Source organism: Liolophura sinensis, chromosome 4, assembly GCF_032854445.1.
Source record: "Liolophura sinensis isolate JHLJ2023 chromosome 4, CUHK_Ljap_v2, whole genome shotgun sequence".
Classification (NCBI taxonomy): Eukaryota; Metazoa; Mollusca; class Polyplacophora; order Chitonida; family Chitonidae; genus Liolophura; species Liolophura sinensis.
Window position 1 is genome coordinate 14,865,661 of NC_088298.1, and position 144,179 is coordinate 15,009,839.

The window sequence follows — 144,179 nt, forward strand, 5'->3', positions numbered from 1 at the left end:
GTGCGGCCGGAGAGCATGAGCCGCACTCACAGCGATCGCATTGGTAAGAGGCTCCCATGTCATCTTGTGCATGTATTAATTTGTAGAAATTAATCTACAATTAACACTGGGAGTACATGGAATTGACAAGACAATTACATTGACAGTTAGATTAAAAATTAAAACTCTGACTGAGGTAAACTGACGACATATATATATATATATATATATATATATATATATATATATATATATATATATATATATATATATATATATATATATATATATATATATATGTATAACTATGAGTTAAAATTCTTTTCCTTTTTTTATTTCGGGGGCCAGAATTATGATGAGAGGAAAGCGGGAAGAATCTTTGCTTCGAAATAGACATTCGTATACTAGCCGTCAACCATCAAAGGAAGTTCCGAGTCAATAATAGCAAGACCATAGAGGAGACCCAGACCACGACCACTGGAAGATCTCCCCACGTCCTAACGGAGAAGATGCCAGGATCAGCTGGATTTGAACTCAGAGTGATCTAATGCCAAAGACACGATGACGTCAATGTTATAAGTCTGTCTGGCGATACTGAATTTTCATTAATGTGTTCCGTTAAAAACCCTTGAGTTTCAGCTGTTATAATAGTATTTCAGAATAAACAGAAATTGCTCTTGACTGTGTCATAAATGGGGCATGTGTTGATCTATTCTCAGTGTATTTAGTGTAATGTTGGATGTAAAGCGTAGACTTGGGAATCTCCCGGTGAAGACAAACGTAGAAACACAAAAAGTAGCACAGACCACAGTCTTTTATGGCTTTATGGGTGCGAGTAATTCATACTGAGCCACCAAATTGAGTCAGTCAATTAAGTTAATCGATGAGTCATTGACTTAGTTTGTGCAGCGGGTAATGAGGACAAGGGCCCCAATCGCAAAGTCACGAGACTTGTGTTCAGTCCTCTGAACGGTACTTTAGGATTTCTCCTTCTTACATTGTTCTCGTAGACAATGGAATAAGTAAAAAGTTCCTGATGACGTTTAGTTACTTATTACGTTGATGTTTTACGCCGTTGTCGACAATATTTCACTTATACGACGGCGGCCAGCATTACGGAGGGAAGAAACCTCCTAATTATGGCATTGATGTTATTGCATGGTAAATGTGATGACAACATGGCAATGTGATTGGTTTGATTGGTTTGATAACTGGTAAATGGTGACACATATTATATCGGTGAAACATGACCGCTTGTCAATTTACCTGAGTTATGGTATTATTCCAGCTAGTCCTGTACATGCTTAAAAAGTAGCAAATTAGACGTCCCCTTGACCCATGGATTCAGAAGAATTAGGTAAAAAAGCAATGCAGGCATGATAGTCGAAAATTATTAGACGTCTCTAAGGATAAGGGTTTTATTCGAAATGTTCCTCATTATATGGTTGATATATAACAACCTACACGTCCCTAACAAAATGGCCTGAGCAGAATTAGTTAAAAAAAAAAGGGATGTTGGTTGCAATTTATTATTATAAAAATGCTGTGTTGTCATCACATTTAATATACAATGGCATTAAAACAATGCAAATGGACCAGGCCTCATGCAGGGCGCTTAGTCCAGCAGCAGAATTCCGGCTCATGCAGTTTTTATAATGACGCTGTTCTTCCAATCTTAACACAATAGTACCGAAAATCTGTCCTATAACGGCAGAATTTTGATATGATATCAACTGAATATTATTATAGTATATTTCTTTTAAACAGTCGTTTGTATTCAGCTGTAAAACCAGTCATAATCGCTACTAAAATTGCCTTTAATTACTGACAAGTAACAACACAAGCTCTACATATGGATATGTTCAAAAGTTCCTATTCTTGCAAAGAAAATCAAATTAGAACACTTTTTTTCTGATTCACAATGTTAAAGTCCATAAGCTTAGTTCGACACCAAGAACTCAATGCCTCGGTGACGTCATAATTATTCAAAAACTAGTGGCATCCTGGGGAATGGGCGTTGAGGGTAATTTGTTTTACAATAGGTGCACCAACATGCGGTTAGAACAAACTCCACACAGTAACACATCCTACACTACACTCTCAGCGAAAAGACTACATTGTTTTCTGCAACAAAATTTCCAAACATCCAGCTTTAAAACCATACTGCCGTGAGATAATATACTACAACAGATAAAATTATATTCATTTGTTAAGGTTATATTATACTAAAACGTGTAAACAATTTCTAATATGGCAGAGGCAGAAACAGGGTTTACAGTAAGATCGATAACAGTTCAGGAAACTGGTGTCGCCCTCCGTCAAAACATGCTGAACTCCGCCCAATATCCAGCATGCCACTGTTATGACGTCGCTCGAGGCAATGAGTTCTTGCCGTCGAAAGGCTTATGGACTTTAACATTATGAGTTAGAAAAAGTGTTCTAACTTCATTTTCCATGCAACAATGTGAAGTTCAAATATGTCAGTGTGTAGATTTATGTTGTTAGGTGTCAGTGACTAAAGGCAATTTTGGTAGCGAGTATGACTGATTTTACAGGTAGCTGAAACTAGGCGACTCTCTAAAAGAAATAGACAGTAGCAACCTGTACCATATCAACAGAATATAACCTACCTGTCCACCTACTCAGTGTTAACGGAATACTATCGGCGATATGCCCCGTGTTAACAGAATACATGTATTTCCATCCACGTATCTAATGTCAACGGAGTATCATTGACAACATGTCTTCTATGTCAGAATATTTTCGTTTACCTAGCCCTTGTCAACGGAGTATAATGGGCAATATGTCCTAATATGTCAAATGACTATTTTCGTCAACTTATTTGTCTTATTTGTGCCAATGTCGGTACCATTTCTGTTCTATGCTATATTCAGGTGCTCACACAGATTATTCTTGCGACGCATTACGAATTACCCCCATTGAACGCATGAAGAACTCATGTCCAATATTTTATTACTCTTCATTGATGTTTTACGGCGCGGTCAAGGTGGTGTTCACTTAACACACAACAGCGGACAAGCTATTAACACTATCAGATAATTCTATCGTCATCAGTGGAGCAAAACTTTCAGTCTGTGTAATTTGTTGAACTTTTCACCCATAGCATTGCGTCAAGTATCCTGGATGTCACGTTAATTGCAGAATATCGACTCAGTGACTCCTCGATAAGTGAGATTAAAATGAATCTGCCACGAAACTCCGTTTGTTTCGGCTTTTCATTGCCAAATAACTACGAGTAACGAGACAACCAGTCCCCAGAATATCACAGAGGCTAATCAAACTGCTAGGAACTCCAACTGCATGTATGTTTATCCAACAGCGGGGTTAATAGTAGGCCAAGCTATGATACTAATCGCTCTCAAAAGTATCCAATCATCTCGGTAAATTATACCCCGATTTTATTTAACAGTGTAATCGTTATATAACATGCATCTATTATCATACTGGTCCACCGTTATAATTATGGGTATTTTTACAGTAATTTACGAGCATCCCGCAGTATTCATTATAACAGCGTCATGTATTAAATACAGCCATCGTTTTTTCTTGTGCGGCATAGCAACAACAACAACAACAGCAACGTCTCCACGTGTGCCCGTAACACGCAGCAACAACCTGTACACGTAAACGACAAAATAAACAATTAACGTCAATACATGCAACGTCGAATACGGTCATTGCATCCTACATAAATATACATGTATCTTCGTATTATGACGCTCAAACATTTAAACGCTAACAAGAGTTAACTCTACCCTTAAATAAAGAGATATAGCATGTTAATTTAGCCGAAAATAAAACAACAAAATATGCTTTGCCTGTACAGTATAACACAAACACACACACACACACGACACAGACATAAATAATAAACCAGGGTACGACAGTCATTAGCGTATACCCTAAAGTCTGCATGCATATATATACATATATGTATATACACGTACATGTGAATTTGCGACCAGTTCGGGCCTATGTATAAGGACGTGACACAGACAGAGGCAAATGTCTCGAGGTATTGTTCTCGATTGTTCATTTTTATCCACGATTTCTCCCATCCGCGTGCTGTCATCCGTGTGGCGATGAGTCACGTGTTGTTAATCTGGCATACTTATGAGGATTCCGCTATCAAACTTGTTTCGGAATTTGCAGCCCTAAACTAAATTGCTCCACAAGTCCTGTAGTGCCGTGTTTCCTATGCGTGTTACTTGGAAGAAATCAGAGGGGAGAAAAGCGCTGAGCCAATTTTTCCGACAATGTGGAATAACACCCGTGGGGTCAATAAATGTGCTACCGACGCCTTTTAAGCATTGCACATATCCACAGCACGACGGATCAGGCAGCCATCTGGTGCATAAGAAAGTATAAGAGAGTCCTGTCGTATAACAATGTCATATAATTCCTATTTTGCATCGGCCATGCACTCTGTACATGTCACTGTTCTGGTATTAACGACATACAAGGTGACATGTGTACAAAAAGCTCGCTAAATCGAAATGTCCAGCACCACGTAACTGAGGTCGTCGTATTCAGCGATGTTTGGCAATACCACATCGCGTATTCAACGATGTCTGCTGACACGACATCATGTTTGCTGACACCACATCTTTGCCCACTGCCTGAACTCCTGTAACAAAGCTAATGTCTGCATAACCGTAAAATAATTTGACTTTTGTAAATAGTCGTTTTTTGTTTTACCGCAATTTCCATATGACATATAACAGCGTACAAAATGACACGTTTTCATAGGCCTTTTGCAGACAAGGACGCAGCAGAACAAGAGCGCGGACAGTTGTTATGTATCCTTCATATAGTTTGTCGGCGAAAAACGGAACTATCCCTGGACCGATTTCAGGCCAATAAACGTTCAGGCCAACGGAAGTTCCGTGTAACCTTTAATGTCTCCTTTCCTTGGGCTTTTTTCCTCGTTAAGATTGTCGTCGAAATCCCCTGCCTGAGAAATTGAATCTCTTTCATCCATGTCGGCAGAAATATCGTTATCTGAAATATAACAAAGAAAGGCTTAGTTTTTTACAAATGTTCCAAAGAACACAGAATCTGGGCGTGAACTGTGTACTCTCCCTTCTTTGCACGCTGACCAACATTTTATTATTTCTTAGCAAAAGCAATGACACAAACTAATTTCTTTATATCATTATAATTCCCATATATTTTTACAACAAAAGCAAAGAGGGGCCTCCGTGGCTCAGTTGGTAAGCGCGCTAGCGCTGCGTAATGATTTGTAGTCATCAAACAACAGATTACACGTATAACAAGGTGAATAACAATGGTTTCTTACTGTAACGACGGTTTTGACCTGATTCGTCAACTAAATGCCACATAAGAAAGAACAAAGACGGCGGAAGGAATCTGCAGATCTGTGACCTGTTTGTTTAGTGACGCCATCAATATTACCTATGGCATAGAATTAAGTGCCGCCACCTGGCTCTGTTCAGTAAATCTAATTTGGCACAAAATATTTGCAAACATGGAATAAAGACTACCCCGGACTCACCTTTCCCTCCTGGTAGATTAGTTGAGATAATGGACAGAGATTCTTTCCTGGAATTCTCAGGAGTATCTATCAGTTCACTAAATGCTATCTTTTCTTTACTGGACCTAAAATAAAGATTTGAAAGAAAAGATGAACATGGATAATTTGTTCTTCATCTTCTGGCATAGAACATACCTTGCGTCTTTTCAACATCATTGAAAACTGTTGACAGGTTCTCTTTCGTACCTTTTATACTTTAATTCTTTGATGGTTTGTGTTATACGTCGTTTTGGTAATTTACCTTGCGATTATAGACCCGGAAAGTTCTCATTGGTTAACGGCTGGTACACAAATGTTTGTTTCCATGCATAGCTTCCTATATAGCTCTCATATTATGGTGAAAGAAGTCCAGCTCATGCTGACTTCCTCTCCGGCCGTACGTGGGACGGTCTGCCAGCAACCTGCGGGTGGTCTTGAGTTTACCCAGGGCTCTGTCCGGTTTCCTCCCACCATAATGCTCGCCGCCGTCGTTTAAGTGAAATATTCTTGAGTATGGCGTTAAAACACCAATCAAATAAATAAATAAATATCACGGTGAATGATCCCAACAACAGGTTCCTTACCGGTCATATTTACACTGGTTTCTGTTCGAAGCAGTGACAACAGGTGAAGCACTGATATCAAAGTGTCCAATTCCACATTTTTATACCAGTCGTCTTCCAAAACACGATGATTTATCTCAAGTGCCACATTGGTTGCAAATATCTTACCGATATAACATGGATGGTTACTAAACCCAGAAAAACATCGATGCTTATATAACCCATATAACATAGACGGTTATCAACCCCCAAAACATGGATGGTTAGCAAACCTAGAAAACATTGATGCTTATATAACCCATATAGCATAGATGGTTATCAACCCACAAAAACATGGATGATTACCAAACTCAGAAAACATGGATGGTTACCAAACCCAGAAAAGAAGGATGGTTACCAAACCTAGAAAAGATGGATGGTTACCAAACCCAGAAAAGATGGATGGATATATAGCCCATATAACATTGACGGTTACAAAACCCAGAAAAGATGGATGGCGACCAAACTCAGAAAGGATAGATGGTTACCAAACCCAGAAGAGATGGATGTCGACCAAATCAGAAAAGATGGATGGTTACCAAATCTATATAACATGAATGCTGATACACCCAGAAAAAAAACAAGAGTTGAACATAAGACCAAGATTCAAAGAAAGAAACTTGTTTTGGGAACTGGCCTATCGATTATTGATCTGGGAGGTTTATTTTGGTTGACGGCGGGTACACAAATATCTCTTCTGATGGCTAGATTCAAGAGTCTTTGTGATGTTTCCGAAAGTTAGACAACAATCCATTTTAAATTGGAAAAAATGACTGTCAAAATTCAATACTATGGGATCATCGGTATTTATAAGTTGAAAAGTGATGAGATAAGTAAACATTTACATATTTAAGTTCTAAGTGATGAAAGATAGAAAAATGTGAAAAGGTAATTTTTGGTATAAGGGCGGATTCAGTAAAATAACACAGGTTCTTTTTAATTTCGAACTTACGCATTTTCTAGAGTCCCCCCATTTGAGCCTCGGGAACTTTTGCTGTCATGGATGCAAGCGAGACATGAAGAGCAGACGACCATGTTTGATGACGTCAGGCGTTGGCCTCGGCGATGACGTCGAAAAAAAAATGATCCAATCACAAGTAAGATGACGACGAAAGTTATACCCAACAACACGCCCCAGGCGGCATTTAAAACGTTTGAGTTTTGGTGGTTGCCTAAATTATCTCCAGCTTGTTGACTCTCTGAAACGAAACAGAGAAATCACTCTAAGCTATACGAACGTTACCTTAATAAAACATGTGCTACATGTGTATCTTTACGAGGAAAGTCTACGCTTTCAAAGTTAAAACTAATATATAATCACACTCGTAAAATAATAATTCTGAATTTTCAGCAGATGAATAGTTTACCTTTAATTTCAACATCTAGACTAGCATTGCGGCTTCCTCCCATGTTTTGTGCGACACACACATAATGTCCCTCGTCATTGCTCGTGATATTCCTTATTAACAACTCAAGACTCGTTAAATTCCGCCACTGGGCTAATATTCGGTCATCTGCCTGGAAGAAAAAGAAAAAATGCAGGAAAATGTTCAATAAATGACTCCACATATTGTTGTTCGTCTTTTATATTGTGTGCCTGCAATAAACCTGGATGGTGGACTCCCCCAAGACCCTTTCCATTGCTGCAAAGTTACTGTTTATTAAATGTGATAGCACATCCTTCTGAGTAATTTAAGGCCAGCGACAGCCAATAAAGTGCAGGAAGCATCACTGCATTTTTGTCTGTTTACGTACTTTTGCTTAACCACAGTTACTGATGGCTAAGCATTTATATGAACAGTGAGAGTAAACCCCAGAAATTGGATGTTTTCGCCAGTGACCATTTGTCAACTATCACAAAGCTTGTCGACGCAGTTTCCACGCTGTAGTCTTTTCGCCAGTGACCATTTGTCAACTATCACAAAGCTTGTCGACGCAGTTTCCACGCTGTAGTCTTTTCGCCAGTGACCATTTGTCAACTATCACAAAGCTTGTCGACGCGCTTTCCACGCTGTAGTCTTTTCGCCAGTGACCATTTGTCAACTATCACAAAGCTTGTCGACGCGCTTTCCACGCTGTAGTCTTTTCGCCAGTGACCATTTGTCAACTATCACAAAGCTTGTCGACAGCAGTTTCCACGCTGTAGTCTTTTCGCCAGTGACCATTTGTCAACTTCATAAGGTTTGTTGACGCAGTTTCCACACTGTAGTCTTTTATATCAATATTTTATTCACTTCTTGAACTGCGTTTAGCGTAATGAACAAATTTAAAACTGCTACATGAACATTCACACCAGGCGTGAATGAACAATGGTTTCGTACAACTAAGTTTGAATCTTTACACATACATCAGGCTCACTGAATAATGTACAACTCATCTTTGAACTGCCACATTCACAACAAGTTGGAAAAGTCAAACATAGCAAAGCTTGGACGGCAAGAACCGGCAAAGGCGAGTTGAATAGTTTCAACGCCTTAACTCTACAGCTTGGAGCTGCAAAGCCTTTCATTTCAGCTTGAAGTTGAGATGGGTGTTTGCGGGGGATATGTTTCCTCAATCTGAGCAGGTACCGCTCGTGACTGCATCGTGTTTGCATCGTGTTCTCACATTGTATGGCTATGTGACCGGACTCCACCGGATGTTATTGATTTACCATTCGCCAGCTATACCATACTTGTTGCTCTTCCTGTTTTACCCCTTATGCAATGGTCTTTAATATTAAATAACCTCCTTAATGAGACTTACTGATATGGATTCGGCTGGCCAGCGCATGTCGTCGTCTGCTCGGTACCAGTACACAACTGGAAATGGACGGCCGGAAATCTCACACATCAACGTCAAATTCTCTCCCTTGGTAAACACCTTCTCCCCAAAAATTTTCGTGGTCGGTGTTTCTGTTAAAAGCATGACACTCGTCAGTTACTACTAATAATGTCCAATGAAAAGGATTTCTTTTTTCTCATAACTGCATGTCAATGTAATTAAAATTACAAGACTGTCTGCCAAAGTTAAATATTAAGCGGAAATATATACTATCCGTACAGCGTTAGCATTAAGTTTAGACGACTTGCACTGGTGGCAAGTTGGACCTCTACAAAAAATTCCATTGTCCAGTGCACTTAGCGAGAGTCAAGAACACGTTATTCTTTTGTTGGTGTTCCAACGTGTCCACGGACGCAAGTGTGTATAAAAGGTAGCATTGAAAGTTTTACACGTTAAACATGTAAAGCGAACTTACCAGTCACGTTTTTAACATCCACCGTTGCTATGGTATCCCCGGCCGGGTTGGAAGCGATGCATATGTACTTGCCTTCGTCTGCGCGCGTGACGTTATAGATAATCAGAACACCAGTGTTGTTGTTCACGTGATACTTAGGCTCTTCCAAGATATTTGCTGAACCACTCTGTAACATAAAATTAAACGCGTCAAGTCCTGAATTTTCGCTTCACAAACTGCACCCTTGAACTTACACTGTGATATTCCGATACACAAGGAAACAAAACCAATTTATGAATCTAATGAATGCGTATATAAATTCGAGCTTAATGTCAAAGACAATCTTTCCTTTACACAAAGTAGTTTCATGTCACAAAAAAGTAACTTAATCGAAAGTTACCTATATGCCTTGAAAAATAATCAAATAGACTAAGTGACACAGTCAGGTTATTAGGACTTGAGAAAAAATCAAACATGTACATTAAAAAGACTATACCACAGAGAGTAAAATCAGAGCAGCGACGACATTGGCGGTTGGCTAATGAGCATGCGTCAAGTACGTAGCCGGTATAAACACGACCCCTTTTCAGTTTACGTCAGTTGGGTTAAAAAAGATATATCATACTGATGAAGTTCGTGTTTAATATTCGAAATTTGGAAGGTATTTTTGAGAATGTCAAATTTGTGAAATATTTACACATCATGTTCCAATGTTGGGAAGAGTGCGAAATTACGCACAGTTGTATGCGGTCACGTATCGCATAGGCACAGATAAATTAGGCGGAATATTTCTAAGAAACGTTTTGAGTATTTGCAGAACTTTTTAGCGAATATTTTCATAAATGACGCTGTTACCGACAAACCTTGAACCAGTGATAGTTAGGCACTGGTTGACCGGACGCCATGCACTTCACAGTCACGTGACCAAAGGCCCCGATTACGTCATTCAGCGGTTTGTTGATCATGGGGGTACCTGCAATCATCGAAGAAGGACACATATATTTATGTGAGACATTTATTAAAATATTAGTTGAGGGAAGGGATTTATTTATTTATTTGATTGGTGTTTTACGCCGCACTCAAGAAAATTTCACTTATACGACACATTATGGTGGGAGGAAACCGGGCAGAGCCCGGGGGAAGCCCACGACCATCCGCAGGTTGCCGCAAAACCTTCCCACATACGGCCGGAGAGGAAGCCAGCATGAGCTGGACTTGAACTCACAGCGGCCGCATTGGTAAGAGGCTCCCGGATCATTACGTTGCGCTAGCGCGGTAACCAACTGAGCCCCGGGAAGGAATTTAAGAACACTTGATACCATAATATGCGGGCCTCAAATGAATTATACACAAAAGTGTGTGAAAAGGCCTCATATTTCCAGTGACGCAGCATTGCTTGTGTATTACGCTGGGCTCGATATAAGATATGGATATGGATTTGGAATCATAGCGCAACTGAGATATATACATGTACTTTCTTTATCGCCAACTTATCCACACTATCATGCTAGCCGGTTTGAATATTGATTTTATTCATTTGCCTAGTAAATTCATTGTGTTTCACTAAAAACTGTTCACTGTTTCTTTTCACCTGAATCCGTCCTGATTTTTATAACCAAACACAGCATCTTGATCATTAGATATGTACGAGGCCGCCTTTTAGGGCGAGTATAAACATTTACTTCCTTTACAAGTCTTTTGTGATATCATTTTACACTCATGACCTTTTCACTACCCATAAAGTAACCAAAATTTTCCAATAGGTACATTAAGTCAGGTCATTATCGTTCAAAGGTGTCCGAACTGACTTGATTTTGAGCCTCCTTTCTCAGATGGATGAACTGTATAAAACATCGGATTTCATGCGTAAATGAAACCAGATTAACAGAGGCTCTTGTGTTTCCCAAATGTAGCTTGACTCCTGGCTTGGAAAACGTGAATGCATAGGTGTCAATAACTCAGCGTTTCCCACATACTGATGTGCTAGGTTCGTGTTACTAATAACAACGCCAATTGGCTGGCGAAAACCAATAGCGAGCCAATCAAAACTGTCACGGCAGTACTATAATGAACAATTACACAACGGTTTAAAGCACCGTGCCTAGGTTGTTTTATTTGGCGGTATAACGAGACGTCTCCCGTGATGAGAACGTGTTCGTCAAATAGACATGCGAACTGTACAGACATTTTATTTCAATCAACTGTGTCAAATTGACCAGGGGATAGTACTCCATGATTAACCGTAAGACAGTCTGAACCTCGGATAAGACGAGTATAAGCGTCACTATTTCACACCTAAACACCAACTCTCCGACACCTGTAAGCAATTGCAATTAGAGTACGTCTGAGCGGCTCAGATACCTCTGATTTGTTTTAAAAGGTCGATACTTATTCCGGACTTCGGAAAGTCTGCTTCAGATTTCGCACTTGGAATACTGACAATTTCTTTCCAGTATCATGCAAAGTTGGGGGCTACATATATTCCACACGAAATTTCTGCTATGTTCGAAGACCTAGAAAAATATGTTTTTGTATGTGAACTAGTGTGCCAATGGGTGTGCTGTCATTATAGAATCGTGGGAAGGAGAGTGACACCTGCCTGTAAGGCCTGGTGGTCAAACGACTTTTGTCGGAAGCCTGTTACCCCTTGACTAATATTGTCTGAGATTCAGGTAGTTTGTCAAGTAAACCTGATCAGGTGCTCAGGGAAGCCGATAGAGGGTACCTCGTTACCTCCCTATCTCGACCTTTCTAATATTGGGCGAGGCAGCCAGGTAAGGAGGTAGCGAAACGAGGTACAGAGGTGGCCAAGCAAGGTAAAGAGGTAGCGATGTGAGGCAGCGAGGTAGAGATGCGAGAGAGCAAGGTAGCGAGATCAACATAATCTCGCTACCTCGCTGCCTCGCATCGCTGCCTCGCTACCTCGGGCTTTGCAAAGGGCGAGGTAGCGAGACAGGGAGGGAACGAGGCAGCGATCCGATGTAGCGAGGCAGTAATGCAAAGAGGCAGCGAGGTAGCGAGGCGACAGAGCGAGGTAAGTCATCTCGCTGTTTCTTTACCTCACTGAATAGCTATCATGCTATCTCGCTTCGCTGCCTCGCTACTTCGCTACCTCGCTGCCTCGTTACCTTGTTCCCTCGCCGCCTCGCCCTGTATTGGACAGGTTGACGTAGTGAGGTAGTGAGATGTCCTCTATCGGCTTCCACAGGTGCTGTGGTTTCCCACGAGCATATCTCGGTTTTCTCAATTCATAAACTTAACCGTGGCACGTGAGGGAAATATAGTTGAGTAATGGATAGAATAACATTCAGAAATGAATAAATACAAAGCAATATAGATTCACGACGTCTTTTTCGGCTTCCTAGGTGGGTGATAAACGAATGCCAAGTGCTCTGGAGTCTGCGGAGTTACTTACTCGCAGGTATGACGGTGATAGTTTTGTTAGCGGAACGTTTTTCAACAGGAATCTCCGCTTTGCACAAGTACTTCCCGCCGTCCTCTTTGGTCAGCCTGTGGATAATGAGACCGTTCTCAGCTATCGTGTACCGACCTCCTGAAGGGAAAGAATAAAAGGAAAGCAGGTGTGATTGCACAATGGACTGAGTCACAATGTTTTTATAAACAGACCGGATAAAACGACCTGCATGACAACGTAACATTAGAGGAAAGCGTGCAGGCGAAACCTTAAAGGAACTTTTGAAGACGAAACATTAGAGGAACGTATGATTACATTGTCTTAGAGGAACGCATGATGACAACATCTTAGAGGAACGCATGATGACAACATCTTACAGGAATGCGTGAAGACAAAACCTTAGAGAAAAGCATAAAGATAAAACCTTAGGGGAGCGCATGAAGGCGAAACCTTGGAGCATAACATGCAGACGAAACCTTAGAGGAAAGTATGGTAACAACATCTTGGAGGAAAACATGAAGGCGAAACCTTAGAGGAACGTATGGTGACAACATCTTGGAGGAAAGCATGAAGACGAAACCTTCGAGGAATGCGTGAAGAAAACCCCTTGGAGAGGAAACGCATAAAGGCAAACCTTTAGAGGAGGAACGCATGAAGACAAAACCTTAGCGGAACGTATGATGACAAGCTCTTAGAAGAACGCATGAAGACAAAACCTTAAAGGAGTAAAGCATGAAGACAAAATCTTAGATGAACGCATGAAGACAAAGTCTTACAGGAGGAAAGCATGAAGACAAAACCTTGGAGGAGGAAAGCATGAAGACAAAACCTTGGAGGAGGAAAGCATGAAGATGAAGTCTCAAAGGAACGCATGATGAGGAGATCAAGGTATCCATACATAATCCATCGACTGACTGATTGATCCGAGGCCATACTAATTAATTTAGATATTGAGATGCTGCACCATTTTAAATCACGTATGCCTCCATAACTCGATGATGTCATTGTTCCCTGCATTCCATTACCGCTAAAACGATAACAGAGATGTTAGGCAATGCGTATTTTTCCTACAGGTAACAAGTGACGTCATCGTTATTTTTGTGAAACGACGTAACTCTTGTCTAATGTATTTCACACAAAATTTTGAGGAACTGGCGGTAAGCTTGGTGTTCACGCCTCTATACAGTGCGACGTAATTGCGCATATAACGGTGACGTCACTGGTGGTGAAAGCTCACCACGACAGAGCGCATCAAACATATCCAGCTATAGCCTACCACTGAGAAGAGGTTTGCCGTTGAAAAACCAAGTTGTTACTGGTTGAGGGTTAGCCTCTGGGAGACACCGTATGAGGGCGTTACTGTTGACCCGGGGGTACTGGGTTGTGGGGGTCTCCCGGAACTCTATGTCGACGTCCTCTGAAATTGAAATAGGGAAATAATGTAGCATAGTAACGGCAAAGCTAGAATGGTACATGATTTGGATTCTCATTGAGTTCATTCCCCTAGAACATTCCTTGCGTCTTTCACTCATAATGATATTAATGATTATCATAATGAAATTTTGTAGTTGTATACTTTCTTGATTTGTGTTGAACGTTGCTTTCAAAATTGACCTGTCGATTATTGACCAGAACGTCCATTTTGATTGACATATATGGTACACGAATGTCCGTTCTGTCCCGAGATTGTCAGACAAGAAAGGCTGACCCACAAGCCGTCACAAGTTGCGACGCATGCGAATTTCAAAAAAGGTTGCGGTTATGGCGCTTTGAGGAAATTTTTTTTTGTTTTTAGAACAGTTTCTCCTGGGGAGGATAATTTCCGCTGTAACACTGTTTAGTGCATTTGACCGCGGGACACAAATTACTTACTGGCAAATTAGTAACCAATATCTAGGACTACTCAAAAATTCTCATTGAAATGTTTATAAAAGAAATGGTCCATGTTATTGTAAAGGGCAATCAATCATGTCATAAAAGGCACGGTCACCCACCAATGACCTTAAGAACAGGCGTGCTGATTGTTTACTTACTGATAACAAGCAATGACGTGGGCCGCCTCAATCTTGTTCCGCTCTCTGAACTTTGACCCTCGCAGGTGTAACTTCCGGCGTCACTTTCTCTTATGTTATCAATTTGCAGGAAGATCTGATTACTTGTGGACTGATTGCTGTACACCCGTTGCCTAAAAGTTAGGAAATCTAATTTATGAACAAGTCATGGTTTCAACTGGCTGTGAACTTTAAAAACGCGAAAGCCATGGGCGTTTTTTTTAATATCCATTAGTTCCACTGATAATTTTCCCCCGAAACACAAGTAAAGGAAAATGAAACGATTTGGCACCTATTGTTTCAACATTGTATCAAGCCATCGTCACGCTGAAATGAAACACACTAAAACGACGTCAATTTTGGGATTAACGTTTCCTGAGCTTGGGACATTTGACGGACAATAACACCTACGAATTTTCGAAACAACATTTCGGCGCAAGCTTATGCGGAATGTGAGATGGTTGTATTTAAGTGCTAATTTACGACCAGATACAAAAAAATTCCAGATCGTCGTTAAAGTTAATTTTTCATACCTTTCCAAATTCAAAGATGCTTCTATCTATTTGTTTATTTCGATGTTGCTTAATACCTTATTCAAATCCAGAAATAAACGAGCCGGTCAAAGATTTTGCCTGCGTGTGGTATCCAGGTCTCAATTGTGCTATTTTTGTCGTCTACATCAACCAATCAGCGTCGATGGAAATCTCATGTGAGGATGTACAAGATGGCTTTGAATCGTTACATGATCCTGAATGTATCATAAACGTATCATGTGACCGTGTTTTGCTGCTGGAATCTACAAAAACGCACGCTAAATGTTGTCAGTGTGCGTGTAACTGATATCTCTGATAAGTTTACATCAGGATCTAAAAATCCTATTTCCAACAAGAAATCACTTTCGTGTCCGGAAAGCTGATATTCCGGGTCATTTGACACCAGGATCTGAAAATCTTTTTTGCGCAACAAATGCTTTTCTTTGACTTTTGGCAAGTACCTTAGAACACGTCCGCATTTCCTCTTTCAAATGTTCTTTCTGTCATCTATTGTCGAATTAATATAAAAATTGCAGCATAGAGAGTAAAACCAGAGCAGTGACGACAGTATAATCGTTGGCAAATGGTCACACGTAACTGGTGAAATACCGCCTTCTGTACGTTTACCTCACTGAGGGTTTTATTCCAACTGTTCATGTATATGCCTCAAAAATAGCAACGTACACGTACCATGGCTTAAACAGAATGCCAAGAAAGCGTAGCGATGTTAGCTGCAATTTATTCCACGTCACTGATCTAGAATTACTCAAAGCGAAGGTATTTATACCCCGATGGTGTCTCAACTCTATACTCCGATGGTGTCTCAACTCTATACCCCGATGGTGTCTCAACTCTATGCCCCGATGGTGTCTCAACTCAATACCCCAATGGTGTCTCAACTCTATACCCCGATGGTGTCTCAACTCTATGCCCCGATGGTGTCTCAACTCAATACCCCAATGGTGTCTCAACTCTATACCCCGATGGTGTCTCAACTCTATACCCCAATGGTGTCTCAACTCTATACCCCAGCGGTGTCTCATACATTCACTTATAAATAGCACCAATGGGGCCGCTTAACCGTCATAACAATGCAAACCAAAACAATGCAAACGACATGATCGGAGTTCGGCGATCACTAGTAGACAAGTGAACTAGTAGCCGTTTACAGGTCTTGTCCTACTTACAAACTTACTTTTTCCTTAATGCTTATTGCAGTTGCTTTCAAAACGTTACTAAGATAAATATTTACCCATATATACGCTGAATGGAAACACAAAATAATGGCCCATTACGTATATAATTGTGCATAGCCTGTGAGTACGTGCAAATTGAGACTCCCACGCTTTTGTATGGCGCGAGGCGCAATGAATCTGTCATCTATAGTCTGTACTGCAAAATAACTCTGGAACATGGAGGTATAGCCTCTCACCGCCCAGCTGCGATTCAACCACTTGACTTCCTTTTCCAGGATGATTATTCCAAGGTCACATGGAAACCTGCAGCTGTGTTGGACATCAGGTAATTGTGTAGTTCAAACAAGTGGCACGTGTGGAAAGGAACCCTAGGGCCAAATAAGGTTAGTGTTGATAGCATATGTGGGAGAAACTATTCGTGATTTTGGGTCAGTGTGGGGACAACTGTGTGAACTGGCAAGTGTCACTAGTATGCCCCCCTCCCCCCACTCCCATTCACTCCCACCCCTACTTCACTTATTATCGTCATCCAGCTACGGGAAAATGTATGCCTGCATCAGTCCAAGTGTCGAAATCGCAACAGGGAAGGTAGATGGCATTCTATATTCAAACTGTGAAGCGTATTGTTTCGACACGCTATGCTATTGTTACATCCTTCCAAAATGGGGGGACATTTTCGCAAGGCGAGGAAAGTTGTTGTACATTGCTTGTTGATAAAAATTCTTGATGGCCGATGTTCATGGACCTTTATATATGCAGGTCAGGTTTATGGGTGGAAGAAATCTTACTAAAGCGTTACACTGATTCTTCAGCTAGTATTTGAATTTACACTCCACTTACGTTATGCCTGATGACGCAAGACCAACCGGATCCATCGATTGGTTGAGCCATCGAAGTGAAATTGACGACATCTTGTCTGCGTCATTCGTTTCCATGACGACGGAACACGTAAACGTCATATCCTCTCCAATTTGTTTTGTTGAACACTTCCCGCATTGTGAATCTGGTGCTAAAGACAATATCCATCCACCTGAAACCAAACAAACCAAGTATATGTTGAAACCATTTCGCCAGCAAGTGAGAACTTTTGATTTATTTATTTATATTTGATTGATATTTAACGCCATATTCAAGAATTTTTCAGTGTTATTGGTGTAGGAAAAAGCATGCCCAGGGTATAAACCACTTACTTTTGAGATATTGCTAACGGACTTGCCTACATGTTACCTATTAATCATGCACACTACATTTATAGAAGACAAAGATGTATTTAGAAATTATGATTGGAATGAGAATAAAAACAGTCCTACATCTTTAATATAGGTGACTGTTTCTGCACTCCCATTTTGCTAGTTAACTTCAATGGTTATTTTATGCTGACAGTCACACACCACGGCATAGTTATCCCTTTAGCACAACTTAAATCCCATGAAAAAATGGTGAATTTGTTGAATTTGTAATAATCAGGGATGCTATCATGTGTAGGGGAACCAGTCGTCGGCAGATATTAAAATCGAAAAGGCTGGATCGATATTCCGGAATAAAAACTATATCGAATGTCAAATTCCGGCTCCATGGACAACTCGCACAAGATGTATAGGCCTATTTCTCGCTTCATCTGTTCTCATAAATCGTACATCTTGGTAAATTTTGGATACAACGCTGATACTTGCTACATATTTTTTCCAGGCTGAATTGGACACACCAATAAAAAAAGAACGTCTGACTTTCTGTAATTGCCTGTAATTAAACAATAGGGTACCGTCGCCACCTAAATTTGGACCTAAGTGTTCATCCCTGTTCTTGCGATGACCATTTGAAAAATAAAAATAGCTACATGTTACCTATATGTATAGAAAGACAGAAATGGCCAATCCAGCTTGGACCCGAGAAGACACTAACAATATTAACCAGCCTGGTGATATCGTCATCCCACAGTCATGATATGACTGAAACATAAGTCTCAGCTTATCGTGCGACTAGGGGAATCCCCATTTCTACACATTGCTGACACTTACGTCAGCGTCATACAATTATTGCACTGGATGGAGTTGTAAATTCGACATTATTTTCTAATTTGTCAATATCTAATTCGCGTACCTTTCAGATCAGTCTCACTGAAGCTCCGGTTTTGAACATTCTCTCTTACCTTCCTCAAAATCTGGCTTGACGGTTTGACAAATGACGATTTCATTTTGGAGGACTATCACGCGTGGCAGACGACAGTGACCAGGCAGTGTTTGTTTCGCGCGCTATAATACTGTGTCAGAGGAGATAATTCATATAACTATATCCCAAAAATTACACGGCTGAAACGCTCACAAATCATTGCGCTCTTGGGAAGAACAGTTTGCTGCAACATAATTTTTAGAAGATCTAGTTCAGTCCCGGGCATTCCAAACACATGTTGGCTACGCGACGATGAAAGTTCCGGAAATAAGGATTTGCAGAACTTCAAGGATTCTCCCTAATGTTCTGTTTTGACAGTTTGATACACGACGCAATTTTGAAAAATTATCGCAAGAGCCTGACGATGGCGACGTCCACCTCGAGCACGAGTTAGTTCCTCGCCCAAAGACTTATGTCAGAGGCGATAACCCGTCTAAACACAAAGCTAAATCTCCTGTACAAAGATTAAACTCTCAGCATCACGCTCTTGGGGAAAACAGTCTTGCACACGAATAATTTAAAGATCGAGTTCAATCCCGCAAAATCAAGAGAAATAAGAATTGTAAATAAAGCTTGTTTTATATGTATCTTGTTAATCTTTGTGCTGGGTGGACTGGATTATGGACCAATCATTTAAAACCAATGCATATATCGTAACTTAATAATCGTATGTTGGCTTCGTATGAGGTACTCTTCAGATCAATGATTGTGTGTGTTTTTTTTGTTGTAGGGGCAGGTATTCGTGAAGCTAATCTATGAAATCAGACATATTTCAACTGGCCAGAGGGACATTTTCTAATCAACTGTTAAAATAAAAAAAAGTCCGAACTGACGCTTAATCTGAGTTCAGTGGATAGAACAAAGAAATCACGCCATTTTTATAAGGTTTGAGACTGGAACATGTACATAGATTTTTATTCTTTATACTTTAAGGTTAATATATATTAACATTAATTTTATTCTAAAGCTGAGCAGTTCGTTCGTTTTGTATTTTACTTTATATGCACTGTCATCAAAAAGTACTTCAGTGCCGAAGTAACTTTTAAATCGATTGGCGATTTGCTAAATCTAAATTGAAATCTTTTCAAAACAGAAAACTTAAATAGTGAATAGGCTTTGTAATGCTATCTGATATTGAAATTTGAATTACGATGACCCGATTTACATGGTTTATCCTCAAGTGTTGCCAAATTCGATTGCTCCTTTTTACATCCGGATTGATACAACCATTTTTTTCCTTTAATTTTCACATTTGTACTTTCCAACTTCCGAGATCCTCAAAAACGATCGAGCGCAAAATGGTAATTGAGGATCTCATGACTATTTCTCCTTTATACACCAAAAAATGAGTAATACATTTTTTTTTTCTTCGCGAAGTTTCGACTATATCAGCGGAATAAAGCAAGCAACCGAGGTTGATTATCGCATGACCGATTCCCTATAGTCTCCGTTCAAAATAAATCCCCTAAGACATGAGAAACGAAAAAAGACACGAAATTAGACTGGTATCTTGCACGCAATATTGAGACTAAAGTAGTCAGTAGTTGTAAATGAGGTCAGGAAGACTCAACGGAAGTGGATCGTTTAATCTGAAGATTGGAGTAAGAAATGTGCATGTGAATAAGCCAAATAGCATTTTCAACGACGCTTAAAACAGCCAGGTCATGGGCAGATAAACAACAATATGTAAAGCAATGTAAGCATCGGTAGCTTCCACACAACTCACGCAAATTCACGCAAATCCAACAATTTAGGAGCACAAGAATAAATAGCCATTTGCTTTTGTTTGTGTGAAGACCGTGTAACCCGTTCTGCGCATGCGTGATAATGAGCACTTGAAAATCTTATCCGGCAATAATTCGACTGAATATCCGGGTTTCCTTTGGATGAAGAAAGAAAGCTGTCACCCCTGTTTATAAATAACTGTACGCTAGAAAGCTTTATATCATACATAACGGAAGAAGTTGTCATAGGTACCAGCATACTTTTACACATGTAACAAATGCTTTAAAATTTAAACGCAATACACGGACATGCTACTGCAGCTTTTACGGTAAAAATAGCCTTACTTTTGTATGGCTGCATGTAATGGTAAGAAAGGAAACCGTATCGTTCATAAGGAAACCAATGTTTTCGCTGCCCTTACTTCAGTATTAAACTCAGCTAGTAATAAGGGTTTTACCGTATATAGCGCAATAAATGGTCAATTTTCCTTCGTAATACATCTGAGAGGGAGAAAGGCTTTACCGTAAATTACGTAAACGGTGTATGCATTGACACTATATTTATTTATTTGTTTGATTGGTGTTTTACGGCGTACCCACCTGAGTCACGGAGGTCCCACACTGACGCCATATGTTCATATAGATGGCAGCTGGAACAAGTCTGCCATATAAAACGCTATACGTAGCCATGTTATCCTTATTTCAATATAATAGCTGTCCACTAAGGGGAATTTGCCGTAGACGCGCTAAGCCTTTATGTTAAGCGATTTCTCTTTTTTTTCTTTCTTTTAGCTTTTTTTTCTTAGCATTCAACAAAAAACAGCTTGATTGGAATTTGGCGGTAATTGCTGTGAAGTGGCCGGTATCCGGGAGGAAGGCGAGAAGCACTTCGTTTGCACATTCTCTTCTTCTGTATTCCTCCAGCAGCGGGTTCGTCACTTAATCAAATATCTCAGGCTTTTGTGTGATTGTCATTTAAGTAATTACGGCTCTAATGGCTTCTTGTTTCCCGGGACACACGGAACTGCGGTTGCCGTGCAGAAATTCAATCTAGTGTTTGGACATACCCAACTGGACTGGATGCACTTAACCGTCATCTGCACACTGCTATGTTCTACCGTTCTTATGCCAACCGACTTCAATTTCTATATAATAATAATAATAATAAGACTTTATTTCCGACAGCAAGCTCAGTATAGACTGAGAAGTATATACTGACTGACAGAACAGTTGTACGCCATATTTAAAGTTGAGTCCCGTTATCTGTAGAGTAAATAATGCTTGGGGTCCTCCGTAGCTCAGTTGGTTAGCGCCCTAGCGCAGCGTAATGACCCAGGAGCGGTCGCTGTGGGTTCAAGTCCAGCTCATGCTGTCTTCCTCTCCGGCCGTAAGTGGGAAGGTCTGTCAGCAACCTGCGGATGGTCGTGGGCTTCCCCCGGGCTCTGCCCGGTTTCCTTCCACCATAATGCTGTCCGCCGTCGCATAAGTGAAATATTCTTGAGTACGGCGTAAAACACCAGTCAAATAAATAAAAGAAATAAAATATAAAATATGCATGGGTATGGCATTACACAAAAATAAATGTATACACAGCAAAACGGCGTTAAACAAAAATACTAAATATTGGCTTGATAAATTTCAAGCCATCTGGTTCCTAAATTCTACAGATTTGGATGCGGAATTTGATTTAAACAAAAATCGAGTAAATAAATATTAACTTGATAATTTTAATAGCCATCTGGTCCCTAAATTCTGCATGTGGAATTTGCATCTCACTGTAGGATATTAGTAATTCTATCATTGTCAGCAATCTCACGTCACAACCTTAAACAGTGCACGGCATTCTCAGGGTCTCCCCGAAGGTCCTTTAAAAGACAACAGAGCACTTGTATTGTAGCTATATCTGGAGCTTATAAGCCAAAGTAATATTGTCCTCAGCCTTACAGCTGTTGAAACAATACTCAGACGACCACCATACATATTACAAAATTAAGATCTAAAATCTTGTTCTTAGAGAATCAAAGTTTTCCAAATCGTGCAAAAGATGCATATTCCTGGTAGCATGGTTGACACTGCGCTAAAGGCTTCATAATTACCCTTACTTTACTGTACTGCAACATTTTAAAGTTTTCAGAAACCTACTCTCTCGATAGCCAATGACACTGAGTCTCGTGTACTTCAGTCAGGGAATTTTCAACCAATCATTGATCGTCCTTTACAAGTGTGCATTTCCTTGTTCGAAGTAAACGCATGTACGTTCAGATCCGATTCATTTCATGAAATACAACAGCAATAAGCAGTGCTATAAACGGTCATGTTCTTTCATCCAAACGCACAGGCACAGGAAATGTGCTGTTCATCGTTCTGTCAGGCAATACCAGTAATAGCGAAAGAGGTCGAACTGCCAATGTTTCCTGTGTGGTTGCCCCATTTATTTCTACCACGCCTTTTTCCCCTCAAAGTGACCGTCCCCTTTATAACCATTAACAAGTCGATGTGCAGGGAGTTATTTTTTCCGCTTGCTCATCTACGTCTACTGTGAAATACATTTATTCCATACACACCTCATAGTCGTCACTACGGACATTTTCCAGTGCCATGTTGTTTCGAACTCCTGTGAGTGTCAGTAACCAAGGTCTAATTTGGTACAGTGGACCCTGACTTGGTCGTGAATCATGCATATTTATGAAGTAAAGTTCAGGGTTTTGAAGAATTAATATGGTTCAGTAACTCAAGGTAAATGATGTTGAACATCGCTAGCTTGATTAAATGAACATGGACAAGAGAGTCTCCTCTTGGTTGCAGGCTGCATGGTTGTCTGGATTACACCGGAAATATTGGTTCTTGCATTACTAAAGGCATTGCGTGTTTCCGATCAATCTTCGAACAAAAAAGAGTCCGTGGAACTCCCATTTTGGAGACGATCCATACTATCATTCGGCCAGGCTGGTTGTTTGGTTGTTCAGGCTACCTTGAAATTAACGGTAATTCCTTTCAATATCGATTAATAGATTGATTAATTGTTATTTTTTCACGCCAAACTCAAAGAATTGTTTTTTATAAGTTGGCCGTCAGTTTTCTGGATGGAGAAAACCCTGTGTGTCCGGAATAAACCATCGACATATGTCAAGTTACTCACGAACTTTCGTACATGTTCGGTGGAAAATAAGTGGTCTTTAACAAACATCAGACTTTGCAAAAGGCCACATGGGCGTCGTCTTCTTATCACAAAAGGCCACACTGGCGTCGTCGTCGTCTAATCACAAAGGGCCCCACGGGCGTCCTCGTATTGTCATAAAAGGCCACGCGGGGGTCGTCGTCTTGTCACAAAAAGCCACATGGGCGTCGTCGTATTGTCATAAAAGGCCACGCGGGGGTCGTCGTCTTGTCACAAAAAGCCACATGGGCGTCGTCGTTTTGTCACAAAAGGCCACACGGGCGTCGTCGTTTAGCCAGAAACGGCCCCACGGGCGTCGTCGTATTGTCACAAAAGGCCCCAGGGGCGTCACCGTATTGTCACAAGAGGCCCCAGGGGCGTCATCGAATTGTCACAAACGGTCACACGGGCCTCGTCGTATTGTCACAAACGGCCACGCGGGCGTCGTCGTATTGTCAAGAACGGCCACACGGGCGTCGAAGAATTGTCACAAATGACCCCACGGGTGTCGTCGTTTTGTCACGAAAGACCACATGAACAGTGGACGAAGTGCTGAGTTTGCTATCAATATTATTTTCACCACGTTACGAAAAATGTGCTCTTGTAGTGGTTTGATCCAACTGCAACCGTTGTTACGTTGAATTTTCATGCCGAAGACGCCGAGATTTCACCGCGTCTATCTACAGTGCAATTCTGCTCAGCGCCTTGCTAGGTAAAAGTGGCAGCCAATTGGTAACGTAAACCGGAGAAGCTTTCTGTTTTTGTAAATCGGTCTAAAGGCTACTGCATGGATTTACTTTAGTTCTGAAAACGACTTGATAACAAATCCATGGTCCAAATCGTCTTAAATTTAGAATATTAAACAAGGCCATTGGCTGGTTCATTTGAATAACCCATGGCCCTCGCGACATCGTGTTTCCGGTTGCGCTAACATGGTGCGTCCCATGACCTCATCAGAATTTCAGATTATAAGCTGATTTATAGAGTTACCACGTTAGAAATAAATATCTGTGGGCGTTTAGGTCTGTTTCGACGCCTCTTCCCAAATTACTCAGTTCATAAATGTTTGAAGATTATGTTAAGGGCCTCCCCGCTGGGCGCCAGATGAACGCACAACACTCAGAGGTTTTGCGGGACTAGGCGGGATGTTTTAGTATGAAGAGCATCTTGCTTCCAGTCGCTGATAAACTCACCAACCCTAAATTTCCCACACGTTCCTGGCACCATTCGAATATCAATCTCTTTCCCTACTGACTTATAGTCTCCAAATAAAATTGCCCCCCCCCCCCCCCACCGCAACACTCACTTCTCACAACTTCTCCCCTCCTATTTTGACGGTCGAGTTTTGTTTGGACTAAGCGACGTTCCAGTTACAGTTGTGAACGACGAACTACTTTCGTATCGATTTCCATTCTCCCATCCTGATGGCAAAATACATCATCAATAACAGACTTTTATTTGATTCCACGGCATCTGGAATTAGAATGTCGCCTTTCGTAGCTTGCTGAGGCTCCTTGGTTCTGTCTTGCGGTCAATCGCTAAATAGCACCACTCATCCATCACGCATTTTATTCCAGTAATTTAAAACCTGTTTTGTTAGGACAGAAATGCGAGGGCTTATTAAGAGCTATTGCGGGCCGGGTGAAGACTTGTATGTAAATACACTGTAGCTTGCTGTCATTGAAGAGGTGGGTTCGAGACCTGGTCTGTATATGTCAGATTTATCTGGAATTTTTACTTAGATATTTTTCTGTTACAACTGGCGAATTATCGCCTTCAACCCACATCTTTTTTAGATGGCTTTAGCATGCGTTATTATTAACACATACTTATAGGCGGAGGTATTAAATGAAACTGACTATTACCGTTAGTTCGGCCTTCAGACATAATATATTTCCCGGGGGAAACCTACGAGCCTCCGCAGGTTGCTGTCAGACTTTCCTATGTGCGGTCGGAGAGGAAGCCAACGTGAGATAGACTTGAAATCACACCGACCGCACTGATGGGAGGCTCCAGAATCATTGAGCCGCGCTGGCACGCTAACCAGGCTCCTCGGCCACGGAGGCTCCAGGCCGTGCGCAATGCTGACTCAATATAGTCATCGTGCTGCCTCACTGGAACGACATGTCAGAGACACGATACATGACACTCAACCACTTTCTGCCTCGCAAAACCCATCAACTTATCCCCACACCCACATACCACCTGCATACTCACAACTAGGTGACAAGGGAATTGCTCCGCAAGGTAAATTTAAGCCAAGCTGACTGTATCTATCTTGTTATTTGTCGCCGTGGGAGTGACAATGAATAGTATAGCCAAAAGTTGTACTTAGCTTGTGCCTTTTTTTTGAAGCGCGAAGAAGTAGCAAGAATGCCAAGTTTAAAAACATATACAGCCCTATATAACCCGACAAGAGGTTCAACCCGAGTGTCCGCGCTTTGTAAAACACAATGTGGGTAATCGTTAGCTTTGACTGACGGCATGGATGGTTTCATGATAGCAGAACGCCTCAAAACGGTCCAACCCTCAACATTACGCTAGACTGCGATTATTAATGGTAGGAAAGCAAATGGGACGCAGATGGTTTCGATCTCTAAACGCCCATGTCGATGTGGGCTGATAGAAATGCGCACTTCATGCATGTTGGTTACTTATTTACACCGACTGTTTCTCACAAAAATTCTCGCTAATAACTAGATTTGACTTACCTGAGACGCTGAACTCCAACGACAAGAAAAATAGCAACTTTTCCAGAGGTATTACATCAGTGGAGACCATGGTAAATTCAGGTCGTCCGCAGATAAGGCTGACAAATCACTCATGTGACTCACAAGTACAGGTAAATCCAGTGTACAGTGTGGAAAGTACAAGCCCAGCACAGGAATAACGGAGAGGACTTTGTACACTTCTACTGCGATTCCAGATTCCAACAGCACCTACACGACCGTGGAACAAATGCGGTCTGGTGGCGTGGCCTGCCGAGCGCGGACCTCGCAGAAGACTGGAAGGCTTGTTTCCAGCAATCAGCTGCTGTTAGAACGTTGTTGATCTGATGTGTACAGCGGCCGGTAATCGTAACGCACACACAATGGGACAATTCTAGTCCAATTTGCCTATATTTAGCTCAGAGCTTTCCCGTGATATACACTACATTAACCCGTCATTCACAGGGGGAGGGGAGATTATTTATAGCCCGCGGGGCCGAATATCATGCATTCTATGACGCCGTCACGTTCACCAAAACACCGCGTTCGCAGACGAACTTATGCCCCGGTCACGTGGTCACGTTACAACCAATTAATTGGTTAATAGCGTATCTCCCTTTTCGTTTCGATACCTTCCGCTTTCCTCTCTCTCACAATCAAGGTGAAGTAGTAGACGTCTGCTGGGCTAATTGCTTTAAATCAGGATCTGTAACAGACAGGAAAAAACAACTGATAAAAATCCATACATATGTCATTACCAGCCTGAACACGAACACATCCCGCCATAACATGGCCAATTAGTTGTCGAAGGCAAATGTCAATTTTCTACTCTCATGTGCATGGCCTTAAACAGAATCGAAAAGCTCTGACGTTTGTTATCCCATTTACGCTAGTTTCGTATGTGTAGCATTATATCCAACTCAAGATTATCACGCTTGCAATTGTATCATGCGCAACACACTGTAGCTAGATCAAGATTATCACACTTGCAATTGTGGCACGGCTGAATTCGATCGTTAAAAAAGGCACCTGAACTTCCCTCTGCAAATATACGGAGATATTTTTGTATGTGCTTGACCAGAAACCTCCGTTAGATCAATTAGTGAATTTCTAACTGAGGATGCTCACATAAACTCTTTTTTGATCGCGAGAAAGTGGAACAAAACATTGGTTCCACTTCATTGTAGTATTTTGCACCTCATAGATGGCGCCAATCATGTAGCTTGGGCCATACACGTACATTTTCACGCATGAACACGCATTCACTCACCGTGAATACGGACATCTATATATGCTCTGCTCACCAATAAGCAAGTGCATCTGCTTGCGTGAGTTCCAACAATTTACTTTTTGTAATACACGCAAAAGAAAAATATAACTAAAACCATTATGGTGATCTTATACAACCTGAATATATGGATCGTTTGTTATTTCTTCTGGATTTGACATCAGATTTAACCAAATAGCCCAGGGCCTTGACAAATCCTCACGAGAAACGAACACGCCATCAAAACGCAACGGGTGGTTAGGACATGCGCCAAGTATTAAAGCTACAGACAGGGTCACTCTTTATATATACTGTTGTTTAAACTGCCAATGTACATGCACCACCTGTGCACGAGCAGTTTAAATAAGCCCTATAAATATACAATTTATTTATTGGGCCAGGGCAATGGTTTGAATCTTTCCATTACCTGACTGCCGTCGGCAATTTCTGAAATTCTTGAGTATGGCACTGCACTTCAATCAACTAACTAAATAAATAAACAGTGTATTTAGGCTATATCCAAGAGACTTTCCCTTTAATGACGGCGCTTTACAACGGGATTTCAACTAAATGAATTCGTCGTCAAGGAACCTATAAATATTTATATAATTTTTCAAATTGATTATGGAGGGAGAAAAATATTTTAGAATAGGATATTGTAGTCTTCATGGATGTATATATACAAATGTGTATGTTATTTATTCACATACGTAAATATGAGAGGTATTCACCACTAACTAACCAATGATCGGTGGTTCCCCCAGGCACTACGTTTTCTACCTCCAAATAACAAAGACCGCCATCGTTTAAGTGAAAAAAACTTTAAGTATAACGTTAAACAACAATCAAATGAACAAATAAATAAATAAATAACTTTTTAAATCATACTTAGTTTTTTACTTTTTATTTATTTATTTATTTGAAGAAATAATTACTGGCGTCTTTCGGTAGTATCATTATTACCATATATAGCTGTATATAAAGCTGGACAAAATTCATATTCTATCACATCCATATAGACAGAGATTTGTGTACACAGCGGCCTCTTGCGTTCAACAGTTCCCTCTGAATATCCGTGCATTGCATTAACACATCAGCTAAACACGGCAAACAGAGAAATCATATACTAGAACAAAGAGGGTAAGGGAGTAGGGGTAACAAACGGTACATAACCCCGGGGGCAAATGAGAATATGTGATTTCAGCTGAGCAGGGGTAGTCTATCTCTCCCTTTTTGTAGTTCAGCGTTTGATCGATAGTACCTCTCTGGTAGATCAACAACAGCATGTTATCGTATTGATTTAATCTATAAGTAGGGGGAACTCGAAGCTTGGCGAGCAGGAAAGTCCTTCAGTTCATGTATAGCCAGTGATCGTGTAACAAGTATCATTGTTATGAATACAGTAACAGTATTAAACAATAAGATAATGCCTGGGGGCTTGTAGGCCTGTACGTCTACATGAACAGATCGCTGGTATAATAAATACAAGGGCCGAATAAAGAAAAATATTTATTTGACTAGAGCTTTACGTTGTACTCTAAATGGTGGGAGGAATCGGGAAGAACAATATAGTTTCTACTATAGGCTATTTTTAAGGGATGCAGACAATTTTAAGACGATGGCGATATCAAGAAATAAGATTATCCCCGAAGTTTATGTATAATTATATGCAAGGGCCGCTAATGTAATAAACGCAGTCAATATATAATAAAGGAAAATGTCCCACGCGATTATATACATAGATACACTTGAAAGGGCAATTGGTGTAATAAACAGTGACTGTAATAAAGATCAAGACGGTCCTCGACTGGAAATTGTGTATAGCTACTTGTATAGAACACTGTGTAATAAACATAGTGACTGTAATAAAGAACAAGACAGTCCCCGACTGAGAAATGTGTATGGTTAATTGTATTAAAAAAACCGTGTAATAAACATAGTGACTGAAGTAAAGAACAGGACAGTCCCCGACTGGGAATTGTGTATAGCTACTTGTATAGAAAACTCTATAATAAACACAGTGACTGTAATAAAGATCAACACGGTCCTCGACTGGGAATTGTGTATAGCTACTTGTATAGAACACTGTGTAATAAACATAGTGACTGTAATAAAGAACAGGACAGTCCCCGACTGAGAAATGTGTATAGTTAATTGTATAAAAAAAACTGTGTAATAAATATAGTGACTGAAGTAAAGAACAGGACGGTCCCCGACTGAGAATTGTGTATAGCTACTTGTATAGAAAACTCTATAATAAACACAGTGACTGTAATAAAGATCAACACGGTCCTCGACTGGGAATTGTGTATAGCTACTTGTATAGAACACTGTGTAATAAACATAGTGACTGTAATAAAGAACAGGACAGTCCCCGACTGAGAAATGTGTATAGTTAATTGTATAAAAAAACTGTGTAATAAATATAGTGACTGAAGTAAAGAACAGGACAGTCCCCGACTGGGAATTGTGTATAGCTACTTGTATAGAAAACTCTATAATAAACAAAGTCACTGTAGTAAAGAACAAGAGGGCCCCTGAGAATTGTGTATACACACAGTAGACACTTGTATAGAAAACTGTTATAAACAATGACTATAATACACGGGAATATTATTAATTTGCTTACACTGACTACATATAGGACTGATTAGACGAGTTAGTGAGTACCAGTGTACCTAGACTGACTTAACTTCTCTGTACACCGCTTACCAACTGTCTGACTGATGGTCCCCCTGTACACTGACATTCTCACTGATTGACTGACCGATTGACAAATGTGAAATAACTGGCTGGGTGACCGCAGATCGACTCACTGTCCAGAAACACAGTGACTGACTGACTGACTGAATGACTGGACGGCTGACTGGACGGCTTACGAGCTGACTGTTCACAAATATTCGCACTGACTGACAGGTTGACTGTTTAGAAAGATTCTCACTGACTGTCAAGCGGTTGACTGACTGGCAGTCTGATTGACTGGCAAAGTCTGAGGCTGAATGACTAGATAACGGGCTGACTGTTCAGCAATACTTGATTGATCACTTGACTGGCTAATTTGACTGACCTTCTGAATGACCGATTGGTTGACTGATCTAGTGATTGACTGATTGCTTGGTTGATACTACTTGGTTGGCACTCCTGCTAACTGGTTGGGTGATCTACTAAGTGGTTAACACCCTAAGTGATTGCTTGGATGTCTTAATGATTGGTTGACTGGTCTTATGACTGGTTTACTGATTGGCTGAACTCTCAACTGACTGGTTGACTCCTTTGCTGACTGGTTGACTCCTTTACAGATTGGTTGACTGCCTAAATGACTAATTGATTGACTAGTAAACTAATTGTAGTACAACTAGTCAGTCTCAGACAGGCAGTGCCAGACCGAATAGATTCATATCCCCGGGGTGCCGGAGACACGTTTGTAACTAAAACCAAGGTTGATCAATTCAAATCGGACTAAACGGGAGATAATTTACCGCTATGGCGTGTTCACTAGACAAACCGATACATCTTAGTCCATCCCGCTTATCATTTATCTGTCTAGTTACATATAATACCGCTTAAGTTAACGAAAATTTTTAGTTTTCCTCCGCTCATAGACTAGACCTCCTATGACTGCGATCAAAACGTTCCGCGTTAAACTTTGGCATGTTCGGTCGATTTACGACGCATCCCTCCGAGGTGTAATGAGAATACGATTGCATGATTTGACACTTAGTTAAGACTGATTTCTGTGCGGTGCTAAATGAGACTGATCTGCAGTCAGAAGCAATGGGGATAAATGAGCCAGGAGTGAAAGGTTTATTAGTATTGATCTACTGAATGATTGATTAGGGTATCTTTCAAACTGCTGGGAATACCAGTCGCTCATAGGTTTTCGATGTGCAAGGGTTCGATACCCAAGATGTGCTATGTTTCGTAATTTATTTTCGGATGAGATATGCGTTCCTTGTGAATAAAGTACAAACTGTTTGATTAGTTAAATTTAAGAACAAAAACATAAGTTTTATCTCACAAATTTGCTCGTCTCCATAATCTTGATGTTTCATTTCTTGAACATAGCCACTCTCCCTCGCTGGATTGACTCTGGCTGGCATACGCACAATGCAGGCCAAATGACATTTTTCAACGTGGTATCTTTGCAAGCCAAATGTATCTCTCACGTACTAGTCCACGTCCCATGCAACAGTACACACTCTAATCAACGCACCAGTCCATGCTCCTAAACATGCTCCACAACACGCTGTAGTCTACGCACCAGACCACACCCCACTACACGCAGTAGTCTGCGCACCAGACCACACCCCACAACGCATAGTAGTGTACACACCAGACCACAACACTCTGTAATCTACGCACCAGACCACGCTCCACTACACGCAGTAGTCTGCGCACCAGACCACACCCCACAACGCATAGTAGTGTACACACCAGACCACAACACTCTGTAATCTACGCACCAGACCACGCTCCACTACATGCAGTAGTTTATGCACCAGACCACGCTCCACTACACGTGGTAGTCTACGCATCAGACCACGCTCCACTACACGCAGTAGTCTGCGCACCAGACCACACCCCACAACGCATAGTAGTCTACGCACCAGACCACACAACACGCTGTAATCTACGCACCAGACCACAATTCACTACATGCAGTAGTCTATGCACCAGACCACGCTCCACTACACGTAGTTGTCTACGCACCAGTCCACGCTCCACTACACGCAGCAGTCTACGCACGAGACCATGCTCCACTACACGCAGCTGTCTACGCACCAGACCACGCTCCACTACACGCTGGAGTCTACGCACCAGACCACGCCCCACTACTCGCAGTAGTCTATGCACCAGTGCACGTTCCACTACACGCAGTAGTCTATGCACCAGACCATGCTCCACTACACGCAGTAGTCTACGCACCAGACCACACTCCACTACACGTAGTAGTCTACGCATCAGGCCACCCTCCACTACACGTAGTAGTCTACGCACCAGACCACCCTCCACTACACGCAGAAGTCTACGCACCAGACCACCCTCCACTACACGTAGTAGTCTACGCACCAGACCACCCTCCACTACACGCAGCAGTCTACGCACCGCACCACACCACACATCACTACACGAAGTAGTCTACCCACAAGACCACGCTCCACTACACGCTGTAGTCTATGCACCAGTCCACGCTCTACTACACGCAGTAGTCTACGCACCAGACCACGCTCCTCAACACGCAGAAGTCTACCCACCAGACCACCCTCCACTACACATAGTAGTCTACGCACCAGACCACGCTCCACTACACGCAACAGTCTACGCACCAGACCACGCTCCACTAAACGCAGTAGTCTACGCACCATACCACGCTCCACTACACGCTGTAGTCTATGCACCAATCCACGCTCCACTACACGCACTAGTCTACACACCAGACCAAGCTCCACTACACGCAGTAGTCTACGCCCCAGTAACGCCCCAGTCAATTGCGTGCACCTGTCTACGCACCAGATGGATACAATCCTTTATAATCATGTTACCATATTGTCTCTACATTCGTCAGTAATCTCCACTGCATAAAACAAGCATAGGTGTGCAATTGCAGCAACTTATATAAACATAGATGCACAGGAGCGAATCCAAAATGTGCTAGGTGAAAGCCACTTGTACATAAATGATGCATTGAACTGAAGCCGAGAGTTGTTCGTTGAAAGCTTCAATGAGTATACATAATTTCTACCGAAGTGAAGCCGAAAGTTGTCGGGCCAAAGCTGAAGTGAGCAGAGTAAAAATCTTGGTCTCCAAACAGACAGGAAGATAGTGAAAACGAAGACGTCGGGTTAAAGGTCTGAACCAAAAGGACGGCAGTAGTTGTCCAAAAAACACAACAAACTGTACCTTCCGGTCGGGGTATTTCTTCAATCGCTCATACGAGAGCTAAGGGCAAAATTAGATTCGTTACAAGATTCTTTTCACGTTTGTAAATGTCCATGGTCGGTTTTACAGGAAATACAGCGACAAGAATTCCATTTACCATAATGAGTGACATTTCTCGTGTTCAAGCTTAAAGAAATCACTACATTCCTTATCACATGCGTTCTCCATTTTTTTGTTGTTGTTGTTGTTTGAGATAGTATCCCTCTACCAATTCTTCCAACATTTTGTATCCCGATCATGATCATGATGTATGAATACAGTTTCATAAGCGATAACGTTGCATAATTTCCGGGGCCTCCGTGGCTCAGTTGGTTAGCGCACTAGCGCAGCGTAATGACCCAGGAGCCTCAAGTGAGTTCAAGTCCAGCTCATGCTGGCTTCCTCTGCGGCCGTACGTGGGATGGTCTGTCAGCAACCTGCGGATGGTCGTGGGGTTCCCCCGGGCTCTGTCCGTTTCCCTCCCACCATAATGCTGGCCCCCGTCGTATAAGTGAAATATTCTTGAGTACAGCGTAAAATACCAATCAAATAAATAAAATAAATAAATATATAATTTCCGGTATTTTTTATCTTTCTTGCAAAATCAGTTTGAGACTAAAATCCTAGAAAAAGTTCAATTTCTCTGAGGCAATTAATTAATTCATTAATAATGTCATATCTTGCGCCGCAGGGGTGGGACATTTTTCGCGAGTTGAAAAACTGTGCACTAATGTTTTAGCATACAACTACAGTGTTTTAAGCAATGTTCAATATATTTTTCATCTTGCGAGATGGTATCTAGAAAATATGTTCTTAAAAGTATTTAACCATTGTTACTTTATTCTGAAACTTACCCAAAATATCTCCCATCTGAAATAATGAGCTCCGTGTCACATTCAAAATGGCCGACAATAAATCCACGGCTTATATGTCAAATTTATTATAAACTTAGGGCTAGTCCAGCACAAACTGTGATAATCAAGTGTGTATCAAAAGTTTAAACAGAAATCTATATCACACGTAAGATGTGTTTGCTTAGAGATAAGCTTGGTGCGTTTGCGATATGATGACCAGCTCTAAACTGATTGTAAAGGTCATATGGCGAACCAGACTGTCTAATCCACTTCGGGGTGGATCGGAGGAAAACGTCGGTAAAATACCGAATATCTCGGTGAGAAATATACTCCATTGCTTAACGTATCAGAAAGAAGACCTAAATGTTGGCAGCAGTGAAAGGGAAATTTCATGAAATAAGTATTATTTCTACCAACATAACTCGACGTTTTACTTTTCTCTACATATCTACATGTGCATATACTGAATGAAGGTTTACAAGGCATCTTGACGAATATTAATTAATGAAGGAAAAAGACATCATGAGCATAAAAAAATTTAACAACTCCAACCGTTATGTAATGCTGTTTTGATTTTATCAAGCTTTGGTTTGCTACATGAAACTTGCTTCTTCTGTTATAAATTCTTCTCCGTTGATACAACACTTTCAAATGAAGGTGTGTTACAAAACAACTTTCTAATCGATATTCAGAGAAGAAATTCTGCTTGATTTTTCACCATTAGTTGCAAAGTATATATTCAAGATGGAGTATTATGATTTAGAGTTGCACTGCTCGCACATGATTGGCCACGCGAGCAAAGTTGTCTAGACAACAGGTGTCTATCTTCTCACGTGCGGATTATCAGAAGGACCACTGGCAGATATCATCATTTAATATTCTGCGGAAATTCAGCAGACAGCTATTAACTGTGAAGACATTAGATAAAGACTGACGCTTGGTCAGTGGTAATTTGAAGAGTCTAATCTCAGGGAGATCGGTGTCTTTGGAGATGGAAGAGAGCCTAAACATCAAAGCAAAAGAAGTCTGTATCTCGGGTGAACTGCGTTAATGACTAAATTGGAAAGCAATGCCGTGTTCACGCGCTAAAAAAACGCCTACGGTTAATTTTAGCAAGGGGCATAACTCTGCAAATGAGCGTAAAAAACATCGCAGTGACTTTTCTTAATTATTTTCGTACATCAAAAGCATAAGCCAGCTAACTAGAATCTGTCACATTTCCACAGTTCCTTACATACGTGATACATTTAAAGTTGAGGATAAGGCATATACCATTAGAGTATCCTTAGAGTGGCCTGGTGACTGGCGTACTTTAGCAGCATAATGACACTGGGGTCTCTTACCAATACCATCGCTGTGAGTTCAAGTCCACTTCCTCTCCGGTCGTACGTGGGAAGCCATGACAGCTACTTCCGGATGGTCGTCGGTTTACTGCCCACCTTTGTCCGGTTTCCGCCCACCATATAATGCTGACTGCAGTCGTATAAGTCAAATATTCTTGAGTATGGCGTAAAAACACCAATCAAATAAATAAATAACGCCTCAGGTTGGGTGGGGTGGAGGTAGAGTGGAGTGAGCTGGTACGGACAGGCGTACAGATCGAAGAACTGACAAACGACAGCCTAGATAGACGGACTAATGATAGACTACATGGATGTACCGAGAATCTAGACGAACCCACGGTGTCACCGCTGTGAGGAGTATGAAACAATGTCCGCAAATTCCAGTCGTTGCAAGTGGGACAGAAAAAAAGCAGGGACAAAAACACCCATAACCCTTATAACCGGAGACAAGGTAAAATGTGCCCGTATGACTAACATATCTCCAGAACTACCATTACCTCATACCTTTTTATTCTATTTCCTCTAACTTTTGGGATATCTGATCAGCCCTTTTACGTCAATACACATGTAACTATAACACGTATTACAGTTTCTCTTTACTAACATTCCTAATCCCTCTATTGAACAACATATCCAGTATTTACTTTTCCGATAAAAACTGAAAGAGAAATGTAATTTATACATTCAGCACCACTTATATATATCCTAAAAATTACAGTTCTTATAGACAGTTACTGTCACCTTTTTTTTCTTCTACTTCGTTTGGTTGTTAACTTCGTTTTTATTATTATCCCAGGCCGTGTCACATTGAATCCTTGCATAGGTTAGGCTGATCACCTATTGGCCGTGTCACACTGAATCCTTGCATAGGTTAGGCTGATCACCTATAGGCCGTGTCACATTGAATCCTTGCATAGGTTAGGCTGATCACCTATAGGCCGTGTCACACTGAATCCTTGCATAGGTTAGGCTGATCACCTATAGGCCGTGTCACATTGAATCCTTGCATAGGTTAGGCTGATCACCTATAGGCCGTGTCACACTGAATCCTTGCATAGGTTAGGTTGACCACCTATTCCGATATATGTCTAATGCTGACTCACTGCAACAGAATACCCAAAATATTGGACAAGACACAGGCTATATGAATACAATATAACGGCCAAAATTATAGATCAATCATGTCCAAATTTAAAAGGACAAAAAGTTTTATCTTTGCGCATCTGTGACAAGGGTTTGGCTTTCATAGGCAGATTCTTTCTTGAAATATTCTGCAAGCAAGAAATGCCTGACGGACCTACAGACAGAGGTACATGACGACAGTACCATCCGACTCAATTTACCGAGGGTTAAAAATCTGTCTAACTTTCTTCTCTATGTGAGCAACAAGGTTATACATCAATAATCTTACCAATGTATATATACTTGTCCAAATTTTCGAGAGCAGAATGCATGGCCAAACGCCAACCCAGATATCGTAGTGGGGTGGGGAGGGAAGAGCTAATCAGTGACAATTGTTATTGGCGGACGCAGAGACCGCACGAGATTCGTGAGTGTCAGACCAGGGTTAATACCTCTTTCCCCGGCCTCGAGACTGAGGCCCGTGCTAGAAGGCATTCTGTATTAGCCCCGGTCGACCGGGGAACTCTCGTTATCGGCAAGAGAAGTGATCGCGGGGTTTTACTCCGTCATACTTCACCCTGAACGGTAAAATCACCCCTGACAGGCTACGGCGGACATCGAGCGAAACCGCACGACTCCTCTCAAAAAGCGGAAAGCGGACTCTAGATAGATCACGCCGTTAAGCGGCAGGTCGTTTGGAAACGGGCGAGTTCGTGACTTCCGCACCTCTATTAGGTTCGGGTTTCAGACTGACCATCGGCATAAACATACTCAAAACGCTGACAATCGTCCAAATAAAACGGAAATGGGACTCCGCGCCGTTGAGAGTCTTACTGTTTGTTACTTGCCGTCGTTTTGTTTGCATTAAGTGTAATCATTCATACGGCTATCCAATTCAGACTTCGAATAACGATTTGCCAGGCGTTTATTCCCACGCCGATTTTCCTAATGATAAAATCATAACATTTATTTCCATACCATAACTGCCACAGAATCCTAAACAGCGCGGATACTGAATAAACGGCCGCACAGGAGAGTTCCCATCCTAATCCCTGGTCCTGGGACCTCTTCTGGTTTGCATGTATAAGGGGGTACATTTTTCTGGCTAACCCGCGGCTGGAGTTAGATGCCAGACATCAAAATCATCATGATGACCTTTGTAACCGTTTTAAATCTTTTTATCAAAGGATTTAACGTTGAGCCCTAGGCGAACTCTACTGTTTGGAATTATTGTCAGAAAGAAAGCAATGTTAAAGCCGAAATAATGCAGCCAAGCAAATATAACGATTTGCAATTACCACGATCTGTTTTACAGTGTAGGATAGCGGAAGTCGCTTCGGTCATTTGGTGTAAATAAGGCAATGCTGCCTTGTTCGGGGGTGGATGTTAAAATTGTCAAATTTACTCGTAGCACTTACCCATTTACATTGGTATTACTTGTCTAACACTTTAATTCCAGCCAGTAACTTATACTTCAAGGACGTCTCGCAAGACCCGTCGCTTTGTCGGTTTGGTTAATCTCTCCCTAAGGTCTGGTGTACGAGACTAGACTATAGCGCCGGTGATTACAAGGCCAGTAATTACACCTCTGCGCAAAGAACGTTGAAGATCAGAGCAGAAAAAAAGGGAAAAAATTCCGGTCTGGAAATCGTTGTTAATAGCTGGCGTTTCTCCCCTCCCGGACTGGAAGAGTTAGATCGATTCATTCGTCCGTATAGCCTCTGCCCAACCAGCGGCCCGCGGCCAATATTGCCAAATTGCTACCCCCCATGACAGCCAGTAATAAACGTCTTCAGTCGGTATCGAAAATTTCTATTACAGACTGATTTTCAGTATAACAGTGATTAGCTTACATACGGCCGGGAGAGTTAGCTCGAGGCAGCCGTAAAAGCCTTAAGTGTGACTCCTTTCTATTGGCCACCCTTCACAGCAATTCCACATTGATACCAATGATGAGGTCTGGCACTGAGCAAGGAGAAGGAATCGCATTCGCGGACGTTTGACCTCCGAAGAACCTCACCGGAAAAGGAAACCTTAACGACGAGTTTATACTCAAGATGTGCTATATGAGCCCCACCATCCATCAATTCATGGCATGTTGTAGGCCCGCATTCACAGGAATCGTTTGCGACCACTACTGTGTCTGCCCCCCTACCCTCTATCGAATATGAAAGACTACAATATAAAGAGTAAAATCAGAGCTGCGACGACAGTGTGAAATTTCACAAATGGTCACACGTAACCGGTGACATCCGGCCTCTTGTCTTGTCCGTTAGCTCTGTGCAAGTATGATTGTCGTAATAATATCTTCGGAAAAGCCCATTTTCCAGTCATAAATACTACGGAGATAAATTACTTTTTCATTTATAGCTTACAAAAGCAACACTCTCTTTGTAGATCAACACTCTCTTTGTAAATCAACAAACTCTTCGTAAATCAACACTCTCTTTGTAAATCAACACTCTCTTCGTAAATCATCACTCTCTTCGTAAATCAACACTGTCTTTGTAAATCAACACTCTCTTCGTATATCAACACTCTCTTCGTAAATCAACACTCTCTTTGTAAATCAACTCTCCGTTTGTAAATCAACACTCTCTTCGTATATCAACACTCTGTTCGTAAATCAACACTCTCCTCGTAAATCATCACTCTCTTCGTAAATCAACACTGTCTTTGTAAATCAACACTCTCTTCGTAAATCAACACTCTCTTTGTAGATCAACACTTTCTTTGTAAATCAACACTCTCTTTGTAGATCAACACTCTCTTCGTAAATCATCACTCTCTTCGTAAATCAACACTCTCTTCGTAAATCAACACTTTCTTCGTAAATCATCACTCTCTTCGTAAATCAACACTGTCTTTGTAAATCAACACTCTCTTCGTGAAACAACAATATATAATAATTAAATACATAAATGTTACACCCATCATCCACCATCCACCACCCACCATCCACCACCCACCACCCACCATCTACCACCCACCCTCTAAATAATAACACACTCCATATACATCGAGATACCGCCACAATCACAGATTAGCACTTTAACATCTTCTCACCCATACAGTATGTAATACCAGAAGGAGGGTTTTTAGAGCTGAGAATTTAGAGTTTCATTAAAAGTGATTGTTCAGGACGTTCCGCTACACATTTACTCTCTTTAGAACGACATCCATGAATGTTATCATCATCGACTTGAAATATTTCCACTAAGGACACATATTGGATATGGAAGAACCTCCGTGAAATTTTTCAGAAATCCAAAACATATCAGAGGTTTTTCCAACTAATCATTCGTTGACTCCTAAAGAGGGTAGACGAGAGCAGTAACATTGCCAAACATACACGAAACACTGCATTCACTTTGTCATGCTGAGATGTATTATATGGTTGTATGCTATGCTCTTGCATTTGTCAAATCATTACAGATACATTTGGTTTTGTACACTTTGATTACATAAACATCTAACATCTGTACACTGAACACTGTCGAGTTTGAGTCTACCTAAGCTAAACTTTGGCTTTGGCTTACCGGTACCAGTGTTACATTTACAAAAACAAGTTAAAACATGAGAAATAAAACTCATGCCACGATGATTAGGCCAAGCTTGCATTTAAGACTGTAATTTGGTTTTAAAATAGCAGAGGCTGGATTCGAACGCGCGCCCGTATTGTCCCATGGCTTACTAGAGAACCTATTAGAAAACTTATACTTGTGTACTTGTGTAAGATGAAGATTATTTTGATCGTGGGAGTTCTTAACGATTGTTGCGACGAAAAATCCATTTCACAGGTCACATTAAACGCACACAAAACTCCGACTGAGGTCATATATGCTTGATTTGTCTGCTCTTTAGCCCTATAAAACGGGACGACTCCGATATATCTACCGTAACAGCAGTAATGACACTGTCATCGCAGTTTTTTGCCGAATCCAGCCTGTTTTTCTTCTTCAGATGGGCAATAAACGTTTAACGGCTGTACTTAGGAAAACAACCTTTTCCTAAATTCGACCACATATATAGCATCTGTGATAGCAGACGTCACATCAGCCGAGCTATAAAAGAGACGCTTTGGATCTGAGGATAACTGCACCGGAAACTCGGGAGCCTAATCGATAGAGTGCAGAGTGAAAAAAGAGAAACGAAAGCGGATTAGAGCATTATGGCTTGTTAGTTTTTATCTGTATTTTTTAGGCAAGCCCTTTGCTTTTTTTATCTCTTATCTGGTATATTGGCTGATGCATGGACGAAAGGAAATACGACACGAAAGTATGGATTGTCAGTCAATCGACTGAAACCAAATCTTCTCGGCAGAAAATAAGGGGACAGTCTATAGATGTCGGAGCTGTTTGGAATTTGGATCCAGCTATTCCAACTACTGCGCATTCAACTACATTCAAAATAGTATAGTTAGACGACATCCTCTCTTAACAGCAGGGATGGAGGGGTATCCGTTTTGTTCAACTGGAAAGGATGTAAAATGCGTTCACTAAGAAAAGATATCCCAATTACACAGTTAGAAAAGATATTTACATATTAACACAAACAGAAAGAATACAAAAAGCCGCAGTGACAAAAATGTTACTTAAGAAATGTTTCACTTATATAACTACCATGATGGTGGTAGTGAACAGAGCACTGTCTAGGGGAAACCCACGACAACCTGCAGGTTTCTAACAGACAGAAAATATATGCAAACTGTACGACTGGAACAAATGAATATCCTAATTATACACAGCTATAGTATATGCAGAAGAAATTCACACGAATCTGTCACAAATCTAAACAGACCAATCAGTTAAAGAGCTGCAAAAAGAACTGCAATCGGGGACTTCGCCCGCCAACTGCAATTCAGTCCAAGGGGCTTTCTCTTTTGTACATACTTGAGAAATACTTGACTGTTTCTGTATAGTTCTGCGAGTAATGCCAAGAAGCGGTTCACAGGCACAGCTGCCTCACAGCAACAAATGAAGTGTTTTTACACTGCTTAGAACTGGCTTGTGTAGGCGGGACACGTTAAACAATTACAATAATTCAAATCTCATTCAACTTAAATTGATAATATCATACGACTAAAACCACGATTTTTAATGCCAAAGATTTCAATGTAAATTAAGTATAATCACGTCCTCGACCAGCAATGAGTGAAGCACGGAAATATTACATATGGAAGATGGAAATTCCATTCGCTGGGTCAAGCGAATCCATAAATCTCGTCAGAAGCAAAGAAATAAAACATACATCCATGTCACATTTGACTCTTGTAAGAGAACTTTTCGCAACATGCTCATACGATCGTAGGACCGAGTTTGTATAGGGAAATCATTCGAGGAACAATCTAATAGGGCAATCTCTAACGTCAAACGTCGCCGAGTCGATGATATACAGATAAAGGGTAAAGTGGTTTTACGCGCAAATGCAATACAACAACAAGGAAAATATAAAAAAAACAACCGACTGATAAAAATGGCAATAAAAAAACGAAATGGGAGTTATTAAGTTTTGTTGTTCTTTTATCGCTGCAATGAATGCTATTTATTTTTGTGTGTGCGTGAGTTCGTGTGTGCATGTGATGTTACTGCAGAGGAATTAAACAGCATTACGTGTAGTTGGCTCTTGTGTTAAGCTACCTCAGCTTATATAGAGTGTAGACCTTTCAGATATGTACGCTGTGCACGTTACAGAACAAAGATACCGGTCCACATAACATAACAACAGCAATGAATAGCCCTTCTCGCGCAATGGCGATTCGGGTCCAAGCCGGAAAAAACATTGTTCTCGTGTAACAGATGGGTACTACGTTATACTAGGTTGCCAGATGGCTTTTAAATTTATCAAGCTAATACTTGTTTATTTGATTTTTGTTTAAATCAAATTCCACATCCAAAACTGTATAATTTAGGAACCAGATGGCTTGAAATTTATCAAGCTAATATTTATTATTTTTGTTTAACGCCGTTTTGCTGTGTATACATTTATTTTTGTGTAATGCCATACTCAAGCATTTTTAATTTATTTTATTTATTTCATTGATGTTTTACGCCGTACTCAAGAATATTTCACTTATGCGACGGCGGACAGCATTATGGTGGGAGGAAACTGTGCAGAGCCAGGGGGAAACCCACGACCATCCGCAGGTTGCAGAAAGACCTTCTCACGCCATATTAAAGCACAAATGAATAATAGACTTCAACAGATCGACAGTAGTATCAAACCCTCAAGCCATGAGGTGGCACGTTCGAGTTCTGGCCCATCAGGTTTGACTGAGGCCAACACAGTTGTGAGGTGTCCGACGAAGTAAGCACCCTACCTAAATGGAAGCTGAGGTGACAATAAGGAATGATAAGCCAAAATGATAATTGCGATTTACCGTACACACGATGGTTAATCTGCATTTGACATAAAAATGTTAAAATGATGTGAATGGTCGTCTAGAGAAAGTCTGTCTGATCTTTGTATTCTTCTATTCTTTTGTTCAGTTTATTGGCCGATTACTAACTGTACATTTAAATCTTCCTTTGTCACTATTTTTAACACAACATAGCTCGCAAATCACGGACAAAGTTCACGAACGCTGCAGTCTAACAAGAGGATGCGTACTGCAAAACGATTGGCAGATGACAACGTAATAGTCAACTTGGTTGAAACATTTTATTTAACCTTTCGGCAGTTTTTCAAAAGCTAGATGAACTCTTTGCTAGTTGTACATAGGATTTATTTCGAGGCTCAATTTCTTGTAAAGGACATGCCTTTTCGCAAGTTTCACCAGTGTCAAATGCAAATTTTTACGGAGATAGAAAGGAAAAAGAAAAAAATTGTTGCCATTAGAGAAACACTCAACAGGTTCTTATTACCAGTAACAAACGGAAGTTTTCCATATTTAGTTTCCCTGTCGCGAGGCATATTTAATCAAATACGATGTCTCTTCATTTCAAAGGTCATTAAAATACTGATATGCATCAGGATGAAGATGCATATTTCCTGAAGCTTGTGTAACACATCAACAGTTCATCTCTTTAAGAGAGGGCAGATTAAAAAGATCTTTTCTCGCCAACAAAAACTTCTATACCAACTCGACATAATTAGACTAGATTAACGTTGACATCTGTGAACCACAGAGAAAGACAGAAACGGCCTTCGGATTTTTGTTGACCCTATACTCGACAGTTTTCTGACATGCTTTTCTGCTGGCAGATTTTGGCCACAAGAACATCTCGCCGCTCGCCCGAAGGCCTTGGGCAGCATTGGCAGGCCCAGACGGGGAAAATGTCAGCGGCTTTCTTAGTTTCTTATAATCCATAGTTGGATTTCATCACACGTTAGCAGCCTCGTGGTAGTAAGCCGCTTTTGCGGGAACTTCTAAGAAGACTTGGAATAACTTTTTGTCCAGTTCTGATTAGACACCAAGTTCGGATAATAAACGGTGTAAGATATTTGAAGTGAACACGGAGAAAAAAGTGCAAACCGATAAGAAACATGGAAATATGGCAAGTACAACAAGAAAGAATACAGAAACCCGCCATGACAAAAATGTTATACGTAATCTGAAATCTCCATCTTAACATAACGTGAGAAGTCATCAAGATCCGAGTCAAGGCTTACTGCAACACCAAAAGGTGTCACGTTGAGGGGCAAATTAGTCCATCATGAATTTGTGGATTTTGTTTTTCAGCCTACCTGAGTACTCACTCAGAGAAAGAATGCCTCAAGCAAGTTATATCTCCAGCTCATGACCGTCGCATTATGTAGCTTAAGATATAGGTGTAAAAAACAGAAATGTACCACGCGAGGATAGATTTCTAACGGGCGAGAGTTTTCCAAACGTCTACCTTGTTCCGTTGTAAGCGTGACAAAGGCGACCTGTTTCCACTATTTCTGCAGCTACACAGACGTGTTTTGAGTAATACATATTTTCAAACTTACTGAAATAACTGGTAGTTTATACACGTTTCTGTATTCAAAGCTTTCAGTAGTTACACAGTCTTTAACATTAGCATTTGGCAACTGCAACTGTCATTGTTTTAACTCCTTATGGCGGTGTGTGTGCAAAATACTATGATTCAAGATTTTCAGTAATATTTAGAAATAAAACGCGAACTGAATCAGACAGACCAGAAATGTCATACATTAATGAGATTTCATTATGACGGAAATTTTGATTTATTGTTTCCACTTTACATAAAACCAGTAAAAGATTCGCGAATTTCATTTGAATTTGTCATGATGTCGAAATTAACATCTAGATTCACAGCTTCAGAGCAATGGTCGAAATGTTGGAGATTTGGCGGTAACAAATTTAATAATAATACAGAACTGACACTTTCTTTAAATGCTTGAATTCCATGGGTGAAATATTGGATAGTTTACGTTGATAAGTGTTACACCCATGTCTGAATTGATATTTATACATTATCGGATTGGCTTGGTTGGAATATTTAAGCTGGTACGGTAATATGAGGAGAACATCTGACAAAGAGGACGTACAAGGGTTTGCCACACAGACTGATCACCAAAATTCCTCCCCACTCCGCAGTATTAGTAGCGCAGATTCCTTGAAAGCACAAAAAGACACTTTGACATCCCTTAATTGAATTTCCAGCCCGGGGAACAATGGTATAAATAGTCTCTAACTGGCCTTGGACACTTCGAGGAGTTCCCGTCGGGTTTCAACAAAAGACATTCCGAGCAGACCGAACGTAGCGGCCATATTGTTTCATCAGGCGTGATGCCCTGGGATCAGCGATCGATAGAGGGCACTGTTCAACTCTGGAAAGTCAGACGCCGTGTCACCCGAAAATAACATCCCCTCTGAGCTTGTCTCCTTAAAGCTTCTGATGCCATCATTTTCCCTGCTCATTTTGTTTCTTGTGTGTTTATACGAACTGGCTTGAAATTGGATGTAAGGAATGTAACTGTGCATTACACTGTATCGAAAAGTTGTTCATCATTCGAAAATCAATACATCGTAAGTTTAAAGTGTGACTGGCATGGCATCACTTGGAGGAGACGTTACAAAAACATTCTGTCTGTTCTTTGCTATGCAATTCGAACGTCATTATATCGTCAGTTTAAAGTGTGACTGGTATGGCATCACTTGGAGGAGACCTTACAAAAACATTTTGAATATGCCTTTGTATACATAAACGATATTCAGTTATGTTGATGTATGTCACGTTATACAGGCACTACGACTTTACGGTATCTTATGCGGGAATATAAGGCGATAAAGTTACCATATATAGCAAAAAGCATGCTTCCTGCCAAAAGAAAGATGAATCAGATCATGGGAGCAAAAGCCTGTAAAGTTATCAAAAGTCCTCTGATAAACTGAAAGGAAAGTCCAGTAGACAACCAACGATCGGTTGTCCTAACAATGTGATGAAAATGCATAACACTATATACGATATTATGAAGCATGCTTCTAGTTTCTTCAGATTCCATTCAGGAATATTTTTGTTTTACGCCGTATACTCAAGAATATTCCACTTTTACAACGGCAGCCAGCATTATGGTTGGAAGAACCCGGTAGAGCCCAAGGGAAACCCACGACTATCCGCGGGTTGCTGGATGACCCGGACCTGTTGGACTAGAACTCACATCGGTCGCACTGGTGAGAGGCTCATGAGTCAATGTCCTGCCCTAGTACGCTAGCCAGTTTGACACCAAAATCCCCGTTAGATTTATGTACATGTTTTAACATAAGGTATACTAATGTAACTGTTCAATATGATTGTTTAAACTCACCAACGAAAACATTCAATCATTCATACATAATTAAATTCCCACCGTGTAATCATCAATGCCTTAGCCTAAGAAATTGGGAGGGGGGAGGGGGCGTAACAATGCACACTCAGATATCGTTTAAAAAAAAAATAAACAGCTTCAACATTAAGCCAACATAATTGAAACTATAGTAGACACCTTTAACAAAAATGTCCTGAAACATGTTTACATATTCCTGGCAGAGAGGTCAGGTAATTCACGCGGCCTGGTTTCTCGTCCCGTAAACTAGACCGCCGCCGAAGAAATGAAATAGTTTGGAGTATGGCAATGAAATAAAATCAATAAATAGTGGATTTAAAAGACTACAGCATAGCGAGTAAAACCAATGCAGCAACGACAGTATGATAGATACCACATTGTCACACTCAACACGTTACGTCTGGACTCGTGCACTATTAGAGTACCTCGGATATTTGTTCTAACTGTTCATGTAAACGTTTACACAGCAGAATTTACACAAACCATAGAATTGATGTTCTTAGCAAATCCGTTGGACGTCATTAGTCATGTCGTTCAAACTACTTGACCAATGAAGTAACGTCATTACAAACGGTCGGTACATGTAGTTACTTTGTTTGCCGTCTTAGTTCAAAGGGACACATCCAAACTAGTTTATGTTTATTTTCGTGTAGAGTATTTCACGATTTTTTTTTCATTCAGACAGATGACTGAAAAGGGGAGCACTGAGCTCCCGTGTACGTTTTTATTTTTCGGCAAAACTTTGCAAACGGTATGGATTTATTTGTCTATGAATTTCAGTCATTCCCTTACAAACAACTGTTAATTCATTAACTACTCTTTACAAGAACATGGGGTTTTGCACTATGACCCATGACCCATCACAATGTGGTCACTGTGAGTTGAAGTCCAGCACATGCACCCTTCCTCATAGGTCGTAGATAGGAAGGTAGATAGACAGGATGACAAGCGCATGGTTTGGGGTTTTGGGCATAAAGTTGATTGCCACTGCATAGATGAAATAGATGAAAAAATTGACGTCACTTTATTACCTGGATTTCCTTCTTTTTTTTCCCCTTTCATATTGGTGCCCCAGTTGTTGTTTTTTTTTTGTCTTATAAATACCGTTGGTGTATATTTAAAATCGGCTGTCTGGGTTTTAGCTGTGCGCCAGAAATCACAAGCCGAATATGCAAATGCTCCTATCCGTTATCACATCCAGCCACAAGCTACTCTGTACTTATAATTTATCTGTACAAGATGTAGAATTAGATGTAGTGTAAGAAAACAAGAAAGCGTTATACTGACTGACAACTACATCATGTAATATTGTGTGGCAGACACAAACAAAATCAAAAAGTTTATTTCATTTCAAAAACATATCAAACTGACCATGTTCATGCACACCTAAACCTTAATTCTGTCATGTCGATGACAATTAGTAGTAATTAAGTTGCTGCTGACAATGTATGCTGGCATATTTCTTGATTCGCACCTGGAGCTTGTGTCATTTTGATAACAACGCTAATGTACAAATTCACCGGCAAATGTTACAGCGACATCTCGTGAGCAAGCCTTGCACTAAATTCAACAAAACAATAACCAGGCATTCGCACTCGTCCGATATTAAAAACTGGAAAAAAGGACTCCAGCAACAAATTGAATACCAGCTCTCTACAAACGCCTATAGAATATTTGCTCTGTCTTTCGGTCACTTTGCTTTACCCGGACAGAGACATATGAACTGGTTATCCTCAGGCTAAACTTGCTGAAGTGGTTTTTGGCCACGTCAGGATGACAACCGTTATTGGAGGATGCTCGGTTCACATCCCTCTGGAGTGTCCATGCACAGAAACGCCGACTCAGCAAAATTCAATTTCCATTCACCAGGGATTCCCAATCCTGCACTGCCACCGAAATTCTAAAACGATTATTCCTCTTGCCGTTAAGCTCGAAGGAAAAAAATTGGCGTCATTTTATTTCCTAGAACAGCAAATTTAAAAACTTCAAGATTTTTTTTTCGTTTAAAGGAGAAGAAAATTTAAATATCAAACAAATGCCATTGAAAAGAGTATGAATTTTCTCGCAGGTGCACGCCATAAAAATTCTAATATAGGCCTATACCTCAAGCTGATAAATTATAAATAAAGTCAGTGCCAACATCCGCTGTGGGGCGATTCCATTTTGCCTAAGAACTAGCCATGAAGTCTTCTGTGCTAGGAGGAGAATTGCCGTCAGAAACAGCCGAAGTGCAGTTCGTACATTTCCGGTAAAGCTCTTCTTCCCAGAAGGTAGCGAACAGTACAGTTCGTTTTCCGCTGGACGATCGAGACACCGGAATGTTGGACGTAAGTTCCGAGTTTACACGAACAAACCGGCAGTTTTAACGACTGTCACTGGCTGAGAGGCAACACACACCCAGCATAAATTACAGGGTATTAAAGATGGAGGACGCTACGGGTCAACCAGTCGTTGCACTATCCCTTCATGTTGAACGCCAAGCGAGGATGTTACAACTTTCTCTTTTAAGGTCTAGGTGTGACTCGATCCAGGATTAACCCTGGATCTACCGCTCCCGAAGCGGACAGCTGTGCCAACTGTGCCAATGGGGCCGGCTTCGAGTTAAAAGAAGAATATCTTTAATGAAAACAAAAAAATATAAGCAAAATCCATTATTGCCCATTATTATCCCATTACTATATCTAAATCCCACAAGTTGCTGGCATACCTTCCCATTTACGGTCGGAGAAAATCCCATTATAAGTTGCGAATTTCCAACCACAAAAAGTTATTGGTTTATGATAGGATCATTTAAGACTATTAAACTCGCCTCATCGATAAAAGCCCTCACTAACTATATATTTATTTACAAGTTGGACATTTGGGATGTTGGAGGTGACAGGTTTGTCTGTGTTAAGTTCACATGCAGGAAATGTAATATGGTGTGAAATTTACTACTTTTGAAGTATTTACGTGAAAATGAAACCCTAACTGAGATAACATTGACAATAGGCCGTGTTTCGCCGGTTACGTGTTTCCAAATGTCACACTGTCGTCGCTGCACTGGTTTTACTCTATGCTGTAAGTCTGTTGTATCCGTTAACTGAGTGTGTACCGGTATATATGTTGGGTTCCGTGTACAGATCTCCATTAAATGTAACTATGACTCCATTAATTTATTCATTTATTTGATTAGAGTTTTACGACATACTAGTACTCAAGAATATGTCACTTATACGACATGTAGGTGAAACCGGGCAATTTCCGGCGGGGAACCAACGACTATCCGCAAAAGTCTCTGTTAATGAACTGTGCACAGGTCTCTGTGAGTTAAAAGTACAAATCATCAGTAATTTAGTGTATACCGGTATGTTTCGGTTACGTATCGACATCTCGGCGGATCCTGTCTGCTCTAAGGCTGGACAACTTGCCCTGCTAGTAATTAATTTTTCTATATTTCTGAGAATTGGACAGAAGCCACTCACAGTCGAACATATCAATACCGCCCAGACACAGAGATGAGTACCCTAATATTCCCGCAGACATCTGATAAGGAGATATTATTGAGGTACAGAGACAGTATCCAGTGATTTTCCCTTTGGCATCAGTACACGATGAGAAACCGCGATTTTAAACCTTATAATAAAGGAATTCCGGGAGGCTGTCAGTTTAAAGCCAGGCTCAATCAGCTTCTTGGGCCGTTGGTTTAGCTCTTTTATTTCTGATTTTACATATACAGACTCTACGCAAAATCGATAAAACTCCGTCTTGACGTTTAAGCAGCCTACATTGTGAATGTTTCGAACTAATGTGAGAATTTAACCAAATTACAGATTATCATTTACCTCTTCAAACGCCTTTAGTATGAAGAAGTGAGTAAAACGTGAATCCCATGCCTGTCTTCGCGTTTGCTTGACAGGTTGGGATGTTGTCCTTTTCCAAATGCGTTCGCAAACTTTCATGGGCGACTGGGGGCGCAACACGGTGTGGAAAACATACACATAAATACAGTCAGTTATTATGCTATTACATAATTAAACCGTAATTAATTTGATTTGATATGTTGTTTAACGCCATACCCAATAATGTCTTGCTTATACGAGGGCGGTGATTTTATGTGTGGAGAAACCCAGAGAGCATGTCCGGCATAAACTGGCATTCTTTGGCAAAAGTCGGCGACTTTTCCACGTGGGGCACAGGTCACATTGATCAAAAGCACCAAAAGGATGCTGTCCAATGGCGAGATTGATGTAGGATAAGAAAACAGAATGACACAGGCCGATTATACAGCCACCAAGTTCCCGAAAACAACGGCAGAAGATGAATAATGAAACATTCCTGTCCGAGAATTTATCTGATTGGTGTTTTACACCGTACTCAAGACCACTTCACTTATACAGGGAAGCTCGGGGAAACCCATGACCATCCGCCGTTTGCTGCAGACCTTACCAAGTACGGCCGAGGAAGTCAGCATGAGCTGGACTTGAACACACAGCGACCACACTGCTAAGAGGTTTCAGGGTCATTGCGCCGCCCTGTCCTATCCGATAATCGAACTGAACATACTTCTTTGGCGATTTAGGCAATACCGTAATATCGGCTATATTACATAACACAAACGAAATTATCTTGCATTTATCAGACATAACAGTTTTAAAAGTTGCCCGCCAGTTCTGATGAAATGTTTCAGTGGCGGTCAGTTTTACATGGTCTGCCTGTCTTCCATTAAAACTTACACACTGCATATGGAAGATTACAACATGGAGAGTAAAACCAGAGCAGCGACTCGTGTGGTGGTTTTCATGATACCTTGTGACATGTACAACCGATGAAATACAGTCTCTTGTCAGTTTACCTCGGTTAGGGTTTTATTCTAAAAATACAGCTTATACATGAGTTAAGACCATGGGCTTAAAACCCCCACAGCTGTGAATAACACCGCCCCCCCCCCCCCTTACTCAAAAAAAAAATTACCTCATCAACACTGAAGGGAACATCAAATTTCTTTCGGCAAGATTCGCTGAGGGGAGTAAGCCTACTGAGACAGATTAACAGCCCCAATCCACACGGCAAGGGCTTCTCCAGGCGTTACATCGGAACAATAATGCTGTCTCACATTGAAGTGGTCTGGCGCGGTTATCAAGATATGTGTCATATACGTAATCACAGACCTTCTTCAAAACGCACAAAGATGTCTTCATAAGCGGGTGATATTCGGCTGAAAGACTGCGCGTGAAAAATAAGTTGAAAACAAGTTGATAATACCGTCTTTTGTCAAGTTTCTCTGGCTTTATATTAGGCAACTGTCGCTCTTGGCACATGCAAGAGTTCGCAGGTTCAAATCCGTCTCCCGGCGTTCTGTGGTGGCTTTGCATCAAGAGATTTCTATGCTTGTTTGTATGCTTGGAGCTTACGTCGTACTTTTTCAGTCATATGAAGTCATTAGGTATATGTATAAGTGCCTTTCTTATAGTCTTTGCTATGTCCTGACCAGGGTTTGATTCCAGGATTCCTGACTTCGCACGCGGTTTGCCAGGTACCTGACCGTCGTAATATAAGTAAAACATCCTTGCGTAAGGTTTAAATCGACAATGAAATAAATTATCACAGTAGGTAGATTAGGGCACAAATCAAGCAGTAGTGCAGGTCTCACCATCCCAGCTGTTTTGTCTGTCAACCAATCAGAAAGATAATAAAAGCCATGCGTATGATTGCTGGTCAAGGAGATTATGGACTGGTATACGCTCAGGACAGCGCAGCTACACCCGCTACATCTAATACCATTTTCTCATTGTGAATTTTCCAAAGCTTTCATTGTTTCATGGAACTAAAAGATGGACGACACTGTTCATTGTTATCTTGCCTAACTTCACTGAAGATCACTAGCCTTCCAGCAATATGGCATTCATGTATCACACGTAAAAATGTTTGTCAGTAACACGTCAAAGTTTGGTGGTTTACTCCTGCCATTCCGGTCTTGTCCGCTCATAAAAAAACTGGCCGCCATCTATCTTACGAATCGAAAAGTCTTGAGTATGCATGGCATTAAACAACAATCAAATAAGCATCATCTATATACTGATTTAGACTTGTAGCTGCACGTGGGTTCAGTTATCATAATGTTGACGCCTTGAGAAATGAAGAGACTCGATCCAGACACGAGGATAGAAAGCTTGTAAAACCTTTTATAAAATTTACCAGGTGATGCCTCGATTTCTTCATCATTATAAATAAATGATAAATAAAATGTAGTTTGCAATGTTCAAATCACCTAGATAATTCACAGCAGACGGATGTTGTTCACTGTTTGAAAACGAGAGGCCGCGTTGCTTTTAGTGTTAAAATTTTTGGAGTTATATTAGAATAATAAATGATGCACCTTGGTTTGGTTTCTTTTACACAGAAGCAAAGACCAAAGTCACATAGCTGAGACATCCTTGCGTGTGATACATAGAACAGGGATCAAACAAATGTATAGATAATTAATTGTCAGGCAGAGCTAATGACACGTGGTCTATACCATTAAGCCTAAAGACAGCTTGACAGGTTATCTTTATATTGCTATGTTTTACGAGGTATATGGTCTACAGCAGCAACCAAATAAACAAATAAACACATAAGAATAAGAGCAACCAAACGAATTTGCCATACCAACTGTCGTAATTCAGGTTAACAGTTTGTATTAAACACATATTCTCCTTTTTGCTCGTCAAGGCTTATAGATTCGTAAAAGAAAGGTAACCGAAGGAGCCGGACACATACTGAGATGGAATTCTATAATTAGTGTGTTCCAGAAAGACAAATGAAGACGGTCTTAGACTGATAATGTGTCTCCGCAAATCGCTAAATTCGTCACACGCCCAGTCATCCCCTGGGTCAATTGGTCGAAAAAGTCGATTTATAACCCTTTGCAGAGAATTCCCGCTTGTCTGTTCATCCTAAAGGGTTATTCTGTACTTTTTAAGTTACGTTCTTAAGCAGCAATTAAACAATGTAATACACACATAATAAAAACCATGTTCAGCAACATGTTGCAGTATCATCGAACATATCCTGGTTTCTGGTGTACATTTATTCTCTTGTTTGTTCGTCAGTGCGTTTGGTTTGCGACAGACATGTGAGAAGACATAGATACGGCGTTTCAGAATCAGACACACGGCCACTTGGTGAGATGGACGCTGAGATAGGACTATATATAGTGTGTGCCAAAAGGACAAATGAAGATTTACACTGAACATGTGTCTCCGCAAATCGCTATATTCGTCACACGCCCAGTCTTCCCCTGGGTCAATCAACCGAGAAATCCGATTAAATACCATTGCTCATCCGCTCATCCTAAACGAATATTAAGTAATCTAAGGTTGACGGTGTGTTCAAGACAAAATGGAACAAAGACAGATTCGAACTCAACATCATGGGGAATCAACGGATCATCCCACTGGGAGTACATACCAGACATAGAACAGAAGACAAGACACATACCTTATTTTCAGTCAGTACATTTGGCCAGCAATATATAATACGTCAACACCATATTCTCCTAAACATCTCAGATCACAGGGCACATACGGGGACAGTATCCGCACTTCGACCCACAGCGATGCAGCCCTCTCGATTAACACGGAACGACAGGAGCATCGCTAGACGAAGTCAATGTCGGCCAATCCAATCTGGATGGCTGATGGACAAATACCCTAAAGCGGCTGTGGAGATTGGAAATCATGTGTCCACTCATCGGATGGAATCTCATTTAAATGGTCACAGAACACAATTTGTGCCTCCGCATTAGGAGAACGACATTCTTGCTCTATACATGGCGCCACATGTGTCATCCAGCAAGTGTGCATTTCAGAACAGACATGAAGCCAACTTCACTGTGTGATTTAAGCGACTATGAGCGACGATCAAGTGTGGGGGGTACATTGGTCATAATATCAAGGGGTAAAAACTACTTCTGCAGCTGTCATATCAATATCAGCGATTTAAAAGCTGGAATCCACTGAATATTGCACCGAAAAAATGTGTAATAAAATCACTTAGTTCGTATTACAAACTACAATTTGGAGGTATTCAGCTGCCAGACTATAGATTTCGGATGAAGTATTTAATCGACTGCCGGGTATTTATATTAATATAACAGAGGTTACGTAAAAAGCTCATAATAGTTTGGAATTTTGAGGTATATGTTGGAACTATAAATTTAACGTGAAGTTCAATACCAAAATTTTCAACAGACAGCATTCTCTCACCTCATAGGATTCCACTTCATAAGAACCTCCATGGAAAAACTCATTTAAAAAGATCGTATCCTATGTTTTGTTTTTTATTTAATTTGCCTGTATATTATTAACTGAATTTAAATGCTTGAATTCTGGGTTTCGTTTCAGGGATGACATTGATAGTGACGGATATTGCTTAGTAACATTGTAGTTTTTTTGGCGAGAGCCTTGATTATTTGAAAAATAAAACATAAAACATGAAGTGCCATGTTTGACTGGCTGACCACTAAATTTGATTTCATTTATTAACTTCTTTCATCCTCATACTCAACACTTTTTCATCCACACAACGGTGGTGAACCTCCGTACATTAAGACTACCTTTAACCGACTGCACGATATCTCCACAATCCCGTCAATGTGAGCTGGCGTCCGGGAAAACCCTCCGCCAATCGAAATAACCCGGCCTCTTCCACTCTGTGGAATCAGCCTCTCTATATCGACATCATTGCGCCGCTATTACACCCACAGACACTAGAGCTTCGGCCTCTGGCATTTTGAGCCCCTGTAAGCTTGGTATTGCCCAATTTCCTTTTTAATACCGGAATCAACCGACATCAAAGAAGGCCGGATTTTGTCATTTGAACAACAGTGGTTCTAGCGACTGTATTTTTTTATTCGGGTCATGTGACCCGATTTCGACGCTGAGACCATTGAGAGGAGGCCATTCAGTGGGGTTAATGACCACCATAACTCAGCACGCACCGGCTTCCAGGGAGCGGTAGGTTGATAGTAGGACCGTTAAGACGTTTGGGACATTATGAGTTTAGGGTTGAGTATCGATCTGTGATGGGGTCATCAAGCGGCCAGATTGGCTGATTGATTGATTGACTGATCTGTTCTACTTTATCCATGTAGTTGTTGAGAGAGTGATAAACGTTCTCAGTGGCTAGAGTGTGGACTGTTTTCATGCAATATTAAATAGAAAAGTTGATTGGTAAAACAGTGAGTGACAAAATAGCGTAGTAACTTATTGACTCAAAAGATGAAAGGCAAATGTATTGGGTAAATGATTGTGACTACCATAGCGAGACATATTAGACGTATGCTCTCTCATGGTACACTCATAAAATTAATCTGTTAGTTTTAGCAAAAAGTCTGTTGTCTGAGTGATGCTGGAACGTATTCTGCTAAGGAAACAGATTATTCTGTTAAATATAACACACACATTCTATTAATTCAACGTAAAGATTCTATTTGCGGGCCACTGTGGCCAGGTTGGTTTCCGCGCTAGCAGAGCGTAATGAGCCTCTCACCAATGCGATCGCTGTGAGTTCAAGTCCAACTCATGCTGGCTTCCTGTCCGCCGTCGTATATATGAAATATTCTCAAGTACGGTGTAAAACACCAATCAAATGAAGAAATAAAAAAATGAACATGACACGTTATTATGTTAAAATAACAGAATACATTCTAGCAATCACTCAAACAACAGACATTCTGTTAAAATGAACAGACTGATTTTTTGAGTGTAGTAACAATAAACTTGTATCTACCTCATAACTAAACCAGAACTAACTAGATGGTTCTTTATGTAACACGACTCTGAATACATAAAGGGTGGGTTTTTCGTATCGGTCTCAACTAGATCCCATTCCCAGTTTCCTTCCTGGACCGCTATGCGAGGAGCTTCACAAGGGAAAAGGCGCAAAAGCAAGTACTTTAGGCAAAGTCACATTAAGTAGGTTTTTTGTAAACGTCTGAAATTAAGCAGAGGTGTACTTCGACTGACAAGACGGATGAAATCAGATTGTTTGGGGCGCGTTCCTGGCGGTGTTGAGACAGCGAATCTGTTCCAGAGGACTGCGGAATATTACCGTCCGTCGAAGACTTCCAGACTAATCGCCATATGAGTGTGTAGCTACAAGGATCGGAGTGGTTCACCGCGGAAATCACAGACATCGGGCATTAACAAGGCATAGTTTAAGAGAATTCAGTAGCTCAGACATAGTGTACCCAAAGCCAGTTTTAAAACATTGTATAGACTGTGCTAGGTTAATATATCCCGTTAAGTTAAAAAGTGAAAGAATTCTGCTTCCCGGGAGTAAACTGAATGGATTCTTATTATATATTTTCGTTGATTTGAGAAAATCATAGCGGCCATCCCATGTGGCCTACCGTCTTACTCTACTCTACAAACGAGCTCATTTGCCCTCGCCATATGTTACCACGAGGCCGGGACGAAAATAAAATTCAATACAGTTCTATTTCTGCTCAGCCCGTCTGCCTGTCACAAGTGTCAAAGTTTGACCGTGATTTATCCTCCAGTTCAAAATAATGAGACGCAGACAAATGAGGATTAGCATTTTCATTTGTGGAGCTCGCAGACGACAATAGGCAAATGTCACGTGACTAGCTCAAATCAGACGAAATCGGATTCATTTGAAGGAGGGAACACTTGCACGTGCCGATGCAGATGACAGATTGAGTAGAGATAATCCGCATTCTTGATTGGACAATTAAAGACCAATTATTTCTTCTGCCCGGCAGCATGAACGCAGCTGTCGTGCCCATCAAGAATTCTATGCGATTGTCAGCAGAGATAATATTCATTTATGCCTTCTGAAAAGTCACTTTATGGGTGTCGGTAGTTTGAACATGTACGAGATTCATAAAAAGAACCCAACTCCCTACTAATGAAAAGCATTTCTTATGCGTCAGCTATTTTTGTATCCCTGTCCAGTTTAATAAATAAAAATAAAAAGATACAGCATGGTAATGAACTAGCACATCATCTTAAAACCTCGCACAAATCGGTTCTGCAAATATTTTCTGACCTGAAAAAAAAAACAACAAAAATTGCATCACAGAAACAATTACTATATTACTATAGGCCTACTGCTGAAGGAGGTGACTCAAGGCCCATAAGGTTGACCTCAATCCGTCACGGAAGCTGCAAATAGTTTTATAACTATTATATACTTTGTTTTATACTGAATATTTATGATATCATTTGACTGAATCATACTGTCGCATTTAATAGTTTTTACTTATACTAAGGCGGTTAGAACCGGACAAAGAACGAGGGAAACCCGCATTTTTTGTAAACATTTGTTTTGTTCGTTCGTCTTTTATTTTACTCTTTGTCTACCAGATACATACACTGAATGATTCCATGGTTGACTCACCTGACTGACAGATTAACTGATTGATTGGTGAATTTGTTATATTTGTGACTCAGCAGTTGACTAATATACTTGTTTATCGATTGGGTACTTTCAAGCCATCTCCCTAAAGTTATGCTGTGATAGCGACTAGAGAATTGACAACCACTCATAGTTCGGGCTGGCACTTTCTCATGTAAGGAAATCTCTGGGTTTTTAGCCAGCGGGCTGGATGAAAAGAAGACAAGAAATATAACCCAAACCACTTTGTATATTGCAAATTATATTAAGTGTTGTCTTTTCGAGTAATCTCTTCAACCTGATATTGAACTTTCCTATCTAAAAGCCAGCGTGTTCATTGGAGCGGGTCGTGTGGAATATAGGTCTAGGTAAAGCTTAAGTTTTGGCATTCCGGAAAGACTATGGTCAGATACCCTCCAGAGCTATTTTATGATAGCCAATACTGATGCAGCTTGCAAATTCGATAAAATGACAATGGATCTGTCTTTCACCGATGTAAGTCCCTATTGAAACATTGTCCCTTTAACCTGGCAGTGAGTCGGTGATTCCAAATTCGGTAGGGGTAGCTAACATCTGCCCGGGGTTTGGGTACATGATGAGCCAGACCGGACACACTCACGGAGCCCGGAACACCGTGGATAGATCCCAGAAAGCCCTAGGGATAGTAACCGACAGCCGGCATAAGAGGTTTGGAGGACGAAGGCTCATTTGGCGCATTGAACAACTATCAGAGTTATTGTGAGTGGATTTGGCCGAGACGGACTTCCTTAGAGTCCTGCCAGTGAGAAATAGTCATACAAACCGCCTAAAACCCTGGCCATCGATCTTTAATTAAATCAGTGCTACCCTCACAGGGAATATAGTGACAAACACTGTTGTAATGAGGGCTAGTGCATGATGAAGTGTCTGACAGGAACCCATGGCAGGATGGGTATAAGCGGACGGTCCCTTGACATCTACACCTGACGGAATCACCAAGAACCCCCCCCCCCCCCTCCCACCCTTCCTGACAAGCTAAATCCAGCTCTGATGGAAAGTTCCCCAAGGTATAGAGAAGCATTGAAACTGATATATAGTCTAGCGATAACAAAATGTTTTTAATGCATCCGGAATTATTCGCACCCATTTGCGGGTCATATTAAATTCCGTCTTACATTGCAAAATAAAATCAATGAGATCCCAAGTTCAAATCTCGCTCTTGCCGGATCTCGTTCGAATTCAAGTTTGGAGGTTAATTCGGTACAGATCGAGGTTCGAGATTCCCCTTATATGTAGACCTGAGTGTCATTGTAAAGGTATTCTTGAAGTTATACACTTCAGTCAAATAAATAAATCGAATAAATGATTGTTCTGCTGGGAATCATTCTGTTAAGTAGTCGATCACAGAGTAAATAGATTTTACCGTGGCGACGAATGTCTTCACTGTGCATTTGTTGAGCTAAGCGCGAGTTTTGATAGATTTTACAGAACGGGACACTGGAGCCCTTTATCCTCTTCAAACAAAACATCAGCCAACGAACCAAATCCGTTACTTATTCATACTTTACTCAGCTTCGTCTACGTTCGACACATGATAATCCTTGCATACTTGGTCGAGTTCCGCTTTAAGACACGCCAACTGGATATTCGGAGATCAATCCGGTTTCAACCGGAAGTCAGGCGCAGCCACTGAAAATCAAATACAATGCAAGCTTCCGGCCACGTGACACGCTTAGGCGTCACGCGAGCAAAGGAATCCTCTGTATAAAACTTGACGTTAAATTTTCTAGCAACATCTATACATGGTCAAATTTTTGTTGAAAGAATCACGATTTCATAATTATTCTTATAGAATACGAAAAAAATTTAACGTTTTTTTATATCGTAAGTTATTACTTTATAGGCTACTGAGATATAATATTCCTCTATTGCGCAGAAGGCATGCCCTGTTATTATTCCGCAAACAGAAATGAAAGCCGCTTGGGTTTTCATAAAAATATCGCCATCAGTTCATTGGAGTGGGGGATTAGCTCAGCAAATCCTACAGCGTGTGTGAATCTAAAGGTTGTGATCGCTGCCTGACTCCCGCCAGAGCGTAACCAAAATGTAAGATAATTCCCGGGAACAAATCAGAACGCAAACCGAGCGCCAGTAATGCGAGTAAGTCGCGGGAATCTTTATTCATGGAAAGGTTCGCAGTGAGCAAACAAGATAAGGCGAGGTCTGTTGGGCTTGATAAGACGAAAGTAACAGCATAAAGCGAAGGCAAGGCAAAACTCCTGACACAGAAGGAAATTGAAAGGTTGCGTCTTTAATGGCATTTGCAGGCGTCCGAGAAGGAAAAATGGACAGGCGCGGACACCGTGAATTAAACTGGTACCGAGAAACGAAATCCGACATAAGACTTAATGATCCGAACGCGCCACCGTAACTAGTAAAAACGCAGAAGAGTTTCAAAAAATTAAAGACACGGTTTAATACATATCTGCATGACTACTTCGCATTAGGCTAAGGCAGAAAACACCATTTCGGTAACAAAATCGCCACTGTCTTCTCCCATAACAACTATGCTAGTAGGGATGGTTCTTTAAATATATATCCACTGATTTGATACGCATTATATTCTTAGACTTAAAGAAAAATACCATATCTTCCGAGTTCGTAGCTAACTCGAAAAGCTAGCTTAGGTAGAAATCTCTCATATACGCACATTTCAATACTTGAACTTATTCGCATTAATTTTATCTGCATTCGACGTCTCAAACAGGTTTTTGAACGTAAACCGATATTAGCAGGCAGGATAACAAAATTTAAGAGAATTAAGCCAGGTCAAAGTGTATGGTAACTGAATTCTAGTACATGTATGTCTTTGCTGACCACTGAGATTTGAGTGTAGTGCTACAAATCAGTCCGCCAACAACAGGTCTTAAACCAAAGTTTATTTTTCAAATGTGCATTCAGCCTTATTAAGTGACTTTACATATCTCAACATAGTATTCATAAGTAACACGTAGCTTTACTGAGCAATTGCAGATGTAGTTCGTGAATGTCAGTTGTTCATTAATGTTTGTTGTTCGTGAATGTTCGTTGTTCGTATACACATGTTGTTCGTGGATGTTCGTTGTTCGTAAACGCTTGCTGTTCGTTGTTTGTAAAAGTAAACGCTTATTGTTCATGGATGTTCGTTATTCTTAAACCCTTGTTTTTCGTAGCAACCATTTCATGTGGCCATAAAGCACATCTCAAGATAATATTGATAAATACACGTCATCTGCCAGTTACGTGTCACAAATTGTAACCAGTTATTTACGAGAATAGCTGATATGAATATCGGTGTTCATGAGACAGAATTTCACCGGTAACGTGTGACTATTTGCTGACACGCTGCCATCGCTGGTCTTACTGTTCTAGTCTTTTAGATGCAGAAATGCAACAAACTGTCATCAGTAAGTATATTGCATTTGGAAACATCCTACTGGCGATTTACAGAAAACGTCAGTGTCTCACAAACACAAGTTAATAGTTAATCATATAGTTATACCATTTTGTACATTATTATTTAATCCATGTGAACATAAAACAGATACGGTTCCTCGCCATAGGACAGAAATAACTTAGAAACACTCCAGTGATTATCGTGCGCTCTCATTACTTAAGTAAAGTGACACTTAAGATAAGATTGCCCCCCGGGGGTGATACTGAGTGTCAGGGAACATTACTTATCTACTGCAGTCGCTAAAAGAGACCATTGGGAGAAGCGATAGTCTATTAGAGCGATCGATGGCAAATTTGGCAAAGTGTTGTTATAGACGATAAGCACTTTGTCGTAATCATTAACATAAGCTCATCCTCGATATGTCCAAGAATTATATATATCTTCAGTCGACGTCCATCAACAACGGCTTGTAGGAAACACAGCATCAACCATCTGTGCATAGTGTCGTGGTCGAGTTGTAAAAAATTTTAGCTTTCAACTGATACACGAGGCGCAGGTTCAATCCCGGGGAATATGTGGAAGCCCAAACTCCAACTGTTTGATGATTTTGGTGTCCTAATGGTTAAAGCGTAAGCCTCGAAGTGGTGACACCTGGGATCAAACACGGGTCGGGTCACAATGACTATGACACAGCGATACCCATTTTCTTAACTTTGCTGGACACCCTGTTTAAGACGTCTTACTATTATGTAAAACCTCAAAAGCCTTCTTACTACTACAAGGAAGCAATAGTAAGCGCACTTATCGTTACATGAGAAAGAGAAATTCGCATTACAAGGATTCGAACTCTATTCCCAATACAGAAATGAACACATTATAGTAATAGTAAGTATGCAACATTTCAAGACATTCATTCGGTGGTATTAAGGTGTTGTTTAGTCAAAACAAACAATAGCTTCTCATGGATAAACCCAGATGTCGTTATTCAACTGTTATCCATGAGAGAAATTTTGTTTCCTCTTGATACCTGACGAATTTTGTCAAAAGATGAAGAAAATTTTAAAATGACACACATTACAAAAATCTTACCTAGGTAAAGAATTGTCTCTCGTTGAGGTTATAGTGTACAAATTCGAAGATCAGGGATGGCTTTACGATCACCTTAGGGTTTCAAGCTGCCCGAAGTGTTCCTCAAATCCTCCCTTTTGCACAGAAGAGCTCCGTTAGAAAAATTATATACGCGATTTTGCCACACATAATTCCAAATGAAGAAGGTGATGTAATATTTGTTCCAAATGTCCTGGGAATTTTTCGCTCAGTACCGGTATTCAATTTAGCAAGCTTTTTCACAGCAGGTACACAGCCTATCACATCAAGAGCAAATCGTATCAGGCCTGTCGTCGGTACGGCGACCTTGGGAGTATATCACGGACAACGTATTGAATGTAGTAGCAATCCTTTCTCAAAGCTATGTCAACGAATCCAGGAAGTGATCTTCAAGACGAAGATACGGAAACACTGCACGGGCAGAACATTTACCGATTAAAATTTGAATTTTTGACTGTTTCGTCGTCCAATCAAAAATTTACCACTCGAGAAGTGAAGAAGTAATCCGTCTACGGAGGATAGTTTTTGATGTCTTTGATGCAGAGCTTTTAATTTCCTCCGGGCATTCAAGAAAGACTCTCGCTGTGAGGAATTTGTCCCATATTTCTGTATTAGGGAATTAATATTGTACCGGCAGCTTAGTATTCTTTGAAGTACTTGCCCGTCCCCCGGGGATTTTCCCGCCTTGTGATCGTCCCACGCTGTATCAGCTAGAGAAAGGGAGACACAGAAAGGGGGAGACAGAGAGTGAGAGTGAAAATTTTATATCTCAACGTCTTCAGGAGCAACGTTTCTCAGTTGGTAAGTTCTTTCATGGAGCTTTGTTATCTACACCACTATAACATCTGAATGCAGCTAAGACTGATCTGCTGTCATGATATTTCACCATTGAACCCTATGAGTCGTGCTTCGCTGTAAAATATGAGCATCTCGCAGTGTTAAGATTTCGTTTACTAGAATTTCAATGCATAACCTTCAATTAATGATGTCATTGCCACTTTTTAAGATATACGATTCTGAGAATTATTTCACCGATTACATACATAATGCACAAAAGTCCGACAGCTAATCCTCTTATCCTTGCAATACGGCAGAATCAAACGTGACGCCGTCTGCGAGACAAGAGGTCGAAGATTCGATGTGATAGGGCTTGCAATGTGTTCTAGACTGGCCGCTCACAACAGGGCGACCCTGTTCATCATAGAACGTTTCAATGGTCAATAGAGAACTTTCCCGTCAGCGGATTCCTTTCGTGAAACAGCTATCAATCCCGTATACTATTCCCCTATGTTAGGAAATGGTGCGTGCCGTTAGGCCAACTATAAAACTCGATGTACCAATTTCTAAAGAAGTAGGATTGTAAAAGGAAATTTCCTTGGTTCAACGGCGTGCAACACGCTATAAAAGGATGCACTGCTGCTATAGTATGAGGTAATACAGCCGTACAAACCAAGGAACTTGAAGACATCAGCAGATATGAGAACGTGTGTAGACAGACAAATCTTCCAAATCTTCCCCTACAGAAATCCTTCTTGTCTTCTTTCAGTCAAATTCCAGTGCTATAAAAGGATCCAAAGGCTATCAGAAAAACACCATTCGATTTAAGTTACCTTCTCCAAATCTGTCATCCTTTAATTCCAGAGTTATGAAAGGAATCGAAGATTTTCAGAACTGCAACACATCTGCCGTCTTCAAACTCCTTCTTGAGACTTGGTACAGTTAAATTAAAGCGTCACCGTGAAGTCATCCACGCCACATTTACGCAGTGACACCATTAAGTTCACTATGTGATAATATTTTATACCATGACGCCGGTAACAGCTCCGCCAGCCAAAGCTCCGGGGAACGGAAAAGAATTAAGGACAATTCCACCGTGCTATTAGCCTGGCACAGGGGGTAGAAAATTAGCAATAATTTCCACGCGCGTCTTAGCCGTGTTAGAGAGTCTTCTAGGAAGGGTGTCGCTAAGGAAATTTGTGATCCACGAGCTCTCGCATCAGCCACATTGGTTCCGAACATAAATCCGTTTTTGTGTGAGTCTGCTCTCCCCGGCCCACGGAATAGACTCCAAGACGTGACCAAGAGGTCCCTCAATTAACTGCAAATCGAAACAGAATATTTATCATTCCGGACCTTAGATGTCAACTCTAACCTGATGCCGAACTGGTTTCCGAAAACGCAACGCGCATCGGGCACCCCCAACATCCTTTTATAATGTAATATTTATACTGGTTCCTGACACTGTTGTTTAATGGGACGCCAATGGCGTCCAGTGCGACTCATTTCATCTGGAGTTCGCGTGTAATCTCAATTCCTGCGAGATTCACTTAATATGCAAATTGAACCAGGCCAATTTCTCCTTCGGACGGTGGATAAACATTGGACAGTAATCAAGGAATACAGGCCTTATTTTTATATCCTACCGCCCTATTTGTCTAGAAATTAATCTTCAGCCAATCGGCTAATGCGCTCATTTCTCCCAAGCTACACGTGACAAGGGTACAGTCGTCACGCATTCACTTCCTTTTGTTTATTAAAGCGAAACCACTCCCGCCATAAATGCTTTTAATTTTATTTATACTTTTACAGAGAGAAATAAACTTTAGTTACCTAGAAGTGCTACATTACCTATACTCATAAAGAAGGCATTCTATTTAGCTTAAGCCAATTTTCAAATATATCACCCTTTCCAAAGTTCTGAAAACTTTCCCACGTAACATAGGCGAAAGTTGCCAATCTGTTGTTCACTCCTGTCTTTGTAATGGATATTTGCGGACAAGCTTAAAGACGTACTTCTCGTGCACTGCAAGAGAACAACAATCAATGTGGCCCGTGGCCCCGAGTCGCCATTAGGCTGGAAAATGTGCCCCACTGGGTGCTGATTAGACCAGTGTCAGTACACTGCATAATATCTCGTCTCTTCAGCATGGTCCCCTAGTTAGGCAGCACTGTAAACATGACGGCAAACAATGTCTGCGATGTGGCCAAAAGCAATTCTGAATGCGGCGTTAAGTAAAGAAGCAATCAGGGAAATCAGAATTAAAAGATGTGTCACTAGAGAGAAAAAAAGCAGACATCCACTTCATGCCTGCTAAGATTCATTTCGGGGAATATGAGTCAAGAGAAATTTCCTTATATTTGTATATATATTTCAGTGCATGGAAGCTTCTTCTAAAAAAAGAAATGTGAAACTGTTGCTCCATTAGTCTGGTAGCATTCAATCTGATCCTAAAATCTAGGCCATTGGTCACAAATTCACTTGTCTGTTCAAATTTACCAATTACATAATCCATGTTAATAATTAAACTTTCCACGCGGCATGAGCGCAGGAAAAAAATCCTCCCAGACTGATACACATTTCCAGATTGAACAACCAATCAGTCAGTCAATCAATCATCCCACCACTCGGCTAATGCCTAAGGCGGATCTCAGAGCTCAAATCACATTATGTCATTCCCACACGTCTCGATACCACTTGAAATTCAAAGCGCCATGGAAACCGGATTGTCTTGAATAAATGGCAAACAAACAGCCGAAGCAAACCAACTGGGACTAGGATCATGAATTGCCCTCATTCGTCAATGTCTGGCCTCAGTCGAACTTGGTTCTTCCTCACATTTTCTGTACAGGCCACTAAATAAAATTTTAAAGAAATATCGTCTGGCTTAGCAATAAAATAAATGTGCATGGAGTTTGTATTGTTTTAATTGTTTCGCTATTCTTTCTTTAACTAATGCAAAGTTAGGTATATTTCCATGAAAACAATTTTGCCATGTTGTGTTGAATTTCTATGTTAATAAATTGTATGTATGATTGTGATTAGATAAATTGAAGCTCATATACACTTGATACAGAGATCATGAGACCGGAAAGTCGTCTTTTCAGTACACCGGTGAGAGAAGCGGGACTCACTGAGTACTAATAACCCGTAGTACTAATTTTAGTACTTTTAGTAACACCTAGTGACCTTCGTCGTCACATGACTGAAAAATTGTTAAGTGCGACGTAAAAACCGAGCACACATACATTTAAAAATGAACACTATAGTCATAAAAAAGTAGCATAGAAAGATCTCAGTCTATTCGGCTAATGTTCCCAGAAATAGAGAAAACTTAAAACTCCTCCAAAAGAGCAGATCAAAGCTGTATGTGTTCTTGTGTTCTTTCATGTAATGTGACAGTTCTGGTGTATACGTGAGCATAAAACAACAGGTAGAACGCAAACGCTACGGCGTTTATGCAGAAATGATGTTATTCACAGTTATCTGAACCCTTCTGAGTTTTCCCGCAATTACCCTTGTCTTTTTTCAGTATGCACAACGAACAATACTGTCCGGTCGAATAGCATGCAATTCTGTATAGTGTGGCTTCAGATGAAATATGGGTTAGGAGGCAAGATCGGTCCAGCTACCTTAAAACTTCATACTTTATGAATGTCATAGTTTCAATCAACGTTACGCCGAATTCGTCATCTGCGGCCTATAAAGGTCATGTACATAACGGACCTTTTACAGGTTTTTATCAACATTCCAATCCACGGTTGGTCTGGGGCACGGAATCCCGACACTTCCCCGAGTTAAGCCAATTACAAGTGTAGGGGTAATAAACGCGTTGTGGGAGCCTTCCAAGAACTCACCCAATAAAAACGAACGATGAATTTAATGGATAACCGATAAAAAATCTGCTCCTAGACAACGTGATTTAATAAAGCGCCGTACCCTATCGCTGAACTCTCGTTTGTTTTGAGGGAAAAACGGTATCTTTGAACGGACCAATGAGCACGGAGGAAGGCATCAAAGCGTAAATCAAGACAAGATGGCATAAATCTCAGTTCCCAATGCCCAAATCATGCTGAACAAAACTGGTTCTGGGGAGAAAAAATTACGTGCGACAGATTTATGAGTCTGACCTTACATACATTTATCACGTTAAAATTGCCAAAAAAAGAAAAATCGGGATCAAAACGTCCGGTAAACTGTATGGTTACTAGATGTCAGAGAGTGACAGATTGACAGACTGTTGTGACAGAGTGGGTGACTACTTCTCCAGTGACGGATTGATTAATTGTTCGTTTAATTGCAGAGTGAGTGAATGTTTGTCCAGTAACGGACTGATTGTTTGTTTGATGGCAGACTGGGTTACTGTTTGTCCAGTGACGGACTGAATGATGGTTAGTTAGACGGCACAGTGGGTTACTGTTTGTCCAGTCAAATGCTGACTGATGGTTGGTTAGACGGCACAGTGGGTTACTGTTTGTCCAGTGACATGCTGACTGATGGTTGGCTAGATGGCACAGTGAGTGACTGTCCAGTGACAGACTGACTGATGGTTAGTTAGGCGGCACAGTGGGTTACTGTTTGTCCAGTGACATGCTGACTGATGGTTGGTTGGACGACACAGTGAGTGACTATTTGTCCAGTGACAGACTGACTAATGGTAGGTTAGACGACACAGTGGGCTACTGTTTGTCCAGTGACAGGCTGACCGATGGTTGGTTAGACGACACAGTGAGTGACTATTTGTCCAGTGAAAGACTGACTGATGGTTAGTTAGACGACACAGTGAGTGACTGTTTGTCCAGTGACAGACTGACTGATGGTAGGTTAGACGACACAGTGGGTTACTGTTTGTCCAGTGACAGACTGACCGATGGTTGATTAGACGACACAGTGAGTGACTATTTGTCCAGTGACAGACTGACTGATGGTAGGTTAGACGGCACAGTAGGTTACTGTTTGTCCAGTGACAGGCTGACCGATGGTTGGTTAGACGACACAGTGAGTGACTATTTGTCCAGTGACAGACTGACTGATGGTTGGTTAAATGGCACAGTGAGTGACTGTTTGTCCAGTGACAGAGTGACTGATGGTACGTTAGACGGCAAAGTGAGTTACTGTTTGTCCAGTGACAGACTGACTGATGGTAGGTTAGACGGCACAGTAGGTTACTGTTTGTCCAGTGACAGGCTGACCGATGGTTGGTTAGACGACACAGTGAGTGACTATTTGTCTAGTGACAGACTGACTGATGGTTGGTTAAATGGCACAGTGAGTGACTGTTTGTCCAGTGACAGAGTGACTGATGGTACGTTAGACGGCACAGTGAGTTACTGTTTGTCCAGTGACAGGCTGACCGATGGTTGGATTGACGACACAGTGAGTGACTATTTGTCCAGTGACAGACTGACTGATGGTTAGACGGCACAGTGATTGTCCAGTGACAGACTGACTGATGGTTGGTTAAATGGCACAGTGAGTGACTGTTTGTCCAGTGACAGAGTGACTGATGGTACGTTAGACGGCAAAGTGAGTTACTGTTTGTCCAGTGACAGGCTGACCGATGGTTGGTTAGAGGACACAGTGAGTGACTATCTGTCCAGTGACAGACTGACTGATGGTTAGACGGCACAGTGAGTGACTATCTGTCCAGTGACAGACTGACTGATGGTTAGACGACACAGTGAGTGACTATCTGTGCAGTGACAGACTGACTGATGGTTAGACGACACAGTGAGTGACTATCTGTCCAGTGACAGACTGACTGATGGTTGGTTAGAGGACACAGTGAGTGACTATCTCTCCAGTGACAGACTGATTGATGGTTAGACGGCACAGTGATTGTCCAGTGACAGACTGACTGATGGTTAGACGGCACAGTGATTGTCCAGTGACAGACTGACTGATGGTTAGACGGCACAGTGATTGTCCAGTGACAGACTGACTGATGGTTAGACGGCACAGTGATTGTCCAGTGACAGACTGACTGATGGTTAGACGGCACAGTGATTGTCCAGAGACAGACTGACTGATGGTTAGACGGCACAGTGATTGTCCAGAGACAGACTGACTGATGGTTAGACGGCACAGTGATTGTCCAGAGACAGACTGACTTATGGTTAGACGGCACAGTGATTGTCCAGAGACAGACTGACTGATGGTTAGACGGCACAGTGATTGTCCAGTGACAGACTGACTGATGGTTAGACGGCACAGTGATTGTCCAGAGACAGACTGACTGATGGTTAGACGGCACAGTGATTGTCCAGTGACAGACTGATTGATGGTTAGACGGCACAGTGATTGTCCAGTGACAGACTGACTGATGGTTAGACGGCACAGTGATTGTCCAGAGACAGACTGACTGATGGTTAGACGGCACAGTGATTGTCCAGTGACAGACTGATTGATGGTTAGACGGCACAGTGATTGTCCAGTGACAGACTGACTGATGGTTAGACGGCACAGTGATTGTCCAGTGACAGACTGATTGATGGTTAGACGGCACAGTGATTGTCCAGTGACAGACTGACTGATGGTTAGACGGCACAGTGATTGTCCAGTGACAGACTGACTGATGGTTAGACGGCACAGTGATTGTCCAGTGACAGACTGACTGATGGTTAGACGGCACAGTGATTGTCCAGAGACAGACTGACAGAAAGTATATGTTTGTTGACACATCGGGAGAATTATTGTTTCTACCTTGACAGACTGACTTAAAGGAAAAGAAACGTTAAAAACATGACACCGTAGGCTGAGAAGAGCACATTTTTTCTGTCTGGTGGTGCCTGTTGCATAATTTTGCGATTCTTCCTAGGGATACACGTAAAGCCTGAATACAGCAAAGCAGGCATAAATCGCTGAGTCCGTCGCGTCCTCCATCTTTAACACCCTGTAATTTATGCTGGGGGGGTGTTGCCGCTTAGCCAGCGACAGTCGTTAAAACTGCCGGCTTGTTCGTGTAAACTCGGAAACTACGTCCATCATTCCGGTTTCCCGATCGTCAAGCGGAAAATGAATCTTACCCTTCCCTACCTTCTGGGAAGAAGAGTTCTCCCGGAAATGTGCGAACTGCACTTCGGCGGTTTCCGACGACAATTCTCCTCCTAACATAAAATGACTAGTTCTTAGACAAAATGGAGGCGCCCACAGTGGATGTTGGCGCTGACTTTATTTATAATTTATCAACCTGAGGTACATATTAGAATTTTTATGGCATGCACCTGCGAGGAAATGCATACTCTTTTCAATGGTATTTGACTGATATTTAAATTTTCTTCTCCTTTAACAAGTGTCTATTATACTGGACTGTTGGTCTGGTTGTCCATTGACAGACATACCGCCTGCCTCTACAATCTCTACGCAGGCATAGATTCTTTAATACCACCCACAAATTAGTAAAAGATTTGGATTAGTCAGCTGTTGTATGGATGCTCATAGTCAGCAACGAACCAGATTAGATTCATCAATTTAAAATCATGTTGTAAATAGGTCTCAATGTAAGCTGACGACGAGAAGATAAATCAATCAGACATTCAATCAGTCAAAATATGTGCACTGATCAGTGAATAATTCTTCGGTGAGGAGGAATATTTTATTAAGCCGGCTCCATTTGCCGACAAATTGTCGCCTGATCGTGGACGTTGTCTGGCCGGACTTCCATTCATGTCCTGTGTATGGTGTTACCTACAAATCCAGTCTCTGTAACGTTGGTCAGCCATTTTCCTCGATTTCATGGACAACGGCCATGTTTCTCATATTCCTAATGATGTTTTGCTTAGAATGGACTAGAGTTTAGTTGTATTGTCCTTTTCAAAATTTATATCCCAGGCGATCTCTCGCACGACGCGACACTTGTAATGACCACTTTGTTGAAATTGGACTGGCCGGAATCTCCAAAAACGACAACGTTGTTAACTTAGTATGCAAATGAAGACCACTTAGTGTACATGGGAGAGGACAATAGGGCAGCATGGGCTGGTGAATGGAGCGCGCTGAAAGGGGCTGATTGAATCATGGCGACTCAATCAAGGCGCAATCCCTTTCGCTGGAGTTGTATGATAAAGACTCGGCTGTTCCGTACACCTGTCAACCCCGTCAGGCAGCAAGTCTAGCAAACAGACAGGAAATCTACCCCTTTTTCGAAGCCCTGTATTTTAGAGAACTAGAAGGAGAAATGGTCCTTTAAAGCATTATAATTCGCCGCTAAATAGTTCCCTTGCGTCTATGTTAAACGTTCCTGTACAAAAGACTACAGACTGGGTTTCACAGAGACGAAACCCAGGGCAGCGAAGACAGTTGACAAATGGTTACACGCAACCGGTGAAATATGACCTTTTGTGAATTTACCTCAGTGAGGGGTTTATTTCAACTGTTCATAAAAATTCTTAAATAGCAGCAAATTACACGCCCCCTAACACTATGGTTTAACCAGAATTAGGTATAAAAAAATAATGCAGCGATGTTAATTGCAACTGATTACACTGGTCAATGGCATAGAATTACTCAAAAATACTCATCAAATTTAACATATAGCGGCAGTCGAATCGCAAAAATTCCTTGACCTAGGCTGGTTTTGAGCCAATACCTCAAGTGTATTAATTATAGAAGAAAGATGGAAAGCCTGTTTGTTGTAGCCTTTACCTGGTCTGCACAGTAAAAGTAGTCCGTTGTAACTTATACCCAACTTGAACTGTCGGCAGTGAACAAAATTTTGATATTTGTTGAAAACCCGTCTTTCATACATAACACATCGTATTATTAAAATAGGCGATGAAATAACTACCAGCGACGAGAAAGGTACCCGCGGGACAAAACAGTCTCGCACCTTACCCTATAAATAATGAAATACATGTCATTACCAAGGGAGTCATTCCCATGGCTCGAAAGCACGCCTACATCCCCGGGAACTGGTCAGTACATCGGCCATTTATGCTGCACTAATGTCCAGAATAAGAGGGTAACCGGTCATCAACGGAGTTTGACCAGCTCTTGACCAGTGACGTGCCTGAGGGCCTAAGCAATAATTGTCCGAATTCAAACAAGACGGTTGAGATTGGCGGCCATATTTCAGCGAGACTCACGTTCGTGAGGCTTGTAATTAAGATACTGGCGAAGACGTCAGTTTCTGTTTAGACGTCTAACATTTATACAGATAGCAGCGGCCACCGTTCAGTTATAAGAAATGACCATTTCTAGTTCTCCGAACATGTCAAAGAGACTATGATTTATAGTTTCTGGAAAAATTCCAAACGATTCTTTCACAAGCATCTAACCCAGCCCGACAGAAATGTACTGGTTAAAAACGCTTGCTTCATAAAACAAAAAACAAACCACAGTGGTTAAATGGTGGACCTAGGACAACCTCAGTGGTTAAATGGTGGACCTAGGACAACCTCAATGGTTAAATGGTGGACCTAGAACAACCTCAGTGGTTAAATGGTGGACCTAGAACAACCTCAGTGGTTAATGGTGGACCTAGAACAACCTCAGTGGTTAAATGGTGGACCTAGGACAACTCAGTGGTTAAATGGTGGACCTAGGACAACCTGCTTAACGCGAAAAAGAGGGCCTCTTTTTGGGAAGTGGTCAGTTTAGGAAGGCAGATAGCATGTGATGACATCTTTAAGTATTTATTTATTAGTTTAATGGTGTTTTACGCCGTACTCATGAATATTTTACTTATACAAAGGCGGTCAGCATTATGCTAGGATGACGCCGGGGCAGGCCCCGGTGAAACTCACGACCATCCGCAGGTTTCTAGCAGACCTTCTCACGTACGGGTGGAACATCTCCAAGTAACATCTTGGACTGATGAAATCTACACCAATCAATCATCAGGCGTGTTGACAGCGACTTCGTTTATATATTCATGACTGAACACTCACTACCTCCTGAAAAGTATTGGACCCACCGCAGCCGATCTGTTCATAACCACTGAGGTGGTAGACTAGGCTAGTAAGAGGGTTTTGAAGATATGTTTGAATATATTTTCTCTATTTGACGTTATTATGGTAATTCTATTATAGTATATAAAAAAGAGATAAAAACATAATCAAAAAACACACAAAAGTTTAAACCCTTTAGGAAGTATACCAAAAATATATTAGTAGACATACGCATGATCGCACTTATTATACACTCGTACATTTCCTTGTACCCCCTAAAACCATGGTGACAGAGAAGATTTTACGGATTGAAACAAAAATGCTTTCGGGCTGTCAAGAAATCAAATCAGGGTGAGACAAGTGAGATCTGCCTATGATATCAATCATGACAGATGAGGAATGAGGGGGATAAGCTGTCCTTTTCAATCTCTACAGAAAACAAATTCGAAGAAAACATTTAAAAAAACAGGTAAAGGATTCAGAGAATCGAATCTCGAGAAACAGAACAAATCACTACGCCGAGTGAGATCAAGCGATAAATTTTTCCAGACTTGTTTTGAAATTTATCTCACCAGAAGAGGATAATTGATACGACTTTTTGCGAAGAAAATATCCAGCCACGTTCTCACAGTTTTGCCTTACTGTCACACTTCAAATGCGGTTTAGGAGAAATGCTTTTTTTTTTTTTTAAATCAACTGAACTCGAAATAAAAATCGATATAGAAAAGGCGGCGGTTGCCTGTGGGTTATGACCGTTCAAACCAACATTCACATTCCCCATAAAAGAATAGCAATGAAGCCAGGATATGTAATCGCACAATAGATCACAACCAGTGAATGCGATGGATTAATGTACAAAATTATGACGTACTTTCCCTGAACTCACGGAACTCATAGTTTGAGAAATATTTGAATTTGTCTTATGGGTAATTTTACATTTTAAAAAATGATATTAATTGGCAGGTAAGTGGCATATGCAAGCTTTGAATGACGCCCCACAATAAAAAACAAGCACAAACAATTCTAGATAAATACCATTTGTTTGCTGGTATTAATACCCTTGAAGTATATTATTATCCAAGCATCCCAGTTCAATGTTTGAACACTGATTTAACCCTAGTAAAAGGATGCCAGCTAATTTATCTTCAAGAAATGATGAATATCACATTTTTGGATATGTGGCAGTGATATGTGTCAGCTCCCTGACAGCAAAATGTCACTTTGATCAACAATTATTATGAAATATATTTTTCGAGGGTGTTCCTTGGAAAATTACTACTTAAATAGGTGGGCGAATTTTAGTATTGCACAATTTAAGCTTCTCTATGCGTTCAGTCGTAGCTAGAGTCTGCCGTAAATAGAGCGAGCAGAAACAATTTCATTAGTCCAGGAATCCGGCAATGGCTCAAGTATAAGGAAGCTGAAAATGGCTACATATGGGTTTTCCGGTCCACTGCTTAAACGAAAACAAGCGAAACCGATGTTGTGGAGCTTGACGCGTAGTTGATGAGAAGTTGTCCTAGGCTTGATTGAAAGACGCGGCCTCTCCATCACCGTCACCATATTTTTAATGGACATTCTGAAAATAACACCCAGCACTTCTACCGAGCGAGTTACAGCTAAGTACATCAACATTAGTAGAGTTTATTACGTCAAATGAAAAAAAAAAAACAGTCCCAGTTCGATTAGACCTGTCAGATTCTGACGTACAGAAAAAACCATCGTAACTGACAACAACCACATAAAAGAAACTTTAAACGTGACACCTATTACTACTTGGGATGCAGCGAACTTTATTGGTGTTTTCAGGAAGACATTTCCGTGCTAATACAAGATTGGGTTTCCATTTCGTGATGGCCATTGACGATTGCTCGTATTGACCACCTATAGCCCTTACTCCAGCGCGAGATGTCTTAAACCATTACATTTTAGAGAAGGGAATAAAATTGAAAAAAAAACAAAACAATATGATATCATTCTTGGCAGTGATGGATATTTTTTGGCGTTAAAGATGAGGGAGTTTTTGGCGTTAAAAATGGTATGACCCCTTGAAAGACCTGTGAAATAACAGAGAAGTTTACTGGCAGCCCGTCAGGGCACGAATAGCGGATTCAGAGTAAGTATATACCTTGCGCAGGGTATGTAGTCAGTTATTTATTTATTTATTTATTTATTTGTTACACTAATGCAATAACAATCAGGTATAAACCGAAAAATCTGGCGACATACTTCGCCCCCGGTCTGTGAGCTTGATTCGAGCACGCTATGTCGTTGGTTAAGGGTTGAATTGCTGTGGTGAGAGGCCTTAGTGGAAATGAAAAATCGCAAGTAGACATGGTTAAATGATGCCTAGAACTCCGATTTCTATCCTTACACTGCTTAAAACATAATCCACACTGTCAAAGAATAAATGGCAAAATACTGTCACAGAAATTACAAACGAAAAAAATCCGTCCCAAAGCTATTCAGAGAGTCAAACAAAAGGACCATCTGATCCCAGTATTGGTCGTGATTAAATGTAATGTTCCCAAATTCCTATCGAGACTGTAAGCAAATGGGATAAAGACTATCACAATAAAGACTGGCATAAAATTTTACAATGGAAACATTGTCCACAATAAACACCATGATTTTTTTTTGCTCACGTAGCACTATCTTTTCAACTTCTGCATCTTTCATGACATTTTGTTAACAGAAAATGCAATACAAAATTGCCCACAGAATAAGTAATCTCTGGGAAAATGCATGCACTGAAACTTTTTTTCAGAATTCGTTTTTGGAGAATTTGTTCTACAGAGTCTTTCTATGATGTTGTCCGCAAAAGAAAATGGCACAAACGTTTTATGAAAATTTGCCGTCACTGGAAGACACATGTAGTGCAGATTCTCCCGTATATACAAGTCGATAAGAAATAATTTTAAGTGGCAATAAAAATCACACAGAACAAATTGCACATTTGTCAACTGCTCCAATTATTTCTTTTATAGTAAATGTTGGTGTCTCCGGTCCCTCATCACGAAGTAATATGTTAAATGTTTGTATGCTCAAGAGCTCGATGTAATAATAAACTACATCCATCAATTCCCTCTCTTATCCTACCATTTTCTTCTTTAACAGATGGGATTTTTAAGACATCGTGATGTCAATGAACGCTGAGTGACTCTCAGCATAGCAATCAGCGACAACGCTGTGCTGTCCTAAATTCACTTGAAACCCTGTATTACCATGGAAATTGTCTTGTCGAAAACACCCATAAACTTCACAGCGGACTAAGCCGTGAAAGGTGTCGCGTTTAGAGTTTCTTTTATGGGGTGGTTGTCACTTGCGACGTTTTTTTCTTTACGTCAGAGAGTGGCAGCTCTGATCGAAGTGATGCTGTTTTTCTGGATAAGGTAATAGACTCTTACCGCCGCTGATGTACTCGCTAAACTTCGTCTGGTTAAAGCGATGTGTGTGTTTTTAAATATTTCCGATAGAAAAAAAACAGAGGGTTGAAAATCGATGTGTCAGATTTTTACTCCTCAGGGAAACTACAGCGACTCGGACCGTCATGCGGACATCAAATTTGATCTAGTTTTCAGTGAGTGCAAGTCGTAGCGCATCCGTATCTTTCTCTCTGTGAAATTTTTGTATTGTGACCGAACTGACCTGCGTGTGGACATGGAATTTGACCTACTTGACAGTCAAATGACTTGGGAATGCAAGTGGCAGGCGTGCAATTGTGTCTGTGCAATTTGTTCTGTGTGATTTTATTGCCACTTAAAATTATTTCTTATCGACCTGTATATACGGGAGAATCTGTACTACATGTGTCTTCCAGTGACGGCAAACTTTCATAAAACGTTTGTGCCATTTTCTTTTGCGGACAACATCATAGAAGGACTCTGTAGAACAAAGTCTCCAACAACGAATTCTGAAAAAAAGTTTCAGTGCATGCATTTTCCCAGAGATTACTTATTCTGTGGGCAATTTTGTATTTTGTATATTATTATATAACTGTCAATAAACATATGATGTATTCATGACTCCATTAATCTAAAAGATTTGTCAAGAAACAGTACCAAGCTACATTAGTTGTAGTCAACTGCTCCAAATTATTTCTTTTATCTGAATTGACGGTATAATATAACTGGGAAATGTATTTTTGTTATTAATTTTTCTGCAATGAACAAACAAGTAGGACATGAGATTTATCTTCAACAACGTTACAAGTTCCACATTTCCTTTCGTCAACGGAAAGTTTGTCAGGGTTCTGCCACCCCCCAGTTTCTATTTTTAATATATGGGAAGAATATGGTCATGGATATTGGGGGACGGTTGGCAGATTTGGTATTAGAAACGATGTGGATTTAAGAAAAAAACAAACTCATAACTCAGTGAGGTCAGAGGTGTCATGTGACAGTTGAAGACTGACATTATCAGTTCACCTTTAAACTGAACAGAGTAAAACTTTCACCACTCTTTATTTTACATTCACCGCACAGTATTGAACACAAAGACCCTTGCCATTATACTGCGTTGCACAATGTGAGCGCTGTGCAGGCTCGCAAGTAACGACCACTTCGTTGAGATTGGACTGGCCGGAATCTCCAAAAACGACAACGTTGTTAACTTAGTATGCAAATGAAGACCACTTAGTGTACATGGGAGAGGACAATAGGGCAGCATGGGCTGGTGAATGGAGCGCGCTGAGAGGGGCTGATTGGATCATGGCGACTCAATCACGGCCCAATCCCGTCCACTGGAGTTATCTGATAAAGACTCGACCGTTCCGTACACCTGTCAACCCCGTCAGGCAGCAAGTCTAGCAAACAGACAGGAAATCTACGCCTTTTTCGAAGCCCTGTATTTTAGAGAACTAAAAGGAGAAATAGTCCTTTAAAGCATTATAATTCACCGCTAAATAGTTCCCATGCGTCTGTGTTAAACATTCCTGTACAAAAAACTACACACTGAGTTTCGCAGAGAAGAAACCCAGAGCAGCGAAGACAGTTGGCAAATGGTTACACACAGCCGGTAAAATACGACCTTTTGTGAATTTACATCATTGAGAGGTTTACTTAAACTGTTCATAAAAATTCTTAAATAGTAGCAAATTCCACGCCCCCTAACACCACGACTTAACCAGAATTAGGTACAAAAAATAATGCAACGATGTAAATCGCAATTTATTAGACGTCACCTTGCGTTATACAATGTGACTGTTGTGCAGTATCGCAGGCTTCATGACTGAACTGCAATACTGTGTGGCCATTGACTGTGTGATACTGACGTGAAATTGTCACACAGTAGTGAGCAGCTGTCACAAAGTATCGCGTGACCGATGTCTGTGCTGTACCAACATGAAATTGTCACACAGTAGTGAGCAGCTGCCACAAAGTACCGCGTGACCGTTGTCTGTGCTGTACCAACATCAACTTGTCACACCGCGGTGAGCAGCTGCCACAAAGTGCGGTGTGGCCGTTGTCTGTGCTGTACCAACATGAAATTGTAATGTGTCACACAGTAATCAGCAGCTGCCACAAAAAAACGTGTGGCCGTTGTATGTGCAGTACCAACTTGTCACATAGTACTTAGTACTTGTCACATGAACTTGTCACATAGTATGGAGCTTTCCTGTATAGCACCGAGCAGCCCTGAGCTGTTAAGTACCGCAACGGCTTTTACCTGCGTACGTGTGCTGAAATGTGATGTACCGAATTAGTGTCTCTCTTTCGATAAATGTAACATGTACCTAGGGAACAATCTGTTAGAACTTCCTGGCTATGCAGTGATGTATTGAGCATTCAACAGCCAAACTTACGAATTTAAACGGGCTGCCTTATATACATGTATTTCTCTGCGTCTTTATTATTTAAAAAATGCTGACTTGTCAGAAGACGACATTTAATTCTTCACTTAGAAAATTTTTCACCATAAAAGTACGTGTTGCGGAAAAGTTACACCAGAGAAATGCTCTTGGCATGAGAGCCATTCCTTTGGCTTGATTTGACATGCACTTTACTTCACCCACTTTACTGAATTCCCATGGCGGCCACAGTAAATGTGCATGAATTGGTTGGCAGGCTCGCACATTGCCCAATATCCCGAAGCCATGGCCACATACCGGGTTTGGTGAAGTGAAAAAACAAACGGTTTTTGCGCTATCGAATTAAGTTCATCGACAAGTACTGGTGATGGCACCTTGAGGTGTTATACGTTATGACAGATCGCGGAGAGTTTTTGACTCATTTTTAAATATCATGAAGAAATTTTCCAGCATAAACAGGAAAACGGCCTGACACAACCGTGGCGGATTGAATGCAAGAGACCAAAAAATCACTCCGAGGAGTGAGATAAGGGATCAATTTAACTTTTTCAAAATTTTATATCTTTAGAAAATTACCATTGATCAACATATGAAAAATATCTTGAAATATCTTCGCCTCAATATGAAACTTTCATTGACCCTTTATAGAAGTTAGTGTTAAGACACGCTCGTGTCATTTTACCCCACCACGTCGATCTTTTAGGGTAAAGATAGTGCTTAGAAATGCCATGGCGGCGATCGTATGTACTTGAACTTATTTAAGAACGTGACTGTTTGATCAATAAATTAATGGACCCATCGCTGGACTGGCTTATAGACAGATTTTTTCAAATGTGTAATCAGACAGCTATTTATTCGTTTTCTCTTTGATACTTTGTTTAGGAACACGTAATGTATTCGTGATGTTTAGCTTACTGGCAACGCAAATGACGGCAACATAGAATATCACAAAGACTTATAACACGGAAAGTAAAACAACAGCAGCGACAGCAATGTGATAGCTGGCAAAAAGTCACACGTAACTGGTAAAATAGCGTCTCTTGTCAATTTACCTTGGTAAAGACCGACGATTGGGCAGACGGACAGGCGGATTCACGGACAGATATACTTACACACAAGTAAACCACTGAAGATGCACTGTTTCTTTAGATCTACTAGTGTCTTGGTGTGAACTGACGTGTCTATCACTTGACCCCCAGGGCCCAGTTGTTCGAAAGTGTATTACCTGTTACAGGTATTAAGTCATATTTTAATTTTAGCCAAGTCAGCAGCCAATATGCAAAGTTACAGCGTGACAGCAGCTGTTTGAGATCCTATTTAATGCGCTGTTACGCAATCATTTCTGGGCCAAGTACAAAATTGAAGACTTAAATTAAAGTGAAAGACAGCACCTGACTAATGTTTATGTCCACTGAAACACACCATTCAAGGTATCTTAAACCGGCATTAAGTATTTTCAGATTTTTTTTTTGCCAACCCAGTGAAAGTTTAGTGAAACTTCGTCTTCATACAGCTTCGGTGTGGCTCCATCATCGACAGCAACGTGACGTCACGTTTCTTCTAGTTCTCTAACGTCGAAGTTATTTTCCGTATTAAGTGATAAATAGCTTTTTCGGATATTGGACATGCTGGAAGGATATTTCTTCCACTGCTTGAGCTGTTGATACAGTAAGCCTGCTATATAGTTTACAGTTTAAGGCAACCTGCGGATGGTCGTAGGTTTCCACCGAGCTCTGCCCGGTTTCCTCCCACCATAATGCTGGCCGCCGTCGTATAAGTGAAATATTCTTGAGTACGGCGTAAAACACCAATCAAATAAATAGATAAATAAATACAGTGTAAGTAGCCTGCAGATGCACGGTCGAGGTATTCCTGGTTCAGGTCGTAGCCTCCGAGGGGTTGTGCTGGTGATTTTGATCCCTATTAATTGTTTACAAAATTACAATAGGATTGTTGTACACCTAGATTCATGCTCAATTCTGAAAGAAATGCAAATAAATCTGAGCACCACTGAGACTGATCTAGGCATTCGACTGTCGCTAAATTTTATGTTTCAGTGTTATGGCGGTGGCTTCTAAGATGAGAACAGTGCTGACTTAGTCGTCGCAGGGGTCAAAGAAAGCACCTCGGCTTGAACTCGGCGTTTCAATAATTTTACTGTTTTTATAAAACAAAACAGAAAAAAATACCCCTTGTATGCAAGAAAGACAAAGGGGCAAAGTTTAAATTCTTTAATTCTCATAAAATTAGATTAAAAAATCATATCAGAAGAGTTAATTAACTTAAGTAAGGCAAGATGCTGTCTTCTCATTCCCATCAAACTTCGGCATCTCAAGTAAAGTTTTCACTGACTCTGGCATTTGTTATTTAAAATCTGCTAACTAAACGGTAAAATGAATGATAAAAAAATGTATTTGTGTAATTTGAACAGCATGTCTAAATAGGTCTAGGTCCTACTGGGGTGATGAATGTGGTTTGGGCCGAAACGGTATACCACTGTCTGACATAATTTGTGATACAGTCGGCTTGTAAATCAAGTAGTTTTACGTCTGTGGTGGTCCGTAAATGATACAGACCTGTCTCACAGTACTGTGTGAATTGGCCCCTGGACTATACGTGACTAAATCGTTGTGAACGATCTCAAAATGATGTCTTATGCAGCAATTCTGTATTATCATATGTCACTTCATAGAACGAAAGTGTAAAGGCTACGTCACAGCGTAGGCCACGTAATCTGATAGCATCTGTTTGATTGGATAACATTTTCAAGATGTCTGCCTCGATTCACAACAGTCATCTGTGCAGTATTGCCATTTTGTTCTACATGTTATTCAGTGAAATCTCATTAAAATAATAAAGTCTGATACTTTTTAGAAAGCTTGAGAATCCTGCTTTCGATTAAAGTAAAGTTTTAGCAAGGTGCTGTCTTGGCCTTTAAAGTTAAATCCAGTAATTAGTCTTAAAACAGTTTTGAGAAACGGGACCCTGAGGCTCCTTCTGAGGATGTACCTCATCATGTCGCCTACATCATAGTAAAAAAAAATAGCGATTTGAATGCGGAGTTTAGCATTATTGTGAGGAAGTTTAAAGCGGCTTTCCAAAAGATCAAATTCTGACATCCAGAAAAGCTGCCTGCATTTTCCTTTCATGCCAGCCAAAATCTTGTATATATGACCTAAGATACATGAACAGTTGGCCGAAAGGATTAAAAGTTAACAAGTTTTTATCGAAGTCCAGAGAAAATTTTCAATTTACAAAAAAAAAAAGAGTCGTGCCAAAATAAAGTATAATGCACACATGGTGAACGACAAAAAACGCATCCACTTTGCCTAGAAGAGGATTTCAGTGATATGGACATCACAAAAGATCTGTCAAGAATCTTCCATAACAAACAGCAAGTAAAAAAGCCCTTGGGACTGAACTTATTATGAAGTTGGGGTCATCAAAAGTCAAGTTTTATGCTAATAAAGTAACGAATATCAAATCAGCGCAATGTTCTCTTTACTTAACACCAAGAGTAGCTAAGCTTAATATACCTGCATTCTTAATGTATCATGCTTTTATTTCTTATTATCATGGAAAATCATGGAAAGAAAAGCTAGGATAGTAGCTGTTAAAGTTGTGAGTTTGAAGGGCATTAGGTGTGCCGGTACAGGATCGGAACTTAACGTTAAACAGCCACTCTTCGAGAACAGCTCCTGCTGACTCGGCATCTCAGTACGTCAAGAGGCTTGTCCGGTAAATACCAAAGTCATTTGGTTTCTGCGGGGCTCTGTCCAAGTTTCCTCTTACCAATAAGCATGACGGAACTTCGTAGATTTGAGAGAAATATTCTTGCGTACAGCGTTACACCTAAAAACAATGTGATGATGCGTTATGCTGAAAGGTTTGTGCGGATACTAAAAAGGATAACTTAGCCCTAACAGATAACTTAGTCAACAACGACATTTAAAAGTTTTAATTGTGCCGGGGATCATATATCATATGAAGGATCTAAGGATATTAGTCTCCAATACTGTGGCGATATTTCTCCATCAGCTGACCATTGTTAATTAAAATAACCTGGATCACTGAAACACATTATTGCCTTGGCGAAAATCTTTGGAATGGACTTGCCATCCAGACCTACCTTATGTGTGTATGCATGTAAACTCGTACGTCGTGATGATTTCCTCTCAGGTCGTAAGTGGGAAGGTCTGCAAGCAACCTGTGGATGGTCGTGGGCTTTCACCGGGCTCTGCCCGATTTCCTCCCACTATAATGCTGACCGCCATCGAATAAGAGAAATATTCTTGAGTGTAAACACCAATTAAATAAATAGATCGTGTATATACATGCCTTGTGGCTGGTCTCGTCCATCTTAATGCCAGTGAGGCCATTTCGCTCGCCGACATACCACCGTTATATCACGTTATTAGGCATAAAAACATTCCACTTCTGTTCCGATAATGGGAGGCAATCACATGTATGTAATAGCATCGCCACCAGGGCCTTTCCACGAAGAAATCTTGTAAAACAGCGTTTCACTTGAACTTTTATACAGAAACGGAAAAGGAACTTTTGTTCCAAAACACAGCACTAGCGTATACATATACCATAATCCCACATCTTTCATTTCTTTATGTCCAAACTTTCTGACATAAAGATCAGTGTTTGTCAGTTTTGTCCCTAGAGAAATTATTGGCACAAAAGTGAGTCTGCCGCCAAACATACGGGCCTGTAAGCAAGTACAGTGGCCTATGGAATAACGTAATAACTGACAATGCTCATATTCATGGTAACAAACTCGTACATTTTGCCCCCGAAGTCATATGGCGACACATCAGATTTTGCGGAATAGAAAACAAAAAGGCGTTCTCCTCTTGTAAACTATTAAATTACATACAAAACAATCTTCAGTGATATTGGAGATCACAGTTCACCGAGGATAGTTGTGCATTTGTAACTCAGAGAAAGAAATTCCAGAATAAAACAGAAAAATTTACGGGATGACAAAGAAAGGGCCAGATCAAATGAGAAAATGAACGCCGTAGAGTGAGATAAATTGATTTATTTTTCTTCTCTTGATTTTAGATTTATCTCCTTAGAACATGATCCATGATCCACGAATTTGTGCAAGAAAAAACATCTTGTAATGCCCTGGGCGTTTTAGCCCACTACCACAGTTTTTTAGCTGAGCTCGGCATTATACAGCATCAAAAGAACTGCCCTGAGTTATGTTCATGGTCATTCAACTCAGTGTTCAGTTTGATACATTCAACTTCATATGTGCGTAGTGATGACGTCAGACTAGAAAGGCAAGGAAATACAACCAATGGGTGAGCTCGTCTCCTTTTCACACGAGAATGATGGACACCACGGACTACAACACTCAACTGATTGGTTGACAAGATTGGATAAAAAAGATACACAATTGACTTTGGCTGACAATGGATATAGGATTTCCTGGGTTAAATCCTATAGCCTGTCAAGATTGGCTGAATATACACTATCCGGTACCAAAATTTGACCTTAGCCTTTATCTCACATCAACGAATCTGCGACTACTTTACATTCCATTATGTTCGACAGTAAGTACTTTTAACACCTTGCAAGTTTTGGTAGTTTTGACTTGCTTCAAACAATTACATTTTTTGGCAAAATGAACGACTTGGTTAAGGAATGGTTTAACGTCAGTGGAATGGAAACAGACCTGCTAAGTAAGATCTGCAAGATGCAGTCAACAGGAATTCGTCAGAGTTTTCGCTTTCAGGAACTTTAATGATAGAATTACTTCTAAATACTGTTCGTGCTAGCTAGAGCATGTACCGGATTATGTATTTGGCACACGAGGTGATAGGCACTTAAAGCAATTTTAGCAGACAAGCCGATCTGAAGAGGCTTTAATTACGGAAGATGGAAAACGCCACTTACATTTCCGAGTCGCATGGGGGCATTTTATGCAGATTGTGTTTAGTTGGACTTTAGTGAGACATTTTTTGCTGGGGAGGTCAAAATACAAAAAAAATACAAAATTCTTGAGAAACACATTGACAAAGGCGTCGTTTTAGATGGACGAGTCATGGCTACGTGCATCAGCAATAGAATTACTCTCATTATACATCTGAAAAACAGAAAAGAAACTGCAGACAGTTCCATGAAAAAACCAACAAAACCGGCAATGTTCTCTGTTTTGGCCGTTGTTAAGCTTTTTGTGCGTCTCTTGATAAAAAGCAGTTTCCATGCTAATAACTGATTTATCATCAGTTCAGGGCTGTGTATTTATAATGACATAGGCTGCAGTACAGAAATAAACACAACCCTTTACAAGGACGCCATGCAGCGCCAATATATATGAAGAAATGTCACGTCATATTGTATGCAATGGTCGTCCGCAAAATGTATGCTAAGCTGTATACATCGGTTATTTGATAGTAAATCACTGTAAAACACACAAAATCATATTTCAAAATACTGTCTTAACTATTACCTTTATAGGTCTGTTTCCGAGAGCTAAAGACTATATAGATATAAAGAAATGTCACGTGATCTTACATCTACGAGTCGACTGAAGACGTTATATATGGGCTGAGTGTCTCCGTGGCTCAGTTGGTTAGCGCGCTAGCGCAGCGTAATGACCCAAGAGCCTTTTATCAATGCAGTCCCTGTGCGTTCAAGTCCAGCTCATGCTGACTTTCTCTCCGGCCATAAGTGGGAAGGTCTGCAACAGTCTGCAGATGGTCGTGGGCTTCCCCCACGTATTTCACCCATTACGTTTGACCACTAGCCAGCTATCACGCTGTCATCGCTGCTTTGGTTTTACATTGTATGTTGTACGTCTTTCAGTATATTACCTATACCCAACTACAAAATAACGCAATTTTGAAAAATTAAAAAAGGCCAACTGAAACAGCTAAAAAAAAAAACGGCCATACAGCTAAAAACACCATGGCAGGATGAATTCATGGCTTTAGACATTCATGGAAAATTTATTGTGCATGGGAAAAAGTTGGTGATGCAATTCTACAATAACAAATGAATACAAAGGTTACAACATTCAGGCAATACTGACATGTGTATTGCTGTAAAACTCGTCTGGGATTTACAAATACATGTATATATTATTTTTAAAAATGAGCCATAGATCATAATACTGCAATCAGTACGTTTAGTTATCTTGTAAACAGTATCTTTAGTTAGATAAACAGTTTATGAACAACACTAAGCTATCCAGTGAAGGATAAGTTATTGTCGTGATTTAATGTTCAAAGTGTATGGAAATAAATTTATATGCAAATTTCGAAATGCACCCTAACCAGTTTCACGTGTATGTAAGCAACCCTCCTGTATACGGTATTGGCGAGTTTTGACGTTTATCATGATGCGTTGTGAACAGTCTAATTGTATTTTTCACGTTTATATAATCCTACTTACGAAAAATATCAAGGCCAGGTGGAATATAACAGACAAGTAACGGTGTGACAGTTCACAACCGGGCACATCATGGAAGCTCGCAATTGACATCACGATTTTTGCACGTACAGTCAAGTCGTCCTGCACTCTAATTACAGAAAATGCAATAGAAGACAGGAAAGTTGGTAAAGATGTAATCTCGTTTACATTTCTATTAACAATATAGAAAGGTTCGTGTGATTTTGCCTTCAATACTCATTCTTTGAAACTTTGGTATAGAGAGTCTTTCTATAGAATGGTGTTCATGAGAGATGAGTACACAAATGTATCCTGAAAGCCGGTTGTCCGTTGAGCATAATTCCGATTCGCCGGTACACACGTCGATGAGAAACTTTTCAAAGGGGCATTTAATGCGAGGTAGAATGAATAGGTGCGCATGTTGGTCTACCATTTGCTTTTACAAGTCTTCTTACTTAAAAACAGGTCAAATCTGACGTGCAAATGTCATTCCGCTCGTAAGAAGCAAAGTTAGGTGGCAATAAATTCAACAGAGAGAAAACTACGGAGGCACAACAACTTCACTGAAAATTCACTGAAAACTAGGTCAAGTTTCATGTTCACACGACGGTCCTAATAGCTGTTGTTTCCCGGAGAAATAAAAAAAACTAACGCATCGATTTTCAGCCCTATTTTTTTCTGTTGGAGATACTTAAAACACACACATCGCTTTAACCAGACGAATTCTAGCCGAGTACATCAGCGGCGGTAAGATCTATTACATCGTTCAAAAAAAAGTACAACTTCCAGAAAGGTTGCCACTTTATTACGTGAAAAGAAAAAACATCGTAACTGACCACAGTAAATAAAAGAACTCTAAAAGTGACACCTTTCACGGCTTAGCCCGCTGTGCAGTTTATTGGAGTTTTCGATAAAACAATTTTCATGGTAATATAGGGTTTGAGGTGAATTTCCCAGCGGGCCGTTTTGTCGCTGATTGCTATGTTGAGAGTCACTCAGCGTTCATTAAAATCACGATGGTTTAATTCTGCCATCTTTTAAAGAAGAAAATGGTGGGGGAAAGGGGGGAGGGGATTGCAGAGGAAACTGATGTGAATACTGGGGACTGAACTTGTGAAAGGATAAGGCTATGAAAAAGCTTGTACCTGTCAATCGGTGACGACAGAGGTAACAAGTCACTCTTTGAGATGGACTGGCGCAATCAGTCCAGCGTCAGACTACACAATTGAAGTACAACTCACATCGCACTGCATCGTACGATAACCCCTCAGTACTGAACACAAATGTCCGCGAACAGTGTATAATGTCCGCGAAGCAGTATATAATGTCAGTGCTGTGCAGTACGGCAAATTTCATGGCAGCACTATGCTGTTCGACCGTGCTGTAGCTACATGAAATTACCACACAGTACTGACCAGCTTCCACAAACTACCGAGTGGCCATTGATTGTACTGTACCTACATTAAATTACCACACAGTACTGACCAGCTTCCACAAACTACCGAGTGGCCATTGATTGTACTGTACCTACATTAAATTACCACACAGTACTGACCAGCTTCCACAAACTACCGTGTGGCCACTGATTGTACTGTACCTACATTAAATTACCACACAGTACTGTGCAGCTTCCACAAACTACCGTGTGGCCACTGATCGCACTGTACCTACATTAAATTACCACACAGTACTGACCAGCTTCCACAAACTACCGTGTGACCATTGATTGTACTGTACCTACATTAAATTACCACACAGTATTGTGCAGCTTCCACAAACTACCTTGCTGCCAACTGACTGTGTGATATTGACATTTAATTGTCACACAGTATTAAGCAGTTGTCACAAAGTGCCGTGTTGCCCAACTGACTGTGTGATACTGACATCAAATTGCCATACAATATTGAGCATCGGTCACATGTTACCGTGTTGACTGTGCTGTACGCCAATGAAATTGCCACACACTACTGAACAGTTGCCACAAAGTATCGTGCTGCCAACATCAGACTGTCACACAGTACTGACGAGCTGACATAATTACCGTGTTACCCTGGCCTGTGTTGTATCTGCATGAAATTGCCACACAGTATTGAGCAGTTGTTGCAATTACCGTGTGGCCCTTGGCTGTGCTGTGCCTACATGAAGTTGTTACACATTACCGAGCCTTGAATGACCAATACCGAAATGGACCGGTTTTGATATGTAGTGTACACGTTGATTTTCCACTGGCATTGGACGATTCAGTTTAGACGTCAGATTTGTTTGGGTTTTTTTTTCAGCCTGATATACATGAGTCCAAATAACCGAGTCAATATCTACGTGTGGTACAATCTGTTAGAATCACGACAGTGCATGAGGTGAGCGTTCTTATACTGACTGTTATATATACTCCTCTGTGTCCCTTTAATTTAAAAAGTGAAATATTCCTGACTAGGGCTTAAAATACCAATCAAATAAATAATAAAATACAATTTATGAAGCGCTGACTTTGCAGAACATTTCAGTCTTCACTAAGAAAATGTTTCTCCGTAATCGGACGTGTTGCAGAAAAGATACGCCAGAGAGATGCCCTTGGTGTGAGAGAGATTGTTTCTCTTGATTTGACAGGCACATTCCTTCACCCACTTTATTGACTTGACATGGCGGCCACAGCAAATGTTCACGGCATCGTTGGCAGGGTCGTACACTGCCCAATATCCCAAAGCCATGGCCACATATCGGATTTGGTGTAATAAAAAAAACTAAACATTTCTGCTCTATGAAGAAATCGAATTTAGTTCAGCGACAAAGACTTGTGACGGGAGCTTGAGGTGTTATACATCATGACAGATCGAGGATAGTTTTGACGCACTTTTAAATCTCCTGAAAAAATCTTTGAGCGAAAACAGAAAAACGAACTCACACAACCGAGGCGGAAGGATTACATAAAAAACAACAACAAATCACACGGCGGAATGTGATAACTGGATCAATTTATCCCGACTTGTTTTGGAATTTTAAATCTTTAAAGTGTATCATTGATCAAATTTACATGCGAAAAATAATCATGAAATATCCTTGCCTTAGTGGGAAGCTTTCGTTGACCTTTCATACGGAGTGGGTGCTATGATAAGCTCGCGACCTTTGACCCCGACATGCCGAAAAATGCTGCTTTATACTGTTGTTAGGCTGATGCCAGGAAACATAAGACAAGATATTAACACACAAGGCTCCTTATATACTCATTCAAGGACTTGACTGATAAATGAATGGATCGTTGGGTCGAAAGCTTAATTTAGAATTTATGTATACATTTTCTTTTTTTCTCATAAAGTCATTTACATCATAGTAAAAAGGAGACTTCAATGAGGATCTGAGCATTATTTTGTATTTGATCACAGGATAAAGCTCACAGAAGACATTTTAAGTGGCACTGAAGCGAGGAAAAGATAAAACTTTCAAACCTGGAAGAGCTGCCTGCCTTGTCATATCATTGCTAATCAATATCTCCAATATGTATTATTTAAAATGCAAATTCTTGGCTGAAGGGACAAAAAGGTTCCCATTACCACACGGGTGGAACGAAAATAAAGTATACTGTCCATGTATGAACAGGTGTAGATATCGGACGAAAAAGACTGGCTGGAGCAAACGCCTTAAATGATGTTGGCATTAAGACGATCATAAGTGATCAACAAAAAAACAGCAGGTAACACAAGCGGTTTTCGTCTAACCTTAGTGTGAAACATATGGAAAAGACAATTTTCCCGCTAATGAAGAAATGAACATCAAGTCAGGACAGAGCAATGTTCCTCAGGACTTTACAGCATACGGGGGCCTCCGTGGCTCAGTTGGTTAACTGACTAGCGTGATGACCCAGCAGTCTCTCACCAATGCGGTCGAAGTGAGTTCAAGTCCAGCTCATGCTGGCTTCCTCTCCGGCCGTAGGTAGGAAGGTCTTCAGCAACCTGCGGATGGTCGTGGGTTTCCATCGGGCTCTGCCCGGTTTTCTCCCACCATACTGCTTGCCGCCGTGGTATAAGTGAAATATTCTTGAGTACGGCGTAAAACACTAATCAAATAAATAAATAAAATTAACAGCAAAGGAGCTGCAAAGAGTGTATCCACTCTTTTAAAAACATTTTAAGGACAAAATGATGTCAGTGAAAACAGTAAAAGATGCTCTTATTCCTTATGGCAATGGAAAATCTAAGCGTTCAAAACTAGTCTCAAAGAAAATCCTGGAAAGTAACTGTCAAGTTGGGGCTGACGGAGCTCAAGTGAAGCATCATAACGTCTTAAACGGTGCTCTTTGGCATGAATACTGCTCCTGCGGATTCGACTACTGCTTTACATCTGGTGGTTTGCCAGGTACACGGCAAAGGTTGGTGGTTTCTACTGGACTGTCTCAAGTTTCCTCTATTAAACTCATAAGCATGATGCGCCTTCGTTTTTGAAATATTCTTGAGTACGGTGTAAGACAGACGATGTGCGTGATGTAGACAGATGATGTGCGCGATGTAGACAATCGATGTATGTGATGTAAATAGAAGATGTGTGTGATGTAGGCTGATGGTGTGCGTGACGTAAACAGTTGATGTCTTATACTAAAATGTATCCTCTTTCTCGCCCATAACAACGACACCAAAAGGTATTTATACATTTCATTTCATTGTTTCATTTATTTGAGAAATTTTAGTTCAGCTTTATGTGCGGAGGAGACCGAATTGCGGGTAAAAACCTCTTATCTTTTGGCAAGTTACCTACAGACTTTCCCATTTTCACACTGGTGTAAGACAAGTAGACTTCAATTAACTAATCACAGTACAAACGAGCACAGGAGCGCTGTGTACTGCGTATGACCACCAAAAAGCCCACAAGCAATAAGTACGAAGGGATCAACGAATGTCGTGTCCATGTTAGTCACTGAACCTTGAGTACCTTGTGATTTGACTTATCTACCTTGCCAGTCAGTCATGTTCCGCTCCAAGCAAAATACCACCTGTGTGTCAAATATTTATCACGAATTAAAAAAAAACTGTTTCGAAGAATCGGGAACAATCACATATCTGTGATTGTAACGTCGTTGTGGTCATTCCAAGAAGAAATCTTGTGAAATAACGTTATATTTTAAATTATATGCAATAAAAAAATTTTTTATGAATTTTTTCCCAAAGTGTGGCAATATTCTCAAACCCAGCTTTTTCGACTGTTTATGATGGGTAAACTGATTCAATTACAACCTTCTCAAGAAAAAAATCAAATTCTCCCTGATGGAAACATTTAAATTAAAAAATTTTAAAAATTATAGAAGAAAAACTAAATTTGCCGTCAGATACATATACGTGCGTCTGAAAGCATGTACAGCAGATTATCGAACTGAGCATCAATTGGCAATGCCCATGTCTATGGTAACAGACTCGTACATTTTCCTAATATCCCGAAGCCATATGGCGACACATCAGATTTGGTGGAATCGAAAACAAAAAAAAGTTCTTCTGTCAAGGAATCAAATTAGATACAAAACAAGCTTCAGTGACAGTTGTTGGAAATGTTTTAAATCACAACACACCGAGGATTGTTTTTCATCTGTAACACCGTTAAAGAAATCCTCAGATGAAACGGAAAAATTGGCGGAATGACAGAGCGGGGACCAGATCAAATGAGAAAATGAACGCCGTCGAGTGAGGTAAATTGATTAATTTTTCTACTTTGATTTTGAATTTATCTCCTTTGGACCTGATCCATGATCGAACTTGCGCAAGAAAAAATATCTTGTACTGTTCTGGTCGCTTTAGCCAAGTCTTACTTTAAACTGATATCGAACGAGTTTCTTTTTTTTTTTTTTCGCATTTAGCTCAACTTAGAATCAAAAGGGCTGCCTTAGGTTGGACTTGTGGTCATCCACCCCAAACTTTATAGGAGCGCACCGATGACGTCGGGCAGTAACCAGGCAACGAAACACAGCCAATCGGCGCGCTCGACGTTTCCAGGGGATGATGTACACCACTATCTACGACACTCGAATGAATGATTGACAGATTGCTTCAAAAGAGTACAGAACCGACTGATTGACTGAACAGATAGGATTAGTTCTTTGTCGATCGGATTCATAATTTTTTTTTATTTTCCGTATACGAGAAAGGTACACTGAATACTGTACCAGACGCACTTGACAATACACCATTTTGAGTAATTCCGGATCAGCAACGTCCAATATATTGCAGTTAACATCACTGTATATTTTAACCTAATTCGGTGTAAGCCATGGTTCTAGGGGGCGTGTTATTGTCTGCTATTAACGCATTTATATGAACAGTTAGAATAAAACTCTAACTGAGGTAAATTGACAATCGGCCATGTTTCACTGGTTACGTGTGGTCATTTGCTTTCACACTGCCGTCGCTGCTCTTGTTTCACTGGTGTTGTCTATCTATATCGAAACGTTCGGCTAATTGGAACCCGGAATTTTCAGCGCCTGGATGTACTATTGCACAGCCTTCAATGCTTTGCCCATTCACCTCGCTCTCAGCGTCTACTGCCACGTATCAATGACGTAAGAGGATTTTCGAGAATTCTACCTTCTCATTCGCCAATGAACAACCAATCAGATTTTGATTGATAGTACGACTACCCCGAGAAACGTACAACTTTTGTTTGTTTATAGCCTTGTACTTTCGTACAAAAAGGTCCACAAAACATTTGTTGTAACAAGAATTATTGGCAGCATAATTCATGTCCAATTTAATTGATTTCGTTTCTTTTAAAACCAGCATCCTTTGATTGCATAAATATATAGTAGGCTTATCCGATACAAGATATTCACCTGTTAATCTACAACGTTTAATTTATATCAATTAAAACCTGCAAGTTTATTATTTTTAGGCAGAAAATACATTTTACTTTATTTATACATTGGACAATTACAATTTTGCGGATTAAACAACCTGTTTAAGAAGTGTTTACCTCTATTCGAAGGGAAATAACTCTGTGTTGTGTGTGGTATAGGCACAAAAAACACTTGTGTTGAAATCTAACATAACAACTTGTACTTAATCATTCAACACAGAAATGTGTTCCCACAACACAAACATATGTTAAATAAATGTGAAGTGCACATGTTTGTGTTATAAAATAATAAAACTCACAGACAGGACATTGTATTAATTCCAGACAAGATAGAGTTGTTCAAATATGACACAGGGCTTTTTGTTGGAAGGAAGTTTGTGTTCATACAACACAAGTGTTTTTTGTGTGTAACCTTAGGTAATTTTCGCTTGGGAGGTCAATAGACTAACAGCCATTACAGCCATTATAGCCACTGCAGCCATTACAGCCATTATAGCCATTGCAGCCATCACAGCCTTTATAGCCATTACAGCCATTATAGCCATTGCAGCCATTGCAGCCTTTACAGCCATTTTTGTCTTCAGACAAATATAGATAAAAGCGCCGCATTAACTAAACGGCTACCTATATCAGCAAAAGATACATGTACTCCTATTATATGTCAGAAAAAATGGGGAAAAAACACCCCGGTTTCCCACACAGCTGCCAAAAAAATTGCAAATGTGACCCTTAGGGCGTCAGGGAGTTTTATGTGCGTCTCTTGAGAGCTGCTGCGAGCAATTTCCACTGCAATAACTGATTGGTCGTCAATTCACGATTGATAATGATCCATGATAGCGGAAAAGGCTGTAGTATAAAAATAAACATAACCTTACAAGCTTGTAACATGCTCTGTGGGCATCGCTCGGTACTGATTAGCTTGATTGTTGCGCAACGTTAACGATAGATGACGGCGAATGAATATGTACGAAGTGATCTGAGGTGATCGTACCAGTTCCTTTTTATCTTTAAAGATTCTCTGATCTGTATGCAATTGTTGTTTGATAGAAAAAGACTGAAAGCTACTTAATATCAAAAACGAACCGTCCTTAGCAAAATTCAGTAAATTACTGCCTAAGAGGTCTAACCCGCTTAGATATTATTGTAATGAAAAAAGGTAAATACAATGTTATATTAACAAAAGTTAGGTACGGCTGCAATGTATCAGCTCAGTCTTGCCTAGTCTTTTCTATCTCGTTCTACAATTTTGTTTGTATTGTGTCTAGCATTACTTATAATTAGCAATGCTGATTCTTTCTTTTCCTCTTTTTCCTGTATCTTGTGTCTTAATCTTCTTCATCCTTTTCTCACATCTGTAGTAAAATGATTAAACTGTATTTATTTAGGCAAAGGGGTCAGTCAGCAACCTGCGGATGGTCGTGGGATTCCCCCCTGGCCCTGCCCAGTTTCCTCCCACCAAAATGCTGGCCGCCGTTGTGTAAGTGAAATATTCTTGGGTACGGCGTAAAACACCAATCAAATAAATACATAAATAAATAAATAAATTTAGTCAAAGGGACTAGTACGTTTTTCTAGAACTTGTTCCCAATCCCATTGTGCATAACGCAATAAAATATGTTCAATTCAGTTCAAGGTTACACAAAATCATATAAAAAATGACAATATTTCATGCTTATGTTTGACTAATGTCACGTGCACTGGTCATATAAAAAGACATTATGTATGAGTTGTTATTTTCACAGGATATCATTGAAAACCCGACGATTTCTTTTTCGACGACTTGGAAACTGATAGATGAAAATAAATAAAATGGCAGCGCGGGATAAACTCAAGACCTGTGAACTTTGACATGCCAAGTTACGGTGACGCCATGCAACTGAGAAAAGGAGCATGATAGGTATTGTACCTAGGTATGCTACATGAAGGGGTTTCAACAGATGAGTCAATAACAACCCACCGCGATGGGATAGATTCATGGATTTGAATATTCACGGAAAATCTACTGATATCTATTAGCAAATTAAAATTAATCTTATTTAAGAAGTGATTGCTTGGTCGATGAAGAATTAATAGTGAAACACTTCTTAACTCTCCACGGTGGTATTTATATATATTGTTCTGGAAATAGGGACTATGGCAAATATATAGAGCCGCAATTAATGATACCATAATCAATGTTTCTTTATGGAATCAGGGGCCATGTTTATCGTCAGACAAAAAATTTAAACACAGCTGCAATTAAAATGTTTTGCTGTAGTGAGTTTAAAATTGGTACACTGTTTATTTACTATACAACAATGTAACAACTTTCCTTATCCGAGTTTAGCTTTTTAACCATTTGCAATTTATGGCCAAGTATATTGTTACTTGACGAATATGGGCCTTTGGGCATCATTTTCGTCTTTTTCTCCACCATTTACTTTTTTAAACACAGTAACTGTTTTATGGCATTGTCACGTCGATGAACGTTGAGTGGCTCTTAACACAGCAATCAGCGACAACGTCGCTTTGTGCTAGATTCACTTCAACCCCGTATTACCATGAAAATTGTCTTGTCAAAAGCTTAAATAAACTTTACAGCAGCCTAAGCCGTTAAAGTTGTCGCGTTCATGGTCTATTTTATGTGGCTGTTGTCAGTTACGATGCTTTTTCCTCAAGTCCGACACTGGCAGCTTTGATCGAAGTGAGGCTGTTTTTCTGATGCCGTGATAGACTGTTACCACGGCTGATTCATCTGGTTAAGGAGATGTGCGTTTTTAAAATATCGCCATCGAACACGTGGGGATGAATATCGATGCATTAGTTTTTTATGACAGGCGTGAGGAAAACCAATTTGACGAAGACTTAAGCTACATGAATTTTTGAATCTCAAGTTGTAGGCCTACTTAGGACACTTCCAAACTGTTGGACTTTTCGACTGGTGGATTGATCAGTTGCAGACTGGACGCGTGTGATGAGTGTTTGTCTTTAGCTGGACGAAAAGTTCAAAGTTACAAACACTGAACAGCAAGAAAGAAACACTTCAAGATCTTGATGTGTCTGCTTATGCATTTAGCACAGCAGGGTCAGTGGTATCCAAAGCTCTATTAACAGACACGGGAATTGGCAAGGTCTTAAATTACAGAAGATGGAAAGGTCCGTTTGTATTTCCGGGTCAAGGAGATCGTTTGTAGTTTATGTAGATGTTTTTGCTTGCGAGATCACAATGCAGATTTTTGCTACGCTGGTCTTGGGAAACACATAAAAAAAACACATCACTTTAAATAGGCCAGTCATGGCTACGTGCATCAGCAAAAGCATTACTCCCATTATACGTCCGAATAACAGAGAATCAGCCCTGCTTCTCTTAGAGGTGTCATTTGTTGACGTGCTGTCGTTGTTACAGACAGCCCCATGCAAAAAAGTGCAAAAGCGACACCGTTCTCGGCTTATGCCGTCATGATGGTTTTTTGTGCGTCTCTTGATAAAAAAACGCTTTCCATGGTAATGACTGACTGATCACCAATTCATCTGATCAGGGTTGTGACAGCTTTGTAAACTATATATGATCGATAGCTATCGCTTATGAAACGTCCATGTTAGGAGACGGCGAAAGTATATGTATTAAGACGTCATCCAACGCTCGCTGGTTTGCAAAACTACTGAGAGATGTTTAAAACCCCCACACACACTTTTAACAAAAAACACACTTTTAATGGTTGAGGTTATGTAACGCCAATGTTAGAGGGCAGCTAATGAATACGTATGAAGAATTTCCCGTGATCGCACTTGCAGTAGTCTGCAAAAAGTCTGCACTGTTTACATCAGTATGTATGAAGTCAGATGAAATGATCTTGCATGCACTGGTCGTCTGGAGAGACACCTTGGATTTGAGTTTCCACAGTAATTCATTGAAAGGCGACGATTTCTTTTAGCCATAGTCCCATCCCTGCTCCCACCGCTACCTCTGTTACTAGGTCTCGTAATCCTGGAATCCCTGTTGAATGCAGTAGTGCAGATACACTATCAATGACAACCAGCTCAGTTGAGCAGGAATAAATAACGCTGTCCACTCGACAAGATAACGGGATCGATTCTTCAACGGAGATGAGATCACTCTTCCAACTGACTGATCAGCGATGTTTTCGTCAGAGTATCGAATGAAGAACTAACCCTTTGCTTTCTGGGTTACTGGGGCATTGCCCCTGTTGTTGATGGTCTTCTCAAAACCTCACAAGGTCTTATAAATAAGGCATGTGGACTCCAAAGTGGCATTTGTTACAGACAACGTTTCTCATTAATTTATCGGAGAAACAATTGGCAATGATGTCGTTTTCCGCCCCTACGTTTAACTTATAAAGATTCAGGGCTTGATCTGGGTACATCGCTAGATGTTTTCCACTATTGCTATCGTTAACTATTCCAGAAGAGAAAGAAATTGGTTGATTGCTTTTCAACGCCGTGGTGAACAATTGTTACACTGTCGTATTTGAGTAGTTCATTTGTAAACCCTGTGCCTAGCTTGGGTCAGATCGAGGTATCGCTCACACTCCTAACAGCGCATGCGTCTCTCTCCACGTTCGCATTACACCACTGCCACCACTAGCAAATTTTGTACAGAAATGTAACGTCGAGTTCACGTGGGTCACGGTGATGAGGCAGGAAGTGATTTCAAACAACACAAACGCTGGGTTTCAACATTTGCTTCCGGTAGTACTTGATACCAAGGCATTATTTAAGGTATGCACAACATGATTCTAACCAACGCTTGAAACAAATGAGGATATCAAATGGTGAGACTAAGCTTACAATGTCTATCAAGCTTGTCTGTAATGGTGGCAGTGGTGTAGAGCTAGCGTTAAGAGCAGCACATGCGCTGTGAGGAGTAAGGGTATCGCTAGGCTCGTTCTGTTTTGGCGGCCATCTTGGTCCGCTTTTTCATACTCTATTGGTGGTTGGAAATTCCAGTTCCTTGAACCTGTCCAGGTAAATTTCTTTTGATTTGCCGTTCATAAAATTCACAATTTATTTTATTCAAAGTAAACTCCATTTGGACTTGCTGTTAAACGAGCGAAATCTACGATAAAGGACATTTCATTGGATTAACTGTTTCAGGACCTGACCTTATTAAAAGCGGTACTCGGTGATTCAAATGTCAGTTTGAAACAATTGTTTGGTCATACGGTGAGGATGAGTCAGGAGGAGTTTGTTCACATACACAATCTTCTTATGGCAAGACCAGTCCATGCTGACAAAGTGCTGCCGCCACTGAAGTATCATGCCCCACCTGATCACATCATACTTACACCGGGCCAACCTGTCCTGTTTCCTTGGGTTAACCTCCCAGAGCTGAGGACAAAGCACTGGCTTTGTATGATGGACAGTATCGCAGCGTCTCTGTCTTTCTCCTTCGGTGTCACTCATTTTACAGCTTACGGTCCTAGTACTGCACTATCCACTTAAAACCACAGGAATCAACACAGAAGCGCACGGGTAAAGTATTGCCAGGCAGCTACCCTGACGGTAACATTTCATACTGAGAACAACATTAGGGGTGAGTTATGAGCTGGTTATCTCTCCAGCACAGGGCAATAATTCTTCAAGGGAAAAGCCAAAGAATATTGCAGGGGAAAGGAGAACGTCAGAAGATGATCAGCTTATGAAGGGCTTGACCAGATAAGGGGGACTGAATCATGCGGGTGATCGGTTGATTGATATTTAATGTTATATCCAGTGATTTGTGAAAGAATGTGACATTAATCTAATGTAAATGATAGGCCCATGTGTGAAATGAGAGTTTAATCAACGAGATAAAGGTAGCGATGACATTATCAATGGAAGCGACGAAATGATCGCTGCGTCTATTGATAATAACGTTAGCTGTACAAATGATTGGCTAAATGATTAGCTGACTGACTCGGCGAGTGATTCGCTGATTGAGGGGGGTGGTGTATAACTGGGCAACTGAGCTTGCAACTAACCAAGTGGTAAAATGACAGTGGTGGTAGATTTACCGAGAAGTAGACTGACTTGTTGATACACAGACTAGATGGTAGACTTAACAAGTGGTAGAAACGTTCACTGACTGGGTTAGCTTGATGACCCCTGACCCCTTGACTTACTTCATAGCTCGCTGGATGGTTTACGCGATGGCTTACGAGGTGACTTATTTGATGATTAACTGACTTCATGCAAGTCTGAATGTAGATGGCTGACATTTTTGAAAACTCCCTTATGGAAAAAGTGGTTATGCCCATACCGTCCATGCTGTACGATATTGGAACAACTTATATCTTGTCCAACCACATAAAAAATGAAAATGACGTGTCTAACCACTTTAAATGGATGTTTTAAAAAATGTCGGGCACCTGCTTTCAGGCTTGCTTGATGACACTTTCACAACAGCCTAAGTTACTGCGTTACTATACGTGTCACTAGCTGGCTAACTTGCTGAAGAACTGGCTCGATAGCTTATTGACTCGTGTTGTTATTGATTTGATCAGTGACTAGATGGTTGACTGTCTGACTATAAACTGACCACGAAACTAAATGGCCAAAAGCCATAAGACCTACAGAGGAGGTTTAAGAGGAGCACCAGCGCAGATCTGAATAATAATATCAATCAAATCGATATTTCTGCTTTATTAAAAGTCATTACCAAAGATATCAGACAACTTATTTTACCATAGACTTACATATTCATAATGAATTGTGAGGAATAGGTCATGTTAAAACAAGAGACCAGACAGGTGAAACATCAAGAAATACACATGCAAGCAAAAACGGGAGAGCAGCAACGCGGGGAATTGAAAGACATATGTTTTTGCTGGCACATGGTGCTGGCACATAGTCCTGGCACATGGTCCTGGCACATAGTCCTGGCACATAGTCCACATAGCTCAGAGCTAACATCAGGCCTCCAAATGATAAGTTTTCGGAAACTTGTTGACCGTCAGCAGCAATGTGCAATAAGCTTGCGTCAGCCTCTCGCGAAAAATCTTCAAAGTGCATCAGCACCAATTATGCGCTTCGAGAAACTTAACTGAGAACACACTTCAAAGCATTCTCCTTGGTGTAGTCGTTGGTGCGCAATTACTTGTTCTTAATTAATAATGTAGCTGGTGAGAAACATGTGAAAAAAAACATTTTGTTCGTCAGAAACCTACGGATGTTTGTGCATGTATCCCCGGGGACTATGTGGCTTTCTTCCTACTATACCGCAGTCGTTTAAGTGAAAAATTGTGAACTACTGCATAAAACACCAATCAAATTAATAAATACATATAAACTTTATTATAAGTGGAGGTAAGTGTAATGTAATCGGTTCTAACTCACGTCTTTTCCTTACGGGCAGAACCAAGGTTGTCCTTGGACTTGGTCACTAGATGTGAACAAATCTTCAGGCACCGAAATCGACTTTATGTTTCCGTACAAATCTGCCAGATACAAACAACTCGATAATAATTCATGCTAACTGTATTACATTCCCAAATAGATTAATTCAGGTCTGACAGCAACCTGCGGATGGTCATGGTTTTCTCCCGGGCTCTGTCCAGTTTCCTCCCACCATAATATTCTTGAGTACGGCGTAAAACACCAATCAAATAAATAAATAAATTATATACTGTCTTAGTTATTTGGCGATTATTGAATGTTTTGGAAATTACTTTTTGCGATTACAGATATGCAGCGTCCAGTGTGGTAGAGGATTGGTTTACGACCCTCTATTGCGACGACTTGATTCATATACTTTCTTAATTACTTGGTGATTTGTGTTGGTACTCTTCTTTGCGATTATTGACCTGGAGCGTCCATTGTGGTTGACGATTGGTATACGAATGTTTCGATGCCTAGAATCCCAACAGTGTCATCAGGCAGCAGGTATTCTGCCCTCAAAAATGGCTACCGTTCGAACCAGAGTTTGTACTCGGAATAAGGATGGTACCGCAGGTCCCGAATTTCTCCCGCGCTTAGCACGGTGAGTCAGGAGGAGGGGAAACGAGTCTTAATGAGGCGTGGATAGAGTTTATTACCGCGCTGCTAACGGATATGTCTTCGTGTAGCTCAGGTCCTTTGACAACAACAGCCAGCTGTACTTCGAAACAGGCAGCATATCCAAGGCATGGAATTTTCGTCTTTGAACACACTTCATCTAAAACTTCTTTCCACCAGCCAAAGAAAAAAACACATGTGTTTTCATTTTGCCAATGTGTTCATATCGTGTTTTACTGACTAACCAATCGACACACCTGATAAATAGGCCGGTAAGTGAAACAAGATCAAAGTCTCGCTGATGATTTGCGATATTACGTAAACATTTCGCCTGATAACAAAGACACGAGGTTATCAAGGCGGCAGTAGTTTACTTATAGATCTGGCGTTATTACTATCTCCCATCTCAAGAGCTCAAAATGAAGGCTATAGTATTCTATACAGATACCCTGGGCATATCGAGATTCCAACTTACTGACTGGTTGTAGCTAGATTCCGCCGCTCATATAGGCCTTTGGTGACACTAACAGGCTGAAGGAGTCTGCACAGGCTTACTTACTTTGAGTGAGTGAGTGAGCGAGTTAGTGCTTGGGGTTTAACAATTTTTAACAATTTTTCAGTCATATGACGACGAAGGAATTCTTGGGTGCATGTACGTGTAATGTGCCTCCTTGTTGCAGGATGGATTTCCACCGCTCTTTTATCCAGTGCTGCTTCACTGAGACGACTTACCGAAGGCAAGTAAGCCGCCCCGCCCAAGCCATTACGCTGATATGGGTCAACTAGTCGCTGCACTATCCCCTTAATGCTGAACAGCAAGCGAGGAAGTTACAACTTCTTCTTTTAAAATCTTAGGTGTGACCCTGAATCTACCGTTCCTGAAGTGGACGCTCTATCGGGGCCGGTGCGTACTTTGAAGATTGTCTCTCTCCAACTATGTCTGATGTACAGGTTGTTTTTTCCATGATCGATTTGTAAAGTCCCTTATAATGGTCTACGAGTGGTACACGAATGTCGGACTTAACGCTTAGATTCCACCAATATGTACGGCAAGTCATTAGGTCAATCGTGGGAAAATTCGTCAATCATTTATCAAAGGTCGGTGGTTTACCTCGGAACTCCGATTTTCTCCACCTATACATCTGCCATACAGTAGGCTAAAAGTGAAAATCTTTGAGTATGGCGGTGAGCAACCATCAAGCATTCCATCACTACTTGGTGGACTGGTTGATTGTAACATCAAACATCAGCTCGAGTATTTGGTGATTTGACCTTTTTTGCAAACTCTCTGATGTGTGATCTCGCCGTAGATCGTATTAATGAATTAGCTCTATTTCTGCGCAAGTCACCTGTGCATATCCTACAGGGTTAATCAAATAATTGAACGTAAGATGTACATTTCTATAATAATCTTGAAAGCATGTATCTTTCACAATCTTGGCCTATCGAAAATATTAAAAAGACTGCAGCATAGAGTGTAAAACCGCAGCAACGACCACAGTGTGATGGTTGGCAACTGGTTACATATGAAACTCTTGCCGAGGACGTAACAATATCCTGCGTGCTATAGCAAATCCATTACATTACCCTACAGACCAGCTTTCCTCGCCGCAAACACCCTCATCCCCACCCCGACCAGCTTTCCTCGCCGCCAACACCATAATCCCCACCACACCCACCCCACCTCGTCCTTCCAGTGTCCCCTGATAGCTAAGTGGAGCGTGCAGAATCCGAATCCTCACAACGCACAGCACCTTTTCACAAAACTAAAGCTTAATTTACCGTCCCCTCGAGCTATGTGTATTTCTAAGCGCCACTCCGGCAAAAGGTGCATAGCCCATGATGACGTAAAGACTCTTTCAGCTTCCTCGTCTAGTTCGTTAACTCACATCTACAGAAACCCACTTTGATCTCGCTAACCAAATTTTTCCTTATACGAAAGCAAAGCCTCGTCTAACACTTCGACAATGAGATCCAAAGTTTTAATGGATTCTCGGAGTTTCCAATCAGCCGTAAATAAAAGGGAGCAAGGAAGTGTCTCCAGTAACGCCTGGAGGTTTCTTTTGCCGGCCATCGTTGGAATTATACTTTCCTGTAATTCAGTGACACTATGTCAGCCGTGTGAAGCCCGCGTCGCTCCGTGGATGCTGGACAAACTTCCGTTCCCTACAGAGACAGCTCTGGCAATCGGAGACGCTGAACTCAGTTCAAATCTAACGAAATACCGCAGACGAATAAACAAATTGTACATTTACATCACAGGTGAGGTCGGGGCGACTGCGTTATGTTGTCTCTTGTTTCATTACTTTCAATTCGTTTGCTCTAAAAGAGCAATGAACAAGAGCTTTTTTCCAAGTGCGCATTGTATGTCAGATAACGCCCCCATCGAGACGAAACGGTATGTCCATGCTATCGACATCGACTTTAATTCATAATTCGTATAGGTATCTTTTCTGTGTTAGCAGACTCATAAAATTTCCGCCAAGCGCAAATTTACACCGAAACGTCTCTTGTAGCTATCCTTAGAATCCTCAGAACCTGTCTCGTCTATCGTCTCATAATTGACTGGACACATAACAAGAATTCAGATTTCTAGCTTAAGGCATCTGCATGTTGATGATTACCTGTTTTAACTTCATATATAGATACATAAGCTATCGTCAAATGGTTTGTTGGAAAATGCTGACTGATAAATAACTCAAAAAAGTAATCTTTCAGTTTTAACAGAAAGTCTTTTTTGAGTGATGCTAGAATGCATTATATCACTATAACGTAATACTGTGTCATATTCCACATACATATGTCATACATTCCACAACATGTGCGCTGCACTGCATATTTAACGGGACAATCCGATACAATAACAGAATACATTCTGGCTTCACTCAGCCAATAGACTTTTTGTTAAATTTAACACATTATTTTTAGTAATATAGTTCAAAGTTGCAATACTCCAACAACAATGGCATTTTGCTGATTTACGTTTACCCTGCCAGCCATTTTCTTTTGATATTACAAAAGTCGGTGTGTGCCATTCGTTTGCTCATCTCAGTCTTTGCTTTTAATACAAAAAACTTCAGATAAGAATATCTATAATTTTATCGGCAACTGTCGGCTCAAGTGAATATTGAGATAAGATGTCTCATGTTACAGATGGAAATACCTCATCTCGCTTTTAGCGCTGAACTTACAGAGTGATATTACAGAGCTGTATGCTGTAACAATGTTGTATATAAATATGACGCGTAGTCACGTGCTAATTCAAGATATACACCCCTGACTTCATATCACACGTTTGTTCCTGTCCACTCGTATAGTATATCATAGTACATCATAGCACAGATCGATGAGCATAACAAGACCCTCCTTAACTGTATCTGCCAGCCCTATAACACCAAACACGGGCGAATCAAACAAAAGGCGCCTTATACATTTATCATGACTCTGAAATTTGGCACACTTTTTGACTGACGCTTTGTTTGGGGCGTGTAACAATTCCATTGGCCCCGGCCATTTTTTTTGTCTACATTTTATGAGCTTTCGCCCATAGGCGTCTAGTTTTCTCAGATAGTCCTCAGTTTCATTTAAAATCTGACTGGGGACTTTTTCCCGGAAAACGGATGACCGTTGTTCCAGACGTATTATATGAGATGGTATCAATCAGGTCGGAACGAATCCTGTCTAGCTCAGATGATATAACGTACACCGAACAGAATTCATAAATGATTCTTTCCGTCTCGACGCGACCAGATAAAGAAATCAAGCTGTAGATTGGGTGTGACATTTCGTCTGAGCAACGCTGCCGGAAATTTATTGGAAGTTCCAGGCGGTGTAAGTTCATTACACGTGACTGGAATTAGTAGCGGTGATATTAACGGCCACTGTTTATCTACGGAGGTCCGGAAGGGTCAGAATCACTGCGGATAAAATCACAACCAGACGCCATTACTAACCAAGGTACAACGTCCCCTACACCAATGAATAATGTATCAGCAGATGGAATACTTACATGCTTAGAATAACCCTTGCTGTGCCAAGTGATGATTCCCTGCGTTTTTAAAAACAACACATTGTGTTATTCGCTAAAAGGAGCGCTTGATACTTGGTAGATGGTCAGCATAATAACTGACAATATAAAAGAATATAGCATAATGGGTAAAACCAAAGTATCGACGACAGTAATATTTGGTAATTGTGAACTTACATTGTGATGTTTGGTAACTGGTCAAAACTACATCTTGATATCTGGCAACTGGCCAACACTACATAGTGATATTTGGTAGCTGGTCAACACAACACAGTACAGTAATATTTGGTAACTGTTCAAAACTACATCGTGATATTTTGTAACTGGTCAACACTAAATCGTGATATTTGGCAGCTAGCCAACACTACATAGTGATATTTGGTAACTGGCCAACACCACATAGTGATATTTGATAACTGATCAACACTACAAAGTGATATTTGGTAACTGGCCAACACTACATAGTGATATTTGATAACTGATCAACACTACAAAGTGATATTTGGTAACTGGTCAATACTACATAGTGATATTTTGTAACTGGTGAACACTACATCGGGATATTTGATAAGTAGTCAGATCGTCATGGTTGGTAACTATCGCAATGTATGGTTACCAATTGTAGGTTGCTGGAAAGCTTTCTCATGCTTAGGCTAGTCAAATTTGCTGAATGCTCAATCACCGTAAGGATTAATTAGCTCATTCCGTATTCCGTAACACTTAATCTTTACAGCCCTGCATTATACACATAACAGGGGGCTTAGTCACGAATATGAATTTTGGAAATCAAATTGATGATTAGTATACGAATGTTGTATCCGATATTTACATTCACATGGCATTGACATATGATCTGACAATCTATCTTATGTATGCTTGTATATTTAATTGATGTTTCCATGTTCCACTCAGACTTAGTCCTTTTCTTCTTTCTTTGTTTCTTCATCTTTTTTTCCTAGCAGATTTCACCTTCAAAATGATAAAGGATGTAAAACATTAAGAGTAAACCTAGAGCAGCGACGACGGCATGATAGCTGGCAAATGGTCACACATAACGGGTGAAACGCAGACTCTTGTGAAGTTACCTCGGTTAGGATTTTATTGTAACTGTCCATGAAATTGCTTAACTGCCAGCAAATTACACACCCACTAGCACCATTTCTTTGGATGTTTCATATATATATACTGCTGTTTTTATGTTTTACACTCAGTGAGTAACACAGACATAACCATAGCCACATGGAGGAGTCGAACTCACGACCTCCTCTGTGCGATCCACAACGGACGCAATTCACATACACTTGCTTCGTAAACAACACCATATGTTGACGGCCTTCTGTAATTATTTACGCTACACGAAATGTGCATCAGCCGGCAGTTTTCTTTCCCATATTTTTGTTCACAGATTTCGCCTTCAAAGCCAGAACATATCTTACTCACCCAGTCCCGTAAGGTTAATAATACAGCTCAGCAGTTTAAACCAAATCAGAAGAAGTGCTGGTATGTCTGTACCTCCTGCCAATTTGAAAATTGGCCCAACCACACGAAATTGCTTATTCTGTCCTCCCCCACATTTCCTTCACCGGGGGTGGGGGCATCGATATGCGTTAATGTAGACTTACTAACGTCTCCGCCACGACGTTACGTAATCCACAGTTGCCGTAATAAGATGGCTGCCTGAATGCATTGAGAGCAAGACACCAATTGGGTTTTTTTTTGCGTTTTTTTTTTTCAAACCTAGCGTTTCCTATTTTTTCTTCACCCAAATCCCAGGTGCTTCCCACATGCATCGTTCTTTCCATTTGCATACAAATGAGGCGTATTATAGTATGTACACGAAATCAAACCATTTAGAAAATATCCTTCAAGGCACTCAACACTCCGCGCACCATACTGTTAAACATATTTAAAAATATTTGAAATACTCGTAACTTCCCGGTGGAGGTCTGGCCAAGCGTGTAACTCCAACTTAAATGACTTATACTTAAAACTACAACTAATAACTATACTTTTATTGTATGTTCCGGTTAATAATTACGCCGTCGGCGTATTCTTCGGCTGATTACTACGTCTAAACATTTGTTTAGCCAGTTACCACACCTTAAACGCCTACCCCAGGAAACTATTACGACTTAAACACTTCTTACTACGCCCTAAACGTCTGCTAGTAATCACACCCTAAATATCCGCTGTGCCACTTTCTTTGCTCTGAAAAGCCTCTGTTAGTCGTCACCTGCGCCTTACATGTTTTTGCAAGTTAGAAACTACAGCCTAAACTTTTGCACAAGCTAGTAACTACGTCCTAAAAGTTTGCACAAGTGCGTAACTTCTTCCTTAACGCACAAGTTAGTAACTACGCCCTAAATATCTATTCAAGTTAGCAACAAGGTCCTAAACGTCTGGACAATTTAGTAACTACGTTCTAAGCGAGTACACGAATTAGTAACTACGTTTTAAAAGTCTGTTTAAGTTAGTAACTACGTCCAAAACGTCTGCACAAGTTAGTAACTACATCCTCAGCGAATGCACAAGCTGGTAACTACGTATTGAAAGTCTGTACAAGTTAGTAACTACGTTCTAAACCTCTGGATAGTTTAGTAACTACGTTCTAAGCGTGCGCACGAATTAGTAACTACGTCTGCACAAGCTGGTAAATACGTCTTAGAAGTCTGTACAAGTTAGTAACTATGTCCTAAGCGTCTGTTCAAATTAGTAACCACGTCCTAAACCTCTGCACAATTTAGTAACTCCGTCCTATGCGAGTGCACAAGCTAGTAACTACGTCTTAAAAGTCTGTACAAGTTAGTAACTAGGTCCTAAACGTCAGTTCAAGTTAGTAACTACACGTACGTCCTAAACTCCATCACAACTTAGTAGCTGTCTCCAAAAAGACCGCACAAGCCAGTAACCGCCTCCTAAACGTCTGCTAGTTCTAAACCTTTGCACAAGTAAGTAACTACATCCCACGTGTCTCCTCGGGAAAACTTGGTAATCACATTATTTGTAGACTCAATACAATTCTATTTTGCAACCGCGAAGTGACACAGTTTTATGGCTTGAGTATTATCCTATCTTCCAGCTGGGTTATACACCACAGGACTTCCTTCTTCAATCCCTGTAGCTATATTGCAATATTGCCCTGACTCATAAACTTGATAAAGGTATGATCTCTTGTACCAAGTGAGCCTCTCCAGCAAACGGCGGGGGTGTCTCATGTGTTATAAACACGTCAGCATTGTAACAAGGTAATCGTCAACAACTCAGCGGGATCGGAATTCTTCTCCCAAAGTGATAAACGTGTCAGGATGACTTCAGGTCCCTGTGTTCGATATGAGCGTGTGAAAATGAGAGTGTTTTCTCTAGCCCTAAATGTGCTCCCCAAGGTACCGGTGCAAAAACACTCAGGAATGATTAATTTGACGTGTGAATCTAACCCGCAATGCATCCATCAGTCCATTTGTGCACGTTAACAACTCAGTTTCCGGCAAGTTATTCAGAAGTGGTTATTATCATCCCTAGAATTCGGATTATCTACACAACATCATCGTGTTCATCATCGCCGTCATCACCATCATCACCGCCTTCAAGCACGCTATGAAGAATTTGTTTACGATCATCTCTTACTTTCGGATCAGCATCATAACAACAATCACCGCCATCACCATTATCCCTGACATCAGCGCCATCATTGTTTTCGTCGTCATCAATGTCTTTGTCATCACTGTCGTCGTAATATTTGTGATTGTCCCTAACATCATCATCATCTCCATTAGTCAGTATCATCGTAATATCACATTAAATGTAACATAATTTTGCATAATATACAACCCATACTCTACTCGGTTTCCTCCCACAATAATGCTGGCCGCCGTCGTATAAGTCAAATACTCTTGAGAACGGTGTAAAACACTAATCAAATAAATAAAAAAATAAATATACTCCAATCAATCCAATTGATTGGCGTAAAATGCCGATGAAATAAATAAATAAATAAATAAATATACTCTAATTAGTGCCAATGTTCCGTCGCATCTTGCACCAATTCGTACTGGAAAATACAATGAACATTTTTTTCTTTTTTGCCCGTTCTTTTTTAATTGGGGTAAATGCACTCAAATATTAAACTCTTTGTTGACTTTTATGGAGCACATTAATACGTGTCATGAACTGAATCGCTATTTTGACACGTATTAGCCGCCAAACAACCCCCCCCCCCCACCCGATTTTTCCCCGGGGCCTCTGGGGCGCGTTTCCGGGGCGAGCCTTCTCCTATACATCAGGGCGTAGCAGAACTGCCTTCGACCTCAAGCCACTTCTTGTTGGAATGCTCCCTTCTAATAGACATTGCTACTGTAATATTCTCTAAATTGTTTCCCAAACGTTAGCAAGACACAGTCTGACAGCTGCTCGCAATTACCAAGGAGTCACGTGAGCCGGGTTACCAGAGAGTCACGCGCAGGAATTCGCCTCACTTCCGCTGCGCTCAGTCAGAACATCTGGAAATGCGTTATAGATTACAAGGTACGAGTTCATGACAAACTACTTACTGGCCTCGATTAACAAGTTAATTGTTTCATATTGAAACAAGCTGTCAGCAAATTGTCAGGCTTTTCTTTTCTAATCTTAAAAATTAACACATGTTGTTGTAGCAAAAAAAAAAAATTAACCTAGACTTTCTTCATTAGAATACAATGCACACAAAATCGAAACGCCAGTATGATGAAAATGATTAATTTATTTATCACTGGTTTTGCACGCAGATGATGAAAAGAAAGATGTGCTGCATAATAAAAATGGCAGTAGACACTGGGGACATGTTTTCTTTAATTTTCTTTATATTTCTTTTTAGATTACGTAATGTCCACTTCCATTGCTTTTCACTTATAAAATGTTATAAAAAGTTGGCATACATGCCATGCAAAGGCATTGAAATCGACAGCCCTGAAAGTATCAGCTTGCTGTTAAGGACCAATTAAATCTACAAGATCAATATGTCTGCCTTTAAGCCTTCTGGAGATGGAAAGCTCTCTTGAGCAGAGGTAAAAAAATCCGAATTTCCTTGAAGAGCAGCTATAATAACGGATATGTCTTTATAGAAAATCATTTAATTCCCAAGTGAATGGTTTCCCTGGAAAAAAATTATAGTTGCACACCTTTCATTACGGTAGCTTGTCACTTGCACCAGGTATCATTATCTTTTCACTAAATATCGTGAGCAGATCTTCGGTTGTCTCATGAGTATGCCAGATTTCGTTGGAGAATTATAAGACACGTAGAGAATGCAACAAAACTTCCTATGAGATTCCAACAATTTGATGAAGGGCAAGAATTTGGTTCAAAATCTTCTTACAGAAAGTGCCAGGTTTATTTCAGAAAAAATAACTTTGCCTTGGAGGTGTCACTCTGGAAGAGATCAACTCCAACGAACTCAATACAAATTCTTTTACGGGCATATAGAAGTTTACAGAGTAACATCACAGAGTTTGTATATGCTCAGTAACATCGTCCGATTTTTGTCCGATCATATATGTTATCCATATACATATAGCTCTGTGATGAAATCAAAACAATGTCTGAGAATTCCTTGCCTATTGGATCAAACAGTGAATATTTAGAGGCCTACTAAACTTCCAATATGGTGTCATATATGGAATAAAAAGGGTTCTCCTTTGTCTTTATGTAATTTACGGTGTTCAAAACCCTACTTAAAAATATTTCACTTCAAAGTCGGTGTTCAGCATTACTGTGGGAGGAAACCCACGACCATCCGCAGGTTGCTGACAGACCAATCCACGCACTGCCGGAGAGAAGAGCTGAACTTGATCTCACAGCGATCGCACTGGTGAGAGGTTCCGGTGTCAATGTGCTGTGCCAGCACGTTAACCTCTAGGCCACTGAGACCTCCTTATGCTACCACAACCCCTCTGGCCGCACGTGGGAAGGTCTTCAGCTACCTGCGGATGGTCGTAGGTTTCCCCTGGGCTCTGTCCGGTTCCTCCCACCAAATGCTGGCCGCCGTCGTATAAGTGAAATCTTCTTGAGTACGGTGTAAAACACCAATTAAATAAATAAATATGTTACCACAAAGTGTCTCCTATCTGGTTCCAGGAAATATGATTATGGTACAGCAATTAAGTCTTCCTAATATATGTGATATAAAAGGGTGTCTCACCCATTTCGTTTCTGGAAACATCAACATGAATATTTATTCATGGTATTCAGATAGTTCCCTGTATGGACTTTTGCGCTATACTCAAGAATGTTTCACCTATACGACGGCGACCAGCATTATGGTGGAAAGAAAACGGGCAGAGCTCGGAGGAAACCCACGACAATGCGCAGGTTGCTGTCAAACCTTCCCGGAGAGGAAGCCAGCATGAGCTGGACTTGAACTCACATCGACCGCATTGGTGAGAGGCAGGCTTCTGGGTCATTACGCTGTGCTAGCGCGCTAACTGAGCCACAGAGGCTATATATATATATATATATATATATATATATATATATATATATATATATATATATATATATATATATATATATATATATATATATATATATATATATATATATATATATATATATGAACACACACACACACACACACACACACACACACACACACACACACACACACACACATATATATATATGGTACACAAGAATGTCTCTCATATCTGGATTTTCCTATATAGCCGGCATAAATGTTTTTCATTGTACAAAATCTAGGGGTGTCTCCCATGTCTAGTTTATGAATACATCAAGCATGAAAATTTATTCATGGTATTCAAAAGGTTTCCTGTATATATGATACATAAGAGTGTCTCTCATCTCTTTCTTCAGGTACAACTAGGATTCACGTGTCTTGTACGCCTGCTTCTTGCACAGCTTGTTTTCGTGCACAAGTTCACTTCCTCATTTCTCTTCACCGCTAATCCACAATCACGTATCACCTTACTCATTGTTCTTCAACTGCAATCCACCGTCAGATATCTATTTGCTCATTCTTCTTAACACTAATCCGCTATCATCTATCCACCTTTCTCAGTCCTCTTCACCCCTATTCCACTTATCCCTTTGCTCATTCTTCTTCATCCCTCATCCACCTATTCATTTCTTCATTCTTCTTCATCCCTCATCCACCTATTCATTTCTTCATTCTTCTTCATCCCTCATCCACCTATTCATTTCTTCATTCTTCTTCATCCCTCATCCACCTATTCATTTCTTCATTCTTCTTCATCCCTCATCCACCTATTCATTTCTTCATTCTTCTTCATCCCTCATCCACCTATTCATTTCTTCATTCTTCTTCATCCCTCATCCACCTATTCATTTCTTCATTCTTCTTCATCCCTCATCCACCTATTCATTTCTTCATTCTCCTTCATCCCTCATCCACCTATTCATTTCTTCATTCTTCTTCATCCCTCATCCACCTATTCATTTCTTCATTCTTCTTCATCCCTCATCCACCTATTCATTTCTTCATTCTTCTTCATCCCTCATCCACCTATTCATTTCTTCAATCTTCTTTACCCCAAATCTACAGTCACCTAATTCACTTCCTCATTCTTCCTCAACCTAACCCACTATCAAATATCCACCTTCCTCATTCTTCCTCATCCTAACCCACTATCAAATATCCACCTTCCTCATTCTTCTTCGCTAACCCACTATCAACTATCCACCTTCCTCATTCTTCCTCACCCTAACCCACTATCAAATATCCACCTTCCTCATTCTTCTTCGCTAACCCACTATCAACTATCCACCTTCCTCATTCTTCCTCACCCTAACCCACTATCAAATATCCACCTTCCTCATTCTTCTTCGCTAACCCACTATCAAATATCCACCTTCCTCATTCTTCTTCATCGCTAATCCACTATCAACAGGCATTGTCACAGATTTGCTTGAACGTTCTCTTCAACCTTTCCTTGGTGTGTTGTGACTTTTTGGCGCCGATGTCTTTTAATAAATTACGTAATGCTCACCAAACTTAATAATAAAGCCATCCATACATATATTTCAGGTTAAAAACGAACAACTGGAGTGAAAAAGTATTAGAAAGATCTTTGAAGCATATCAGATGACAAATTAGGTATAAATCGTTTTACTCTCGTTTTACTCCGTAATCAGAATGGACAAGCCACTAAGCTGCCAACAGGAACGTTTTTAAGCTGCTTAACGAGGTTTATTCAGAATTCTTGAATGCCAATGGAAAAAAAGAGTATCTGAATTTGAAAGTATTTCGTCAAAACATTTCAATTCTTTCCACCAATTACCTTCCTTCATGTCTTGGGAGTACAGTAATTATATTAAGCCAGAAAAAAGTTCAAAGATGTCATGCACAAAACTTTATCTTTTTCCAGCTTCGTCCTTATTCGAGTTATGTAAGATCATTTTTCGCATTTCTATTCTTCTTTTTTCCTCGCTTCGTCGATTTACATCGTCAACTAAAACTTGTTCTTCAACGTTTATATGGTTTCTGAAATTTCCACTTGGTTTTTCTTTTTATTTCGCACAATAATTACAGGTTTGTGTTCTTTGGTCGCGTTGGGTTTTGTGAGTCATGCGCCATGGTTAATATAGTTCCCGTAGAATTTACTAGGAGCTTTCCGAGAAAGAAAAAATAGTTGAAAATAAAGAAGGGTACAAATCCAAAAGAAGACATTACGATTATGATCGGCTGACATTTGATATTTGGAAACGTACCACGGCGCGAGTCAAAAGAACGCCTAAAATGTGAATGATATGCGAAAGCGATGGTCTACCATCTCCAATTCTTTCAAATCAAAACGATTCGAGATTCGGCTATATAACCTTTAGAGATATGAAATTATGCCTCCAATGACTTTAGTGCCATGCCTTTATAATAAGAACAATTCGTGTGCGTGTGAACATTTTCTATTAGCAAGAAAAACAGAAATCACATAATTTGCACACAAACACCTTATATAGTCTATGTCTTAAAACTAAAAATGTTTCGGGATGCTTTTCACGGCAAAAAATGTTTTCTTGGAGATGTTCTGGCTTCTTGAAATTTCCTAACTGAGAAAATATATTCCCTTCTTTAGAATAGGAGAGGTTAGATTACTGTTAATCATAAAGAAGACATCTGTTTCCAGCTTAATTTGCATAATCTTTAATATCATATAATAATTGAAATACTGCTCTGAAAATTAAAAAAAAAACGCACGTAGGTAGTTAATTATTGAAGAAAAATATATTTTAAAAAGTACATTCCCCAAAAAGATAATATAAGAAAATAGTCCTTGCTGTGGGAACAAATTAATGATTAACTGATGCTTTTTTATTTGAGAAAAACAAAATATGAAATAGTACTGCCTTTGGAATCCGCAGACTAAATACGCTTCGAGCCAGCATGAACTGGATTCGAACTCGTGACTTCAGTTTATAGCAATTCAGCAACTGTTAATATGATGTTTCCCTGTATTACCAATTAACAGGCAAAGGGGCATTTTCATAGATAGACCTATATAATAAGACTAAATAATAGAGAGTAATACCTGAGCAGTTACGAGAGTGCGATAGTTGGCAAATGATCACACGTAACCGGTGTCAGTGGATGTGTAGAAGGCATTCTTGTACTCCATTTAACTGGCATCAACTGAGTGTGAAAATGTTAATCTGCAAAGTTATCTTGTAGACTCATTAGGTTACACGCAAGCGATAACGCCACAGATTCGTAAAAAAGACCGATCTGTAAATACCATTGAGGTGATTACAGCCACAGTTTAGTGCACATAGGCCTCCACTGGTCTTGATAATAGGAATGTCTTCAGTAGATTGTTTTAAGATCTTCAGGTCACCTGATTGCCGTTTGTGAAATACACTTATATCATTCTGCGCAGCTAGCCACTGGAGGGCGTTTTATTTACCTATCGTCTGCTCCTCTAACCCTCTTTTGTTACGGAAAAAGTAATGACAGTGCGGATGGAATTGGGAATAGTTGAGAACAGCTGATTTTATTCCTACAGACAGACGTTCGAAGAAGATGCCAAATTGTATCACTTAAGCTGGAGTCTTCGACATTCGACGGATTCCGGCGTTTTCCCTTGAAGTACTGGTACGTAGCATTGGATGGATTCCAATGCTAAACTTTAAAAAAAAGCCGTCTTTTCCGTAGCGCGGGCGTTGGATAAACTCACGCAACAGTTTCATGGATGATTTCCAAACATTAAGTAAGGATTGTTAGAATGGCTCATTTTTTAGCCGCTTCTCTTTCAACGCCCTTCGTCGTGATTGCAGGGTACATGTTGCCGCCACTTCCAATCTGCAAAGCACAGTGTAAAAAGTCAGGACTTGCCTGAGAGAGTTTATGACATCCGGCTTTCAGTCAAACTGACATAACAAGGAGTTGTTATTTAAGTGGATCGAGACTGTAGTGGATTGATGTTTTACACCGCACTCAAGAACATTTCACTTATACGACGGCGGCCAACATTATGGTGAAAGGAAAGCAGGCAGAGCCCGGGGAAAACCGACGGCCAGCAGCAGGTTGCTAGATGACCGAACAGACTTGATCAACATTGGTAGATGGCTTGATTTCTTGATTAACTCATAATTTGATTCACTGATTTCAATAAATGACTGACTGAGTGACAGACTGACTGATCGATTGACTGATGGATTGATTGATTGGTTGGTGGAGGTCAGCTTTCTGTTCCGCCATACTGCTGGAACACAAGTTGTCTTCTACGAATGTAAGAAACCGCAAACTTCCTGAGGGCCTCAATTTCCCCATTCTCCATCTCCGTGGAGAACAATGACATAGCGGAACTGTGGAAATTATGACAGATTTCCTAATGAGCCAGACAAGAAGACGTGCATGAGTAATATCCGTCGAGTTGAACGGGAAATGTGGCTAAGTTACCGTTTATAGGCTATATGATAACATTATTACCGTCGATGATTAGAAATCAGGATTGACATGAAATATTGAGAGTATACCTTGAGTTCCTAATCGTCGAGACTGTCAGGTATAAGAACCATAAAGCCGTCAACAATCGTCGACTGTGGCACTATAATGGTAGATATAATCCCCTGAAAAGGTCAGTATGCCCCCCAGACTAATCACACAGGATGTGTCAGTGGAGGACGGAAAGATGTGCTTGGCTCAGGCGTGGAGCGTAAACATCTGACAATTAACCAGTAGTCAGTGATTTTCAGTTTTGGATCAAACACCAAGGAGTTCTAGACCGCAAACAGAAACATAAGCCAATTCATCACAAGTCAGTTAATTTGAACTTCAGATCAAACCGCAAGGACTAGATTTCAAACAGAAATCAGAATGATAGGGTGTTCTAGAGGGTGACTGACTGACTTATCCAGATTGACTGATTTACTGAGTGCTTGGCTGATTGATTGGATTCAGAATTACATATTATTGCTTACTGGTCTAACTGAAAGCAAGTAGTGACTGACTGACTGACTGACTGACTGACTGACTGACTGGCTGGCTGACTGACTGACTGACTGACTGACAAATACAACATAGTGCATGTGTTGAAACACAGAGCGAAATAAGATGGGATTAATGTCCTGCATTGCCAATCCATTCCATGACTTACTGACTGACTAATTGACTGAATGAATAAAAAACTGAATGAATGATTGAATGAATGAATGAATGAATGAGTGAATGAATGAATGGATGAATGAATGATTGAATGAATGAATGATTGAATGAATGGTGACACACCGTACATCTTTCATCTGTTATTCTCCACTCCTTAGCGATGGAAAGAACTGAAGAGTTTTCACTTAAGTCCACATTCATAAGCCCAATGGTCATTCTGTAATACTTAACATGCACAGGCCACCAGTGTTTGAAACAAACCTTCATCTGTGATCGACAGATCATTAACCAGGTGTCAATAATGTATAATTTACGATTTAAAAAATAAAAGCTTGTTTCAGTTTCCAAATGTTGATAACACACATTCTTCAGAGACTCACTCACCAGTTTTACTATGGACATATCAAAAAGAAATGGTTTCTTAAGGTTACTTATCTCATGAATTCATCGAAGTTCAATCCTTTGATTTGTTGATTTGTTTACATATCGATTATTTGAATGACCGAATGATTAAGTCAGTTTGCATGTTTTCTGATTGATTGATTGATTGATTGATTGATTGACGCCATGCTCAAGATTTTTTAACTACTATGAGAGTGGTCAAGTTAATGTGTGGAGGAAACTGGAGTTCCTACCAACCCTCTCAGGTACCACACAAATCTCCTGACTTGAAGCCGTCACCGAAATAGCAAGAGCTTGATTCGAACACGGGCGTAATAGTTGCTGCGAGCCAGCGCTTTAACCATCTCATCCCCTGAGGCCGCATCGCACTTCAAGCGCCAAGGCAACCCTAGCAATGCTCAAGGCGAACAACATGGAATCTCTCTTACAGACGGCTGTGTTTGATAGTGCAACTGGTCTGTATCTCTGCGGAGGGTCGGTGATCGCGTACAGCCGACAGGTGGTTACGGTAAAGCAGTGCCCGATGGATTTCCGTGACGGCCCGTCGAATTCCGCGGCCAGACGATCGCTCTCTGCCCTAGCGGATCACGAGTTCGGACGGGGAAGACAGCCGTGGAATGCTGATAATGAATCCACAAGGCGGAGCAATGGGCAGACGGTATCGGGGGAGAGCTTTTTTAATAAACGAGCTCTTGACGTGCGTGGAAAGTGAAATCGTACGTGCTCCAGCGTATCACCTTGTCGAACGCCTACAAAGATTTTCGGAAGAAAATAACAACAGTCCCATAACGTGATGTGTAAATGAGTTTGGTTTAGCCTGGAGCTTGCATACAGTATAAACCCGGGTTTGTCAACATACCGTCCTACCATCACATCACAGTGTTCTTTCACATAAGGCTGATAAATGAGCGAAAACCTACTGTTTGATTATAAAAATAATTTTTGTACACGGTGTGTGTTCATATATATAAGTGTTCATATCTAAAACTTACTAGTCATACATAATATTGCTATTTTATTATAACTGTCTGTAAAAACTGAAATAGTCATCAAAAATTACTATGACATGCTATTTCATATCGACATAACCATATGTTAAACACTCCCGTGAACATAAATATAGATCAGTAAAACACAAATACAGACACATCGATTCATACTTTCACACAAATACAGACACATCGACTCATACTTTCACACAGATATAGACACATCGATTTATGTAATACTTTCATAGAGATACAAATTTACTGAGCAAACACATCCCTTGGCCACGAGCTAAGATTAGATGCGTGCGACATTAAACCTACCATTTAGACAAGTATACTAATAATCGAATTTTCTATACCGCCGTTATGATGTAATCCGGTTTAAGCTGGCGAAATATCTCACCGAGTGATGCCGGAGTTTGCCGAAGGTAAAACAGCATACAGATGTTTTCATTTCTTCGGTCCCTTCAGACTTGGTCTTTGGCCGTGCGATACAATTGCTCGCGTTGTTGACCTTCGATAGGACAGTATTTCGTGTAGGATACGAACAGTTTCCTGTGAGATGTTTGTGGTCCTGCTATTACCAGGTCTGTAAACACTCGTAGAGTATCTATTGTTTTCTTAGCAAGTAGGTTTTCACGGACACTCCTGCGGAAGGCCAGAGGCGTGCTCTTCATTCTATTTGCGCCCCATCATTACGTATACTCTCGATTTGTGTCTGATTCCGTCCTAATTTTGTACTTTATATACTGTCTTAGCTCTTTGGTGGTTTGTGTTTAACGTCGTTTTGGGCATTGACCTTGCGATTATAGACCTTCAACGTCCATTTTGGTCGACGACTGGTATATGAATGTCTGTTTCGAGGCATAGATACACTTACATGTGATGAAATTCACAAAAATTAAAAAAAACAATAATGGCTGAACATATCAAATGGTCTTCCATGAAGGTAAAAATGCGCTATCGCTCGGTCGTCCGATTATTGCCACGAAGCCGATCCCCCCCCCCCCCACCTTCCCCCAGTGAGAACAGATAATCAATAAATCTTCTGTCCATGTAATATGATATATGTTGTCGGTATAAGTCGCTATTTGAAAACATGGTTTAACGTGGTAGTTTTAGCTATGTCAGTTTATAACATTCCGAATGTAATAAATATTGCCACCAATTATGCAAAAGAGATAAAAAATGTATATCACACATTCATCTTCGCTACGTTGTTTCCATGCACATACGAGCGACTCCGCCTCGTACACCCAGAAATCGATACACCTTGGGCTAAACATGACATCAGATACAGATATAAATGACTTAATTACAAACTCTTCAGAATGAGATAAACTAATTTGACTTTCTGCTTCGTGCTGTAATTGAGAAAATCAATTTCGGCGGAGAAATTCCTCGCGACGCGACATCATTCTTAATCCACGTATATAGCCAACGCATAAAAAAAATCAACCAGGAAAATAAACGGATGCAGTCATGTATAATTTATATGGCCAGCTTTCACATGTAGAAATCGTGTATGTTCTTGCAGTCAGTATTCTGCATAATTATAACTGATAATCGGAGCTCGGCCAAGTGAACAGCCTGGCTTGGCATAACACTCCTGCATTCTTCATTAGTCTTGACATCATTGTGGATGAGGTCGAAAAACTTCATCCAAGTTTTGATGACTTTTTAGGCCTCTCACGCAAGATTCTGTCATTTTAATGGTTCGGCGCTGTGCTGATTTACTGTGGGCGATGTTGATGAGATAGCAATAGCAATAGTTTGAGCTGAATGACAGAATGACCATTTCACTGAGTGATTGGCTGACTGATTTATTACTCACTATTTGATTAACTGACATGATCATGTGGTTAACCGAAAAATATAAAATAATAGAATAGTAGACGTGACTACAAGAGACAAATAGGCAAGACGTGACTATACGAGACAAATAGGCAAAACGTGCAAAAATAGGCAATAATAAGCAAAGTATGCAAATCCCATTTCAGGCTTAATGTATACTAAATGTAGGCGTATGGTGAAGACATATCAAGACACACACTGGTGAGTTTTGTTATCGACTTATGTTCTAGCATGGTACACGATTTGAATACTGATTTCACCCAGTCGCCACGGGCATAGGCCCTACCTTACGTTTTTCCAACATTACTGAAAACTACTGACTGCTTCTCTTTGCGGGATACGGTCCTATTTTCGTACTTTCTTAGTTCTTCGATGGATTATGTTATACGTCGTTTTGGGAATTGGCTTTGTGATTATTGACCTGTAATGTCCCTATAGGTATACGAATGTCTGTTTCGAAGCATGGATTTGTAAAAATTCTATCGATATAATTATGTAAATATAAACATACGGATGAATATCCATCGTAAACAAGGGAGGTAAGCTCTCTTATAGAGGCCCTCTTTGTATTCGTGCGTGGAGACAATAATAACAGCGGTCAACTGACTCCACTGTTGTCTCTATAGCGATATACGAAATAGCCATACATATCTCAGACCTATAAAACAAAAAAGATTGAAATCACTTTCATCATTTGCGATTTGGTGAATCGATTGCCCGGAACATACAACTGGACGAATTAAACTAGGAAAAACTCTGTTCAATACAATTTGTAAAACATTCGGCTTCAACTCGGTATGTTAGTTCTCGCGCTACGATTTTGTGGAAATCTGCAAGACAAATCGCAAGACATTTCGTTTGAAGCACAAATGCAGTCGTCCTACCTTGGCAGTGTGTTCCGCCTACGCCAGGTCCCTCTAGCGGCTGAGAACAATAGCTCTTCATGTAACGATGTCAAATAAGTAAATCCCAGCCTTCGCCGGGTAACATTGCTGCGGTGAGTCTAGTCGCAGCTGGGGACAAGGGTTCCGCCTCAAGCCGACTACTGCCACAGAGGCCTTCGGCTTCGACCACAGGACGCTTTAATGCTTGATGCCGGTCTATCAGTGCTATAGTGAAAGATCGCTAAGAAAAACTGGCTGTTTCCCATTCCTGGTTTTCAGCGCCACTTCTACCTCCAGTGAGCCAGAACAGAGCGGCAGCCTTTTGCCTGTAGCACTGACCTAGAGTCTTGTCTATATTTATAAACCTTCAGGGACTGTTTTGCACTGGAGATATACCACTTCTATAGTTTCGACCTGACAAGCCACTCCGCGCTTTCACGAAAACAAAGTACGAGTGAGCGATAACTGTTGCACGTGCCTGTTACCTCACTAACTATAAACAGGCATGTGCAGGGCCAGCAGGCTGGCAATTCAACAAAAATTTACTTGCTCGTGAAAGCTACACTTGTAAGCTCGTCTAATCGTGTGTTTTTTTTTTCGTGACAACTGATTCCCTGAATGCTTGCTTGATTGAATGAACTGACTGATGCCTAGTTGAAATACTGCATTGTGTGATCGGGTGACTGACTGATTTACTCATTCATTCGTTCATTCATTCGCTTATGTATTAACTGCCTGGCTGCCTGAATGACATTTAGATATTTAATGTGTATTTGTATACCGTGATATGTGCATTTAACCACCAAGCTATGTTTATTCTGCAAATAGCATTTGGGCAAAATATTACTGTTATGTGCTTATACAAATAACATACCCTCGCCTGGCTAAAATAACTGTAAACGCTGTGTTTGGTGTGGCTTTTTTTTGTATAGATATCTTACGTTTTTTTAAAAAAGCCAAGGTTGTGTTAAGGGGAGCGGGTGTGTCTGATAACCCTGGATAGATGTTGTCCTTTGAGAATGTTACGGTTAAGCTTCTTCAGCTGTTAAAATATATTAACCCAATATTTCATTCAAGCAACCTTAGGCTCGAAAGCGTAATCAAACTTGTCGCACTTTTCAAAGTAGACTGTTTTTTACCCTGTGTTTTTCACACAGTGCATCTCCAACTTGGTGCCCGGTGAATATAAAAACTGCTTGATTTATTGACTGATTGATTTGATTCGATTTGATTTGATTGATGTTTATCAGCACATTGAAAAATTCTTCACTTGGGTCTTTTGCATAATGGTCAGCTTTTTAGGTGAAGAAAATCAGAGTGCCCAGAATAAACCAGCTCCCATTTCTGAGCATCTAACATAGATCCTGATGCATATGCATTCTTGTAATGTTAATTTTATGGCTATCTGATTGGGACAGAGGCCATCAAGCGTCAATACATCAAGAGTGAGGTTGAATAATAATATGGTGTTCTATTTTAGAGTTGTGTCTCAATCATCTTAAGTGTAAACGCCAATGTTTGGCGGGTTGTACAAGCATCAGTTAATGTTTGGCGGGTTGTATAAGCATCAGTTAATGTTTGGCGGGTTGTATAAGCATCAGTTAATGTTTGGCGGGTTGTATAAGCATCAGTTAATGTTTGGCGGGTTGTATAAGCATCAGTTAATGTTTGGCGGGTTGTATAAGCATCAGTTAATGTTTGGCGGGTTGTATAAACATCAGTTAATGTTTGGCGGGTTGTATAAGCATCAGTTAATGTTTGGCGGGTTGTATAAGCATCAGTTAATGTTTGGCGGGTTGTATAAGCATCAGTTAATGTTTGGCGGGTTGTATAAGCATCAGTTAATGTTTTGAGGGACGTATATATGAATCAGTTAATATTTGGTGGGCTCTATAAGAAGCAATGGTTTGTCGTATGTAAAACGCATTAAATCGTTATATGAGGACATGGAGCAATTCAGCTGACCTTGGTAATACCCTTTCTTGGTCAATTAAATTTAGTTAGGTTCAGTCCAATTTTACTTGTTTATTCTCAAGCATGTCTCAGAGTTTCCGGGAAAGTATGTCGGGAAGAATAATTATTAGATAAAGAAGAAAATTTAGTTGACGGGGCTTAAGGGCTGTGTGCTTTATTAATAAAAGCCTAATGTATCATTTTCACCAAGTTGTCACACTTTTCATAAAGATACACATTTCCGTTTTAGCATCACCATTGTTGTGCAACAAACTTGTAATGTTTCAGTTTTGACCAACATTCGCCATTCACTGGCTCAAAGAAATATCCAGCAATTACTATAATTTCAGCCTAGCTGGCATTACGCCAAACTTTACTATCAGTGGGTGAAAGCCAGATACTTCCTAAGTAGCGTAAAGCTCTAATCAACCGTGCCCACACGGACCAAGACGGATTACTCCCGCTTGGACAAAACCCGTGATTTTCGACTTCTGATTTCTTGGCAGATCTCTCCATCAGTCTGGAATACTCCTAACGGCGATGCCCTATAGAGAGGCACGATTTAATACCAACCTCGTGTAAGCATTCTCCGTTCAGTCCTTCCTCTTGACTATCCACCTTAAGCCGGGCATGCGTTCGATCGCGTGGGACCCTTGTACTTGGGTTAAAACAATGGAGCTTGAGTCGCTCGGCAAAATATTTACCTTGGGCACTTAGCCGAGGGGTACTTGGTAAAACCCAACCGCAAACATCGGGGGTTGTTTGGCAGACAATACAATGCCTGGATTTTGAGTTATTTTGATATTTTCCACAGCAGGGAAGTCATGCAATATACATGTATATTGGCCTGCCGTCGTATAAGAGAGATATTCTTGAGTACGACGTAAACATCAATCAAATAAATAAATACATGTATATTGTATTTATAGTGGAATGGTGAAATACAGTTTTGCAATAATGTTTCGGCCTATATAATATTGATACATGTTACAGTGCCAACTCTATTGTAATATAAGCCTTAATAGGTAACTAATTCATGATTTATGATTATATAAGCATTAACACAAGCAAATCAGAATAAATAAATATATGCACTACAGAATACACCAAATGAGCTTTACATTCACCACGCTGTGGCTGTAAATAGTTACGGGCAAATTGTTATCCAGAATTGGCGTACAGATGTCAACTACTTATGCTATTTCCATTATGCTGGTGAACAAACAAACAAACCCTGACTGCAGTAAAATGTCAAGTGGGCGTATTTCACTTATTACGCCTATACGTGTGACCAGGTGTCAAGTATATGACATGGTCGTTGCTGATTTTGTTTGGGTCTGGCCGTTTGTAGGTTGGCGGTAAAGTTTTTTGATTTTTTAGTTTATTTATTATATTTTTTATTTATTTATTTATTTATTTATTTTTTTGACGTGAAATGTACCATTTTTGGTTAATGTATTGGCACTAAATCCACGTTCAAGTTCATAGTGTATTTTTATATTTTCCCTGAGGCAATGTTCTGTAGAGGAAAAATGTCAACGACTTTGTTAGAATCAACACTGTCGAACGAAGGACTAAAAAAATCGACAATTCTTTCGATTAAACCAGATATACATGTGTGCCTACATGCCCCTGTAGAAATTCTAGAGTCCACGAGAATTCCATCCCGGAAAGATTCTGATGGGAAAGTCACCGTCCATGCGTGGAGAAACTCTGTTCTCGTAAACACCTAGGGGTAATTTATTGGAAATGTAAAATAACGAACACATAGTTTGGCTCCAAAATTACGGAAGGCTGATCTACCATCTGACGCGTTTCCTGCTTCCTGGGGTTTGTTTTCAATAGGTGGCGTTTCAGTACAAGGGGATACGATATATATATATATATATATATATATATATATATATATATATATATATATATATATATATATATATATATATATATATATATATATATATATTATTAATTTGGTCATATCGCATGATTTTGAAATAGAACAAATTCATATAAAGGTAATAAGTAGTAAAATATTTTTAATCCCTTCACGTACTAAAGAGCACGGTCGCTTTCGTCCCTCGTACTCAGAGCGTTCTCAGGATAGAAAAATTTCTCAAAACAACCTTGCATATGGTGAACCGACTGTGAGAAAATCATATTACCCAGATGTTGCCATCTCTGCAGGGCGGGTCTAACTTTAGACCTTAAATAAGTTTAAGAGTCCGTTGAAGGGAAATATAACTCTGACCTAGGCGCCTGTTAGTGTGGGGCAATGACTTTTTAATTGCTAAAAAGAAAGCTCGGTTGTGAAGATCGATTAGGAGATAAAAATAAGAACTGCGGTTTTGCCGGTATGCACAGACGTGAAAAAAAAACACGTTGGATTAGGTTTTCGCATTCTCAGAATCCTACAAAAAAACTGCGTGATCAAATGGTGTGACATTTATCTCACCTGTACCTTATCGCACGTGAGGTGTCAACACATTAGTATTCACTAATTACTATTAGCAGCTACTACAATGGTATTTTTCACACCTTGCGTGTTACTGTACAGTGATATCTTTACTCATATCTTAATTTCTACTATACAACGGTGTTCTGACTGAGGTAAATTGACAAGAGGCCGTTTTTCATGGCCGTGTGACCATTTGCGAGCTTCGCTGACCTGGTTTTTCTCTCAATGCTGTACGTCTCTAATTATATTCTATGGTGACTAATCCTAAACAGTGTTACTTCAGTATAAAATTAAATATATAATAACCTATATCAATGATACTTCCAAGCCATCGTTATACCTGTACACTCCATGAGAAAGCACTCTTCAGACGGGCGTGTATTTCGTGAAGGTATGCGTTCCTAACTTTTTACCCCGTAAAACGATCAGAGGCTCGGTCGTATAAACCAAATGGTCTCCTGATTTCTTTCAGCGGATCGAAAAACATAACACAGTCCATTTAATGGCATCTGTTTCATATCCCCCAGGTCACTAGCACTATACCACGGTACATTTTGAGAGCATTTGTTTTACTCCAGCAGCAAATTCCATAATGGACGGACTAGGCAAAGTTGACCCCGAATGACCTTCGACTCAGTGCACGGGCAAGAACTACTCCACCTTTTAAGCAAATGGTCAACACATGTTACTACCAGCCCAGTGTTACTTGCCTTTTTGTTTTCGTGTAGTTGGTTAACTGTATGATGATTTTCTTCACGAAATGTGGGAAAAAGTCAAAAAATTCGAAGGACATGCACCTCGCTGAGATCATCCAATACAAATGTTTCGCTTTTTCTGATCTAGATTTTCACAGATGTTAACTGGGTCACGTGACACGACAAGATGTTTCTCGCTGGACAATTCACTTAGGACCGCTCATGGCGGAAGGCGCCATAGAAACTGGTGGGAAAAATTTTCTCCTGATTCTTCGCCCCAGGGACCATCGTCTGTTACACCCTGTTCAAAATAAACCCTTCGTTCTACATTTGTTCTTTGAAGATGTACGAAAGAATTTCAGCTTTTTAGCTGCCTATTGAAGCATATCCGTTGCACAGATGTACCCTCAAGAAACCCCAATGGAACAACAATGAACGAATTCGACGCGGACATATTGCACTGGGTTTATTTATTTACATATTTATTTTCAAGCGCGCTAAACAGCATTATGACCACAGACTTTTTGAACATGTTACAACATTCAAACAGCTCTGGAAATGATCTCGCGTTTTTTAATGAAAGTAAGGCCGATATCTACATCAGTATTCCACCTGAAAATTATTCACACACTAGGGGTTTGAAATTTGACTTGAAGATCGTGATTAGAATCTCGGCTGTCTTTCCTCTGTCTCTGAAAACTGACGACTGCCCCTCTCTTACACATGCTACCAGTTTTACTAACTATTTGTATAATTATTCCTTACACCTTCCTCTGGGAAGTGGTAGTTTGGGTTGTTTTGGAAATGAGTATTGTGGTTATCGACCTGGGACGCTCCTCTATGGTCCATGGGTAGTATACGAATGTCAGACTTTGACATTTACATTGTAAGGACCCGAATCCGATTCCACACATGCAGGGACTTTTGATTTCTGTGACGTTTTGGGACCCTTGTGGCTAAAGTTTTCAGTACTGATACGTGTTATGCTGACTTAAGCCACAAATATCACAGTTTAAACTTCTTGGAAAGTAATCATGCGTATCAATGCAGTTTAATATTGTGACTGAAGTAAAACATGTTTCAGATAAAAGAACGTTCGCGCGATTATTTTCGCGTCGGTTTACAAAATGTTACAAAAAGGACAAATTCGGCATGAACTGGAATAGATCTCTTGATCACGTTGATTATTTTCGAATATCCGTATTCGTTGCCTTATTGCTAGCTTCGTAGTAAAAAGGTTACAACACTGACCATTGCGTCTTCTGTACATAAGCTAATGAGTAAGAATGAAGAGTCGTCGTTACACACTATATCAGTATGCGAAATATCCAGATCACAGCTCCCACCGTCAACACGTAAAACAACATCCAAAGTCAAAATCCCAAAGGCAAGTTTCATTAATAAAATAAGCATCGCTTCTGTAAAAATGCATGTAAGTCAAAAGGAAGATAGCGACCAGGAAATAGAAGTAGTCAACAGATTGCATACATGCCGAAAAGATCTACGTGTGCGATATACAATTTGTCACATTCAGTACGTATATTCCGCAACACTTTATTATGTTAAAAGAGAAGAAAACGTAAATATCAGTCAGATACCATTGAAAAGAGTATGCATTTCCTCGCAGGTGCATGCCATAAAAAATTCTAATATGTACCTAAAGTTGATAAATTATAAATAAAGTCAGCGCCAAAATCCGCCGTGGGTGACTCCGTTTTGCCTAAGAACTAGTCCGGAAGTCTTCTGTGTGGGAAACCGCCGAAGTGCAATTCGTACATTTACGGTAGAACTATTCTTCCCAGAAGGTAGCGAACAGTACAGCTCGTTTTTCGCTCGACGATCGGCAAAGCGGAAGGTTGGACGTAGGTTCCGAGTTTATATGAACAAGCCGGCAGTTTTAACGACTCGCATTGGCTGAGAGGCAACACACCCTCAGCATAAATTACAGGGTGTTAAAGATGGAGCACGCGATGGACTCAGCGATTTATGCCATTTTATGCGATTTAGGTCCGTATATTTACCTTACACATTACACATAATACCCTGCCATCAAGTAAGAAACGGTACAAAAGTACCTCAGTGACACTTTTATTGCAACTGTTCATATAAACATAGTAATCATGTTAAAAATGCGCCATTCTTAGAGGATTTGAAGCATATATACTGACAAAGCACATATATACTGTTTTGGATCTTCCACCTTATCAAACCAAGCAGAAGGATTTTTTCTGTTATAATTATTAATGGTGTATTCCTCCAGTCAAATCAATGCAGTGTGTGTAAAAAGAATATCAGACTTTACAGTTAAATTGCAATGCTTGTATATCACACCACTGTTTTACATGCAGATATATTATATATAATGTATCTCAGGAAAGAAAGAAATGTAGACGGGTGTGTTCAAGCGGGTTGGTTTCTCCATTACCTAGTTTCCTATCGCACATATATTCATGCATACAGAATATTTGAGTGTTTTTTTTTCTTCAAAAATGCATGTGTTGTGATTAAACACATTAAATCGTGAACGAGACCAGGGCTCGTATTTATTAAGCAAATTAATATCAAAGATTACAACATTTAATTAGATTAAATTAACTTAAAGAGCAGCGATGATTTAAGATTTAAGTCATAAATTGCAAGTGCTTCAAAATGTAATCTCAGAACGGAATAGATCTAAAAATTATGGTTTATTCTGCAGTAAGTATCAGTGTACAAATTTTAGACTTCCTATAGCAAAACTTGTTATTTGTGGCTGTGTTTGAGTTTACGTCTAATAAATTGTAGTTAACATCAGTGCATAATTTTTTTTACCTAATTCTGCTTCAGCCATGGTGCTAGGGGGCGTGTAATTTGCTACTATTTAAACATTTACTTGAAGAGTTATAACAAAACCCTAACTGAGGTAAATTGACAAGAGGCCGAATTTTATCGGTTACGTGTGACCATTTGCCAGCTATCACATTGTCGTCGCTTCTCTGGTTTACTCTCTGTGCTGTACGGTTATAATTACATTATATCTGGTTTGCCAATGGGAATTTGTATTAATGGGCCTGAGTTGTGTACAAAAATTAGATTTTAGCGCTTAGGACAGTAGTAATGAATGTTTTCCGAGAAGTTCTCGAAATATTTATTGTGCAACCAGCGGAGGGTCGTGGGATTCCCCCGGGCTCTGGTTTTGTCCCACAACAGTGTTGATCTGATTTCTATTTGATCTGATTGTGAAATGATCGACGGTAAACACCCTAGTGAAGAATGCTTCATTGATACAACGGTAATAGGTTTCAAATGTAGGAAACACCTGAGAGTGGAATAAACAATTTAAGGTTGGCAAGTAAATGATGAACTTAACCACATCTGATCCATGTATTGTTCACTCACAGAGCAAGCCCATTTGTGTCAGGGCAAGGTTATAGCTGTAGGACTTCATGTAGGACCATCTGAATGCTCATAAAACCCTATCTGATGGTCGTGGGTTTCCTCCAGGCTGTGTCCGGTTTCCTCCAACCATAATCCTGACCGTCGTTGTATCAGTAAAATATTCTTGAATACGGCGTAAAACACCAATCAAATAAATAAATAAATAAATAAAACCTTATCTGATCTCGACCAGTTGCATGTTCGTCCCTGCTCTGGTTTTACTCATTGTGCACTAAGACTTTTATATTGCATGCCTGCTTAAACCAGGATTCTGCTGGTGGACTAAGCACCTGCGAGGCCTGGTACCTATACTTTATTTATTTATTTGATTGGTGTTTTACGCCGTACTCAAGAATATTTCACTTATACGACGGCGACCAGCATTGTGATTCCGGGAGTCCGGGGGGAAGCCCACGACCATCCGCACGTTGTTACCAGGCCTTCCCACGCCTTTAATTTAATGTCAGTGAATATTAAATGTGACGCCAATACAGCATCTTGAGTAATTCCAGATCAGTGACGCCTAATAAATTGCAACTAACATCGATGCAAATTTTGTTTTACCTAATTCTGTTTTTCAGCGGTTTGCCACCTGTCACACTATTGTTGTAAGTCTTGTATAGAATAATTTAAATAGTTTCACGATGCAGTTGGAGTGAATCGCAAGAATTTACAAACATCTACGCATGATGACCGTACATGTAGACTGCATTGTCCGAATTTCTGACCACACAGGTGAAATGCAGCAATGGATGCAATTGCTCTCGTCTGTATCTATTCAATTCCTACGTATACGTCTACACGTGCAGATGGTAAGTCTGTATAGATGAATAATTTACCCCTGCCGGGGGCTACCCATGGGAATCCTGTCTTCTTTCCCACAGAGACTAAGTTGACTTTAACAGAAAACACTCACCACTATATGGCAGCACATCAGCCAGATGTTCTGTGTAGCGTGTACATAAGTGTGAGTGTTGACGTACGCACACAAGCACAAGTGAGCGGCACGCCCATCTCTCCGTGGTACGCTGTATACTAGTATACACACCGTAGCACGGGAAATAATCACCCTGGAGGAAACAATAGATATAGCACAGCCAGAGGTAGCGCACGGCATCTGCCCGAGGAGGGGTAGCATCCGCACCACTGTACATGAACTGGGAACATCCTCAGCCTACAGTAGTATATTTATACTCCATAACCTAGTGTTTTAGGGAAGGTTGGCAGAGGTATATGGAGAAGGTGAGGAGGTATTATCATTGTTGAATTTCTTATTGTTTTGTTACCTTTTATTTTATTTTATTATTATGCTTTTGACTTGATTCACTGATTGATTGATCTTCAAGGCTTTATATAATAGAGATTTTTCACTTTTACAATGGCGGTCAGTTTTGTATGTCAAAGAATCTGCAGTGTCCTGCATGGGTAAACCACTGACCTTCGGCCAGTTGCTGAGTAACTTTCTCAGGTATGAGTACAGATATACTCAACCTGTTGATCTTCAACGGACCGTCACGCAAGCGTCGACAAGCGCTTCCTGTCACGAGGGTTATTGTCACGCTTATTGTCACAAGGGTTATTGTCGCGCTTACTGCCACAAGGGTTACTGTTACAAGAGTTATTGTCACGCTGGTGAAAGCGAGTGAATCTACACTTCCTGACCCGGTTAGGATTTAACCCGCGACGTTTGTGGTGTTACGTAACCAGTGAGCTATATCCTGCTTAGTGATATTTTGTCATTTGTCTTGAGGCTAAATGGTGGGCCCATACTGACATGAATAAAGAAGTTTATTGCTTCTTATATTTCCGACATATATTTGCTTAAAACGCTATGAGAAGTCTCTGTGGCAGAGTAATTGTTGCGCGCCAGTGTGACTTAAGCTCATGCTAACTTCCTCTCGTACGTGGAAAGGTCTGCCAGGAATGTGCGGATGGTCGAAGGTGTCCAACCACCACGTTAGCAGCGGACGTACATTAACTGAAATATTCTTTGGTATACGTCATAAAAAAAAATGATCATAAATAAACTAATACCTAGAAAAATGCAAATGCAAATCAATTTAAATTAATCGAATAAATATTCAAAATCAGTTTAAAATTCAACATACACACTTGTTTTTGATATTTCATGCAGAGATATGTAATCAAACGACTTGTCCTCGCTATGTTTAGCATGTAATTGATCTACCAAATGACTGCTCATATGCCTGTCCGTGTGTTCGTGTGTCTACATACGCACTAAACACTTGTGCTTATTTCTGTCCTCTACGTGGGAAGATCTTCCAACAACCTGCGGAGATTGTGGGTTTCCCACGGCTCTGCCCGTTTCCTCCAACCATAATGCTGGCCGAAGGAGTATAAGAGAAATATTCTTGGGTAGGGCGTAAAACACCAATCAAATAAACAAATAAATATATATGCAAGCTTTTGTATGCCAACCATATTTTTTGCTTGCGTCTAAACGCTTCTTTGGTCTTCTAAGGTCTGTGTGTTTGTTTGTTTGTCTGTGTCGTTTTTCTGTGTTTTTTTTTCTTCTTTTTGGAGTCTTAATTTCCAGAGCTCACCTGTAACAGTCGGAAACACCGTCAGAATTTGTCACCGAAGTATTATTTATTTATCAGTTTGGCTTTAATCGTCGTATTCATGAATATTTCACCAACACAACAGCGACCAACTTTCTGAGTGAAAGAAACCAGACAAACTTTACGGGATGCGTGCGGATAAAACTCCACACAACTGTTTTGTTTTTCATTTACTCCTTTCCTTTTTTACATGGCTGCGCGTCAATTCTTCTTTTCGCTGTGTTAAAAGTCTTGTGTTTTGTCTTACATTTCTAGCTGGAGAAGCCACGCCAGTGTCACGATGTCTGACTGCTTGGTGATCAAGACCTGCTCGCGCATTTCCATATAGACAACGTAGACTTCACCTTCATGTTCAAAACACACCTTGTCGAAGCTTCCTCATTCCAAGCCGATGAAAACAAACATGCCCATTATAACCTAATCTCCTCACAATATTTCAGTTCACTAGAATCTCAAGATATGCGTTGCATTCGTTTTGTGTCAGCTAGTACTTTGCTCTTGCAATGCTAATCTTATCAGCGTGGAACACTGGATACTGTCCTTTTTATTTGAAACGATTCTTCTCTCTTGTGGTTTTGAATGGTTTTGGAAGAAACAGCGTCAGTCCAGAAGAACCATACGGTATTCATACCTGAAATTGACTGGAGTAACGCGTGTAGCTTCTCTGACCAAAAGCATATTGTTCGTTTGACAACATATAGAGTATATCATGATCAAAGGTATCACGACCAGTGCAGGTTAACATGAGGCCGCATTATCTAGGTTAGCTATGTACAGTTAACATGGTCTGTTGGTAAGTACCGCTATATATATACAACGCCAGAGTGAGAATAATCACTTATACTGTGAATAAACAACTCCATGAGCTTAATGGATTAAGTCAGATTCGTGAAATGTCAAAAGTATTCCTGACCCGAAATCGTTTACGGCCAGCATCATTGTTAAAATATACAACGCTACCATTACGGAAGAGTGGCTTCTACGGAAGCGTAGTCGTACCATGCATATACTCTTGTTTCACTTACAATGTTCTACCCTTTTAACGTACACGCACTTGTAATGTTCAGTTGTTCAACCCATATAAATAAGTGATATCAAATCCCATGTTTCTAATGTAAAAAGTCAATAAAAATAGCATGAAACAATACCTTGAAAATATTCAGTAACTGACATGAACAATGGTGAATAAGGGACGGGCATTGTTTTCATGTACAATCATCTAGACCTATATAATAAACTCCACCAGCACATCCTTTGATATCAACATTTTTAAAGCGTCAATAGCCAGGAAAACTCATCAAAACCTATATTACATGCTTAATTCTGTCGGGAATTTGCGTTCGAAGTGCGCTTGTGGTCGTTTGCGTAGTCTAACATTCGTTAAACCCAATACTTGTGTTCAAAGGAGAAGAAAATTTAAATATCAATCAAATACCATTGAAAAGAGTATGCATTTCCTCGCAGGTGCATGCCATAAAAAATTCTAATATGCACCTACAGATGAAAATTATAAAAAAAAGTCAGCGCCAAAATCGGCCGTGGGTGACTCCGTTTTGCCTAGGAACTAGTCCTGTAGTCTTCTGTGTTAGGAGAATTGCCGTCGGAAACCGCCGAAGTGCAGTTCGTACATTTCCGGTAGAACTCTTCTTCCCAAAAGGTAGCAAACAGTACAGTTCGTTTTCCGCTCGACAAACGGGAAACCGGAATGTTGGACGTAAGTTCCGAGTTTGCACGAACAAGCCGGTAGTTTTAACGACTCTCATTGGCTGAGAGATAATATCCCCAGCCTAAATTACAGGGTGTTAAAGATGGAGGACGGCATGGACTCAGCGATTTATCCCAGCCGTGCCGTTTTCAGGCTTTACGTGTATGGCGAAGAAAAATCGCAAAATTATGCAACAGGCACCACCAGATAGAATAAAAGTGCTCTTTTCAGCCTACAGTGTCATGTTTTTAAGTTTTCTTCTCCTTTAACCAATACATCATAGATGCCTCCATCATCAACCCAAAGTACAAAATATTAGAAGAGCTGGGGTAGCTCAGTGAGTGATGCGCATCGTGAGGCACAAACGTTGTTGGTTCAGCCCAGATCTGTGCCAGTGAATTTGTGAATTCCCTCACTCTCAGTGTTTGTAGGGGCTCATCGGGACCATATGTGGGCGACAAAAACTCATGTAAGTTTGTTATTGGTTGTCATAAATTACATTTACCTGTACTTCATCTAAATGCTTCTGCAGTTCACTGTGAATAATGTGGCTTTAAGCGCTATTTTGTTTCATATCGCAAAAATGCAGTTCGTTTTAAACTGATTGACTGATTGATTGATGGACACATGGACTAATTGTCTGGCTGACCGAAAAAGGTTTTATCAAAAATCATAACGATCGTTTGACTGATTGATTAATTATTCACAAAACTACTGATACTTGTTTCTCATCTAACCGCATCTACGTAAGTTGAAGTCTAAACAGATCAAACAATGTAATTCTCACTAGTTGGTGGGCATTTTTTTTTTTTTCGTATCTGGCATTTTATCCGCCATTACCTAGAAAACAGAGGATAGGAAAGAGAAGATAATGCTGTAATCTTGATAAAACCATGTTGTTTATAAGCCCTGGGGAGAGGCTGATGGCCCGATAAAGAAAGCTGGGCCATTAAGGGCCTGTCATAAACAATGCTGATAGATCAACACACAAATACAATCGGACTGTTGATGAAAAACAAGGGCGTACTGACAAAACAGAACCGTAGGTTACTTATTCCGCAGGATATATAAAAGATGGGTAAGCCTCCATTCTCAAGCGCGTGCACACCGCGCTCAAGAAAACTTATTCTAATGTACTGATGGAACATCCGCAGGCTACAGACAGACCTTCCCACCTACGGTCGGAGAGGAAAGCATCATGAGCTGGGCTTGAACTCACAGAGACCGCACTGGTGAGAGGTTCCTGGGTCATTACGCCGCGCTAGCGCGCTAACCAACTGAGCCACCGAGGCTCCCGCCTGTTTATAATGTGACAAATTTAAGATTTTACAACACTTAACATGCCTGTAAAAGGTTTAAATTATTCTCATCATTTCAGGAACAATTTTATGGACAGTACACTCTAGAACATTGTACTTTCACCGATATATTTATATAATAAATCTCAGTCTCGGGGACTGATTCCATCACTGAATTTGACTTTTACTCAATACTGAACTCGTTATAGCAGAGTGAAACTCTGGATATAAGTATATGTCAATCATTGTGATAGCTTATTACCCCACCCCTTTTGTGTATATATACATATGGGCGTAGCCACATTTTTGATTGATTTATGTCAATATAGCCTAGTATTTGACATTTAATAGTTGTTGCTACAATTATAAAGAGATCGGGTTCTTGTAAGTACTATTTTCAGTATGAATGTAGATTATCATAGTCACTTGCAGTTAAAAGATAATAACTAGTGACATTTTAAACAGTAACATTAGCTGAGGTTTTATAAGCTCAGTCCCTTATAGGCTACTCCGATTTTGTTGTTAGTTCCTATTCGTAAATGAAAACATTTGTTTTCTGGACAGTTTAAGACAAGGTGTAACCATAGCTTTATCTTTGAGATCATTCTGAGACTGGTATTTAGTAGTGAGTGGTTATTCTAACGTAGTAATAGTCTTGGAAGTCGGTTTAGAGTAGGATTTGTGCAGCCATAACAACAACATCGGTCGAAGAATTTAGCATTACGTTGTTGTTGTTGTGGATATTCTCCGGTTGTAAACGTTGTTTTGGCAATGCTTTCCTTGAAATCTAGGAGTTGCATTTGATTACAATATGGTTGAGTATGTTATAGATATACTCTAGGAAACGTTTGATAGCAGTACTTACTCATGGTGGCCTCGTTTTAATGTACATTTTTCGTTAAGTTTACTCTTGAAAATTAGGTCCTGTCATGTGAGATAAGATTATTAATTATCGTCATGGATAAAGGGAAATTATTACGTCTTGTGGTGATTTTTATTGTAGATTTTTAAGTCTGAAATTACTCTAGAAGTTTTAAACGTTTGGAGGGAAAAAAACTTATTTTCCACGTCAATGATAGTGATTGGATTTTAGCAGGTTTGTGACTGACGTGCAGCTATTTTGCTGGTAAGCCAATCACATAGCTGGATTTCTTACTTAAACTCCGCCTATTTTGTTGAAAATCTATAAAAGGGGCGTCAGACTGAATATTGTTAAGATGGTCTCGAAGGCCGAACTGCTCAAACCGTACGTATCTGTCCTGAAGTCAAAAATATAATCAAATAACTCAGTAAAAAACCTACATAGAGTGTTTAACAAGTGGTGCCAAACCGTTTCGGTGAATCATAAAGTTGGATGCCAGATGTAGTCCTTGACCGATGCTGAGAGCAGAACGGTTCTCTCGTCAGTGACTGCTGAATTTCCCGAGTGCAGATGCACTAGGGATCCACAAACAGAACAGTTCCTGTCGTCAGTGACAGCTGCAGTTCTCGAGTGCACTAGGATCCACGGACGATACGTTGACGGAATCAGCCGGTGAAGTATCTCTAGTGAAATTTCGGCAGCGCTTAACGTTAATGTGGATGGAGTCTTTGTAGATATTGGATGAAGTATCAAGAGTGCAGACGCACTAGGATCCTCATGGAATACGTTATTGGGATTGGCCGATGAAGAATATCTCTAGAGGAAGTTTTGGCAGTGTTTAAACGTTTGCGTGGATAGAGTCTCTGTAAATACTAGATGAAGTATTAGGAACTGAGGAGCTTCTGGGGTAATAGGTTCACCATAATGATATATAGTACACCACCACATCTCAATGATCAACATACTTGTACATAAGGAAAATAAAACAGTTGTTGTTTAATGATGAACTAAACACTCTGTCTGGACCTTCATCAATTCATATTTATGTCACCACTGGAATTCATGTTTTTTCTGCATTCTGTAATATGGTAGCCGGATGATTTAAATGAGGAAGAATGGAATCTACCTGGAACTCAAAACCATGTAGCGGTGCCTCTACAAGTTTGGCGTAAATGTTTACATCAGCCCATGGTTTGTACCAAATTCACAATATAAGCGTCATGTCCGACACTCGTATACCATTCTTAGTCCGTAAAGGGTGTTCCAAGTCGATAATCGCAAGATCCATTTCCAAAACAACGTTTAACACTAGCTCCGAAAGACAAAGGTATGTAAGAAATTATACAAATAGAAAATAAAACCGGTAACACACATGAGAGAAGCGGTCATCAGTTTTCAATGATGCCGGGCAGACAGTGGATATTCCAGGCATGAATTCCATATCAAAGTTCAAATTCGTAGTCCATGAATAAGTTCCAGGTCAATTAACAATTACACAAGGTATCTCAGTCGCGCTTTGATTGCAACTGTTCATAAAGGCATCATGCAGATGTAATGAGCATGGCTGTCTTTACGGCCCCTAGCCCCAGGTTAAGCGGTATTAGACACAGTTTGGAAATGACGAGCGTTACAGATGAAGCGAACAGATGTTGATTCAAAAGTAACGGACGATCACGCGATTAGTAACAAGGCGCTACCAAAGGGTAAATGAGTTCACGAGAACTGGTACTTACCATAGACTATCAAGGTAAAAAGGAAATATAATCGCTCTACACTTGAACAGTGATAACGATTGGAAGAAAAAAACCCGCTACAATGGGTTGCCGATAATCAAGATGCAACTGTCCATACACCCATGTAATTCTACACGATGAAAATATGGCCGCTACCCCCGGGTTGAGCGGACTTAGATACAATTATGAAGCAGAGTACCATAGATTCACATTTACTTACAAGAAAACGTATGAAAGAATATCTCTGATACAATAGTTCTTGCAGCGTTAATAACTTGTGACGTTTATTCAAATCGTCAAATTCAAAACACACAGGATTCCATAAGTACAAGAGGGCGAGATATTGCAATAACACTTTACAATGTCAAATTTGGAACTATTCCTCTTGTCCGAGTAAGTTGTACCAACTGAAAAACCTGTAGTTTCTTTCTTAAAATCCAGTGATGGATTAGTGTCTTTCACTGCCTTTGCTATACAGTCTGTTTAAAGATCATCAATAAACCGACTGGTGAATGAGAAAGATTAAGCTTGATAAAGATTACTATTGAACACGTTTTCTTATTTCATATAAATTTGTATTCATCTAATAACAGGTAGTCAGGAAGGTGTGTACCTATATGCATTTTGTTGTAAAATGGGAAAATCAACCAACTTAATGAGTATACAAACATCCCATGAATAGTAACCCCTGTATACAACTGGGCCAAACAAGGCTTTCTTTCCTTTGGAGATCATGTAGCGCTGACAGGTTTCCGTAATCACAGAAAAAAAATAATGATTCTATTAATGTGAGGAACAGTAGTATATAGAGAATACCTGTGGGGAACAGTAGTATATGGAGAGTAGAGAAATTCAAAGTCGAGATGGCGGTTTACGGTATTTGTATTTTGAGTAACATATTGAAACCATCATAATGGAATAGGTCCTATATCGAACAGTTGCACGCGAGTACACAGCCAAACGGTGATCCAACGGTACTGAACAATTCTGAACCGTCTCGCGCTGTTCAGAAAGGTTTAAAACCTCTGGTAGTATGACTACTGTGCGCCGCAATGTCATGTTGGTGCTACACAGCCTATGGCTGTACAGTGTTGATTCAGAATACCATTATCCCTGAAACAATCGAGGAACCATTTGGCTGATTGGTTAATATTTGTTTATGTTTGACTTCATATACATTCAATAACATTTCACAGATGTGGGTCATTCATGACCGAGCGGTTATCCTGTTAGGGCACAACAGTGACTTGGGCGCCTCTCATCAATGACCTTGAAGAAAGGTTCAAGGTCTGCCAGCATCCTTGGTCGTGAGTTTCCCTCGGACTATGGCCAGTTTCATCCCCTGCACCATAAAGCTGGCCGCCGTCGTATAAGTGAAATATTATAAATAAACACAAATCACGTATAAATAAAACAAATAAATAAATGTATATGATTACAGCTTGTTTCATGAGTAAACTAGCGGCATGTATCCAACATGTGACGCGCAGACATCATCCAACAGAGTTGGGATTTGGTGAGAGGCAAGTGTTTCCCAAAGAACTTCTGTAAAACCTGGAATATACATATCCAGGTGTCAACCCTTCCTTGCAAGCCTTCAATTAGGCGCTAAGAACACTTGAGTATATCTTCCTAAAGTAAATCTTTTGCTAAATTTGTTCAGGGCTTTAGAATACATAAGTAGTGGAAAGAGCCTGGAACAAAATTATATTATACTGACAAATTAAAGTTGACTGCACTCTGTCATGAAATAATGCGTCAATAAGGAATAGCGACAATAAGCCTTGACGACATGATCATAAGATAAGTACACTTATATACACGTAAACTAATGGACATCTTTCGTTATCTCTCAGTAACAACTGTTGGCAGCAAACTGAGATAAACTAATCTCGGACTGACCTAATCTCTGATGATTTGCCAGCAATTTGAGATAAAGTGATGTTTCACTGATGAAAGTTGGCAGCAATCTGGAAGACATCGTATTTGGCAAACCAGATAACGCCGCTGCATTTATTTTTGATAAAATGATCCCAAAATGAATGTTGGCAGAGATCCGATATAATACGTCTGATCTTTGAATAACGAGCTTTATATCACTGCCAGCTACACGTGAGCATCAAAACCACCTTGGAAAGGACCTAGTACAGTAAGGCGGAGAGTCGGCCCCAGAGAGACAAAGAAAGGGCAAATTTCAAAATCCCAGCACAGTTCTGTTAATTTCCAAATCAGAAGCATAAATGTTGGTCGAAGCAAAATACTAAAAAGTATATGGCCATAAAAGAACTGTTTACTTAGTAATAACTCACCAACATGCACACTCGATCAAAAACGCCAAGATTTCGTTCCAATCAGGCATTGTGTTTTTGATTTACTGTATGAAGATGAACGTTAATCAGACAAATATCTTTACTGAAAGTTTCATGTGCGTATTTCTACGTTCTGTCAAAGTTTCGTTTTGGTTAACGTTTGTGTTCATATGTAAAACATAAACTTAATAATGTAATCAGTTTTGTCATACACTGGCAAGTTTAAAATTTGTATTTCTGCGATGATCTATCAGGCATCCTCTATAGTACAATGGACTGACAAAGTTCTTGTTGAAAACGGGTTGTACTTCGAGGGAAATTCTAATCTTTGTTTGTTTTTAGGTGTTTTTTTTTTAGTTCTTTAGAAAGATACTTTTGTGTGAGTAAAGATAAAGGCCGTATTGCATTAAATAAAAGTTATTATGAATTAGAATGACAACAGATAATATTGCTATGCTATGCTATTACGTTTACCATTTGGCAATTATTGCGAAATCATACGTGAATCCTTGCTGAGAGCACGTGTGGTCCTCCAGCTATCATTAACTTTAACATGTTATGCGGAAGCGGAAGTATAAGGCTAAAAGTTACATTTGTTATATATTTATTTCATTGATTGGTGTGTGCTCAAGAATTTTTCAGAAAGTTGCATTTGTGGTGCAGTGGTTGTCCCAGTTCTACAGTGTTTAATGCAAAGAAAAGATATTTCAGTGTGACTGAAACCGGCAAAAATTTTACGATTTTATTACCTAGACATAGCTTCAGTGTATGTTTAGAGTTTTACAAGTCGCATGCATGCTTGCTATATAACAGGAAAAGAAGAGTAAAACAGAACTGAAAAAGCAGTAGCCTTTCTACAGTATCAGTAGCTGTCATTCAAAGCTATAGCCAGCTCGCTGCTTGAGGTGCACATTTTCTCGCACTGGGACCGAATGTATTCTGCTATTGCAGAAGATTATTTTATAGCATGTAACACACCCACATTATATTAACCCAGCAATAAGATTCTAATAGCCTAACAGGATATTATATTGAATATGACACAACACTGCGTATGTAACAACATAACGGAATACATTCTGGCATCACTCAGACAACAGACTTTCACAAAAATTTAAATTTTAGACAAATTAACAGATTATATTCTCGAGTGTATCAGGCACTTGACCAATGAGGATGCTAGTTCGAATCCAGCTCTCGTTGTTTCAGCTGCATACGGCTTCGAGTCAAGAGTTTTTTTTTAGTTTTTTTTCTACCCGACGTAAGTTGTTCATCAAATATGAGTGAAAATTTCTCGAGCTCTTCGTTGAACACCAATCTACATATCTTGTTTCTATCTTTGGTTAGATTTCATGCATTTCCAGAACTAATTAAACATGCCGCCTCTGTAGCATTCATCTCAAACCAAAAACCCCCAAAAACATGCGCAGTAGCACGGACTGACTAGTACATTGTTAGTGCATGATATATCACTACACCATATACTCACTTTATACAGCTGTCTGTTTACCGCTGGTTGCTACATTGCGTAACGTGCCAACGTGATAGTGAGAAAGCTGGACAAATAAACACTGGATTCCTACGAAAATAGGGTACACCACAGGGCATTTAGTGATACCACAACAACACGGACCGTGCAAACAAGTAAACGTTCACATTACCTCTATCCAGTTTCTCAGAACCCCAGAGTAAAGCTCTTATCTTTACTAAGGAATTCCAAACACTTTTGGGCCACCTACGCTGTGCATCTATAGAAGTGATGCACCGGAAGATAAGCCCTGTATGTATGTATTATACCTTGATCTTGTGTCAAATCTACTGTTGGGGCTATTTGTAGTATGGGAAGGTAGATGGTAAACTGAAATCGACTTTCTGACCGTGTAATTTAAAATGCATTAACAACGATGAAAACAGGGGTAGGACAGTGAAGAGGTACAGGGAGAATGCAGGAGGGGCGGGGGGCGAGCTGAGTAATAAAGATGACTGTCTTTCATTCAGTACGATTGAGTACTATCTTCGGATTTAGGGAATCTTCAGGAACTGAGTGAATGACTATGACATAACGCCGCATCGCCATCTCTTGGCCAGCTGAAAACTTTGAGATCACCAATGTTCCAATATGGCCGTTCATGGTCTTATATGAAGTTCAAACAGTACGGCCTGTGAGGTTTACTTCTCCAAAACCACAAAGCTTATACCACCGTAATAAAAAAGAATAGTATTTTTGAATACCCTATGAAACCTGAGTTTAATAAATGAGTTTCACGACTTACAAACATTCTTCGCGCATATATATTTCGGCTGCTATTTTAGTACAGAACTGTTTGCGACATGACAATGTTGTAACGATCAATCAACAACACAGTGCTGCTGGTATATTTGAAAAACACCGTCCCTTTTTGTGAATGATTGGTATTTAAGTAGGCAGTTAAAGAGGATATAATTGTCTAGTCTTGGTTATTTATTTATTTGTCTGGTGTTTTACGTCGTATTCAATAATATTTCACTGATACGATGGCGGCCAGCATTGTGTTGGGAGGAAACCGGGCAGAGCCCGGGGGAAACCCAAGACCATCCGCAAGTTGATGGAAGACCTTCCCACCTATGGCCGGAGAGGTAGCCAGCATGAGCTGGACTTGAACTCAAAGCGACCGCATTGGTGAGAGGCTTAAACGGTGTGGTGCATCACTGAAATGCCATGCTGAACGGACACCGAAATGATTAGTTCGTGCCTTGTGTCATTATGCTGGGGCTAAAAATAAAGTACCCACAGAAAACTACCAAGATCGGCAAAATAGTTATATCAAGGGCACCATGCAGATGTGTATGACGCACCACCCTGTCATAAATCACATTTTAATGCTTTCTTCATATTCCAAAAGTCAGGTGAGGTTTAAGCCCAAGTACATGTACAGCGACTGCCCATGTCTGAGACTGAACCGGGGTACATCTTGCTTGCATAATATACGATGTGGACGATCGGAGGGATAAACCATAAATAAAACGGTTATTCAAGATTACAATGTACTCGACGAAAGTGATAAGTGAGTATTTCGGCCTCCAGTAGGCCTATATATTAAATCAAGCAACATTTCTCCTTGCCGACCGCCTTGCACTACAAGACCTGCGCGAAGATGTTTGCTCAGAGGCTCATCTTTCGTCGGTAATTCCGTTATCGCTCTTCTCTCAGCGGTGTTATCTCCTGTTGTCTGTTGACAAAATGTTAGATAAGCAAGAGCGGTGTACTGAATGCGGTAAGAAAAAAATATGCTGACTCGTACATTTATGAGCCAACAGATTTGGCAATGCATGGGCGCGACGCTTTGGAATGTTGGTTAAAAGCCCATGGTTAAAACAAAAAAAAAAAAGGAAACGTCTATTGCTCGGCGCCTATAAGTATACTTTAGTAGTGAGGATCGGTGTAATTTGCCGAGTGCAAAAAGTCAATGGGGATATTATTAAGCCTGTATAGTCACCTGATTTGTGTTTTCTTAACCATTTAGCATGCACGCATAAGCCAATTATACTTGGAAATTTACCATGACACAGCCACAGAACAGGCAACAATCGCTTTGGTAAAGGTCATTCTTTCTCACATGTCTCCAACACCATTTGACATATCATTACTCAATATTTGCAAAAGAAGTCATTACGCGTTAATTTTGCGAAGAGGGGCTATAAGTTAACGCCTTAGGTATTTACTTAACGCCATTTTTCTGAATTTGATTAATTTATTTATTTGATTGGTGTTTTACGCCGTATTCAAGAATATTTCACTTACACGACGACGGCCAGCATTATGGTGGGAGGAAACCAGGCACAGCCCGGCGGAAATCCACGACCATCCGAAGACCTTCCCCTGGACTTGAACTCACAGCGACCGCATTGGTGACTTTTCCTGAAGTGCTGTTATATGTGAATATGTGATTAACTTTCTGTATTTACTTCATTTATTTCTTGTGGAAGGGTCCTTTCTATAAAAATGTCATGAATTGGAGGAAGTTATTTTAATTATAGGCACATTAGATTTTTCCATATTATGCACATTCCATTGCCCAAAAATATTTCTAAAATTATACACAGAAATCTAAAAAGCACATTTTGGAGTAGACTTCCAAGTTGAATGTGTTTATTTCGTCTTATTCTTTACTTTCACTCGAAAGGTAAGAAACACTAAAATGAAATAAATGCCTGTATCTAATGAAAAAACATTTAAGAATTGTCTTGGTTTTAAAACATTG

The 144,179-nt window shown here is 40.3% G+C and overlaps 1 protein-coding gene across 1 annotated transcript; it reads right to left on the reverse strand.

The window, feature by feature from the left end:
* Positions 1-3,901: 3,901 nt before the first annotated feature.
* Positions 3,902-62,959, reverse strand: LOC135464436 (roundabout homolog 2-like). Its single transcript, XM_064741862.1, has 13 exons — positions 62,468-62,959; positions 26,309-27,011; positions 17,388-17,577; positions 14,801-14,952; positions 14,044-14,184; positions 12,768-12,905; positions 10,216-10,325; positions 9,374-9,539; positions 8,881-9,029; positions 7,503-7,653; positions 7,088-7,334; positions 5,516-5,619; positions 3,902-5,001 (listed from the first exon to the last, which is right to left on the reverse strand). The coding sequence occupies exons 2-13, from the start codon at positions 26,376-26,378 to the stop codon at positions 4,868-4,870; spliced, it is 1,752 nt and encodes a 583-aa protein (XP_064597932.1). The 5' UTR covers positions 26,379-27,011; positions 62,468-62,959; the 3' UTR covers positions 3,902-4,867.
* Positions 62,960-144,179: the final 81,220 nt, after the last annotated feature.

Bases quoted from the DNA above. Each gene is read 5' to 3' on its own strand.
- LOC135464436 (XM_064741862.1), bottom strand. From the start codon at position 26,378: ATGGTCTCCACTGATGTAATACCTCTGGAAAAGTTGCTATTTTTCTTG. The intron at 14,185-14,800 runs GTAAGTAAACAA...TTTCAATTTCAG, and splicing joins CACGTCATTGCTTGTTATCA to AGGACGTCGACATAGAGTTC. The intron at 7,335-7,502 runs GTAAACTATTCA...GTTTCGTTTCAG, and splicing joins TCTAGATGTTGAAATTAAAG to AGAGTCAACAAGCTGGAGAT.